We start from the raw sequence: 144,179 nt of genomic DNA, 5'->3' as shown, positions 1-144,179 counted from the left end.
AGATGTTTTAGCAATCTTATTTCAATATATTCTTAAGAAATGTTTGGAGCGGTTATTACTAAATTTACTTTATAGGAAAAAAGAGAAGTTCCAGGGTGGATTAATACATCTAAATCCATGCAGGAATTACGTCTCAGATCTGGGATTTGAATCCAGTTATGTTTGAAAGGAAGTTCTCTATTTTTAACCATTTTGTGCACGGTCTCCCAAAAGCAAGTACTCAGAAAGTGGGGAATTTAACTGAATGTTGACCATTTGATAAACGATAATTTGCTATTAAAGAATTTCATGAATTATGATGAATAAAATACTACTTCTGGTGCTAATGATGGTAGAAGAAATATTCAATTCCATCTAAATTTATTAAGATTTATTACATAGTCAACTTTTAAAACCAAAGCACTTTTTATGAACTAGATATAGTATATTATTATTACTTCTTGACTTTGGAATCACTTTAAGACAATATTCTAAATATTCACTTGGAAATGAGAAGACAAAAAGATAATAATGAAGAAATTGGGGAACAGTAAGTTAAATTGTTAGAAAATAGGTTATACAATCCATACAAAGACCTCATCAAAAGGCAGAGAAACCACTCAAGGATTACATTAAGTAATAGGGTTAAGAAGAATATGGTCTGAAAAAATTGAGTATCTTCTAATAACTGTAAGTACATGAGTTTCTAAAATGCCATACATAATATCCATGAAATTATGTTGCATAATGTAATAACACGTTATGCTACCATTAACGCATTATAACTATGTCATTTGGAAGGCTAATTTTTTTTGTGTAAAACCACTTAACTACATAAAATTGAAAATAATGATTATTGTAACTACTTTCACTTTTCATCTTTAGAAGTTCAGGATTAAATACTCCATACGCAGTTATTTTATGGTGATGTGTATTTTTATGGAGTGGTCATAGAGTATTCTAAGTAATAATTGTCTTAAAATTCCCAAATACATAAATCATAAGATCTTTTTACATATTATCATTATGAAGAGTCAAGGTAAGTCACTTAACACCTACTTAACAATGCATATAGAGTTGAACATAAAATTTGGATAAAATCTAAAAAGAAAACTACAAGTTTTAAGAAGAGGAAGGGAGGTAAAATTTTATGGGCTAAACACTGTATTTTATATACAGGATTTATTCCCAATCCATGTAAAATAGGATATTATTTTCTCCAGTTTTTAAATTTTCTCCATTTTTAGGAATAAGAAGAATGAGGCTCAGAAAGGTAAAAGTCTTTTCAATATCACAGAACTAATATGTAGCCAAGAGAAGTTTCCCAAATATCATGTAACATGTATTCATCCAGTTAACTTTACTTGAACATTTATTAGATATCAAACATGGCTCTAGATGTTGAAAATTATAAAGATGTTTAAGATATGGTTTCTACCCTTAAGGATCTCACCACATAGTGAAGAGGCACAGATAAATAAACATATGCTGTAATGATAAATAGTGTAAAGGATCTATTTGTAAGACACTATAAAAGTTGAATCTATGAAGTGTTCCTGTAATTGGATATCATGACGAGGAGAACAATAGATTATGGAGAATAAGAAAAGAAAGAACTGCGTTTTCATTTAAAGTTTGTCTGCCATTTTTCCTCATCTCCCTTCTAATTTATGGCTATTTAGGTTTGAATATACAATAAAAACTACCCTTTGTTAGCAAAGAACCTTGAGAGTGTGACTGGTAAATACTACATAATACATTTCACATTCAAAAGACTAACAAATTAGGATTTTTTTAAAATCCCAATTGTCTGCCTTAAAGAATAGGTAAAGACAATGTAAAGGCTGGCAGTAGAGTTTTCAGATGGAGGTTAAGTAGAAGAAAGCTTAAATATGATTTAGTTTGATAAATACTCTTACTCTGGTTATCATATTCATCTCCCCAAATCTCAAATTCCAAGATTTCCTATATCTTTTGTGTTAGGACTTTATTTTTCCTGAGTAAAATCATTGATTATCCATATGTTTATGATATGAATGCATTACAGATGGCATATTTAAGCTTATAATATTATATTACCAGCTACATTTTAAATGTTTAAAATTATTTGTTAATATATTCTTTTCGTTGATTTATGATTAGGATTCTTTATTCTTTCATTTTCCTCTATCATATTTGTCATTGCTTTCTTGTTTTCTTATAGTCTGAACATATATCAACCCAATCTATTTTTCCTTTTATTATTTCTCTTTCTTTCTTCTTTTTCTCTTTCTTTATTTTTTGCATCAGGGTTGGCAACATTTCCCAATTATTATCAGCTGCAAATTTAATTAACATGCTGTTTATTTCTTCTTCCAGATAATTAATAAAGTTGTTAGAGAAAACTTGGATGAACACCAAACACCCCACCAGACAGCTCCCCTAAGTCGGATGCTCTGCCATTTATAATTACCTTTTTCTTATGGTCCTTAAGCAAATTTTCAGTGCTCATTCCAGAGCCAATTTAAATTAATTTGGAGGGAACTACTTTAAGAAATACACCAACTGTTTCATAAGTCCTTTCTTAGAACTTTGATTCTGTAAAATATTTATACTTTATTACTCATGCCAAAACCATATTAATGAAATTGAACATTTAAGCACAAGGAGAGCAAAGTCTGAAAGTTCTCAATGAGAGAGCGTGGTCTCAATAAACATTTAAGACAAAGCTCTAATTGCATTATTTATGACTTAAATGAGAACATGAAAGAGGCACTTACTTTTCACCTTTTGTGCCACTGATTTCCCATTTCACTTAATGAAATTACTAGCTGATTTCAACTTTTATTAATCATTTTTGGCATTTAATATATCTATAGTAATACATTGAAAAGTCATTAACTTTTTGCCAAAATTGAAGAAGAGTATTTCAAGAAAGCTTTACATTAATATCATTTCAACAGCTCCCAAGTGTAAAATTTTAGCACTAAACCAGGGTTATTCTCATAATTTTAAACTTATGTAAGTCAACACATCCAAATTTAAATATCTTTCTTAGGTTTTTACATTATGTGTTAATACATAAGTATACTATTATTGTACATGTTACCATCTTTGATTCCTATAATCATGGAATTTTAAAGCTAAGAGGTATGCAAAATAATAATACAATTCTCTTGTTTCATAGGTGAAAAAAAGATACTGAACTTAGAAATGATAACTAGCCCGGGTTGAGCAATCTGGTACTGTGATCATAGAACCATTCTCTCTGAACCAAAACTTTAGAGACTCAGATCTCTTAGATATCTAAAAGTTTTCATTTTCTGAACATGTTGATTGTGGCAGCAATCGAGAAGAAAATTGTATATGTACCGTGTGGATTAAGTAATCAACTTACATATTTTCCAGAAGCCAAAGAGACATCACAATCAGAAGATAGCATTGTAAATAAGGGGCAGTAATATAATTAGATTGTTATAACACTACAAATCTATAGTACATGGAGGTATAGAATGCCTGCTCAATTACTGGAAATAGACAGATATGCCAATGGTCATTTGTCATTGTTAAGTTCAAGCTAAGTGTACTTATTAAAAGAGGAAAAGTTCCAGGAACTCAAGAAGCAGGGCCGATAAAGAATCTTAATAGCCGATAATTCCTTCTTGTGTCTAATCACAATAGGCAACCAAACATAATTTAGAAGTTTTAGTTAAGTCTTCTCTTGTCTTAACTCACTAAGCAGTTATAGTTACTTAAATATCCATAATAGACGAAAAGATTTCCAAAGGAAATAGCTTTGATTTTCTATTATTAAATTTAACACACTATGTTTAAAACACATCTATTCCTTCATTTTCCCACATGAGAGCCCAATGTCATACATTTAAATGAACTACATAAAACTTTGATATTAGACAGTTTTCCTTAAGTGTGAGAATCACTTGCCAAACTCTTCTCCTTCATCCCACCTTTCCCAAGAAGGTATTGATTTTGAGATCATAATATGTGTTATAGATAATTTTCACTTGCAGTTGTATCCTGGAATATGCATATAATATTATTAGCCACAAATCTGGTAATTCAAACTGTGTCCCTCACAATTACTTAATACCATACCAGAGATCTATTTTTTTAAGTGAGAAATCTTCCCAAAAGTCAGAATTTAAATTGTTTTTGACAAAGTTATTAAGATGCAAACCAACCATAGGATTCAAGACAGAGAGCTAAGCACACACTGTAATTTCTTTCATTAAGACTCATTGAAATGAATATAAAGTAGTACAGAGATGAAAAACTACTTTAAAATTCTGAGGTATAAGCTATAGAAAAAAGGAGGACAAGAAGATCAGAGGACTAATCATTTTGCATAATTTCTTAAAAGTGAAAGCATACTGGGGCGCCTGGGTGGCTCAGTCGGTTAAGGGTCTGACTTCAGCTCAGGTCACGATCTCGCGGTCCGTGAGTTCGAGCCCCGCGTCGGGCTCTGAGCCGATGGCTCAGAGCCTGGAGCCTGCTTCCGATTCTGTGTCTCCCTCTCTCTCTGCCCCTCCCCCATTCATGCTCTGTCTCTCTGTCTCAAAAGTAAATAAATGTTAAAAAATTTAAAAAAAAAGTGAAAGCATACAGAATCAAACCTATGATAAAGAAGGTCCAGCTAATTCATAAATATTATTCAAATCTATCTACTGTCTATCTATCTATCTATCTATCCATCCATCCATCCATCTATCTATCATCTCTCTGTATACATCCTAGAATAGAATATTGATTTTCCAGGGTAGAACTTTTTAGAATTGATAGGTAGAATGCAGTGTGGTGTGGCAAGTGGTTTGTCTGCTACACCAAAAAGAAGTCTTCCAGTTATTAACAAGCTATCCACTCACATAGGTTTTGTGGTCAGTACTCTTAAGTCAGGTGAAAGGCCAGTAGTAGTAAGAGAAGCCCACATCAACTATCTATATTAATCAAATTAGTTCTCCACTCATAAATGAAAAATAATAACTAAAGAATCATAAGACCTAGGAATTATCAATAGTTTAAAAGAAGAAGACTGAGATAAAGAAATAGAAATACTAGGATCAGTAGGAGCAGAGAAAATGGAAAGAAAAGGATGTTAAAAGAATTCCAAAGGTACCTCTCGAAGAGCATTGAGATAACATTGCATCATTATACAATAAACTGCTTCTATGGAAGAGGAACAGAGAAGAGGAAATAGTTCTGAAATTGAACTGATGGCTGAAATAATAATAATAATAATAATAATAATAATAATAATAAATTTACTAAATTTACTGAAAAATTCTCTGAACATAGAATAAAACATCAAAAAGATTGAACACTTAAACAAAAAAGATTGAATACTAGAACAAAAAATAAAAAGTCACATAAAATAAATCTAGAAGGGCAAATGTTCTTCAACAGAACTTAATTAATTTATTAGCCAACTATATACATAGAATGCTTACTATGTACTACATATTGTCCTCATGGATTTTGTCATGGTAATGAATGAGAATCTTTGCCTTCACGGAGTAACTAAGACTCAAGGCATTCTAAAAAGAAAATAAACTATATACAGGAGAACAGAAGAAATATGTAACCAATAGAAAAATGTTTTCCAGAGCTTCTCAATATATAGGGAAAGTAATTTTGAATTGAAAATTCTATACCCAACCTGGTGAGTGAAGTGGTATGCAGAAAAAAGCTTAACAAACAGTACTCAAAATAAATAAATAAATAAATGAATAAATAAATAAGCCCCAAACTTAACAACCAGTACTGTAAATACATACATACATACATACATACATACATACATAAGCCAAACACTCCTATCATGGGAAATTTCAAGCTACCAAAGTGAAGTCACAGGGTTGGGAAGAGATGCTAAACAGTCAGCATTTGTGAGCTGGTATGAGTCAATTCTGGCATACCACTGGGGGCGCAGTAAAATAAACAACACTTTTTTGGAAATGGAAGTTCCCAGAAATTTACTACTCATCCACTCTTTAAAAAAATATTCCTAGACAATGAAAATGAAATTTAAGAAAGAGGAAGATACGAGATCTAAAATATATTGGTCTTATCTAGGAGTGCTTTGAGTCCCTTAAAGAATGTCTTCAAATTTCACCACTCATCCGGTAGTGCAAAGAGTATATATTTCTATTTTTAAAAATTTTTTGAGTTTATTTATTTACTTTGAAATAGAGAGAAACAGAACACATGAGTGGGGGAGGGACAGAGAGAGAGGGAGAGAGAGAGAACCCCAAGCAGGCTCCGTGCTATCAATGCAGAGCCCGATGTGGGGCTCAAACTCACAAAACGTGAGATCGTGACCTGAGCTGAAGTCAAGAGTCTGATGCTTAACCAACTGAGACACCCAGGCACCCCTATATTTCTATTTTCAATGTTAATGGTAAAACCATAGGATTAAAAACTCTTGCTATCCAGGAAAGTCATAGCTCCAAAGTTTTGGGGTATAAGAAAATAAAACATGTTTGACTTTGACATTTAGCTTGCCCTCTCTAAAAAAAATAGATTTAGCTCAAAAAACTGTACCAGCTTCTTTTTTTTTAATTTTTTTTTTCCAACGTTTATTTATTTTTTTGGGACAGAGAGAGACAGAGCATGAACGGGGGAGGGGCAGAGAGAGAGGGAGACACAGAATCGGAAACAGGCTCCAGGCTCTGAGCCATCAGCCCAGAGCCCGACGCGGGGCTCAAACTCACGGAGCGCGAGATCGTGACCTGGCTGAAGTCGGACGCTTAACCGACTGCGCCACCCAGGCGCCCCTGTACCAGCTTCTTTATGGAACCAATATTTACTGTATTCTGTACTCTATAGTACTCCCTATTATTTTAATAATAACAATATTTCAAAAACTATTCATTACCAGATCTCAGAATTAAGTAGATATGAAGTATAGAAAACTAAATTACACTATGTAAATGTACATAAAATATATTTTTTGTTGTACTATACTATATATATATATATATATATATATATATATAAATCATGAAATAAATGTACAACTGGCGACATCATACTCATGACAGAGTTAACAAAAATTGGGCGGGGTTAGAGAAATGATGATGGAGAATGAGATGGAGTGTTAATGTCTTCTTATGCATAGGGGAGTTATATATAACACCAAAAAGCTGTGGATCAAGAAGTAAAAGTTTAAGTTTTTATGGTGTAATCTATATAACTAAAAAGAAAAATATTTCACAAACATTGGAGTTTAAGAAAAAGATAATTTAGCGAGCTAAATTCCTTACCTTTCTTAATGAGAAGATAGTAGAAGTCATTTTTTGTTGATAGATAACTAGAAAGTTTAGTATTTAGTTTTATGGAAGAAAGCAGCCGGAGTTAATAGGAAACTCACTTTTATGTGAGTTTAATTTCATGTCTTTCTGTACTTTCAAATATTTTTTTTGATGTGTAGATACATACATAGGAGACACATTTTCAGGGCAAATAAAAGCTACATGGACAAGATGGCAGCCAGTCTCGTGGAATTTTCTACTCATTAGCAGCAGTATCCTATGTTGATGGTTCACTGCATTGTTCCTTTGCAGAATATTACCAATTTCAGCATGTACATGTTGTTGTCTGCATCATGCTGCTTGACAGTTTCAAAAATATTCCATATGCTCAAAATAGCTGTGTATGGTATGTAGAAAGTACATAGTAAAAAACAGATCAAACAATTGATTTCCCCATTTATTAATACTGTATAAAATATTTCTAAAACACAAGCTTCCTACTTTATGTTTTCCTGGACACACACACACACACACACACACATTGAGTTTGTTTAAAATAATAGCCCATAACTTGTACCAGGAGTTATACCCAAGAAAACAAAGGAAATAAATTGTATTTTATTTTGATATATGCTGCTTCATTATTTAACCATTTGGAATTTAGGCTACATGATTTAAAAGGAAGAACAAAACATAAGTATTTGGAATCATAGACAAAAAAGAGTTGGAAAAACACAAGTTGAATATTCAACCTCTAGAGTGTGGTCAAAAATGAGCACTATGAAACAATTACACATCATATAAGTCTGACTTAGTTTTAGAGTTAAACGTTACACGTCATGCTGTTTTTGAAAAAAACAACTTTTAACTTTCTTAAAAAACACTTGATGCATTCAGATAAATTGTATTATCAGGAGTCCAGGAAACTAGGTAAAGAAGATGGCCTTGGGCTAACTACATACACTAAGATATCGAATTGGTCCTTTCACATAATTACTGTTATGCTTAACTTTCAGATATCTCCTCTACAAACCTCTAAGTTCCCAGGAAACAAGCAATGACATCTTACTCATTTTCTAAGAACCTCAATAACTAGCAGATATGTACACAAAATACAGTTAATAAATATTTATTAAATAATAATTGAGTTCCACACTATGTTGGGTCATATAGGAAATATAAAAGAAAATTAAACCAGTTCCAGAACTTGATACAAATTAGAAAAAAGAGAAATCACATTACATATATTATAAAATTAGAAAATATTTCTAAGAAAAGAATAGAATATGAGTAAGAATGGCCAGGTATATCTCAGGCTATATTTCAGTATAATAAGAAATTTATATTAGAGAAAAATAATCATCAAATGTGTTACTCTGTTAAGATTTTGTGGAAAAGGGGGACTAGCCTATATCTTACAGGTGAGCAGAATTAGTTGTGAACGTGTGGGACTGGGGGAAAACCTCATAGAAAAGCCCTCAAGGCAGGAAAAAGTGTATGTGATTGGCTGGGGAGGTGGTTCCATGTCAAGAAACAATGAGAAATCATTTTTAAGACAAAGTTTGTGGATTTTCTATTTTTTTCCTTATTAAATACAAGGACTCATTTTCTGCAGACTCAGCGTTGCATGGATTCTCATGAAACACAGGACGTAACTTCGTTATAAAACCAAATTGTTGTTGGTCTGTGGAACGATGTGTGCTTACCTGGGAGGTATTGCAGCAAAATCACATACTTTGTCTTCAATATTTATAACATCTAAACAACATGTTCGTAAGTATACATTTTCTTTGTTCACTTTGAATTATTAAAGTCACCTCAAATTTCAGAAGAATAATTTTGAAGATGTTTATTCCAGAAATGAAGTACATGTTAATGTTTAAAGCTTAGGCTGTTGATCAAAATTCCAGCCACTGACTATGTGACCTATGGCAAATAAATTATTTGTGCCTCAGTTTCTAATCTAGAAAATAAGAATAATAGTATTCAATTCAAGGGGTGTAGTGAGGTTTAAATGAGTTAATTAGGGTAAAGTACTTAGAACCCTACCTGCCATACAGTATAAGCAAATCATAAGAATAAGCTATTTTAATATTTATTTAAAAATAATTGTACACAGATAACAAACTATTAGATAGACATTGAAAAATAACTGTCCCATCTCTGAATTGCTTCTCCCAGAGGCAACATTGTTTGAAAATCCACAGGTATCTGTAGTCCTATCCAGGAACCAAGTAGCTCTTTCCACTTTTCCAGTTTTCTTTTTTATGTCCTTCAGAACATGTTACAATATTATACATATAGGTATTGCACAATTCTCTTTAGGTTTTATTCTTGGTATTATGTCTTGTTGTAAATATGAAAAAAGACAACTTAGTCATTATTTTCTAATCCAATATATCCTCAGTATGTGAGAAATCTATTGACTTCTATATACCAATTTTATGACCAGCCAAGGTACTGAATTCTCCTAATGCTTGTGACCATGTTCAATTATTCAATGTTATTTTTATGTTTGATATGATTGCTTCAACCTCAACTAAAATTCTATTCAGACACCTGTCTTCCTAATCATCCCCACCCCATCCCGTGGCTGTTCAGAATGGCGGTCTCCAAAGTGGACAAGTCATTCTATTAGGATATAGAAAAATATCAAGGCTTGTAATGAAATTTATTTTCATCTAATAAACCAAAGGAAATTATGCTTTTCTAAAGATCAACACTGGTCCAAAGAGAGGGGTTTATTCCTATGCATTCCATCCTGGGGAAAGAATGAGGTTCCACAATGTAGTTGAAAGAGATGGCCTCACACCGCTGTTTGCCTTCAGTGTATTATAACAAATCACAGCTTTCATACTGTAAGATTTTTTTAAAAAATGGACTTTATTCTCATATAAACAATCCATTTAAAAGGTAGAATCTTTATAGTAATTTTGAATGCCATGAAGAATTCCATGAAAATGTTCACTGGTTATCTTATGAAAAAGCTCCTAGAAAAAATGTACTATATGTCTTTATTTTATAAAAGAGGTAAGTATTCCAAATTCATTGATGATGACAAGTGGCTCCAATGGTGTGATAATTAGCTGGCTTTTTTTCCCCCAAAAGAATAAAAAACACTCATTTTATCTCTTTTTTTAAAAAAATGTGTATTTATTTATTTGAGCGAGAGTGCAATTGTGGGAGGGGCAGAGAGAAAGAGAAAGAGAATCCCAAGCAGGCTCTGAGCTGCCAGCGCAGAGCTGGATGTAGGGAGCCCCAATCATGAGATCATGGGATCATGACCTGAGAGTCATGAAATCAAGAGTTGGACACTTAACCAACTGAGCCAGCCAGGTGCCCATAATTATATCTTTTAAAATAAAGATGTTTTAATTTAAAAAATCTTCATGTTTATAAAAATATATAAAAAAATAAATTTTGAAAATAGGTATTTGGAGATAATATGTAATTTTGGGATTTTGTGGCCAAAGTGATATATCCTTTCTAAAGAGGCATCTTTTTCCACTTGAAAAGAAAATAATCTTAAGAAGAAAATTTGCTAACATGTTTTGAAATTTCCTAAAGCATTTCAGCAATATTGAAGCTATTCATTAAAAATATTTGGGGCGCCTGGGTGGCGCAGTCGGTTAAGCGTCCGACTTCAGCCAGGTCACGATCTCGCGGTCCGGGAGTTCGAGCCCCGCGTCGGGCTCTGGGCTGATGGCTCAGAGCCTGGAGCCTGTTTCCGATTCTGTGTCTCCCTCTCTCTCTGCCCCTCCCCCGTTCATGCTCTGTCTCTCTCTGTCCCACAAATAAATAAACGTTGAAAAAAAAATTTTTTTAAATATTAAAGTATGGGGCACCTGGGTGCCTCGGTCAGTTAAGTATCTGACTTAGGCTCAGGTCATGATCTCATGATCTCATGGTTTGTGAATTCAAGCCCACATCGGGCTCTGTGCTGACAGTGCGGAGCCTGCCTGGGATTCTCTCTCCCTCTCTCTGTCCTTCCCTGCCTTGCTCTCTCTCTCTCTCTCTCTCTCTCAAAATAAATAACTAAACTTAAAACAATATGTTAAAAGGCCACTCAATCCAACTAAATGCAAAAGGAATTGTCATCAAACAGATGGAAATTTATTATCAACATTTAAATTAAAATATTGGTGTATTTTGGGATGGAATTTGAAAATCAGTACAACGATTTCATAAAAGCATTTCTTTTATAATAACTTTGTGAGGTATTATTTCCAGCTATAGTAACAATTAAAACCAAGTATCAAAATAAACTGAATCTAGGGCCAGTTTTTGGACTTAGTTTAAACTAAGACTTTAAACAAGATTTCCGAAAATAAGGAATCATATCCAGTTATGTAAAATTCACTAAAATATTATAATCAATACCATTACTAGAAGCAAAGTATGTTTTTCCCTGTGAATAAATAAGACATTAATATATTTTCTTTATTTTCTCTCATCCTTAGTATCCTCTTTATGTGTATCTTAGAATATTTTCTGAGTAGAGTAGATACACACATAGATAGATAGATAGATAGATAGATAGATAGATAGATATAGATATAGATATATAAAATTTATCTATAAATGCAAATATATTAAGGATGCTTGGCCAAGTGGTTTTACTGATAGAAGTGGGAAAAATAAAAATTCAAACTGAGTGGAGGCACCAGTCAGTGATATATATATATATATATATATATATATATATATATATATATGTATTTAATGGGACCCTAGTGGCTCAAGAGTGAAAGTCTCTTTCCAAGGACCTAACTTACTGTCAGGAAATCCCCTTGCTTAGAGAAGAATACAGCTTATCTATCGATAGGCTAAGATAACATTGTGCTTTACTTGCTTTCCTCCAAAAGCTCAGATTCTGAAGAAAATAAAGAGAAAAGAAGGGAGGTCTTCTTACAGTTTTGGTTTGATAATTCATTTGTTAGACATTTACTTAGGTTCTGAAATATTTGGCCACTGAGTGGCACAGAATATTTTAAGTCAGATTGATCTAAAATAAGAGAAAATTTAAAGAAAATTAGATATTTAAAATTTGGATATATTTTGACAAATGACTGACAATAAAAAAAAAAAACAACTTGATGCTAAAACAAAATTTTACGTATGAAATGTAGAGTTCCAAAGGACAATGACAATATTATATCCGCCATGCCCCTGGGTATCTCAGCAAGAGATATAGATACAGAACACTCCATATATTTCAAGATCACTTCTTAGTAAGAAAATAATATATTAGTTAAGAATTTATTTTTCTATTAGGTGTGAATATACAAGGACAGAATTCCACAAACAGCATGATAAAAAGAGACATTTTATTCAATGTTCTATCACTACAGATAGTAAAATTCTCAAAAGATAACTTTTAACAGTAGCAGGTTATATTCATGATGAGCATGTCATTTATGTTGGTGAGCTTAACTATATTTTTCTCTTTCCTCTTAGATTCTAAGTTTCCTGAGAGTAAGAAGGTGATTTTTGCATGTTGGGTAGCTCTCTATGGAGTTGAGATTTACTCAAAAACCTTAATTGATTAACCCCTACTTTTGCTTTTACTCTTGTGGCAACTTGTTTATCAAATAAAGAAATTTAAAAAAAAATGTACTTTGGAGCACCAAGTTTGAGAAGACAAGGATTTCTTGGTGACAAAGTTCCAGATCAGGCCTGTTATAATACAACTGTTACCTCAAACATTTATTATATTATTATATTTCTGTTTTTCTTCACTCTTTTTTTAAGAAGTATTTACGTCCAGCCCCCTTTTATGAGAATTCAGAACTTTCCTAACAGGAAACTCCAACTCGCTCCCCGCGTTGTCAGAAACGGGTTCAGAATTCAAGCTCTCTTCTTGCACCATATCCAATAGCAAGAAGGGTTCAGGGGCTGATATGCAGGTAGATGCTCCCCTGATTTGCAATGTGCTAGTTGTGAAGTTAGGCTATCTCACGGGGGTATCCAGAGGATTAAAAAAATAGATTTCTATAAAGCTCTTTGGAGATGCTTGGATAAAAGGGGCCGCCGAGGCACACGACGTTCTTATCTCCCCAGTTGCCACGGAGCTTGCGATTTCCCATGGCATGTTGTATCAACCTGAGAAAAAGCAAGGGTGAGCTGTGGAAAATAGGAACATTGGCAACTGGAAGGGACAGATAGCACTAGCCCATCTGAACTGCATGGGCTGCCTCCTGGGATGCTAGAAGATAGTCAGGATTGTAATTAATGGACAGGGATGTTGATCCTCTTTCTGGGATAACTGTGGCATTGCAAATTGGTGAAATTACACAGTGTGTATTCTGTAATTTTGTTTGACTAAAAAAAAAATTAACTAGTAAAATAGCCTCTAGGAAAACTCAAAGGAAGCATAGCATCAAAACCTGTAATGTGAACAGCTTAGCATTGAACTTGAAAGGTATCCTGCAGTTAACTATTTCATTTATGGGCCAGGAATTTCTACAAACCAAGTTAAGTAAGCGTTCTTTATAAAGATCTTGCTGGGTTTTGCTATGGATAAAGATGTTGAACAGGCATTGCTAGAGAGAGAAAAGTCTTTAAGTTATGCTATATATTGTTTTAAGTGTCAAAATACATGCCATATTTTGAATCCCTTTAATTCAAATAAGCCATGTTTTGGCTTTTAAAAAGCTATTGATTTCAATTGCCTCATTTTATAAATATCACCTCTGAAAAGCACATATTTCTCTCTCCTACAGAAAAATTAATTAGGTATTCCATATTGCTATTATATGACATGATGACATTAATTTCTCATATATATGTGGGTGGGGGAGGAAGGCGATAGAAAGAATAATTCTTATTTTTTTCTCTGATGGTGCTAGAAATCACTGAAGGAAAGTAAAATGCAGGGGCTAAATAAAAATATGGGGGTAGAGAGGGAAAATCAATAAATATCTAAATTATTTAAAGAAAAGCTACTACCGGGTGTCTTACTGTCATGCATCATACCCTGGATCTGAAAGCAGACAGGTGAATTGTCTCCAGCCTGCATTGGTTTGGACACTCTCTCCAGCATGCTCATTAGCAGCTCCAAGTCTAGGCTCCCTGTTAGTAGAAAGGCAGGGATCACAGCAGGGAAGTTATATCTCAGGCTTCTCACATTCCTGCTCTATCTTAGCAAAGCTTTACAAAGCCTTTCCTGGCAGCTCATTAGTAGGTGCACTGATGCATAAGAGACAGTCATTAGAAGTGTTTTTCAACATTGGCTTTTGATCAGGTGACTAGTAGCATCGTGGAGACATTTACTTACATTGTTTTCCATAAGAGATTCTGTTGCTATATTGAGAATGACATACATAAAAATGTTGAAAACTAGCTTGACCTTTCTATGACAAAAGGGGAGAAGAAAAAGAAACTCCATTAGTTCCCTGAATCTTGCCTTTATACTGTCAACTATGACGTAATAGATGCGTGGACAGCTCCCTCAGTAACTGCTGTCTTGTAGCTTTAATAATCTAAGCCAAGTTCAAATCTACCATTTGATTTAGGGTTATGACAAGGGGACACTAGTGTGAGCAAATACAAATAAAATATCACAAGCTTTATAGAGTCTCTTCGAACGCTAGGCATTTGTTTTTTCACCACAAAAGCTGACTTTCCAAATAAGGGCAAAATCCACCATACGCAGCCTAATACAGCTTTGTAAAAAAAGTTAGCAGACAAAATTCAGATGGCTGATTAGTCTCTAAAGAGAGCTTCCATTGTAAAAATTTGTTAAGGCTCCAGGAACCATTTTTCATAAGTTAAAGGATAAGACACCACACGTGGAGAAAGTGTATATGGTCAAGTGAACCCCCCCCCCTTACAAAATAAGACTGAATTTGCCATTCCTTTAAGAGTGCTCTGTTTATAAAATAAAGCAGGCTATCATGGGTAATTGTACTTTTGCTCATACATTTTCCTTTCATTGATGATTGTCTTTTACCATCAATATTGTCTTCCCTTTTCCCCCAAACACCGATTTTGTCAGGCCTTTATTTGGTGACAATTTTTATTTCATCAGCTCACAGAGTACACTTTTGGCCTTTGGTTCCTTATGAACAGAATAGAAAATCATGGTAAGTACATACCCCGACATGTAACTCAAAAGGAGGAGAAGCTTTCTTTGTCAAACTTTACTGAAACAAAGTGCATCAGCTTAATCAGGTCTGTTCTTGGCAATGTAGGAACATGACATGCCAATTACATAAACTTTCAAGTAAGTGAAGACTCCTGCTGACTAATTCAGTGTTGATTGTTTTCCGCTACTTGGCTTTGACTGCTTGTTAAGACTTAAGGGAAAAAAAAGAGAGAGAGAGAGGGGATGGGAGAGAGGGTAAAAATCGTAGGAATTCTCTCCTTCCGTCAAACATTCTTATGATTGCCAGCAATTAGTTAAGCTTCTTGGCGGTAAAATGACAAGATGGAACTTGACCAAATACAATGTGTGGAACTCACAGGCATCTGCCCCAGCTGAAAGACATTACAATGTTTGTTAACCTTACGGGTCATTCCTGATTCACTTCTGCAGACAGAAAACAAGATTTATATAACACAGATCAATACTGCCCTAAGACTTTCACCATTGAGGATGCTGGATTGAGGCACTTCTCTTTATCAGTTTACCATGACACTAATGTATTTTGCCTGTTTTGCCTGGGCAGTGATGAATCTGTTGGCAAGAGAAAACAAATAAGTTTTGTTGTTGAGAGACATGTTGTCCATGATTTGTCTCAGCAGACATGCCAGCTTGCTGGCCAATTCATTTCCTATTTAATTTAAGTGGCGTATCTGTCTTCCCCTTTCAGGTATGTCTTTTGTCTACTGCACAACCACACTGACGGTGCGCTCAGAGAGTTTGTAGTAGATCTCTGCAAGTAGATTGACACAGCAGAGCCAGGAACCCAATCTATAATTTTCAGAAGAATCTCTCTGAAATATAGAGCCACCATCTAATCTAGCGTCTGGCGTGAAACCTACCATCTTACTCCGTGTCTGGCATGAAAGAATATTTTAGCACCATTTTACCAATAGTTCATGAATCTGATGGTTCTTCCAAATTGTAAATACACGGCAAGTATTCTTTTAAAAATCATAGTTTAAGGGGCACCTGGGTGGCTCAGTCCGTTAAGTGTCCCACTTTGGCTCAGGTCATCATCTCATGGTTTGTGAGTTCAAGCCCCTTGTTGGGCTCTGTGCTGACGGCTCGGAGCCGGGAGCCTGCTTCGGATTCTGTCTCTCTCTCTCTTTCTCTCTCTCTCTCTCTGTTACTCCCCCACTTGCTCTCTGTCTCTCTCTCCCTCTCCCTCAAAAAATAAATAAACATTTAAAACAATTTAAAAATCAGAGTTTATTTCCTAATGGAGAAGCATTTTATTTACTTTGAGAGACCACGTAACTTTAATTGTGAAATATATGTGGAAAAATATGAAAATACTCGGGTGTGTTACGTGAGGATATGGTTCCTAATTTCTTCATTACCTCAATTACTTTTACTCAGCGCTCTCACCTTTAAGACATAGGATACTATTTCAACAGCAGAGAAACAAAACACAAGGTCATTCATTTGAAAAGCAATGTTTCTATAGTTTAATTGTAAGTGAAGCTGCTTTGAAAAGGAAGATAACATACCCTATCACCAGACACCCATGACACCTAACTAAATATTAATAGGAAAGCCAAGGAAGAAATGACGTTAAATTTCAAACCATGAAAAAGCTGACGCTCTCGGAAAATGTGTCCGGTGGTGGAACCATAGCACAGGAACTCCTAACTCTGACAGTCCTTAAGCAATGGAACAGTTAACAGAGCCAGCACGGTCCACAAATGTGCCAGCTAAATCTCTGTGTCAGAACACATTAATTATAGCAGTCAGTTTACCTTTCTCCCTCATAACATTTTTGATTAAAATTTCACACATTACAATGATATGTGTCTTTTCTACAAGCTGTGAAATTTACTCAGCCATCAATAGGTTTGGATTTTGTTCCTAAGAAGCTTATAGTACATAAAAAGTTGACTTATGATCTCTGAATAGTGAAATCAAGGACAGTTTCTTTTGGATAGACTCAGAATTTTATACCAGCAGTGGTGTCGCAGAGCAAAACATTCATTAGTAATATTGTACCCCCAAAAGCAATAACTTCTCTCTTAATATGTTGGCTCAAAATTTATAACTGCAAGGCTTAATTAAGCTGTAGATTATGTTTTGAAAGGTATAGTCAACGTAATGAATCCCTGAAGATAAAATATAAACAATAAAAGATAATCAAAACATTTATCTATTTAATGGATTTATATAGTTGTGTTGTAAATGTTATTTAACAGATGTGCAAAGATTAGTAAAATAATGCAATGATAATTGTGAACACATTCAAATCATTACTATCTAAATTGACATGCAATACTTCTGTGTTAACTCTTAAAACTGCAGAATACAAGTTCATAAGTCTGTCAGTTTGAAATCCAATTATTTTTAAAGGTGGAGCACTGTAGTTTAGATTCTATACTTGTCCGATTAGTTATCTAACACAAGACTGTTCTCTACTTAAAAATTGAGGATTTAAGAAAGTAACCTTGAATGAAGATTTCTCCAGTGTTCCATCATTTATCAGATCTGAAGATTTCCTCTACATCAATCATGTCCTGGAATTACTCTTCTTATGAGATTCCTTTTTTTTTTTAATGTTTATTTATTTTTGAGAGGGAGAGAGAGAGAGAGAGAGAGAGAGAAGAGAGAGAGACAGAGTGCGAGTGGGTTAGGGGCAGAGAGAGCAGGAGACACAGAATCCAAAACAGGTTGCAGGCTCTGAGCTGTCAGCACAGAGACCGACACGGGGCTTGAACCCACGAGCTGTGAGATCATGACCTGAGATGAAGTCGTATGCTTAACCGACTGAGCCACCCAAGTGCCCCGCGAGATTCTTTTTTTAAAATAATCATTTATATAGGAAATATGAGCATGCAGTGTGCATTCATAAATACACGTAAACACATACCTAGCCCCCCTCCTGCATACACAGATAATATAATATGTCAGACTACCTGGAATTGCTAGAGAAATCGCACGTTAATTTTTTTTCACTTTAAAACACAATAAATGACAAATATTTTTCTTATTGAATGAAATTTCATATTGATGTATTAAACCCCTAACTCCTTTATTATATAAAAAACAGTTGAAATATAAGCACCATCTTTCAAATCTTCTCTTGAGTTTAAAAGTTCTATGGATTTGAATGCCAGTGAGGATCTGTAGATCCTCCTCTCAGACATGAATGTTCGAAACCTTTCCTTCATAAGAAGAGCACTTCTTTTGATAAAAGAGCTAATTGGACCCTAATCAATTTCCTTAGATCTCACTTACAGTTTTACAAAATTCAATAGTTTGCCTTTAAAAAAGGAAAATTTCTCAAAGAGAGAATATACCATATTTCAAATAATCTATATTTGGAAATGGGGTGAATTATATTGGTTAAATTCTTATAAAAAATGAAGATTTGGCTAACTGTAGGTCATTGATTCTAAGGCTTTGTAAATTATAGACTGTAAATACCTTTTTAGCATCCATGAATAACCGAAGTTGAACCACTTGTGAAGTAAAACTCGTCCCTTCTCATGACACCTCGCCATATTTCTAAGTGTGGGAATCCACAGCAATATTCCCACGCCTGGACCAGGGATGATAAGGCTCTGGCTTCCTTCTCTTCAACTCACTGCCCAATTTTCCACTGAAGAAGTCCAATTCCATTCATGATGAGGCACGTCTGTGTTAATCCTTATTCCAAGAAGGTTGTTCTAGTTAACCTATATCCTACCCACTGTCATTTAAACTTATCCTTTTCATTCTTGCCATTGAAGGGGATAAACTACTAACGACTATTTTTCATAAACTTGAGGGAAAGTGGTAGGCTGCCTTTCAGTCTTTCCTTCTCTAAATTATTTAATCTGAATTTCCTTATTTTTCCTCTATTAGCCTGCTTTGCAAACTTTATGGTTATTTCTACTTATTTCCTCCTTCACATCACCTTCAATTTCCCACATTTAGCTTAATGTGAGGATCCCAAATGCTAATGCAGCCCCAAGTTTAATGCCCCAGTGTACAAACATCAAATTGGCCATGGAATGACTGAGTTTAAACATGTTAACTGAGTTTAAATACGTTAACAAGCACACTAGTAAATACAAATAAACTTCCATTATATCCAATTTGCATGTACTTTCCAAATAAGAGATTGCTATTTATCTAAGAGTCAATATTTATTAAGAATGTTGGAAGACACCATTCACAGAGGTCACACCAGGACTTTCACCAAGCAATATAACCAATATCAGGACTAATATAAGTGATATTCTTTCCCAAGGAAATGATACATTTGAGTATCATTGAGATGGGCTGGGGAAAGAAGCTGTGCATCATCAAGACCTTTCTTTCTCCATCCAGACAGCACTGCAGAGGTCATTTGGGAGAGACCCACTTTTCCCATCACTAACTTAGCTTTGCCCTCCTTGGGAGATGTGTATAGGCTTCTGCTCTTCCTTACCCTCGCTGGGTTATGCAGAACCTGGTGGTTTCCAATGTGCTATTCCTAGAAATCCTGAGTTCTTCCTCCTATTGCTCTGGCACTCAGAAGCTTGGACAATGTAACTCAGATCCTCAATTTTAGATGCTCCAAAAACAGAAATAGGCAGGCTTTGGTACAACAGAAATTTAAAGGCTAGATTAATTCTAGAACTTTCACTTTAAATCAAAAGCATTCTTAGTTTATCCAAAGAGATCACGGTGGGCCAGAGGCTCCAAAACTTTAAATGTCAGAATCACCTGGAAGGTTTGTTAAAATACATATTACTGAGCCCTGAGTGCAGAGCTTCTGATTCAGTAGATGTGTGATGAGGCTTAAGCATTTTTCTTCTTCACAGCAAAGGAAACAATCAGCAAAATGAAAAGGCAACCTCCTGAATGGGAGAAAATACTTGCAAATTACATATGTGATAAGGGGTCAAATATCTAAAATATATAAAGAACTCATACAACTCAGTGGCAAAAAACACAATCTGAGTTTTAAAAATGGGCAGAGGATCTGAATAGACATCTTTCCAAAAAAGACAAATTAACCAACAGATAATGAAAAGGTGCTCACTGTCACTAATATCAGGGAAATGAAAATCAAAACTACAATAACATATCACCTCATCTTAGAACGCTGTTATAAAAAAGACAAGAAATAACAAGTGTTGACAAGATGTGGAGAAAAGGGAACACTGTTGGTGAGAATGTAAATTGGTGTAGCTACTGTGGAAAACAGTTCGGGGTTTCCTCAAAACATTTTAAAATGGAACTACCATATGTTCTATCAACCCTCTTGTGTATATCTATCCAAAGAAAGTTAAAACACTAATTTGAAATGATATATGCACCCCCATGTTCACTGCAGCATCTTTTAAGATATTCAAGACATGAAAAATACCCAAGACATCAAAATACCCATTGATGGCAATGGTTAAAGAAGATCTATCTATCTATCTATCTATCTATCTATCTATAATGGAATATTATTCAGCCATAAAAAAGAATGAAATCTTGCCAATTATGACAACATGGATGGACCTTGAGGGCACTATTCTGAGTGAAATAAGTCATACAGAAAAACATAAATATCATATGATCTCACTTATATGTGAAACCTAAAAACAAAACAAAACAAGCTCATGGATATAGAGAACAGACCATTGGTTGTGTAAAGCAGTGCATTGGGGGGTCCATGAAATGAGTGAAGGGATCAAAAGGTACAAATTTCCAACTTTAGAATGAGTAAGCCATGGGGATGCAATTCACATCTTGGTGACTATAGTTAACAATACTGTATTGCATATTTGAAAGTAGCTAGAAGGATGGATCTTTAAAGTTCTCATCACAAGAAAAAAAATGGGAACTCTGTATGGTGAGGGATATTAACTGGATTTCTTTGGTGATCATTTTGCAATATATATAAATATTGATTTTTTTTTAAAAAGTAATTTCCACTTCTAACAGCTCTCAGATAATGATAATACTTGTGGCTGAGGACCACAAGTTTGAGAGCCACTGGTGTAAGCTGTGCTTACACAGGCAAATTCTAGAAGAGATGAAATTTCTAGGACTTCATAAAACTCACACACACACACACACACACACACACACACACAGTGAAAATACTGGGAATGAACTGAGTCCTTCTTCTCCTTCATTATCTTACTTTTTTTAACCTAGGCTTGGAAAATAATTTGGTCACTAGGGACTCAGAATTTTATTTGTTTCCTTGTCTTCCTCAGAGCTATGTTTTTGTAGGCAAAGGTTAGTATAGGCAAGGACCTAGTTTTAGCTGATACTATCTGCGCCTTCCACTGCCTCTCCTCCCCTGGTTTCATGTCACACCCTTACTCTCATAGAAGCACAGAGGAAGCAAGAGCTCTGTAGCAGCATTGCCCATGTGTGCCTATGAGAACAGTAAACCTGGCTTTTAGTTCTGAAAATGTTTTACATATCCAAGTAAGCATCAGAGTTCTAGCGTTTTTCCACAGACGTTTATTAAATTCCTCCTCTAGTTTATAATACGGCAAATTATAATGGGTACAAAGACAAATTTGGGGGTCTTTGAATAACTTCCACTTGTATCACTTTACTATTAAAAACTATTTTTGCCTGTATTATCAGGTGTGATTCTGTGAGGTAAAGATGAAATTTAAGTAATTCCGGGGATTTGTACATCTTGATTTAGTTTCACCAAATACTCCAAGACAAGGATTTGAGATCAAATAACTTATTCGAAAAGTCATCCCAAAAGTACTGTTGAAGGAGTGGAAATGTGAGACAGAGACGGGAGGAAAAGCCAATAAATTAAATGCGCATAGATGAACAAGCTCACAATAAAATCCACAATCTATATATTAATTGGTCAAGGAAAGATGATAAGAATTTATCAGCCAGGAGACATTTGTGTGCTTTAGTGCATTTTTTTAACCACGACAAAGATTTTGAACATTTCTTAAATGCCTCAGTAAGACTACTTTTGAAAATGAATGATAGTTTCCCCTGCCAAGTTTTGCATCAAAGCTGACCATGCTGCTCCTACTTTGGAATTTTAAACAAAATCTAATTAAATCAACAAAGTTCGCGGGATGGGGTTAGGCTGTTTCCTGAGTGCACATGACTCTCCAGCTCTGCCTGGAAGAGCGTTCAGCCTTGTTTTCAGCTGACTTTGTCTTCTGGCTGGCCCTTGATCACTCTTAATGATCCCCAGCTGTACCAGTTCCCTGCCTGCTTTAACCTCAATTGGCCTGGCCTCACATCTCCGCAGCGTCTGGAGGACAAATGAAGCCAAGCTGACCAGCACCTCCTTAATGTAGTCCCAGATAATAGGTGCTAATAGACATTTAAATCATTCCTTTTGTTCTTCTATACGTGCTGTGAAAATTAATATGGGCATTGTTTTTTTTTTAAATCAGGGATAAATGATAATAAGGTGGTGTGCCTGTCAATCTGGTTTCCACCTCTCTCACCTACTTCGTTATTTTAAAGATGTTTACAAACCTGCCAGCATAGCACAGAGGCTATGACTGAAAGGCCATAGAAATGTGTTCAGAACTGGCCACAGATGGGCTACGGCCCTAGGGCCTGAGTGTACCATTGTCTATATCCTACCTCGTTCTAAAACTGACCCTTTCCCCAGGATGCCTTTTTATGAAAATCATAGATCATGTAATAATAGTAGTAGTAGTCGACTCTATTGGCTTATTTTAAATTAAAGATTAAGAAAGTATCACAAAATCAAGCGTTAGACATGAAGAGTGGCAGGGGGTAAGTTTGTCATATTTAGCTATTACCTCATTAACAGAAAGGAATCCGGACCCTCTGTTCTATACAGAGATATTAACAGATGTAACTTAGCTAAAGGCACGGAGGTTATATGCAGTCCAGAAACGATTAGTAATGAGTAAATAGTCAAAATGCACACAGGCACACCTTGAATGCTGTATGTTCCCGGCCATGTCAATCAATTGCCTAACTTTGTTCAAATTACTAGTTTATATGTACACACCCTCCCAGAACCCAGTGTAGGTCCTTATTAGGAATTGTTGTTTTATTTTATTTTTATCTTTTATTTTTGTTGTTATTTTAAGATCCAATTATTTTTCTGAAAACAGCAACAACACAAAAGAAATCAACATCCTCAGTCACTCTCCTCAGCTTGGGAGAGAATTTTGAATTGCCAACAGCTTCTTCGTGGCTACTATCGTCATCAGCCACAAAGTCAGCTTCTTCACGCTGCGCTTTAGACACAGCATTAGAATATATTGACAGAGAAAGGAGAAACCACGGACTTGAAAAGAACTATTATAAAATGTCATCCAGTAATTTTCCTAAGAACTTTTGTCACCATGGACAATGGTAATATAATGAACAAAGCTTTCTTGAAAAAATGTACCTGGCAGTTTTTCTTTAGACAACTGAGGATAGATTGCTTGCAAAGTTGAAGATACATTTGTGTTTGTTAAATTCAAGTTTCACCTACATTTATGCTTTTATTTTACAGGAAGCCATCCTGGTATATATATATGTATACACTTTACACATGGGTACATGTGGAGTATATGCATCTCTGTCATTGTGGTGTATTTTGAAAAATGAGTGTGTAGGTATATACATAAATGTATGTAGTATGCAACCACATTATTCTAGTTGAAACTGAGTTCCAAAGTGTTACCTGTTCATACTCTGAAAAAATTTTAGAGATAATCACCCTGTGAACAATTGTTCCAGATGGATTTACACTGATTTTATAATTTTTCTGTGAATTTATTTTTGGTCTTGTGAGTTGTGTGAAAGAAATATAGAACTGTTAAATAATGTTATTTAATGTGACTTTAATCATCCCACTCACTTTCGTATGGAACCAGGTTTTTATTTCATGTACTTATGCTCCAAACTCAATTCTGCACTTGGACATTCATGCCATGAAACTCCTCGGAGAATCAAACCAAAATCACCAAGAATGTAATTCAAGTTGAAGATTTTACATAGTTGGCTGGCAGAAAATTTGCCTATAATCATATGCTTGTGATATCACAGTTGGCTTCTTGGTGAATAATCTTCCTGTCAACACTGAATGGGTGGCATGTGTGTGTGTGTGTGTGCGCGCGTGTGTGTGTGTGTTTGTGGTGTGGTTAGTACCATGAGTTGCTTTGCCCCAGCCCCTGACATTGTTTACTTCTACCTACTTAAGTCAAGTGTACTATGTAATGCACTTTAAAGCTAAAATGCAAAACACTATGTAAATGCAAGATTCATTCACCTTCCATAAGCTGATGAAGGCAACGTCTGAACTTGCCTTACCGAAAGGATTTTTGCAGCAAATGTTTCAGAAAACCCTTCATTCAGGTCTGCTGGGAATAATGTGTCCAAAGTAAATACCCAAAAGGCCTTCCTTCTACTGAGTTCACCACCTGAATTATCCTTTCTCTGTGAAGGATTAATTTTCTAAATGCCTATGAATTTCAAACTAGAAACTGCATGGTACAAATTAATAAAGAGTTTAGCTGTAGGGCAATCAGTGGCACTTTTTCTAATCAAACACAATATACCCAATGTACTCTTTTAAGATTCTAATAGTTCACCAAATATATTCGAAGCGACATGGGCATGTCATCACACAAATAGCCTTATTAGAAAAACAATTTCCGAATTAATAAAATCCGAGACTATCATTGCCAGGATGTAAGGAGCATTTGACGAGTGAGAACCAGCAGTGTCTCTGTGGAAAGCGTCAGTTAAACTCTCCAAATGCACTGGCATCTGAGAACACTGACTTCACTCTTGCTTTGAGTTTAAGACTTACCTAAAAGTACATCCTTAGTGATTCAGGAAGACTAAGATTAGCATGTTTGCTTGAGCCTCTCCTCTTGTCTTTCATCTGCCTCTTCTTTCCCCCTCCTCCGTTTTCTTTTCTCGTATAACCTCAGATGCAAAGAACAAGTTAAATCCGTCAGCTCATGGCACCTGATCCTATCCCATTTCTTCAATGTGTGTCGCTGTTTTATTTTGGTTTTAGTGGTTCTCCATCATCCCTATTTTTCTTTCCCTTTTCCTCTTCCTACTATGTACACACTCCCATTAAAAGTAAATTTGTAGGATATGTAAGAATACTTAGAAAGATCTCTAGGTGTATATTGGAATTTTTACTTTTATGTAATACCTATTATACTATTGTCCTTGCTTTTTACTTTTCTGGGTTTTGCCTTTTCAAAAAAAAATTAATGTTTATTCATTAAACATTATAGAGAGACAGAGTGTGAGTGTGGGAGGGGCAGCGAGAGAGGGAGACACAGAATCTGAAGGAGGCTCCAGGCTTTGAGCCGTTATTAGCACAGAGACCACCTTGGGGCTCAAACTCGCAAACTGCTAAATCATGACCTGAGCCGAAGTCAGATGTTTAACTGACTAAGCCACCCAAGTGCCCCAGCATTTTGTCTTCTTGTTTTCCTTTTTTCACTCAGCAATAAGTTTTAAGATTTCCTCTTCCTCTATGTACTTCTAGTTTATTGCTTATGAGTATCCCCACTTTTCTTACCCATCTTCCTACTGATGGACCCTTAGATTGCTTCCAATTCACACACACATACTCACTCATACACACATATGCGCACGCGCACACACACACACACACACGGTGTTGAAGTAAGCATTCTTGTATTACATACCCTATTAGAAACCTAAGCAAGAGTTTCTCTGGATGGCATACATACTCAGGAATAGAACTGTAGACCCATATGGTAGAACTGTAGACCCATATCTGCACATTAAATTTCACTGAGTACCATAACCTATCACTGTAGGTACAGTGTTGCTATTTCAATTTGCTTTTCTCTCTTTACTAGTAGTACTACTAATATCTCCTTGCCCATTTTTCTAGTTTTCCTTTCTCTTTTTATTTTACAAAAGTTCTTTAACTGATGTAAACTACAGCCCTGTTTTGCATTTTTGGAATGTGTGTGTATAAGAAAACCTTATGCACTTTAATATCACAATATCATTAACATTTACATAGAGTTTGCAAGATCGACATACCTAGTTGATAGTGTCTTAATTCTCTTATTTGAAACCTTGGAAATTTTATTGTAAATATTCTCTGCCTTATTTATATATTATTATTGGGTCTGCAGCTATTATTAGTTTTTACATTTGGAGATTTCCATTCTAGTAGTGACTGCCTTTTAAAATTTTATTAACATCTGAAAAATGGATATACTTATAGGCAAACTTTTAGAAAATGAAATCCAGTGGAATAGATATTAGTTCTAAACTCTATAAAATATCTTCCTTCATGTTGTTGGTTTTCTGTTTACCTTTTCAAAAGTAAATATTTCTAAGTTCTAAATATATATATTCTAAATATATTTTTTCTCTGTGTGTATATATATATGTATCTCTATCTCTATCTATATCTATATCTATATCATCTATATCTATATCTATTTCTATATCCGGAGGTTACATCTTAGAGACTGGAAGGGAGTAGATGTTGAAAATAAGCACAGTTTTATTAAATGGCTTCATAAATACTGGAAAGGAAATTTTCTTTTTTGACTCTTATAATTTCCTTCATTTTGGATGAGAAATTCCTGGGCTTGAGTTTTTGACTCTTGATTTGAGATATTTTGTGTTCTTAATGATCTTAAGTAAAACTCAGAATCCATACAGAAAGGCTGGAAGAACAGGATTTAGGACAGTTAATTCTGACTGTCACATGCATTCCTTCATAACGATGGGTATAGCGGGATGGCAGAACATAATTAGGAAGCGGTTCTCTTCCCCAAAGGAAAAATCCCATTATTACCTTGTTGTGAGGGGTACAGGAGAGTGTGGAGAACATGTGAACATAAAGCATACAACAGCAGGAATCCTGGGGGAGGAAGATGGTGACTCAGCCTTGTGGAGACATGGCCTTTGAGTGATTTTCCCACCCGTGCATAAGGATTTGCTTTGATCCTTCCAAAATCCAGCAAATGGATCTCTCTTGTGACAAGTAACATACATGTGCAAGAAAGTTATTTGTGATGAAGGGTGTGATCCATAACCCTTGACTACAACAAAGCAAACAATTGCACCCAGTAGTGAACTCATGACCTTAGATTCATTAGCTGAGTGTTCTCACCAATTGCACAACCAGCCATGAATATATACAGGAAATGGGTCCTGCTGAACTTCAATGCCACTTCATAGTTAGAACTCAACTGTAGAAATTACCCAGACAATCTGTACACCAGAGAGCATGAAAGAGGGATTGCAGTACAAGAAAATTAGGGTCTAATCACTCTCAAAGATTTCAGTTCATGAATATGACACTGACTACTAGCAGATTCAACTCTTAGAATATAAAATAATTTGTGGTTTGTGAGTCCTTAATTTATTTGAATTGATATGTAATTTCAGATTCAGTGTTATTCATAAATCATAAATGAAAACTTATCAAGAGAAGAAATTTTATTAAGAACCAAGAAAACTCTTTATGGATAGTTTTGTTTACAACCCTAAACTGTTTCTTAAACTATAAAGAAATAATCAATGTAAAATATTATTTATTATGCTATTTTACATGTTATAAATATTATATAATGTAATTTGATTTTATTGAAAATAAAATATATTTATTGAAATGTAAAATACTATCACTGTCAATATCATCTCTTCTTGTAAATTAAATTGAACTAATAACAGTATAAAAGAAAATCACAATAAAATATGTATCTATAAAACCAGTTGTTGAACATCAGAATATCTTCTACAAGAGAATAACATGTCAATCATTAAAAATTCAATAAACTACATTTTTATAGTGATTTAAAGAACAGTGTTATATTTGGAAATAGAATATGCTTTTCAAATTTTCCAAGGAAAAATTGGCATCTTAACATTAAATAGTCATGAAAATTTGAGGGCTTTTGGGAGATCTTAAATTATATTATTACGCCTCCGTTAACTGCGATGTACAGGATGAGTAATTCTGATTCAGACCTAAATCTGGTTCAATCATATTAAATAAACATGTACATAAGACAAAAATAGTCAAATATTGGAGATTTCACATGGTTCAACATAGCAATTTTGTCTTTGATTTTTGTTGGTTGTTGGTCACTTTCCTGTTACATAAGCATAACTTCTCAATTAAGAAAACTTGTTTCCTGGGGCACCTGGGTGGCTCAGTCAGTTAACAGTCTGACTTTGGCTCAGGTCATGATCTCATGGTTCATGAGTTCGAGCCCTGCATCGGGTTCTGTGCTGACAGCTTGGAGCCTGGAGCCTGCTTCGGATTCTGTGTCTCCTTCTCTCTCTGCCCCTCCCCCACTTGTGCTCTGTCTCTCTATAAATAAACGTAAAATAAATAAACGTAAAAAATTCTTTATAAAAAAAAGATATTTTAAGAAAACTTGTTTCCTTTTCATATGTCTCTTTCTTTAAAAATCAAATATAAAAGAGAAGCTCCCAGTTAGTGAAGGTGTGTGAATCAATGGATTCCAACAACGTATTCAAATATAGATAGAAACTAAAGAAAGCCTTTTAGACATTTTCAAAACTGCATAACAAATATAGAGAGCTGGGTATTGGTATTTGATTTGAAATTTTTTACTCAATTATGTTAAAAGTTTGAATATTAGGAATTCTAGAATATTAAGAATTCTAATTTTGATATTAAATTTAAAAGTAGCTATACACATAACATAGTTGATAGCTGTATAAAAGTATTTCATTTTACTTGTGTGCACATAACTGATTAGGATACATAAGTTTATAGAGAGAGTATATATGATAAGGTTGTTGGTCAGGCAATGTAAACAGAGGAAGGTGGAAAAAAATAAGAACCACTGGTTTTCAAAATGGGATGGTTTGCATTATAGTTAATACTGTTCTCTTCCACATGCTTTTTTTTGTTGTTGTTTATTTGTTGCTTTTGAGCCTTGGAGGTTTGAGACAAGAAAGATCATGAAATAGAGGTGTGAAAATTCAGATAGCAGTTAATTAGTTTAGTTAGACTGTTAACACGAACATAATGGATTTTCAGTTTTTTCTCTTTTTTATCCTCTGACTTCAGGCAATTATACACCAGCGCTTCTTGAATAAGTTATTGTACACGATTTCAGAAAATAGACTGCTTGCACACTTAAGCCCCACTTAATTAATTCAATTTATTGAAATTGTTTATTCATCTTAAGTCCAGTTGAGTCTACAATGACCACCATTGAGCTCATTCATATAGTGTTATCTTTGATGGTGAAGTAAGTCACCTTTTTTCTTTCCATTGCTCCTGAGGAAATATTGTATATTGAGCAGTTTACAATTTAAAAACACTAACTTTACCAAAGAGAGATTACGTTTATTGATTCTTACATAAATGCGTCTGAGAAATGAGCCACATTTGGGTCTTGAATTTTACAGGAGTATTTTAAATTTTGTCTTGACATTTTATAATTTACCTTTTATTTTTCTAACACATTGGGAAAATCCAAAAATGGAAATTGAGTAAAACAATCTAAAGTTTTCAAAACTAAGACAATAAGGATGGGGACTTTGAGAAGTGGTTTTATTTTCTCATATTATGGGAATATGTACAGAAGTTTTCCTGATTCAACAAAAGGGACTCTCTTGTTTCCAAGAGTGATAACTCTCATTGTAACTTTTCCTTTGTGTTTCTGAATTACAAAACACTGCTCCACTCAAATTCTTCTGCATCATCCAAAAGGCTATTGTTATAACCCATTCCTAGGGTTGGGTATGAAAGACGGACCCCAGGAGCCTCAATTTAGGGGGAGTCTAAGATTTCTGCAACAATCAGGTTTGACATCACTCATTTATTCAACTTTTTAAGTAATTATCTAAACTTTTTAGAGTTTGGTTTTAGAAAATAGAAAGCATCTAAAATATCCTTCACACTATATAAATGAATTAAAAAAAATGAACAGTCTTACTGGGGGATATGGGCAACATTTAAGTAAAGACAATGATAATCTGACCATTCTACAATTGTCACATAACAAAAAAGCACACCATCCTCTACATTTTGTAGTGATTGTATGATAGGGAAAGATAGAATAAAGTAGGCAGCGAGGGAAAGGTTAGGACCTGAGGAGTCTGGGTGGGGTGCAGAAAAACACATATTTTGAAACAATGCTTGGAGCATTTGGCCACAATCAAAGCCCAAACCCCCTAGGTCATAACGGTCATAATGTTCCTGATCAACCCCCCTGGGTTGTAAGTTTCCTTTTAAGAATGTAACAGACACCGCCTACTCCCCCACAGCTCCCCCCAGGAATTTGACAATCAAAATGCTTAACTAAAAAAAGTAAACTGTAAAACTTATGTTAAACAAGGGACAGTATAACCATGGCCTGATTCCCCACACAATGGAGTGAATTAGGAACGGAAAACCCAGCCCCTAGAGTTATCAAGCCAATAAGGGTAGAACCTGAGAAGCAGCGATGGGGAAGCGAGGGGGCGGGGTGCCACCAAAACCCTATAAAGCAAAGCCCCTTGCCTATAGTCCGGAGGTATTTACTTTCGAATGGCCCCTCTCTGTAAAGAGAGCTTTTATACTATTCTTATTTTCTAATCTTATACTCTAATAAACGTTTGCCTGCTGCTCATTTTATTCTCTGTCCACCTCTTCATTCTTCAAAGTGGTGAGATAATGAAGCTGGGCATTGAAGTAAAGAATCTTGCAACAATTGCATCAGTAAACTAGAAACAACTAAAAATTTGTGGCCAACCAGAAGATGAAAAACATAAATATCTACAAATGAAGACATTCATTACTTTAGGAAGGGGTAACTTTCTTGCCTCAAATCATCAAGAAATCTTGGAATATTTTCAAAATAGACAACAAGCCTACCATGGATGGCCCCAATTTTTTAACATAATATAAATGGTGTAATAATCAAAGGAACTTTGATGAAAGGAAAAAAATATTCTCATGTATTCTCAGAGTTCCAAAGAAAGTATTTTATAACATGATTAGAGTCCCTGAATGAATCACATTTCTTACTTGGAAAAGAAATGAGGACCTGGGTTAGGAAGGAAGCAGGAAGATTGAAAAGGAGGAACATGTTTTTTTTTTTTTTGTTTTTAGTTTTTTTAAATGTTTTGTTTTATTTTTGAGAGAGTGAGACAGAATGTGAGCAGGAGAGGGGCAGAGAGAGACAGAGACACAGAATTCAAAGCAGGCTCCAAGCTCCACGCTGTTAGCACAGAGACTGATGTGGGCCTCAAACTCAGAAACCACGAGATAATGACCTGACCCAATGTCAGATGCTTAACCAACTGAGCCACCCAGGCAATGTTTTAAGAAACATTATAAAGAAACTACAGGAAGGGGCGCCTGGGTGGCGCAGTCGGTTAAGCGTCCAACTTCAGCCAGGTCACGATCTCGCGGTCCGTGAGTTCGAGCCCCGCGTCAGGCTCTGGGCTGACGGCTCAGAGCCTGGAGCCTGTTTCCGATTCTGTGTCTCCCTCTCTCTCTGCCCCTCCCCCGTTCATGCTCTGTCTCTCTCTGTCCCAAAAATAAATAAAAACGTTGAAAAAGAAAAAAAAATTAAAAAAAAATAAAAAAGAAAAAAGAAACTACAGGATCTGGTGATTCACCAAGTAACATGTAAGAGATGACAAAGAAGGACATATTACAGGTCACTCTAAATTTTCTCCTACTCAAGCATGTTTATAACCATTTTATCTCTTTTCCTTCCTCATTTCGTACCAAGCAGTGAAATGCAGATTACATGTAAATTTTGTCTGATAATGTGCAATGGCATTTCCACTGATTTCTTAAATTTTTTTTTAACGTTTATTTATTTTTGAGACAGAGAGAGACAGAGCATGAATGGGGGCGGGGCAGAGAGAGAGGGAGACACAGAAACGGAAGCAGGCTCCAGGCTCCGAGCCGTCAGCCCGGAGCCCGACGCGGGGCTCGAACTCACAGACCGTGAGATCGTGACCTGAGCTGAAGTTGGATGCCCAACCGACTGAGCCACCCAGGCGCCCCATCCACTGATTTCTTAAAGAAAGTCTCCAAAGTTTACTTACTGTTTGTTGAATTTGGGAAGATGTTGCTAATACCAAGTAAAGGTGTCTAGCAGGCAGGACTCATGCTCAGGAGACAGTATGTGTTCACTTATCAGGTAGACTTAATAAGAGAACAGATGTAACTAGATATGGTGCCTAAGTTTACTTTTAGAGCTATTAGTTACCGATTTCAAGGCTTCTCCTTGGATTAATTTCATGCCAGAGACTAACATATTACTAAAATATCGTTTTTTTTTTTAAGTTTTTTTTTTTTTTTTTAAGGAAAATAATGTATCATTAAATACTTGACTTCTGGAAACACCTTTGTCCATACTCCTATTCTCAAAAGCCAGGGAAGACACAATTTGGGAGAGCGTTGATAGTGACAAATTCAGTTATCTCGAAGACATATACAGGCTGCCCAGGTCTTGCAATCTATTCCCACATAGCATAATGCTGTCTACATTGACTGGGCCAGAAATACTTCATTTCACTGGATCACAATCTTATAAGACAGCCTTGTCATTTTAATTTGTCACTCTTTGTCTCCTATTTCTCATTGAAGTCTCATCTCTTCAGCCAAGTGCCATAGGCTACTTTTCCCAGGGAAAAAAAAAATGCTATCACACTGAATAGAAAAAGGAAAGTCACTAACAGAAAGTTTGTGTCTAAAGACACTACTATAGATTCCATTCCCACAGACATAGCAGGTGGTATAAATACAATCTAAACTGAGACAGAAAAATGAATTGTTGCTTCTATTCCCTGTCTCCAGTGTTTCTCGAAATGTTATATCTGCTTCTTCTACACAGCTATTGATTTGGTATCCCTTATCATCCACAGAGCAAAAAGGAAGGGGGGAAAGGAAATAGAGGATGGGAGGGTTAATGTCTGATGCATGGTCTGAGTCTGAAAAAATATAGCAATTTTGAATTATTAAGAACCATAAGCTTATCTCCTTCAGAAATCCTTCCTGCTGATTTAGAAAATAGGTCCCATTTTTATTAAAGCTCCACCCTGTATAAAGAAGTAGTGTACAGAGAGGAGACACTTTTATTATGTTTTGTCCTTTTTTTTTTTTTTTTTTTTTTTTTAAATTTTTTTTTCAACGTTTATTTATTTTTGGGACAGAGAGACACAGAGCATGAACGGGGGAGGGGCAGAGAGAGAGAGAGACACAGAATCGGAAACAGGCTCCAGGCTCCGAGCCATCAGCCCAGAGCCTGACGCGGGGCTCGAACTCACGGACCGCGAGATCGTGACCTGGCTGAAGTCGGACGCTTAACCGACTGCGCCACCCAGGCGCCCCTCTCTTTTTTAATTTGATGTAAAAATTTGCGACATCGATTACATGCAATATAAATGTCATATGTATACTAATGGTATATATATCACTCTTTTCACTTGTTTAAAAAAGTAATTAAAGAATTTTTCTGATGAATAAAAATGCCCTCCTTCTCCTTATTACACCTTGGAACAACAAACACGATGCTGACTGAGCTTCCCATAATTCTGTAAAAAGTATCCACTGGTTTTATAACTAAAGACTGAAAGATCTATATGTCTAACATATGTTCTTTACATAGCAACTCATCCCTTCTGTTGGGCTTTGTTTAAGGACACTTTGCCTTTGTAAGAAAAGGATTTAATTAATGGCAGCATTTTACATTTTTTCCTGCAGTGGAGAAGATAACTACAGAATTAGTACTTACTCTACCTGGGTTTGAAAACACAGGACTTCCAACCCCAGCGCAGACACCTGAGAATTTGGCAGCGTTGTTAATTCCGGTTGGCCTTCTAATTCAAAACTAAAAAAAAAAAAAAATCTTCAAAATCAAAGCAAAACAAACAAAAAATGGGAGCCTAACTTTTACACTCTCTATGTAAATTACTTTGCATCATGCCTTACTTTTCTTCATATTTCTTCAAAAAAAAATGCTGAGAAATTCTTATAAGGAGCTATATAAGAGTGAATAAAGACTAATGTGAAATGAAATGGCCCAAAATTGTGTGAATGCCCATTACCATCTTCATAAAATATTAATGATAAATAAGCATATTTTTTTTAATTTTTTTAACGTTTATTTATTTTTGAGACAGAGAGAGACAGAGCATGAATGGGGGAGGGTCACAGAGAGAGGGAGACACAGAATCTGAAACAGGCTCCAGGCTCTGAGCTGTCAGCACAGAGCCCGACGCGGGGCTCGAACCCACGGACTGTGAGATCATGACCTGAGCCGAAGTCGGACGGTTAACCGACCGAGCCACCCAGGCGCCCCACAAATAAGCATATTTTTAAGAACTAAGGTATAATATTAGACTCATAGGTACTTAGTTGTTCATATGCCTTTCATGTATGTGTTCCTTGTTTGAAATTATTTGCTTTAAGGTCAAAGACCACATAAATGTAAGCCAATTCTGCATGCTATTAGGTACAGGAAAGATACAAAAAAGAGTTTTTATGTGATAATCTGATATTAAAAGTAAAGTGTGTGCAATAAGTCAGAGAGAAAAAGGAATAAGTTAGAGCTGGATATGAAAGACTAGAATACAGGATTTAATTCTAGTCACACTTAAGACAAGGAATTTAACTTTGGTTTGGGGGCTTCCTCTCATGTATTCCCTTTCTGTGGCTCTGCACCTGATTGTATTCCAACATTGTGGACACTTCCTCTAATTTATGATGCTAGAATGTTGCATGAGAAAGTGCTGTTATATCACTTTTTTACCCTCCAAGGATGTAAAACACAAAATGAACAAATTTAGTATTTAATAGAAATGTGCACAGGTGGACATTAAACAAATGTTTCCTGATAAAGATAGCTATACATCTGTGTGTTCACCTGCTCAAAGAACTACCAAAGCATCAGGAAACACTAGAGTGTGAACTATGTTTCTAAAAATGATGGCGTCAATGGGTTGTCTAAGAATGTAGTTTGAAAAAAAAAACCACATAAAATTTGTTTTTTTAAATTAAGTTTTACTGAACATATGCACTTATCTAGTGACTCTTTTCACTTGAGAACAATAGCATAAGCAATTTGCATCACGAGGTATAGGAAATAAAACAAGATGAATGAGTAGTCATCAAAATCCTGGATCAACACATACTGTGGTGAGCATTGAGCAATGTATAGTATTGTCTTTGTTTTGCACTTGAAACCAATGTAACATTGTGTGTCAACTATATTTTAATAGCGGAAAGGAGAAAAGAAATAAAGAAAAAAAGAAGAAAGAAAGAAAGAAAAAAAGAAAGAGAAGGAAGGAAGGAAGGAAGGAGGGAAGTTATGTTATCATGTCAATTACTTTTCCTTTGTAACTTGGCTTTTATAGTTGCATAATAGTATATTTTATGGATTTACCATATTCTACTTAACCAATTATCTACAGATATGTGATCAGGTTATTTACAATATTTTAATATTGGAAATAATATAGTGATGAAAATCATGTACACTCCCTTTTGTATACATTTCAGTGTTTTTTAGGAAAATTTCGAAGAAATAAGCTAACAGATAAAATTTAAACACATTTTTTTGATGTTTATTTATTTTTGAGAGACAGAGAATGACCAGGAGAGGGGCAGAGAGAGAGGGAGACACAGAATCTGAAGCAGGCTCCAGGCTCTGAGATGTCAACACAGAGTCCAACGCGGGGCTTTGAACTCACGAACTATGAGATCATGACCTGAGCCAAAGTTAAATGCTTAACCCACTGAGCCACCCAGGCACCCTGGTTATCCACATTTTTTAGGCTTTTGTTACATATTGCCAAATTGCCTTCCAAACAAGATGTACTAATTTTCCTCCTAAAATCTATAGACAAAGGGTGCCTATTTTCCTAGATTATCATTTACATTGGATGTTAATTGGGAATTTTTGAAGAGTGATTCTCTTTTTCACATCTCTGTAGTTGGCATTGTTATAAAATAACAAATAATGTGAAAAGATTACTGACAATGCCTATTTAAAAATGCATAAATACTCAAAGAGAGAACATATAAAAGCCCTGGACATCTGCATGCTATAGTACATATGATATTAAGTGCTTAACCATTTATTTGTCCATTTATAAAACATGTTGTAGTAGGATTAAACTGCATCCCCAAAGAGACATTAACTTGTATTATACTGAAGTATTTATTATTGCAGCATATGTAACAGATAATATTTGTTTACATTTTTAATTACTTACATTTTCAGCCAAGAAAATCTCTGAGGATAATGCTTCATTTACAAGAGTGTCCTGGCAAAAGACAACATAATGTAATCACATATTACCAACAATTCCATGACAACGATGCAGTGGTTTTAAAATGACTTCCAAATAAAAGCTTAATTATAGCAAGCTATAAAAAAATTAAACAGAAGATACAATAACGGCACTAAAATTAAATTAAGAAAAAATCACACAGTACATAAAGATGTGAATAGAAATGAAAATAGTGAAACTAAATACCTGGCATATTGTCCATTATGTTCTGGAATCCCATTGTTCAAGTCTAATTGCTCCTTCCTCAGAACTCACAATGCTGGATACAAATGAGCCATAGGGCTATACTCAATAATCAGAACTGATGCAATGTTTGGAGGAAATAAGGTACTTTTTATTAAAAGTCATTTCTGCTTTTTCTATTCTAGTGAGATTGGTGGTGGGGGTGGTGGTTGGAAGCTGGGGGAGCAGGATTACATTATTATGAAGGACAGGGACTATATCATTACCCATTTTTTAATTTAAAAATGCACTGCATTCAAGGTTGGGGGGGATGGGTGAAATAGGTGAAGGAAATTAAGAGTACACTTGTCATAATGAGCACTGAGTAATGTGTAGAATTGTTGAATCACTATATTGTAGACCTGGAATTAATATAACACTGTATGTGAGATATGCAGGAATTAAAATAAAAAAAATGAACAAAATCAATGTTTAAAATGCATAGCATTCAGTAAGTAGGCTGAAAATATCCAAATTGTAATCTTTCATATTGGGTTAGGAACATATTTGTATTGAATATTTTCATATATTTGTATCTGGTGCTTCATAGCTCTAAAATTTTAAGGATAGTGAAAGAGCCATAGTGAAAATTTCAACTCCTAAGAATTTGGTAAAGTATAATCAGGAATATATAACAGAAGAAATAGAAAGCCTGTATCTTTCTGTTAGTGGCTATAGCTTTTTCCCCTTTAATATGCATGATGTATTTCTGATTTATGAATTGCAGAAACTTAGTAGAGTTTGTCTCTTCACAAAGATGTGAAAAAATGAAAGAATACAAACTTTGCTATTCACATTGGATTCAACCACCTTCTAATACATGAGATATGAACTGATTGATCTGGCTGTACTTTATTTATGAGATCACTCTCCATATGGCACACATCTTCCAGGTAATGTATTTATTGCAATAGTATCTCTGACGTGATAAAAGGAGGTCTGGGACAATGTGAGAGAAGTTCTGGAAAAGGAAATTGTGCTGTGATTCAAGAAAGGGTTATTGATCTGGCTAGATGCATTTGGAGGACATAACCAAAATCAAACACCAAAAGGAGAGCCATAATCATACTTTAGGAAATTATTTGGCTTCAATTGGGTGTGCTATCTCTTTACAAAATGCTCAATGGTATTTTGTACACATTTTTCTTCACTTGTTGATGACAAAGAACCAGCATGATTATCTGAGTAAAACAAAAGAGAATGAAGTACAAATAACTTTCTTGAGGTTTTTTTATTTTAATCAGATCGGAACTAAAAAATATATTAGATTTTATTTTAGTACATGATGTCATAGATTTGTGTTTCCTAGATTTCCCTAGGGTCTGTGAGGACCCACTTGGAACTCCAGAGTTTATAGAAAGATTATTTTAGGCTGAAGACATTTGAGGTTCAACAGATGCAGAGAGAAACCTTCTCAGAGCTTCCCTTATCTGACAAAAAGCAGAAACTTCTGAGAAATGAGGATTGCCATAATTTGCCTTTTTGAGGTACATTCTACTCCCTAGGGAGAGATCAGGAGTAAACCTACCATAAATCCCCTCACTGGGGGATTTTTATGGCTCAGAAGGCACAAAGACCACTCATAGCTGCATAGACAAACATTATCACAACTTTTCTTATCTCTCATCAGTTCTGCTAAGGGAAAAAGAAAATCCCTATATCTTTCCTAAAGAAACCAATTTGTTCTCCCCACTGGAGTCTTTCTTCTTCCTTTCCTTCCTCTACTAAGGTATATGAGTCCCAAATTCTAATCACCTCTTTGAGTTACTCATCACTGAGCATTCCTACCTGTATGTGTGTTGCATACATAAATAAACCATTTTTCTCCTGTTAATCTGTCTTTTATCAGTTTAATTAGCAACTTCCAGGTCATAAACATAAGAGTGTAGACGAAAAGGTTCTTTTCCTCAACTGGCACTTATTGAAATTCACTTTTAATTGAAATAGGTCTATTGAATCAGAATCTCTAAGAAAAGGTTCTTCGAATAAGCTTTTTAAACAAAAATCTAAGTGACTTTTATCAAGAAGTTATGGCAACTTTGCACTGTCAGCCTACTGCCATGGACCAATGGTTTCATCATAAAGGGGAGTAAGCTGAGAATCAAAATGTACAATTTCCAATTTGACACAGGAAAAAAAGAAGAAACAAGGTATAGGTTTTATTACTAATAAGATCTTCATCTTTAACTCAATCTACAAGTCAAATTTTACAAATTTTGTCTGTCCTTAGTCAGTTCTGCCTATGCAAACAGATCTAACAAGAAGAACATAATTTCTTCCCACTTTATCAGGAAGAACAATACTATCATCATTTATTGAATGCACATTATATGTAGGTTATCATTTCATTAAGCTCATTTAATAACTTAACAACCCTATAAGGTAGGAGAGTTATTAACCCCATAAGGAAACTGAGATACAAGTATATTAAGTAATTTTCCCAAGATCATAACAGTAATAAGTGCCCCCAAAGCAATTTGAACCAAAAGAGAAGGGTGCCAAAGACATGCTCTGCTTAAAATTATGATCTTCTGTGCACCCAAAGAGACAAAATTTTCTCGAGAGAAACAAATTCATTTCCATTTCTCACAATATGAAGCTATAAATGTGCAAAGAAATATTTCCCAGTAGAGAAAAAAAAGTTTGATAAAATAGTAAAAAATAAAAGGATAATTGAGGAGGAGGAAGAGGAAGAAGAAGGGGACAGGGAGAAAGAGGTGAAGATGGTATAATAGTGGGAAAATAAGAGATTTCCTAAGAAGCAAGAAACCATAAGAAGCCAGTCTACAGTAGTAAGGAAGCCTTGAAGCCTTTTGTCTTCAGGGCATTTGCTGACACCTCTGGCCAAAGGCACCATCTTGGGAAAGCAGGACAGCACAAAGCTAGGACCAAAGGTAGCTGGAGGTCAGATACTATCCTCAAAAAGCCAGGCCGTCAAAAGTATAAGGCCTTCTATGCATGACCTAAGTAACAATTTATCACTTTAAAGAACACTTATCTGTTTGGGCTTTGCTCCTCACTAAATTCAGAGAAAATCTGGGTAAGAGTTTCCCCGAAAATTTCTAATTATCCCTTTACATTTATATGGTTTGGGAACTGGAATTCAAATTCTTATTTGGTCACCCCAAATCCCAAGCCAAATGTTTAGTTCAAAATGTTACTCAGTGAATAATTCCCCCTACCTCCTAGGAGAAGCATATATACATTTTCTATGAAAGGTCTGTCTTTAACCCAGTCCTCAAAGAATTCTCACAGATAAAGTTTATAGACACAGTCTTATAACTAAAAAGGTCACTAAAACATGTAGAAAGAAGACATTAGAAATGAGTATAAGCATAAACAAACAACAAAAAAACCCCTTTCAGAATCAAATTCATAAAGACTGCAGATATTTGAACTAATAGATATAGAATATAAAATACAAATATTTAGCATTTTTAAAAACAAACCACAGAATTATTTAAGTGATGAGGAATTAACGACTGGGAAATTTGAAAAAGCATGAAGTAGAATTTCTGGAAAAGATAAAAATAATAAATGTTATTAGAAGTTCATAAAATAACTAAGAAGAACATTTAGACAAAGCTAAAGGAAAAATCATTAAATTGACTGATATTAAAAGAAGCCAGGGATAACAGAAGCTAGCTACCAAGACATAATAATGGCACAGATAAGTGGCTTCTCAACAAGAACAACAGAGGAAAAGAAAGAGGTCAAATAATTTCTCCAAACAGTAAAAAACTGTAAGTAACAAATTGCATGTTCAGAAAATAAAAAAAAAATTCAAGGAAGATAAAAATAAAGATTTTTTTTTACATTAAGAGAACTGAAAGACTCCAGAAACCAATGTTGCATTGTAAGTTAACTATATAAAATTTAAATGAAAAAAAAAAAAGAGAGAGAATCCTGAGAGAGTTTAAAATTAAAAGACTTTCATTAAAGGAAATCCTGCAGGATGTACTTGTTTCAAGAAAAAAGGAGTTGAAAAAATAAATAATATTGCAGAAAATGTTAAACTAGACAGATTTATTTTGTAAAGCTGTAATATAGTAGGTACCTCATGGGTTGGTATAAAATCAAGACAGACTAAAAATCTTGTACAATAGACTATTAAGCAGTGAGTGATCAGAGTTTCAACATGCTAAATGCTAGCATTATTCGGGAGAAGGGGGAAGATTTTTATTAACTTTAGATTTTGTTAAACTTTATATGTATGTTAAAATTCCTAAATTAATGAAAATATAACATATTACAATTTGGTAGAGACAATATTAAAGTTATTATTTGTAAATTATATGATTTTCTACAAAAAAAATCCATGACACATTATAGACAAATTATTGGGATTTAAGAAAGAATTTTCTTAGGTTAAAAAATATTAGGCAATTCAATACATGAAGGTATACAGACCACTGCTCTAACCCCTGAGCTATTGAACCAATCGCATGAAGGTATATGAAGTACAAATATATAAGAGAATGACTTAGAAAATGTCATTAATATAAAAATAAATTTATAAAAGCATTAAAAAATAATGTACTATCAATTAACCCAAAAACAATGTACAAGGACTTTATGTACAAAACTATAAAATATGATTGAAAGGTATTTAAGACCCAACTAACTGAAGAAGTGGACCATGTATATGGATAGAAAAAATAAATTCCATAAAAAATATGAATTCTTGCCAAATCGATCTATAGAGTCAATGCCAAAATCACAACAGGATTTTATTTTTAAATGAATGTTGGTGATATGATTCTATGATACAAGATTAAAGACAAAGAATACCCAAGAGGTATTCTAAGAGAACAAGTTGAATGGCTTCATTATTAAATACCAACATTGATTACAAGGTTAACATATTTAAAACAGTGTCATAGTGGTGCAGGAATAAATAGATAGACCAAGGTAATAGTTTGAGAGCACTCAAAAATCTCCTGAATATGTGGCGACTTAAAAAATGAGAGAGGTGGATATTCACATCGGTAGAGAAAGAACGGACTCTTTAGTAAACAGTGCAGTTATAATTGGTTATCCTCTCAGAAATAAAAATGAAAAATAAATGCTACTCTAAACCATACACAAAGTCAATGACAGGAGGACATACATTGCCAAAATGTTTTTTAGAGGAAACTATCATCTAGTTAGGCAACATGTTTTAAGTAAAACATACAAACACAAAACATAAAGAAAACAAGTTTTGACTTTGTTAAAATTGAAACTTTATATTCAACGAATGACACAACAAGGTAGAGAAAATACAAACTACAACTAGGGCTGGAGAAAAGATCATTGTAAAACGCACAAAAGACAAAGGATTAGCATTCATAATATATAAAAAAATTCCTACAAATCAATAATAAATAAAAAGATCAACATCTCAATAGAAAAAAATGGATAAATGACATAAACAAGCACTTCAAAAAAGATAAAAAACAAGTGGCATATAAATACATTAAAAAGTTATTCAACATCTGTAGTAATCCACGAAAGGCAAATTAAACATAATGATATCTCACCCATGGTATTGATAATAATTAAAACATTAGTGCATTCTAAATCTTGACCTTGATTTGGAGTAATGAATTCTCACATATGGATGGAATTTTTAAAAAACACAACTTTGCAAAAACAAGTTGCGTTATCTAATAAATTTGAATATATACATATCCTTCGATTTAGCAATTTCAGTTCTAGATATATAGCTTAGAGATATCCACAAAAATGTTCATAGCAATACAGTAATACGAAAAACAAACAAAATTTTAAAACCTGAAAACAATCCAGATGATATTTACCAAGAGTATAAAAAATTAGATAATGTATCTTGAAACAACATATCTTAAAAATCAGACTACTATTTGAAGCAAAAGTGAATGATATACAAACTGATAAATCTTTAAAAGTCATAAAGTTGAATGAAAAAGAGTAATTCATCAAAAGATACAGACATTATGATTTCATGTATATAAAGCTCAAAAACAATTATGGTGACTATACATATGATAAAACTGTAAGACAAGTGAATGGTTTCTACACATTGTATGTATTTTATGTGTGATTATGTTTCACACCAAAAATCAAAACCAATGCAAAAAAAAGGATGCCCTGCAAGTAAAATGTTTATTGCATAATGATCATTCTATCCTGCCTGCCATGCTCTTTAAGCTGTAGAATTTCTACATATGATTTCTTTCAGCTCAGCCTGCTACAAGAAAATTGTAATCGGTTATCATAACATTTCATTTTCTCTGATGAGTCTTACTAATGTCATGTGAGGACACAATACTTATGTACTTGAGATGTAAGAAGATGTGGCTTGAGGGTCCCCACTGCTTGTATTATATTATGTTATTTTAAATAGTAAACATAACTCCAAAATTTAAATAGCTGCTTAAAGAGAAAAATAACAACGGAGACTGTAATGCTATGCACATACTATTAGCCCTTCCTGCAATAATCAAACCAATGTTTTGTTTTCTGTCATTTTATTTTATTGTTTTTTGGAAGGTATAAAGATGACAATCCAAACCTTTTAAACTACTCGTGAGACAAAATTTGAAGAGAATATAAAGCCAGTTTCCAATTTTTGTTACTAAAATACATTACCATCTGCTTGGAACAATTAACAAGTGACAGTTTTCCTTTTAAAATATTTTTCGGCTTCTTTTAAAATTTCCTCATGAATAGAAAATCTAACAGAATCAGAAAGACAACCAAAATAGTAAACGAAACATCCTGTACCCCAGTAAATACTCAAATTACATTGGAGTCACAAAAAAACCCAATATCCAGATAAGGATTATATTTGACTAAGTAATGAAATTACTTTTATTTAATGAGTTAATACTGATGGTCTTCCTCTGCCTCTTATTTTCAGCATGATAATTTACTTCAGTTCCTATTGCATGCATACATGCATATAGAAATGCATGAATACATACACAAATACATATGAACTATCAAATAAAAGTTTAGGTAAGGCTATAACTAATCTAGTAGTTGAGATGAACATAAAGCAAAAATCATGTGCTTGTAAAGAATTCTAAGACCTTGACTTCACAGTGCAACTGAACTTTTAAAAAGCCCCAAGCCCTAATAAAGCAAGGATTCATTATCAAAAGTTTCTATGAAAAAGAAAAAAAAATAGTTTCTATGAAGAGGAAAAACAGAAATATATCAATGACATGAACGACTAAAAATAAAATGACCTCAATCTTTAAAAGGAGAACATAGAATTAAGAAAGGATCTGGTAAAGACCCATCTAATACCACATACCCTGAGAAATAACTGTTGCCTTCAGAAATTACCGGTCCTGGCCACTTACACTGCGATATATCCCTGGTCATAGAGGAATGTGAACATTCTCGCTCTTGTTAATAGTAATTGAAAACTGTTGTAGCAACTTGTGGTTAAAATTCTGAAGGAGGTCAAACTTTTAAATAGGTTTTTATTTTTAATAAAATGAACATAAGTTTTCAGTTACATCTGTATTAATTAGGACTCTGTAAATTGTAATTAATGAAAATGAATTCAAACTAGGTTAAAATATAAAGGAAAAAACAGAAAAATCCAAACTTTATAAATGATACACAGGCATATTACAATCCCAAAGGAGAAATTATGCAGCTCATCTCCGTGAATGGCAAATTTTGCTGGCAGTTTCTCTCTGGTAACTGGCTTTCTCTGCCTCTCAGTCACCACCCTACAGTGGATAGAAGAGAGTCGCCCACACGTCTAAGCTTCCAGTTGCTCCTAACTGAACAAGGATATATCAGTATCAATTATGAATTCCCTGGAAAGAAAATTCTTCTTTCTTGTCAGTTTGGAGAGGTTTTTTTTCCCCTTTTGGTTCAATTGAGTAAAATAGAAAGATTGATTAGGCCCTCAAGTTCAACTGACAAAAGGCAATTGAGGGAGCGGCTGTTTGCACAGTGGAAAATACTCTATGGAGTATTTATTATAATGCAAGCAGGTCCCATTCCTGAATCCAAATTCAGGAATTTGGATTGCCTCAGGAGCTCTATAATTAAACCTACTTTGCTGTAGTAATTGTACCGTTACGACACTGTCCAGATCAACACATCTATACTAATGTATATGCTTTGGGCTTAATAGGGCAGTTGAATTTTATTTTGAAGGGAATCAAGTAGTGAGTTTCCTACTGTAGTGACTGCCCTGTGGGAAAGATTCATGAGACAAGTGCACCTTTGGTACTCCCCTGCCTGACTATATGGCTGATCCAATTACCTGTGAAGGTCGTAGGGAAGTAACAACTAGAGTTTTATTGTTTATGCTGGATTTATCTTTGGTGTGTACTTCCTTTCACGGATAGTGAGCTATTTAGAGCACACAATTTTCAGAAGCATTATAGCATAGAAATACTGGTTTTAGAGACACATCATCACAGTCCAAGGCAAAAGATTTGTCATTTAGTCGTTGTGCGGCCTCCATCAGATTACTTAACCTAGCTGTTCAGCAGTTTCCTCATCTGTGAATCTGGGATTAAATATAGATTAAACAAATAGGGGCACCTGGATGGTTCAGTTGGTTAAGCATCCAACTTTGGCTCAGGTCATGATCTCGTGCTCCGTGAGTTTGAGCCCTACCTCGGGCTCTGTGTTGACAGCTCAGAGCCTGGAACCTGCTTCAGATTCTGTGTCTCCCTCTCTCTCTGACTCTCCCCTGCTCACATTCTGTCTCTTTCTCTCTCAAAATGAAATAAACATTAAAAAAAAAACAAGTCTCGGACTAAGGCTGATTGACTGTGAAGTTAATTAAAGTTAATTTTCTGAGTTCTTGACTTTCCAAGGCTCATCTACCTATCTTTGCATTTTTTTTTTCTTAAAGCATATTCCAAATGGTATAGATGTCAAACCCAATAGAACTTAATTCCACCCCTGATCAAGTAGAGTGGACCCAATCCACATAGTTATTCATAACTGTACTAGGAGGATTTCTTTAACTCAGACTTCTGGCAAGATGACAGAAAGAAGGGTTGACAATGATTGGGCACTAATTTGGTTAGAGGAATCTGTTCAGTTTATTTTACACAGTATTTTAAGAATAACTACTTTATTCTTATTCTCTACAAGAATAACTAATAGTAACTTTCAGAATGTAAGTGTCATTTAGTATGGTCATCGTGACCATAACAAAGTGTAGAAAATGTTAATTTAACTGCTGACTCTAAAATCCCCCGAAGAGAGTTATCTCTGAGAAAAGACAAGTTCTTGGGGTTGCAGTGGGACTCCCAGATGCTGGCTGGCTATCACTACTCCATGAAAGAAGAAAGAAATTAGAAGAGTTTTCTCTATGTAAAAGAAGGGAGAGGAAGTTGAGGCTCCACAATCTGCAAAAAAGATGTAGAGGACAAAAAAGAGAGAGAGACGAGCTGCATGCTGTGCACAGTGACTCCTCCCAGAGACCGTTGCAAATTCTCAGTAGAGTCATTTAAATTTGTAAAAGTCGTGGAAGTGACTATTTATTTTGAGAACTGAAGAAGCAGCTGAATTTCACCCATGGTTAGCTTATGAGAACACAGGGTCTCTAGAAATGTTATCACCCTGGGAGTACATAGAGATCTCAGAGAGCGTGCCATAGCATATATGCTCCCAGAAGCCAATGCTGAGACAAGGATTCTAGGGCAGGTAGTTTATCTCCGAGGAGAAGAAACCACCAGTCCAACAGGGAGGAAATGAGAAAAGGAAGGGAAGGTGGCCCCCATAATGTTCCTGATGAAGCTATTCTAACACTGTGAGTGACTGAGCATAATCCCGTTGGGGGAAGGGGAACCAGTGTGATACCTCAGAGGTATCCTGGGCTGAGGGGGTATTAATATATCATTCCTGCCAATTATTGGTAGAGAGCTATTATTCCCAGGGGGTACTCCTTGGCACCTCTGTCCCCAAGAAATAGAGGTGTATATATTGGTGCTGGAAGTTGAATGCTGAGTAAGGGCATGTTGGCAGGGCACAAACATCATCTACTCTAATGGTTTTCATTTCCATCGGCTCTGGAGTTGACAGGAGTGTTAGGAGAAGTTCACTAGATTTCTGAAGGTCAGAATACTCCCCGTGTCTTTGACTTCCATGGTGGTATTTTATTGTGTTTTAAATTTACACTCAAAAAGGATTGATTCTTTTTAAGAAAGTCTTTATAAAGATATGCCTAGGAAATGTGTTATGTGAGAGCTTGTCCTGTACTTTTCTTCTAAATCATTCAGCTGATAATGATTCTCTTAAAATGTCCACATTCTGTGTCCAAAGTTTTTCTATATTGGGATGGTTTCTCCTTTCTGTAATGTCATTAAAATTAGTGTAAAACCTCCACTCTCCAACATTTAAGACCTGGTCTTTAATAAAGGTATTTAAAGGCATCTATATTGCCAAAGAATTGGCCCAGTTTGTAGTGCTTTTAGTTCTGTTTCCATTTCTGTAGTTTCATAATCTGCAACATTAGGATTTTATTCTCCTTTCTTTTTGGAAAGAAGGAACAAAATTCCAGATGCATCCTGAACAGAAAAGGTTCCCAGAATTACAAAGAAACATAGAAACCATTCCGTTGTCAGTATAACATATTTATATGTTATACTAAACATATTTATATTAAACATATTTATATGTTATATTAAACATATTTATATGTTATATTAAACATATTTATATGTTATATTAAAAATAAGCACACTCCCTACTCCAATGCTACTTGCTCAAAGATTAACTGCATAGTCATGTTACACAGCACTGAGTAGTCTTTGCAGGCATCATGTTTGATATGTGTAAATATCCAATACGTACCTATAAACTGATGGGTAGGAAAGTGAAAAATTATCACTGGCTTCATTTATTTTGGAATGATACACAGGCTTAATAAAAACAGAAATGTGAATGAATTCAATAATTTGGGGGAATATACATTATCCTTTTTTCAGTAACCTTCTAAAAGTTATTGATTTTTAGCTTTCCATCTAGTGTTTCATTTATCTTTTTATTTCCTCATAGTTTCAATCCCAGCATTGAATTTTCTTTGGCCTGAAAACATTTTAGTTCCTTTCCAAGTGAACAATGACTTCCTTTCTTCTATCTTTTAACTTCCACAATAGAATCTCTAATACTGGGGGCCATCCCAGCCTCCATGATTATGAAGACAGTTCTGGTTCTCTTCCTTCATAGTTCCACAAGGGTTATCAACCTGCTTTTTCTCTACTTCAGGTAGAAGTTTTCTTCTGAACCAATTATCCTCCTATCTTTGTCCTCTGAAGAATTGGTTTTCCACTCCCAGCTATTTTCTCTCTTAGGGTAAGCTTTCTGTCTGGGTCATTTTGCTTATTTCTCTACTCTCTTAAAAACTAGATTCCTCTGCCTTAGAGGATTCTCAGCTTCACATGCTATTTGACATGTTTAAAATTTCTTCGATTCTAAGAGAATTTTGTTTTGCTGCTATTTGAGAAGTGCAAAGCAGGTCATCAGTTCAGGAACACAGAAACGTACGTTACCTTGAGAAAGAACCCACAGCTGTATTTTGCAGGTGCTATAAAAATCATCTTGTGGGGAACTATCTAACTAGTGTGTTTCATTTCCCCTTAACCCCTAGTAAGTACAAATTCCAGAAGTTTAATTAAACTTTGGAAACACTTCACCAATGACTGAAACGTTTTTCTTTATTATCTTTGACCCATTCTCGCAGTTTGTTGGTTATATCCTAATATTCATCTTCCTAACAATGCAAAAGATGATTGAGTACATACATGGAAAACTGATCTTCGTGAAAGTAACTTTTTTTCCCATTTTATGGAGAAATAATTGGCATATATTACTGCATAAGCGTAAGGCATACGGCAGGATGATTTGAATTACATATGTCATGACATGATTACAATAGTTTCAGGTAACATCTATCTTCTTATATAGATACAATAAAAAGAAATAGAAAAGAAAACAATGAAGAAAAATAATCTCCGTGTGGTGAAAACCCGTAAGATTTACTCTCTCAACAATATTTCTGTATATTATACAGCAGTTATCATGTTGATAACATAGTTATCATGTTGAACCCTATATCCCTAGCGTTTATTTATCTTATAACTGGAAGTTTATACTTTTTGACCACCTTCTTCCAGTTCCCCCTCCTCCCACCCTCTGCTACTGGTAACCACAAGTCTAATATCTTTTTTCATGAGATTTATTGTTTTTTTCCTTTAGATTCCACATATAAGTGAGATCATACATTTGTTTTTCTCTGTCTAACTTATTTCACTTAGCATAATGCCCTTAAGCTCCATCAATGTTGTCACAAATGGTAGGATTTCCTTATTGTATTATGACTGAATAATATTCCATTGTATGTCTAACCACAACATTTTTACCCATTCATCCACCATTAGACACTTAGGTCATTTCCATGGCTTGGCTATTATATATAATGCTGCTATGAAAAAGGGGGTACAGATATATTTTCAAGTTAGTGTTTTTCTTGCTCAATCATATGGTAGTTCTATTTTTAATTTGTTAACAATTGTCCATTCTGTTTGACATAGTAACTGCCCCAGTTTACATTCTGACCAACAATACACAAGGGTTCCCTTTTCTCCACATCCAAGCCAGCATTTATCTCTTGTCTTTTTGATGATGGTCATTCTAACAGAAATGAGGTGATATCTCACTGTGGATTTAATTTGCATTTTCCTAATGACTAGTGATGTTGAGCATCTTCTTATGTACATGTTGGCCTTTTGCATATCATTTTTGGAGAAATATCTATTCAGGCCTTTGCCCATCTGTTAATTGGGTTATTTGGATTTTTTTGCTATTGAATTGTAAGAGTTATTTATATTTTGGGATTCATTATCAGATATAGGTTTGCAAGCATTTTTTCCCATTCTATAGGCTATCTTTTCATGTTGTTAATGATTTCTTTTGCTGGGCTGAGCTTTTTAGTTTGATTTAGCTCCACTTGTCTATTTTTTAGTTTGTTACTTGTGCTTTCGGTGTCATATCCAAAAAATCAATACCAAGACCCATGTCAAGAAACTTTGTTCATAAGTTTTCTTCTAGGAGTTTCATGTTTTTATATGTTGCATTCAAGTCTGTGATCCATTTTGAGTTAATTTTTGTGGATGGTGTAAGATGTGGGTCTGATTTCATTCCTTTACTTGTGAATATCACATTATCCCAGCAACATTTATTGAAGAGACTATCTTTTCTTTATTGAGTATTTTTGGCTCCCTTGTCAAGTATTAGTTGACTGTATATGCTTGGGGTTATTACTGGACTCTTGATACTGTTTCATTGATTTGTCTATTTTTTGATGACTGTTTTGATGACTATACTGTTTTGATGACTATAGCTTTATAGTATAGCTTGAAATCAAGAAATCTGATAACCTCCTGCTTTGATTTTCTTTCTCAGGAATTCCTTAGCTATTTGGGATCTTTTATGAGTCTATATAAATTTTAAGAGGTTTTTCTTTTTTTTAACTTCTGTAAAAAATTTCCATTGCAATTTTGATAGAGATTGCCATTGATTCTATAGATGACTTTCAGTAGTATTGACATTTTAACAATATTAATTCTTCCAATCCATGAACATGAGATACCTTTCCATTTATTTGAGTCTTTTTCAATTTCTTTCATCAATGTCTTGTAGTTTTCTACGTCCATGCTGAAGATCTTTCACCTCCTTAGTTAAATTTATTCCTAAATATTTTATTGCTTTTGATGTTATTATAAATGGGATCAATCTCTTTATTTCCTTTTCAGAAATTCTATTGTTAATGTATAGACATGCTAAGACAATTCAACGGAAAGAGAATTCTTTTAACAAATAGATTCTAGAGGGGTCATTTGCATATTAAAATCATTTAGGATGAAGGCAGGACTTCAGTTGGAAATATAACAATTGGTGAGATATCAAAGTGTTCACTGACTAAATGGGAACAGCCAAGAGTTCTGCAGTTGATGTTGAACAGGAAAATAGAGGTGGTGTAAGAATGTGCCATGAGCCTCAACAGAGCCTCAGGAGAACCTAAGTTTCTCCTCAGGAGAGCTTTAGTTTCTACTCAACAGTGTAAAAGATAATAATCTGGAAATAGCACTGGGAAACCAAGTGAATATTGACCAAACTTCCTGCTTGACATATATGAAGATATATCATCTATATAAAGAGCTTGAGATAACAATCAATACTTGTTAGATGTACAGTGATGATAATAATAAAGCATTTTATACACAGTAAAAAAAAGTATAGAAATGTTACTGATTTCTGTATGTTGATTTCATATCCTGAAACTTTATTGAATTCACTCATTAGATATAATAATTTCCATATATTCATGAATTTTCCAGTTTTCCTTTTGTGATTGGTTTCTACTTTCATGCCATTGTGGGCAGAAAAGATGCTTGGCATGATTTCAATCTTCTTGAATTTGTTGAAACTTGTTTTGTGGCCTAACATGTGGTCTGCACTAGAAAACTTCATACAACAAAGAAAGTATTCAGTATGAGGTTATCAAACAAACAACTCATTTTCCAAACTGAGTTTTAAAAGGAATAAAAAATATATATATTTTTGAAAATATTAGCTAGCTCTAGAGTTCTTAAAAATATATGGATGAGAACTTCTGTGGTAGCCACAGAAAAATTTTAAAAAAAGGAAAAATAGTGTTGTAGAGAATTGGACGAGTTCTAGCAAGTGTCTTCCTGGGATAAATGTCCTCAGAAATTCTTTATAATTAAAAATGAAAAATTATGTGAAGGCACAAAAAGAAAAGTATAGAAAAAAAGATTTGTTGGATGTAATGATTCCACTGAAATAAATTTAAATATATATTATGAATATGTGAGTATGTGTATGAACATATATTTAACTCGAACAAAAAACTAATATCATTAGGAGAGAAATTTTAAATATATACATCTTTCAGTAATACAAAGTAGTACATAAGTACTAAATAAAATCAGATATTAATTTTATAAGATACAGTTTATATTTTTAGATGATTAAAAGTTAAAAATAATAGACTTAAGAACACAAAACTTAAAAGTTCACAGGCATAACAAACAATGGGATAGAGATTTAGAAATTCCACAACCAAATGTAGGAATCATAGAATCATGGAATACTAGAGCTGGAAAAAAAATTACAGATGAGGAAATGTCATAAATCTGAGGTTTCTTCTGAATGGCTTACATGTTGAATGGAAAGCTTGCCTCCCATGACATGTGGTATTTTACTGGAGAAGAAAGAAATAATATACAGTAGAGGGAAGAATCATTTGTGGTTGACTTAGAATGTTTTACAAGAAATAAGAAGGGCATGTTTAAATTACTTATAAGAGAAAGTGTCCTAAAGGCAAGAGCAATTTAACAATGGAATAGCCACCCAAAGAGGTCATTGAAGAAACATCAATAAGACATTCAGAAAGAGATTAAATATAATTCTAAAGGGAATAATATAAGTGTCTGGCAATAACATGTACTAGGTACAGAGGTCTGAATACAATGACCTGTCATTTTCCCCATAGTCCCTATGTCTATGATTCACGTAAAATAATCATGAGAGCAAATAGAGGTAAGGTGAACATCAAAGGGGGAAAACTCATGAGACAAAATAAAATAGGGCTACCAGAACTTACATGGTAGCACAGAAGAAAGCAAATCTTTTTTAGCTGAAAAATATTACTAAATAGCATTCTGCTGGTACATTTTGCTGCCTCTGTCTAGGGAAGAAATGGCAAGACACGTGCCATTCTGTCAAAAGCATTAAGATTTTTTTAGAATTTTTTTTTTCTAATCTGTAACAGCACAGTCCGCCTTTGAGTTTTTATGGTCTCATCATGGGATGGATGTCCAAAAAAAGGAGCTTTTGCAAAAACGTGTATAGAGTCAGAACAAATATCCAATGCATTTAGTAACTTGTGAAGATTTATGCTGGCAGGAATAATGTCACAAAGCAGAGTCATAAAATCAGAATGTTTCAATTGGAAGAAACTTTAGAGATCCTTAAGCATAAAGCTTCATGTGGTTGAAAAACAGTAGCATGGGCTTCTTCATGCTCAATGCTAAGGCAAATATGAAAACACGAACACCCAAACCCTTATCCATGTAGTAATGAGCTAAAACACACTCCAAGAAAATACAGGTGAACAATAACAGTATCTTACTATTCAAAAAAGCTAAGCAGGAAATCAAACCCAGAAATGATAATAGGAAATAATGTTGCTTTTTATTACATTAAAATTTTTACTTTCTATTTGTTAGGAATCAATATGAATAATATTGAAAATCCAGGGTCGGAGGCTTAACTGACAGAGCCACCCAGGTGCCCCATTAATTTTCTAAAGAAAGCAATTATGATTGAAAAAAAATGAAGATACAAGAATATTTATTCCAGTACCATTTATGTAAAAGCAAAGTGAGGTAACTTTGATGAATTTTTCCCAGCGACTTCTTGATGGCTCTGAGTACTTCTCTATTTCTACATAAATCATCCAGTAACACTTCTAGACTTACAATCTTGAGTATGAAACTCTCTCTCTTAATTTTATAAGATTAATTTTATGTTGTCAGACTCTCATGTTATCTTTAAAAATAATGAAAGAGAAAGTTTATGTACAATGTAGTAAACGCTGTATAATTGGCCATTATGAAATAATTCTTAAAAGGGCTTTGTTTCTCCAAGACATTTCAAGAAAATATTTATGTTCAGATGCATATGATATAGTCACTGAATGAATATCTTTTGAGGCACATTCATAATGTTTCATCGTGATTATGTTATTTTAAATAAATTCAAGTTTTAACTTATTCAAAAAAGTAAAGGGTGCATCAATATTTCCTGAATATGCATTTTAAAACTGTAACCGAAAGTAGTATACAAAAGACCCTTTGATGGTAATTCATGGAAATTGGCTTAGCTCTTTGGTAGATTCTACTGTTAAATATAAAGTAGGAAAAAATCCTGTCCATTTACCTTATATTCATGTTGTCACTTAATTCTGAGTACTTAGCAGGAGCACTGAAACTAAATATTGAAAGGGAAACAATCGATACAATTTTTTTGATGAATTTAGAATTTTTTAATTTTTAACTTAAAAAAAAGGTGATTCTTTGATAGTAGAATTTCTTCTTTAATTTTCTTATCAAATGGAAACTTGAAACTGTGGTGTACCTTTTTTATATACATAGTATGAATAATTCTGAGAATGGATTTTCATCATTAAGTATTATAGAATTGGGATATATACTGGCTTCTCTGATAAAAGAGAAGCTAAGAGGCAGGGGACCCTGTGGTCTTTTCTATATCAGTTACTAAGCAATTAATGAAACGAATTTTACTGAGGGTCTACGCTGATCCTATCACCAATTTAGACATGGAGAGCATTGTTTCTGTCAGAATGAGTTTTAGAGTACAATGAGATAGTGATGAAAGTTAAAAAAAAAAAAAACCAAACCATTTTAATCTGAATAATTACCTTTATAATGAACATATATGTAAGTTGTATAGGAGGCTAGGATGATCACTTTTGTTTGGTGGGGGGGGGGACTTACAGGGTGACCCACAGAAACAATTGCCTTTGATCTGAACCCCAGGTAGACAAGCTGGATTTAGGAAATAGGCGGTACTGGTGTTAGCATTTCAAATGGTAAGCTCAGTTTGAGCAAAGACATAGCTGTTTGGAAGAAGATGGTGTATTCTGGAAATGCCAGCATCTCAATATAGCTGTGCCAAATGAAGAGTGGCAGAAGACAGAACTGCACCAGTTAGTCAATGGATGTTCTTGAAATGGAAAAGATTCCTGTACTGACAAACATGGCAGAGTAGTTGGGGAGGAGAACAGACAAGTAGCTTGGACAAGGGGGTGGGTGTGGGGGAGTATACACACTACCTCAAGAACTCAGATATTCCATATCTATGAACCTCAGTGTGTTTGTAATTCATCCAAGGTATTTCCAAGGCACCTTGGTTCGAAGTCATTGAGCAATGGATTATAGAAGTTATGTGTGTGTCTATATAAATGTATAAATATATATATACACATTCATCATTAGTTTGGTTGTACCTCCTTGGTTGTACCTCTTGGGTGGAAGCAAAAGAAATTTGTGAATTGTGATTCACCTCAGCTATCCTTCACCTCCATTCTTGTGACTTCATAGGCACTGCCGTAACTATAAACCTTGGAATCAGTACAGGAGTTTGAATATTTGGAAGCAACTTCATGACTTGGAATCCACGTAGCTTCTTGAGTAAGACAGTTGTGTGTTTCAAACCTGGGTACTATGATTACTCTCTGAGATCTTTTTTTTTTTTCCTCTGCAAGTGTGGCTAAAATAACCACTACTTTACAGAATAGTTGAGAGTTATAAGAAATAGAGAAATGTATTTGACATTTAATAGTTAAGTGCTATTCTGGTTACCTTGCTTCTCATTACTGGATAGTTATGATGAATTCAACCTAGTCTCTTTGTTTCCCTGGACCTAACTTGGAGATCTTGGAGTTCTAAAAACTGCCTTAAAAGGTGAGGCGTAACCTGAGAGTCCAGTAAAGCCGAGTAGCACCTTGAGACTTTATTTTAAACAGAGTTAAAATGAAATACATATTAGATTCTCTACTTCCCTAAGGGACAACCATTCGATTTTATATTCCTACACACTAGCCTATGGATAAACACAAGAAGACAATGGTGCAATTTTTCTGTTTTTATATTATTATAGAAACATCTTGAAAATGCTTTGAGTGTGAATAGTTTTCTAAATATAGCTCTGCATTACTGTGTCTCTTTCATTTAATATGGAACTTATAAGCAAAGCTATAGAGGCATAGAGTATTTTCATCAATCTGTATGACCAAATATATGTGAGCATAGTGGCCCATTTGGGTTGATTCCCCCAATCTGCACATTCCTTCCTCCCGCTCTCAGGAAATATCTATTTTATGACCAGAAATGTGAAAATTTAATTTCAGTCAAAATGTAATGGTAAGTAAAAACACCCAACTGTGCCTCAGGCACAATAAAGGGAAATCCTGTTTCCAGAATCCTAACTGTTAAGATAGCACAGGTACAAAATGTCAAATTGAGGTTTACTTGCAAAAACAAGAAAATTCTAGTCTTTAATTAATCACATCAAAATAATTTCAAACAAGTTAGAGGACTTGAAAAGCTCCCAGAGTAAGCAACTCATAGTTATGTTTCTTCCCTGTACGAAATACTTATTTGGTATCTAAGTTCATCTCATAAGATAGCTGCATTTGTTCTCATTTTCCCAATGTATGATCAAAGCATCCATGGACAAATACAAAATAAGACATGCCACTAAAAACTATTTTCCCCTCAATCATTTGGCTCCTTTGACATAAATGACTGGAGAAATTATCTGGAAGGATTTTTTTAATTATTATAAAAAGAAGAGAAAAAAATTATGTGAAGGGTAGAAAGATCTAAGGAGAATTTTAATTTCAAAAACTTTTTAAACTGTAAGATCTCATAAGTTATATAATTCTTAGTTTTTCTTTTATTAAACAGAGGCTTTATAATTCTTTTTCACATTTTGCCAGTGATAAAAGATAGATAGCAATGGGGAACAAATAATTATACAATGTATTTATCAATTTATCATTTTATCCCATTTTATCGTGCCTCTCCCATTATGGGAACTATAGATTTTGTATCTAGCTCTGCTTAAGACCAAGCTTTGTAAGTAATATATTTTCTCATTTTAATTAAAGTGAGCAGTTGTATTAGTTGTGTGGGCTGAGGCTTCAAGAGGGTAGAATGGAATGCATTCATAAGAAATGTTCTTACAACATAAAACCTTAAAAATCATTTGTAACCATCCTTGTTAACAATGCTTGTATAGTTTATAAAGACTCATGTCTTGATATGACTGGAAAATAAGACCACAATTAGATACAAGTAGGCAGAAATATTGTAAATTAATATGTTATATACATTATAGTAATATATATGTAAATTATTCCAAGAAAATAAGCATTACTGGCTTTCGTCTCAGAAAATTCACAAATATTTTCATTTTATCTTTATAAGTCATGTTAATGTTTAATTATATTTTAATCAACAACTTTAAAATGTGGTTTGTAAACATTTTGGAGCAATTCAAAGTAATACTAAGTGAGATAGCATTTCAGTTTTATTCTTCACTGAAGGTTCATGTACTGGCACACAAATAGCTCATGCCCTTCGTGGTTAGGGTGAAAGAGTACACTATAGTCATCACTAATGATATGTTTTCTCTTCTGTGTTTCCTCCACAAGCATTGGGAAAAAATCAGAAGACTTCAATATAAAGATGCCAATTTGAGTATTTATCTTCCTCTTTTCTCCGTAACCTATTGAAAAGTCCAAGAAAATATGAAAATAAGAAAGATAGAGTTAGGATGGGAAACCAGATTAGGTATCATCAAATAAGCAGATTAAGTAAAATCCCAACGGATATACAATATTAAACGTCAACCCTGGCATGTTATGGGTTGAGTTGTGTCCCCCTAAAATTCATATGTTGAAGTTCAACCCTTAATCCTGCCAATGTCGCTGTATTTAGAGACAGTGTCTTTAAAGATGTAATTCAAGTTAAATGAGATAATTTGCATGGGACCTAATAGAATATGATGACTTGTGTCCTTATAAGAAGAGAAAATGAGGACACACACATACACTCACACACACACACACACACACACACACACAGAAAAGACCATGTGAAGACACAGGGAGACGATGCTCATTTACAAGCCAAGAAAAGACTCTTCATCTCCAGAAATGGGATGAAATGAATTTCCTTGTTAAAGTCATTCAGCATGTGGTAGCTTGTTATGGCGGCCCTAATAGATTAATCTGACAAAGAAAGGAACTACTTCAAAAGTAATTGGAAGTATATTCCCCAAAAAGGTCTGGAAAACTCTCAAGCACAAAATAGTGGCTGGAAAAATGCCTATAATCCCAGTTTGGGAGAGTGGAAGCAGAGAGAGATGATGGAGAAGTCAAATTTAGTTGAACCCCAAGCAACCGAATGCAGCCTTTGTCCTACATTTAATTTAAAGTAAACATTGATGGCTCCTGACTGAGAGATAAAGACATGCGAGAATGAGGCTAGCATCTTAATGGATAAATGTGACTCGCAACAAAAAATGACTTTAAACAGACAAAAAAAAAAAAAAAAAAGATGCAGAAGTCCAGTTAATTTCCACAGCAGTCCATAGCATTCTAACTGCGAATTTCAACTCTGACCTGGCACAGGCACTTGTAAAATCCAACCGGCAGATGCAGAAGAAACTTTGGGGAGCTGCCCCAACAAAGAACACGTTGAAAAGCTTTGGGAATTTCATAAGAACGCTGTGCTTAAAGTTGCTTCTCTCGAAGTCTACTTGGCACAGAGAACTGACATAGTCAAGGGGAGACTTCAAGCCTGTTGAGTGTGGTAGATTCACATATTGGATTCAGTGCACTTCTCACATCTACAAGTCCAAGTGTAGACCAAGCACCAAAAGGAAAAGAAAAACCACACGATCAATAGCCCCTGAGAGGGAGACCAAGAGAAATCATCAGAAATGCTTCCCCAATTAATGCATAACAGAAGCAGTGATGAGTAGTAGTAAATGCAAGGAAAAAAATACATTTAAGGATCATATATCATATTGTTTTCTAGATTTTAATTTCTAAGTTCTTAGATTCTAATTATTAGCTTCTAAATTCTTATTCATAAAGTTTACTTTGAACTTCACAGTTGATTATAATCTTTTAAAATTATTTGACTAGAAAAGATGTAAGAAACAATGATATACTAGAATTGGCCTATAACAGCTTGCTAGAGTAAATTTGGCATTCTTTTCCTAATTACACACCTGGTGGCATTGATGTCCATAGCTTAAACATGGCCATGGCAGAAATATTTGCACAATGAAAAACGACAAATTCTAAAAGTCAAGGATTTTGTTATTTTTCCAGAGAGTGAGCTATTAAACATTTATCAGTACATATAATTATAATTATACGTATTATATATAATATATTTATTATATATATAATTTTATGATGTTTGAAAGAACGAGAATAAGTGACGCAATTCAGCATAATTAATAAAATATATCTACGATCGGATATAATAAACAGTGTATGGACATATAGAAAAAAGCCATAAAAAGTTACTGAAGGACATAAGGGAAGACATACCAAATATTTGGTGGGAAATCTACATTTTATAAAAGATGTCTCCCCCAAAATCATTTTGTATGTGGCAATTCCAATAAAATAGCTACAATTTGAGAGGTTGCTTAAAGTTTATTTTGTTCATGTAAAAACAATAAATGCTAAAGTATAAACAAAAAAAATGTTTAGACCAAAACGATAATAAATTTTTCTGACCAGATATTGAAATATTTTATAAACTCATTTTATTAAAAGAATATGATGCTGCAGAGGAATGATCATATTTTTGGAACATTGTGGAATACAAGAACAAGTAGATACATATTTAAATTTAACATACAAACAAATGGTGGTGTTTCAAATCCATGAAAGAAAGGGTGCATTGTTTTATAAATGATATTGGAAGAATTGGCTACTTTTGTGGAAAAAAAATTAGATCCTTACCACATGCCACTATAGCTATTAGGTTGAAGAAGCAGGGCTTGTAGGCTATAATTATAAACATTGTCTCGTCTCTTTTTTTCCTTTAAATATAATCTGAGTTCTGCTGATATCTGCTCACCCCCATTGGTGACCCTTTGGGACAGGACCTAAGCTGACCCCACGTTCTATGCTTCTGTGTTGAGGGGCACGGGGTAAGGAGCTTCTGATCATAGGTAACACTCAGAAACCTCTGTACTGAGAAATTCTGGGAATGCAGATCAGCCACTCAGTAGCAATCTGCCCTTCATTCTAACATCAAAGAAGCTAGGAAGCTAGTCACTTGCCCCTTCAGTTCTCCATCCTGTACCAGACACCTACCCACTGTGCCCTGAAACTTCAGAGGACAGTTGAAGTACTAGTTAAGTGGTCTCCGTAAAATGAAGGGAGCCCCACCATGCCACTCCTCCCCCTGAAGATGATAGCGAGATTCACGGGACACTGAGAGCTTTATCTCAACAACATCCACCCCTTTAATCAATGGCTGCTGACCTTCCTCTATCCTTGATAGAGTTGAGAGGTTTAAGAGTCCTGCAACCCTCGTGATATAAAACCGTAATGGCTGCATCTTGTTCTAGATACTTTAGACTAAGGTATCGTTTCTTGGTGTCTCAACACAAACTTCAGTTGTGGTATCACGGTATGCGTGTTTATTTGAACAATTCAAAATGGATTCAATATACTATGAAGGATTAGAAGTAAAGTTTATATTAAGATATATTAATAATCTTGAATAAGAAAGGTGCTTACAATAAAGAGTAGAAATTAAGAAAAGAACAACTGATTTGACTATATAAAAGACTACATTGAAGGTTATGTAAACTGTATTAAAAAGCACATTGCAAACTCGGAAAATGCATATGTGACAACATATGTGACAAATAAATGGTTAATATCGTTACTGCATAAAGATTAGCACAATAGAAAATGGCAAAAGAGGCATAAACAGGCAAGTCACTAAAGAAGAAAGATGCATGGCCTTTAAATGTATGAAAAGATATTAATCTCACTAATAAATGAATGCAAATTAAAACAACAATGAGGATTTTTGTCTATCAGGCTGGCAAATATTATAAAGAGTGATAGTTGTTAGTATTAAGAATTTAGGGCATCCAGCATTCTCACATACTGCTAGTAAAATTATTAGTACATTTTAACAAACTTTTGGAATGTAATCTGGCACAATTTGTCAATTTATAAATATATCAATGTATATCATGTGCGTTGCCTTTGACACAGTGCCGTGATGCACCACCCGGACCCCCTTTCAGAAATGCAGGACTAGTTCCCCCAGCTGCTGGGAGTGCTGCCGGCAGACAGCCCTGAGCTGTCAACAGGCTTCAGGAATCACTCTGGCTGAAGAGAACCACCTTGCTCAAGGGCAAGCCGGCCTCCTTCCTGGGGCAGCCTACATCCAGTGACTAATCAATTTTGGGACCGTCCACCTCAGTCCAGCTCCAGGCAACTCTAAGAGGCCACCCCAGCTTAAAATCTCCCTGGAGGATCTGCTGAGGGTTTCCCTGAGACTGCATGACAGTCAACTTCTCACGGTCCTGCTTCCTTCCCTTCCATTCCATAGGTATTGACCCCACAGACACATCATAAGATGCCTAAATGCAATCTTCATCTCACGGGCTGCTATTGGGAGACCTCAACCACTACCCATCTATTCTACATCTAAGATTTTATCATAAGAAAATGGCAACATAGGCATATGAAGGTGTAAGGGGCAGAATACCCATGGCAAATGACTCTATAAACAGAACAAAGCAATAAAAAAAGCAAACAAACAGTAAGCTAATTATCCTTAATAAGAGTATGGTTAAATACAGTTTAAAAACCATACCATGAAGTTAAAAAGCCAGTTGTGGAATGACACACATATGGTTCAATTTTTAAATCTACCTATATGATATGTTTAGATCATATATTTATATATTACATAAAAACATTTGGAAGGATACCTCAAACCCTCGACCATATTTATCTAGGTGTTTATGTACCATCTTTCTCTGTTTGATTTTGATTGATATGTCAAATAAAATCATAAACAAAACCCAAGTAACCAACAAAACCAGGATCACTAAACAAAGATGGGCTAAAGGTTTAGGCTTGAGTCTCTGTATGGATAAAGGACCCCAGTGGCCAAACTTTACAGGTGAGGAAAGTTAGAAAAGACCCTACATATTGCAATGTCACAAAATATTTTGATTTCCTTGATTGAAAAGTATTTTATTAGGACAATGGTTAACATTTCCATAGAAACACAATTATTTTTTGTTTTATATGCCCTTTACTCACATATGTGTGGGTACCACAGCAGAAGATGAAAAAAGGACAATAAGCTATGACTTTACATGTTTAGATTCAAGCCTTGGTTCTATCTCCAATTCAGTTTATAACCTTAAGCACTTCTTTTTCCTCATCAAAGGTGAGAGGAGAAATGGGACAGTGCATACCTTTGTCATAGTTCTGAGAACCAGACGCAATGGCATCTAGAAAGATTTTTTTCATTCAAAACAGAGAAAAGTGATATACTAAGATAAAGGTAAGATATCGACAAGGGAGAAGATGGCAGCATAGGAGGATGCTGGGCTCACCTCATCCTGCTGACCACCTAGTTTCCACCCACATCTGCCTAAATAACCCAGAAAACCACCAGAAGACTAGCAGAATGGACTCTCCAGAGCCAAGTGTAGACAAGGAAGAGGCCCATGGAAGAGGGTAGGGGGCGGAGAGGCGGTGCGCACTACACAGACTGGCGGGAGGGAGCCAGGGTGGTGGAGGGGCAGCCCGCCCAGCAAGGCAGAGCCCCTGAGTCTGGCTTGCAAAAGTGGAGGGGCCGGACGGAGTGTGTTCTGACAGCCAGCGGGACTTAACATCTGGAATGTTATAAGTCAACAGCTCTGCTTGGAGACCAGAGAGCGGGAGGGCTAAAGGACAACAGGAGGGAGAGTTATTGAGCCCCGGAGGACAGAGCTCAGCTTGGTGGGGAACAAAGGCACTGGGAAGCGCCATCTCCCTCACCCATCCCCCAGCCAAAATCCAAAAGGGAACCAGTTCTCGTCATGGAACTTGCTTGCACCAGTCAAACACCCAATGCTGTGCTTCTGTGGACCCATCCCTCTGACGGGTCTCTGTCCTGGTGCCAGTGCCACAAGACCCCTCCAGAAGTGGACCACTGAAGGCAAAGCAAGCTGAGCCTGCCCCTCCTGCCCCTGTGCACCTTGCAGATCTACTCTGGCTAATACACCAGATCCCATAGAAGCAGCACCAGAAGCCTGGCAGTGTGCAAGTAGTCCAGACAAGGGCCACACAACTCTACAGTGAGTCCTGCCCCTGGGAGAGGGGAAGATAAGGTACACACCAGCCTGACTGTGGCCCTAGCGGTGGGCTAGGGCAGACATCAGGTCTGACTGCGGCCCTGCCCACCAACGCAGGTTACTACAGACAGCACAGAGGAAGAGTTCCGCGCCACTCCAGGGACTATCCAAAATGACGAAATGGAAGAATTCTGCTCAAAAGTAACTCCAAGAAGTAGCGACAGCTAATGAACTGATCAAAAACGATTTAAGCAATATAACAAAATTAATTTAAAGTAATAGTCACAAAATTAATTGCTGGGCTTGAAAAAAGTATAGAGGACAGCAGAGAATCTATTGCTACAGAGATCAAGGGACTAAGAAATACTCATGAGGATCTAAAAAATGCTATAAATCAGGTGCAAAATAAAATGGAGGCAACCACAGCTCGGATTGAAGAGGCAGAGGAGAGAATTGGTGAATTAGAAGATAAAATTATGGAAAAAGAGGAAGCTGAGAAAAAGAGATAAAAATATCCAGGATTATGAGAGGAGAATTAGAGAACTAAGTGCTACAATCAAAACACAACAATATCCGTATAATAGGAATTCCAGAAGAGGAAGAGAGAGAGAAAGGGACTGAAGGTGTACTTGAACAAATCAGAGCTGAGAATTTCCCTGATCTGGGGAAGGAAAAAGGCATTGAAATCCAAGAGGCACAGAGAACTCCCTTCAGATATAACTTGAATCAATCTTCTGTACGACATATCATAGTGAAACTGGCAAAATACAAGGATAAAGAGAAAATTCTGAGGGCAGCTAGGGATAAACACGCTCTAACATATAAAGGGAGACCGATAAGACTAGTGACAGACCTATCTACTGAAACTTGGCAGGCCAGAAAGGAATGGCAGGAAATCTTCAATGTGATGAACAGAAAAAATATGCAGCCGAGAATCCTTTATCCAGCAAGTCTGTCATTTAGAATAGAAGGAGAGATAAAGGTCTTCCCAAACAAAAACTGAAGGAATACATCACCACTAAATCAGCCCTACAAGAGATCCTAAGGGGGATTCTGTGAGTGAAATGTTGCAAGGACCACAAAGTACCAGAGACATCACTACAAGCATGAAACCTACAGACATCACAATGACTCTAAACCCGTATCTTTCTATAATAACAATGAATGTAAATGGACTAAATGCTCCAACCAAAAGACATAGGGTATTAGAATGGATAAAAAAAAAAAAACAAGACTCATCTATTTACTGTCTACAAGAGACTCATTTTAGACCTGAGGACCCCTTCAGATTGAAAGTGAGGTGTTGAAGAACTATGTATCATGCTACTGGAAGTCAAAAGAAAGCTGGAGTAGCCATACTTACATCAGACAAACTGGACTTTAAACTAAAGGATGTAACAAGAGATGAAGACGGGCATTATATAATAATTACAGGGTCTATCCATCAGGAAGAGCTAATGATTATAAATATCTATGCACTGAATACGGGAGCCCCCAAATATATAAAACAATCACTCACAAACATAAGGAACCTTATTAATAAGAATGTGGTAATTGCAGGGGATTTTAACACCCCACTTACAGAAATGGATAGATCATCTAGACACACGGTCAATAAAGAAACAAGGGCCCTGAATGAGACATTGGATCAGATGGACTTGACAGATATATTTAGAACTCTGCATCCCAAAGCAACAGAATATACTTTCTTCTCGAGTGCACATGGAACATTCTCCAAGATAGATCACATACTGGGTCACAAAACAGCCCTTCATAAGTTTACAAGAATTGAAATCATACCATGCATACTTTCAGACCACAATGCTATGAAGCTTGAAATCAACCACAGGAAAAAGTCTGGATAACCTCCAAAAGCATGGAAGTTAAAGAACACTCTACTAAAGAATGAATGGGTCAACCAGGCAATTAGAGAAAAAATTAAAAAATATATGGAAACAAACGAAAATGAAAATACAACAATCCAAATGCTTTGGGATGCAGCAAAGGCAGTCCTGAGAGGAAAATACATTGCAATCCAGGCCTATCTCAAGAAACAAGAAAAATCCCAAATACAAAATCTAACAGCACACCTAAAGGAAATAGAAGCAGAACAGCAAAGGCAGCCTAAACCCAGCAGAAGAAGAGAAATAATAAAGATCAGAGCAGAAATAAACAATATAGAATCTAAAAAAACTGTAGAGCAGATCAATGAAACCAAGAGTTGGTTTTTTGAAAAAATAAACAAAATTGACAAACCTCTAGCCAGGCTTCTCAAAAAGAAAAGGGAGATGACCCAAATAGATAAAATCATGAATGAAAATGGAATTATTACAACTAATCCCTCAGAAATACAAGCAATTATCAGTGAATACTATGAAAAACTATACGCCGACAAACTAGACAATCTGGAAGAAATGGACAAATTCCTAAACACCCACACATTTTCAAAACTCAAACAGGAATAGAAAACTTGAACAGACCCATAACCAGCAAAGAAATCAAATCAGTCATCAAAAATCTCCCAACAAATAAGAGTCCAGGACCAGATGGCTTCCCAGGGGAATTCTACCAGACATTTAAAGCAGAGATAATACCTATCCTTCTCAAAAAATAGAAAGGGAAAGAAAACTTCCAGACTCATTCTATGAAGCCAGCATTATGTTGATTCCTAAACCAGACAGAGACCCAGTAAAAAAAGAGAACTTCAGGCCAATATCCCTGATGAATATGGATGCAAAAATTCTCAATAAGATACTAGCAAATCGAATTCAAGAGTAGATAAAAAGAATTATTCACCATGATCAAGTGGGATTCATTCCTGGGATGCAGGGCTGGTTCAACATTCACAAATCAATCAATGTGATACACCACATTAATAAAAGAAAAGATAAGAACCATATGATCCTGTCAATCGATGCAGAAAAAACATTTGACAAAATTCAGCATCCTTTCTTAATAAAAACCCTCGAGAAAGTCGGGAGAGAAGGAACATACTTAAAGATCATAAAAGCCATTTATGAAAAGCCCACAGCTAACATCATCCTCAATGGGGAAAAACTGAGAGCTTTTTCCCTGAGATCAGGAACACGACAGGGATGTCCACTCTCACCGCTGTTGTTTAACATAGTGTTGGAAGTTCTAGCATCAGCAATCAGACAACAAAACGGAATCAAAGGCATCAAAATTGGCAAAGATGAAGTCAAGCTTTCACTTTTAGCAGATGACATGATATTATACATGGAAAACCTGATAGACTCTACCAAAAGTCTGCTAGAACTGATACATGAATTTAGCAAAGTTGCAGGATACAAAATCAATGTACAGAAATCAGTTGCATTTTTATACACTAATAATGAAGCAACAGAAAGACAATAAAGAAACTGATCCCACTCACAATTGCACCAAGAAGCATAAAATACCTAGGAATAAACCTAACCAAAGATGTAAAAGATCTGTATGCAGAAAACTAGAGAGAGCTTATGAAGGAAACTGAAGAAGACATAAAGAAATGGAAAAACATTCCTTGCTCATGGATTGGAAGAATAAATATTGTTAAAATGTCAATACTACCCAAAGCTATCTACACATTCAATGCAATCCCAATCAAAATTGCACCAGCATTCTTCTAGTCATATATTAGCTCTATAAAGAGCTCACCAAACTCCACACCTGAAAAACAGATAATCTAGTGAAGAAATGAGCAGAAAACAAGAATAGACACTTCTCTAAAGAAGACATCCGGATGGCCAACAGGCACATGAAAAGATGTTCAACATCGCTCCTCATCAGGGAAATGCAAATCAAAACTACACTCATATACCACCTCACGCCAGTCAGAGTGACTAAAATGAACAAATCAGGAGACTATAGATGCTGGAGAGGATGTGGAGAAATGGGAAGCCTCTTGCACTTTGGTGGGGATGCAAACTGGTTCAGCCGCTCTGGAAAACAGTGTGGAGGTTCCTCAAAAAATTAAAAATAGACCTACTCTATGACCTAGCAACAGCACTGCTAGGAATCTACCCAAGGGATACAGGAGTACTGATGCATAGGGGCACTTGTACCCCAATGTTCATAGCAGCACTCTCAACAATAGCCAAATTGTGGAAAGAGCCTAAATGCCCATCAACTGATGAATGGATAAAGAAATTGTGATTTATATACACAATGGAGTACTACGTGGCAATGAGAAAGAATGAAATATGGCCCTTTGTAGCAACGTGGATGGAACTGGAGAGTGTGATGCTAAGTGAAATAAGTCATACAGAGAAAGACAGATACCATATGTTTTCACTCTTATGTGGATCCTGAGAAACTTAACAGAAGACGATGGGGGAGGGGAAGGAAAAAAAAAAAGAGGTTAGAGTGGGAGAGAGCCAAAGCATAAGAGACTGTTAAAAACTGAGAACAAACTTAGGGTTGATGGGGGGTGGGAGGGAGGGGAGGGTGGGTGATGGGTACTGAGGAGGGCACCTGTTGGGAGGAGCACTGGGTGTTGTATGGAAACCAGTCTGACAATAAATTTCATATTTAAAAAAAAGATAAAAAGTAGCTATATGATTCAATGGTTTTTTTTGTTTTGTTTTGTTTTGTTTTTGCCATTTACAGATTTGTGTGGTCTCACCTAAGTCTTCCAGACCTATCTGTATGGGGCATTCTCATACAGGTCTAGTTCCCACATAACACGTATGAGCTGGTTTGGTCAAGCCAAATGGAGAAGCTACTAGTGGGGTCACGTATCACAGAAGCAATGTCATTTCTAGGCAGTACAATGTGTAACTGGGAAAATAGTATCCAGTCCAGGTTCTGCAGCAATTCCTGATATGGCCTTTACTAGTCACTTTCCTTTCTAAGCCAGGTATCTGGTTAAAAATAATAGACAAATGGGGCTCCTGGGTGGCTCAGTGGGTTGAGCGTCCGACTTCGGCTCAGGTCATGATCTCGCAGCTCATAAGTTCGAGCCCCGCATCAGGCTCTGTACTGACAGCTCAGAGCCTGGAGCCTGCTTCAGATTCTGTGTCTCCCTCTCTCTCTGCCCCAACCCACTTCAACTCTCTCTCTCTCTCAAAAATAACTAAACAATAAAAAATTTAAAAAAACCAATAGGCAAACACATACATACACAGATGCAGACATACATACATTCATACGTAAGTATGAACATATATAAATAATTGAGAAAATAATAAAGGTATCAAAAAATATAATCTCCAAGTTTTCTTCCAGCTGAAAAACACTTTCACCCGTGTTCTTGGACATATTGTTTATCTTTTAGCATTTGGTTTCTCTGAGCTTCAGCAACTTAATGAGTAAAATATGGGAAGATAGTGAAAGAAAATGATCTCTGGGATCACACTTGACTGAATGTGTGTGTGTGTGTGTGTGTGTGTGTGAGTGTATCACTTTGGCAGTCAGCCTCAAAGTAATGGACCTGAAGTGCGGAGACTTTCATTCATTCTTTCATTCATATATTTAATAATCCAAGTATTTATTTCATGTAAGACAGTGTGGTGAATATAAAAGTAAATAAGACAAAAGCCCTGCTTTCCTGGACTAATATTTAAATAGGAAAGACACAAATTATATGGAAATAAGGACAACATAAAGTAAAAACTAATGAGCAATGAAAGAGAAGAATAGAAAAATAAAAAAACATTTTGGAAATTCAGGGTACAAAGAAAATACTCCCATCTGGAGGAGTCCTGGAAATTTCATTAAGAGTATGGCCTTTGAACCAAGTCTTAAGGATAGGGATCCAATCATTCCAAGATTATTTGTATACATATGAGATCACAGAAAGAAAATCAAGAGTGGAATCAATTATACATCCAGAATTTCCTCCTCTTACTGGCTAGTCACACACTAAGTAACTTGGTGTTTATTATAGGTTTTAAAACTTTCTTGCCTTTTATTGACAGTAAATTAAGTAAGAATGTAATTTCCTGGATTTTTTTCTTTGGGTTTACTTTTGAAAGAACGCTATTTTACAGCCTAATTGATTTCTATAGAAAATCTAAATATCAATACTACTCTAAAGGTGACTCTGGGGTCTCTGAATAGGTGCTCTTATGCTGTTTATTGATAAGACTCTTGATAATAAAACTATTTGGATGTGAAACACATCAAACATGTTAGCTTCTTTCTTAGTTTATTGCCCTAATAGACAAAAAAAAAAAAAAATGTAGCCAATAAAGTGAATCTGCTTTTGTTTTTATTGCTTTGTCTTTGAAATTGTGGCCCTTAATCTTAAAACCAGTGAGAGAGTAGTTACAGATGAGGAAAAGAGGTGGTCACATTGGAGTGCAATGTTTACTTGTGAGAGGTAAACAAGCCAATTTTAGTAAAATAAAACTGACCTAACTCTGTGCTAAGATCTCAGACTTAATAGCCACTCCAATTCTCTCTGACATTTAAAAATTATAAGGCACTGCAAAAAGAAATTCTTAAATGTCAGAATCCTCATAATTTCTTCAACTTTAGCTACTGAATTCTTAAATCCTCCCCACACATTACCCCCCCATTCCACCTCTCCCCACCCCCCCACCCCCAAGCCTGTGAGGGTGGGGAGGCTGGAGAGAGAAGCTGGAGGCATGTAGCTCTGCTAGGGCAGGGCCAATGCAGACTGAGACACATTTCCTATCTTTATGCTCAAGCCAGCTGCTCTCGGAGCCTCCTTAGGAATCATTCCATTGCATCACTGGACACATTTTAAGGTGGAGTTAATGGAAGGAATTAGTCTGGGGAGCTGAGGCCCCACAGGTCTCTTCCCTATGTTTCCTTCTCATTAATCTATCAAGGTAACTCGATTTTTGGTTACTGCAGTTGTGGCACATTGGCCTTTAACCGAGTGAAGTCTGATTCATTGGAGGGCTGAAATACGGTAATCATAAATGAGATATCAGGAGCAGAGAGCTTAATAATAATAAGAGGATGGAGGAGGAAAATGAAAGGTAGAAGGAAGACAAGAGGAGCAGAAAGAGAAGGAGACAAAAAGACACATAAGACTTATTGCATACTTACTAAAGTGAAGACACTCTGGGGTCTTGTAGAAATCATGATCACGGCGCAGTGAGGACGCACCGTATGTTTTGCATACAGTAACCAATGCTTGGGGCTCAGAGGTGTATATAATTTGCCTATGGTCACATAAGTGGCAGAACCGGGATTCAACACCCCACCCTGTGTCTCTCAGGACCTCCCCAGGAAGGTGGTGGCTGTAATGAGGTAGTGTTTATGTTTGGGAAAACTTACAGAAATATTCCACGATCTAAAAATACTAACTCTTTCCACGTGATTTATTGAATGCCTATCAGCATAATGACATCTTTTAATCAATACTTGCTAATTTCATAATCAAAAAGCACTGAAAGAAAGACAGAGACATTCTCCTTTGCTTTTCTTAGTATTTTATATGAACTCATTTCTTATACATTCCAAGTTTAAAAACCTGAAATAAAGGAAGACCCCGTTTATTTTTTTGTCCTATCAAATTTTCATATGCATTCTTGGAAGTGGTTCTTGTATGTATGCGTATGTGTTTGCATGTGTGTGTGTGAAATATATGTATGTATATATTACATGTATACATTATGTATATACAACATTATAATTCATAAATTATTGTTGGGCAACATATCAATCAATTTCATTTTCTCAGTTTTACATTCAGAAGAGCCCTGCTGATTCTGTTTTCAGGACTGGCTTTTGTTTTTTGTTTTTTTTAACATTTACTGACTGCCAACAAAGGAGATTTTATTTTCTACCAGTTTCCTCAACTTAGAAATATAGTAATTATCAAATTATCATATGCTAAAAAAAGGAGATTTAAAAAAGGAAACCTTATTTTCTTGTCACAAAACCACTACATTATAATAGGAATGTTTTCTCTTAATTTTTAAAATATTGCCTAATCAAACAATCTAGAGACCCCTGTTTAAGAGAGTGACCCTTATACCAATGGAGGGAGTTTATATTGCCTTGTCAGAGGAGATGAATTGTATTTTCTGTAAATTCTACTGCAATTGTGTCCATTTTCTGATTTTACTTTAGTTTGGTTGTTAGCTATAAAATTACTGATAAGTAATAAAACACAGGTCACAGTATTAAGCCCTTGTTGCAAATACCACCAAATCACAACAAGGAAATATCAACTGAAAGCCACAATTCCTAGCATTTACCTATAAAATATAGTTTAAATAACAGGACCCTTTTTTTCCTTCTTGCCGTGGTTTGTTAAGATTTTATATTGCTTCCATATCTTGCCATCCAAATTAAAACAAACTAACAAACAAATGAATAGCTGTTTCTAGGAACTTTTTTGGTCTTTCCACTTGAGAATAAGTTATCTTTAGTCATTAAATATTCATGGAGGGTTTTGGTCATTTCATTTTTTGTCTGGCAAGGAATTTTGTGCCATCTAATCACTTGTCTCCATAATGCAGAAAGGTGAATGCTTGTAATTGTTTCTCTGACTAATTCTTCCCAATCCATTGCCCTTCTTTTAAAAAGTACATTATAGTTGTAGTCTTATTTATGATGGTTTAAGGCTTCATGTAACTCTTACGAATGTTCTCTGACTTGTAGTTCTGTATAAGGCTATGACGCTCACATATAGACCAAAACAAACGGGCCAAATAGTGAGACCCGGGGGAGGGCTCGGGCAAAACCAGGGAGAGCAAAGGCGGAAAACAATGATCCTGCAGTTATGATGTTGCCTTTTCTTCTTATTACATGACATCCCCTCTTACTAAAAGCTTATTTGACCAAATATTTGTTCCGTCCTCCTCCTATGATTTGACATCTCAGTAAATTTACGGCCAGCATTTCTCAACATGCATTTCTAAAGAACAGTTGGCTCGAAGAAATGCTAGCAGATGTTACTTGAAAAAGGGTTCTAAGATCAAAGAAGTTTGGGGAATACTAAACTATGGAAAGTTAAACAGGTTTCTTTTCTCAAGGGCTTCTTAGAGCTTTTAGTATGTTACTATTCACTGTGAATTACAATGAGAAGCATATAGATTTGCAACGTTTCTTGAATGTGTTTGTCCTTTGAAACTTTTTTCATATAGTATGCTTACGAGAATAATGTTCCACAGAACCCATGTTGGGAAACACTGAAGTAAGCAACTGCAAAGTCATTGCTGGGTGCATCTTTAAATAGGGGAGGCCAGGAGAGGGGTTGGTAAGTGGAAAGCTTACCTATTCTACTTCTGACACAATTGGCTAGGATGAGAAAGGAACTTGAAACTGTCACAGGACCAACAATTAATAGAAAAGTGGGCATTTTTCCTGGAAATGCTAACTCTAAGGTGATACAATATGCCAATCTCTTCATAGAGATGCCTTAGCCTCATTCTAACCTCAGGACGTCAAACTACTCACAATAATTATGGTTATTGCATAAACTGTCTTAAAAGGTGATGAAATTCCTGTCACTTAAAAAAAAATTTTTTTTAATGTTTACTTTTGAGAAAGAGACAGAATGCGAACGGGGGAGGGCCAGAGACAGGGGGAGACACAGAATCTGAAGCAGGCTCCAGGCTCTGAGCTGTCAACACAGAGCCTGACGTGGGGCTCGAACCCACAAACTGCAAGATCGTGACCTGAGCCGAAGTTGTACGCTTAACCGACTAAGCCACCCAGGCGCTCCATGTCACTCTAGATATTTAAACATAAACTAAATGACTACCTTATAGCAAGGTAAGGGTACAATTGGTTGGGTAAATAACTTTAAAGAACTCTTCCAAATTTGACAGTCTTTGGTTTTAAGATTATAGGTTATAACAATCTGTTCTTGCTCAGAATCGCCATGCCACACTAGTCGTACATTTTTCTCTTAGAGATTGTTAAGAAAGTATCAAATTGGATTATTTTGTATCTTCTTCAAAAGTGGTTTAGTGGCTTTCACAAGGTGAACACTAGGAATGCAGAAGGCATTCACAGAGCACATCTACCCATGCAGATTAACAAGGATAGATTCTTATCTATGTTTCTTGTATTCTTTAGAAAATCTCAATAATGCTTCACCCTAAAAGTCTGAAAGAGCTTCATTTGTCTCCACAAATAAGAATTGAAAATAGTGTCCTCAATTCTACTGCAAATAAAGTCATGGACCTTTGTAAGATATCATATAACTATAAATACACATATATTTTTGAAGATGAAAATACCACCATCACCCCAATGACCTTATGAACCTTGCAATTTATTTTTTAGATATTTATAAATGATCAATGTGAACTTGTTACATTTTTACGCTTTTTGACTATCTGGTAAAACAACTTCGTATGACAGCATCTCTATTCCCTCAACCATTCCGTTTTTCTTTTTCTTTTTTAATGTTTTTATTTATTTTTGAGACAGAGAGAGACAGAGCATGAGCAGGGGAGGGGCAGAGAGGGAGGGGGAGACACAGAATCTGAAGCAGGCTCCAGGCTCTGAGCTGTCAGCCCAGAGCCCGACGCAGGGCTCGAACTCACGGAGTGTGAGATCATGACCTGAGCTGAAGTCAGACACTTAACCGACTGAGCCACCCAGGAGCCCGAACCATTCTGCTTTTCTATGCCCAGGTCCTAATGTTAGGATTATTAAAGGATTCACTAATCCATCTGCTCTGGTCAAGGGCTGACCGGGAAAACAAGCTCAGTACTCGGTGCAGGCTGTCACTGCAGAACGTATTTCTTGCCGTCCCTTAGTCTGCAGTGTGAGGGGGAGGGATTGTTAGCCTATCTCCTCCAAATCAATGATGCCTTTACTCTTTCATGTTTTGTGTTTAATCCCTGTAAATATCCTAACTACATCTTTGATAGTTCCTCATTCTCCCACGATGTCCCTCACTCCAGAATCATGTCTTCAGACTCAGTCCCAGAGCATTTATTCCTCAAGTTCTGGATAACATTTTTCATCCTGTCATGTTACCTCGTTTAGTGACACAACAAGGCTTAAAAACAGTGTATGTGCCTATGTATGTATGTTGTTATGCACAATCACTTAACCTATTCTATTATTCATGTGAGTACTAATAAGGGTGGATTCCTAGCAGTTTTTTCCTCTGATGGGGTATGTGATATAAGAAAAAAATCTGGAATTGGAATTAAGAGTTAGAAGCCCTGAGTGGGACCAATAATTTAACCTCTCTCTCAGTATGTAAGTCACTAGAGGAAAAATCTTCACACGGTATATGCAATATGTGCTTTTAACTCATATGTCACCAATAGCATAATTCTTTTCAAGGCATGCTCCTGAAGTTTAACAAATTCTCAAATCATGAACTTCAAATTTAACAGTTTTACAGCCAAACCCAGTTTCTATACTGTTGGTCTAAAATAGTATCAGTTAGGGGTACCTGGGTGGCTCAGTTGGTTAAGTGTCCAACTTCAGCTCAGGTCATGATCTTGTGGTTTGTGAGTTTGAGTCCCACGTGGGGCTCTGTGCTGACAGCTCAGAGCCTGGACTCTGCTTTGGATTCTGTGTCTCCCTCTCTCTCTGCCCCTCCCCTGTTCGCGCTCTGTCTCTCTCTTTCAAAAATAAATAAACCTTAAAAATATTTACAAAGTATCAGTTAAATTTTAAAAAGAGTCTGGTGTCAATTTAATTTTTTGGTAAAATAAGTAGTGATTTTTCCATTTAGATTTGAATTTTCTGTTGAATATATTTCTATTCTATCCTGCTTGCGTGCCAGGCTAGATGCTCCATGTTATCTACGTCTTCCTAGAATGTACTACATAGAAAGATGGACAGTGAACAAAGAATACCAGCCACGATAAGGTTAAGCATGAGAAGCTCGGATGATTTCCTCCAAGATGGCATCAGAAACATAACACCCCCAAACTCCCAGATTTCCTCACTCTCTGGAACACCTGGTTCACAAAGGATGCCTCATCTACATTTTGTGTAGATCTCATAAGGTTGTGAGAGAGTGTGCCAGTCAGAGTCTAGTCAGAGAAATGGAGGCAAAGAGAATTTCAAGTAGAGACTTGGTTAAATACACATTGAGGGACTCGAGAGGCAACGAGAATACATAGGGTTAGCACAGAGATAGTAACTGCAGGGCGAAGCTACCTCCCTAGGGATGGGACAGCAGGGGGAAGAGGTTGCGGGTATCAGACCCTAGAAGTTCAGATCAGGAATCCTACAGTTTGACTCCTTCTGAGGAAGGAACACTCTACAGCCAGAGTTGAGACCTCTGAGTGGGTCTAGGAGCATGGTTCTCAGAGCCTGGAGAAAAGGACAGAAACTGGAATCAATTACCAATACTCAGGAAAGGCTGAAGTACCATTAATAGAAACATTATACAAAACAGAGAGGAAAAAGTCTACTCTTCCTCCTCCAGCAATACGGTCCCCCTATAGAGTCCCCTATTAGCAGAACTTAATGGAGAAAGTAAGCAAAAGAGAGGTGAAGTCTGTAGGGTCCTAGCCCCAGTATTACAAAGCATAATGTAGAAGAGTGGGTTTGTAGCTAAAAGAGAAGAGCTTCAAAATTAGCACTGGGAAACCAAGGAGCAAGGACCTGAGGGTTAGAAAAGTAACAGCTCACTTTGAGGGTTTTTTGCCTCCAACCTCTTTCCCCTTCCCGTCCCACCCCTAAGGAAGTAGCTGCTTCCCGCACTTATTCTCTCTGTGTTTCCTCTATGTCATCCTGTCATCTGATCAGTTCTCCAATACCAGTACAACCAGTTCTCTATTTGAAATTTTCATTGGTTTCCCTTTCCCACAGGGACAGGCTTTGCTAGACCTCCTCTGCCTGTCTAAATTCCATAGACTCTAACACTGGATGGGGCAAGCCCTGTTTGGTCACTGTGACTTAAGCTACCCTGCTTGCCTTAAAAAGTCCTCTCTACCTCAGTCTGGATCCTGACCAGTTCTCCTAACCTATGCCTGATGTTGACTTGCTTGTCTCTATTACTAGTTAATCCTACTTTAGATCCTCTGTTTCTATCAAAAGCCATATTACCTTGAGCTTGATGGATTTCATTTCTGATCTAGGTATGGAAACATCTTATGGGACTTCCAAAGACATTTATCAGAAAATTGCTTTGTAGCCCTTTCTCGCCCCTCACGTTTGGAAGGTTTATGTGGGAGAATATGTCCTTGAATGGTGGGGGAGAAATTAAGGGGAAACAACAAAAATATATTAACTGGTTGGTAACTTACTCATTAGTCTGCACACACTAATTCATTTAATTTTCCAAATAACCCCATGCATTAGATATATTATTCCCATTTAACAGAAGAAGTTCAGCAAACTGAAGGAATTTACTCTAATCAGAGCTCAGATTCAAACCTAGTTCTACCTGATTTCAAAATCTATGCATTTACAGATTTAGTATTTTGGGTGGAGCACCGGGTCACAGACACCAGCCTGACTGGAAGTCTCCCAGCAGTGATTCAACTCAGGTAAAGATGAAACATTATCTCCATACCGTATACTGACTTCACTTTTTATATGTAATTATTGGCAATCCAATATTAACCCAATTCAACAAAGATTTATGGAACCTCATATGTGTGGCAGGCATGGGATAATGAGAGTTAACACAGTTATCAAGGACTTACCGGGTACTGGGTGCCGTTTCACATGCATACTATATGCTTCATTAATTCTCAGAATGACTCTATCAGGTGGGTGCTATTATTAACGACCTCATTTTACCACAATGTAACTGAGGCCCAGGGTGGTTAAGTGGCATGGCCAAGATCTCACAGGTGGGAGCCGGCAGAGCCAAGGAGAGAACCTATGTAGGCTCTACAGCCCATGGTCTTAACCATTTTCTCATGTAGAGGAAGCTGGAGAAACAAAAAGAAATAAGACAGGCAGGGAGATCAGAGTCTAGGTGGTGGAAAATGGAGAACCAGAAGAAATGCGATAAACACACTTGTAAAGAAATATCTACTGTAAAGAAAGTAGCGATTCACGTTGCCTAGGAAAATCAGAGAAGATCTAAAAAGATGAAGGTACAGATTTTAGTTTTGGAAGCAGAATCAACAGGTCCTAGTGATGCGATGTGGAAGACAGAGATAGGAGCACAGAATGGCTCTGTGGAGGGGCAGATCTAAGCAGGTAGGTTGGGAAATTCATGTCAGATCATTTCATTCTGAGTGGGTGATGAGAAGTAGGCAGCCGACTAAAAAAAATTAAAGGCTTAGACTTGGGATAAGAGTCACAATGGTTTCATAGATTTTGAAATTTCCAACACAGAAATTACACAGGAGTGGGTGCGTTATCCCAGGAAGAATATGTAGAGACAAAGAAATGGAATTTTCTTGCTCTTCTGGGCAGAAAAAGACCAACTGGGTAGTTGAGATGAAAAGGCATAGAACTGAGAAAGGACAAAGCAGCCTTGACATCCAGGAGTTGGTAGCCTGTTTAACAGCTGGGCCTTGGTGTTGCTAGGAGCTGGCCTGGTACCATCAGCCAGGCTTTGGTTTCCTCTGTTGAAAATACAGGATTTCACAGGACATCAACATCAGCCAAGGCAACTCTGTGATCATGACAGACAAGACAAAAACAGGACTGCTCTGTAATCACACCCAAACACAGACAAAAGATGAACATTTTCAAATCGCAAAAATGCTCAAACATTCCTCTTCCTGGCTATTATGAGTGATTGCTGTTTCTTTACCATTACAGCTTTAGCTTCACTGTAGTCTCTCCCCTGATAAACCAGGAATTAGAATACCCAAACATAGAACTGTCCCCTCTTACTGACAGCACCCAATCCATAGAAAACTACCCCTTACTTGGAACCACCCAGAAATCACACAGCCAAAGCCTGAAACTTATACATAATAAGACCTTTCTAACACTTCTTACTGAGATACTTCACTCCAGGCCTGAGTTCCTCCTTGGCTAATGGGGGACTTGGGCCTTGCCAATCTGTGTGTCCCTGCCCTGCCCAAAAAGGTCCCAGCCTACTCCCAGAAAGAGTTGATCACGGAAAGCCGCGGAGTCACCCGCAAGCGCATTGAAGCCGAGTTTGGAAGGATGGGGTCTCGGGGCAGCCCTGCAGGAAGATGGAGCTCCGGAAACGTCTCATGGGCTAGGCACAGATGCCATGCCTTTGTGTCTGCGAAGCCCAGGTCTGATGCTTGGAACAAATGTCCAAGGTGCCCCCTCCTCTCTGGTACTTCTCTGCCAACTTCCCTTTCAGGACCCTCACCCTGGAGAGTTCCATGCCCCATGTCCCGTCCAAGACTTCCCTAAGTGCTGCTTTCTGATTAATCACCTGAGCACCCTTTGAGCCACTTACTGACTGTGTGACCCCGGGCAACAGGCCTGACCTCTCAGGTTCAACTTCAGAGGGTTGTTTAGAGTTTAAAATAAGACTTCAGAAAATGGTAAAGAAGTCAGCTGGCACATGTAAGCCCTTAGGCCGTAGTGTTGACCCCTCCCTACCATGGCCTGGAGGGAAGAGCTGAGCAGAAACAGCCTATATACGAGGCTCAGCACCCCCACCCTAGCCTTTCCACATACATACACGCAAAGGTTTTCTCCTGTCAAAACAAGTAACAACCAGAACTTGTAAAGCACAGTTGCGTTCCTGGAGGTCTTTGGCTGGCGGTCACTGAGAGAAGAGAGAATTCCTAGAGGTTTGTTTTCCCCATCTTTTATCTGTTTTGTTTTGTCTCAAGAAGTTGAAATCAGTGAACATTTTACATCACTACTGTTGTTTGACTTGATTTAAAATAGTATGCACTAATTAGCCAAACATCCTTTTCACTGATGGAATATCTATTTGGATGATTACTATAAAAGCAAAATGAGAATAGTGGAAAGAGTAGAAAATCTTATTGTGAATATGACGTAACTTCTCAAAAATGTTTGTTCAAATTAATAACAAAAATATTGATCCTTAGTCACTACTGATTGCAAACACCCAAACTCTAACCATAATTTTTAAAAAGCAACAAATCACGAATAGATTTAGACACGCATAGAACTATAATATTTTGTCATACAAGTGAAATAAATTAGTTACAATGAGCGTGTCTTACTTAAATTGTCAGTCATTATTAGTTTCTTTCATTTTTTCCCACACTAATATATTTTTGTTTTTATCATTTATGTGAATGGAAATATTTATGTAAGAAATCCGGTGGACCATGAATCCTGCTTCTTTCAGTAAAAAGTAGAAACATACGTTATTTTTCATTGTTTCTTGACATGATATAATGTAATCAAATGTGACTGATGCAATCTGACAAATCCAGTCACAATATGAAATGTCACAGGAAAAGAAGGGAAAGCTACTATCTTTATCCAGACTGAAGAGGAAAAAAAAATACTTACCATGAAATATAAAAACAAAGCTTTCGGAACATAAGCCAATAATACACCAGCATGGAGCTTGCTCAAATATCTTGTATACAGCCCTTTGGAGATCTATCTTATCATGGATATTAGGCTGGTGTCAGAGACTTCAGAATTTCTTTTTTCCTACTGGAAAGTATTAGAAACATCACAATGTGGGGCCCTTTTCCATTTTTAAGCCTGTTTAAATACAGCTGGGAACGGATGCTTTTAAGGACCTCTCTTCCGTGGTGTTCATGGCCCCAAGTTTGTGCCTTCTCATAGGCTCCAAGGCACCTCTAAATGGACTACGCTTCAGTTCAGCTGTTTTTCTGAGACTGTACCCTGCCTCTGAACTGTGCTAAAATAACCTTGCATTATCCTAATTAGGATTATTCACAATACACACATATTGCAAAGGGCCATTTTCATTTTCAATTAGTTGAAAAGGATTAGTTGCAGTGATACTCATATGGTCCTGAATGCTATTATTATTAAACCCAATATTTTTTATTGCTGTTAAAATTACGCTCCTTACAGATATAACTTAGCTAATGGAGTAAAAAGATGGTCTCTTCCTGACCAATCATTCTCTTCTGAAGAAGATTGTGAAGGTAACAATAGATAAATGGAAGGAAATCTATGTGTGGTAAAGAGGATGTTTAATCACAAGTAATGGCAAACCTAAAATTAGTTCCAATTAAAAAAGAAATGCATGAAAACCAGTGTGAATGTAGCAGATAAAGGGTGGCATGAAGGAGAGATTATTAAGCAGTAGCATGTAACAGGACCCCAGGTGCCGTACGTCCTCATTATACCTATTCTTGAGCAGGGACATACTAAGTATTGAGCTTGAGCAAACCAAAAACAAATTTTCATATATATGTATATATATACTCTCTCTTCCTCTCTCTCTCTCTCTCCGAAATAATTTCACATGGTGGCTCCACTTCAGCAAGTCCATGTTTTTTGGAGGAAAGACCATAACAACTCGGTTTTCACTTCCAAAATACAGTGGCATGTTAATTGCTTGATCAGCCAAATGAAACTAAATGTAATTAAGACTAGTGTGGGGTTAATTTGATCCATAATTATGTTATATAAAGTAAATGAAAATTGTTTCTTTCCTAAATTGCAATTCATTAAAATTACAGATATTAAAATAAGATACTATAAAATTACATGAAGCATGTACACATTAATAGCCATTAGTAATAGCTTGATATTTCTATCTAAGCAACAGTTTATTAGAATGCCAAAAGGTGATATTTGACCACTCACATGACTGATTTTTTTTACTCTGTTTTTCTGTTTTTCTAAGAAATTCGTCTTTTTAACGAAGCAAAGTGCTTTAATCTTAGTGTGTTTTTTGCCATTTTCTAGATATTTATCAACTGCTAAAACACTTTTGGGTCAATCCTCATTGAACATTTCGTAAAATACAAACAGGTATTTAAAAATTCAAAGTGGCAAGTAGGTATGTACATTTCATACATTGTCAAATGCATACAGTAAAGGTAAAGCATTTGGAACATTTTTTTTTTTCCAAAGAGCAAATTCTGCATCTCTGATTAAAATCATACTCATATATCAATTTATGTAATGTTTTGTCTTAACCTCATTAAAAAAGAATTGAACATTAAAAAAATATGAATTGAAGGAGAAAGAACCAAACATTTATTGAGTGTCCTGTTTTCGAGCACTATGCTATGCCCTTTCAATACCTTTTGTTACTTCTTTATGAAGTCAATGTCATTTCTTCTTCTTTTACAGGTGACAGAACTGAGGCTCGGAGCGATTAGGAGTTTGCCTGAAGTCTTGGAGCTACTTTGGACCATTTGCTCTGAGGTGGGGAAGAGTACCTTTCTGTGAGACATGACGGTAAAACACAGGGAAAACAATTAATTTGCTGGGATACAACATAGTATTTTAGTTCTCAGTCTGTTTATTTCTGTGAAAATAGAAACCAGAATGTCGTAACATATCATCTCTGTGCCCCTTCACGTGACATTAAACACCAGTTCGCAAATAACCCTATCATTCTGAGTCCCCAGAATTATCTAACGGGGTCTCCTTAGTAGCAGAGAAGCAAATACTGAAGGCTAGTGGATCTATCCTATTGAGCAGTAACAGATGCCTCACAGACAATTCCATTGGGCACACATGGAAAAGGCTCATATTCAGGGCAAGACAGAAAGCATCAGATGATTATGATACTGTCCTGTGGGAGGGAAGAGAAAAGGGGTTGGAGGAAACGATTGTATAAAACAGTAGAAAGTCTGCTCCAGATTCTGCTGGCCTTCTTATGGGTCATAATGCTCTTTACATCTAGCCACTTTGGGATTGAGGGGGAAAGTGGTGACTTAAAGATCTGATATAATTTTAAAAGAAAAGCATTTACAGTAGGATTTGCTCACAACACATATCAATAGCAGTTTACCTGCTAGAGATGAGAAATATTAAAAACAAGTCGAGCTGAAACTTGAATATGCCACAATCCATTTACTTATTGCTGTGAAGCAAGGTATCCGCATACCCAGGAGAGCCCGATATACTATCTTTGTTTGCACAGAAAAGTGTCACCGGGTTGCTATTAATAGTACTATGTAAACATTAACAAATGCTTCTCAATAATTGGTTGTACTGCACTAATAAGGACAACCATCCTTAAATTTCTCGGAAATCATCTGCATTTCCCTTTAAGTTAAAGCCACATTTCATCCATGAAAAAACGAAACTAAAGGATAATCGTACTTAACAAGTTGCCAGAACACATTATTTACAGTAAGCGTGTATGCTTAACAAACCAAATATTTAATATTTCATGCATGAAAAATAGGCCGACATAATAGCCATTAGTATTCCAGGTGAGGCAGAACATGCAAATTTACTCAGCTATTAAAGAATGAGTCATATGCTATTTAATATATCAAAATAGTTTATGTATATTAGAGTAAACAGTGAAATCACAATAGGAAAAAAAAATGGATTTGGTTCAGATGTTGAGCTGCTGTGTAAACCAATTATCTATCCGGAGGGAAACAGCTCTGTCTACAACTACTTAGGCTCTAGGGCCTATTACAAACCCTGGAGTGGGTTGTTGTTTCTGTTCTCGAGGGAATTTACCACGTCACACTAGAAATAGCTGACAATAATTAGAAAGCCTGCTTCTGCCAGTATTGCACACATTTTTAATACCTTCCTAAGTATTATGGGAGATAATACACAAGGTCTTTAGAATTCTAGTCATGCCACAACAAGCCATGGAAAGGACAACCAGACAATAGCCCCAAACTGGACTGTGACAGGCTAATTATTGTGGCTTCATTAGAAAACCTCTTTTTACATAGGTCACCTGGGAAGTGTAATTAAAAATGCATTATTGGTGTATTTTTTATTGAAGCAATTAAATTAAAAAGCCAAAAAAATAATTATATGAGGAGCAAATAATAATGTTGGTCAACAGCGTTTATCTAAGAAAGAGAGAACACGTTAGTGGTTCATTAGCAGTAAATGTGTTAACGGGAATCTGTTTGAAAAATGAGCCATAGAATGGCTTTTAAATACGCAGATTAAAGGATTTATAATGTCAAGTTTAACACAGAAATTACAGATAGTATTACATAACCATGAGTAATAGCACCTTTAATCTGACTTAGTAAAATGATTTACATCATACTTTATGCCGTTTCAATTGTATGAGTATTATATGTGCTGCATCTCAGAAGATAATTTGCCTTATATTTTTACACACTTATGGATCTGTTCTTCTTGCTTCCTAATTATGTGGTACATCTAAATAATTAGATGTTAAAATATGTATCTTCTGGAGACAGAATGTTTATCTTGGATATCTGTTCTATGTAGGAATACCAGAACGTGACACCATTTATTTAGGAAAATTTTTATAAAGCCCTAAATATATCCTATCAAATCACCCCTCTCTCATCTCACAGCTTTCCTGGTACTTCTCATCATCATCATCATTACCACCACTATAATTATCGTAATTGCTAATAGTTCATAAGTACTTTTTACTTGCCAGGAACTAAACATCGCCTATATTACTTAGAAGTTTAATTCTTCAAATAATCTCAAGAGATTAATATTTTGTCTCCATTTCAAAAATGAGGATAATTGATAAAATTTAATCATTCTCTCTGCATATAGCTGTAAGAATTGCACTCCCTTCAGTAGACTGTCCTAAACACATCATATTTTTTTCCCTCTATCCTACTGGAAATCTCCCATATCTTAAAACTTGTTATTTTTACTGAGTATTCTTTGAATGTATAAAAGAGATAGATAAGCATCTACTAAATAAGAATCTCACGTGCAATCCTTTTCATCCCTTTGGAGAGGAAAATCAAATTCAGAGAAGTGGAAGAGAGAGTAACATCAGTTATGGAGGGCTGCAAATGCCAGGGTGCGCAAGTGAATGAGTGGATAAATGATACAACCTTGTTGTTAAACATGGGACTCTTGATGCAAGAAAATACTTTTATGTTGACAGAAAGAAAAAGGGTTCCATTTATTTTCTATGGTGAGATTGAGTGTTGGTCTAGGAGTAGTTATTACCTACTGACGCTAAACTATTTAATCTTGACATATTATGATTAGTTTAATTAACAGTTTTAGTATTGTTATGTTGCATTAGGTTCTTTATTAATGTTATTATTGTTAATATCAGTAGCGCCCAATTGTGAATACCTGCTGTAAGCCAGGCTTTGTGCCAGACGCTTTACATGCATTATCTCCAAGCTTCTACACATCACTGAATCAAATTATTCTTATTTGAGAGATGAAAAACTTGCAGTTCAGGAGGTCAAGTGACTTTTCCAAGGTCACGTGGCTGACAAATTAGGGAGCTCAGATCTAAGACCCTGGCCTATCTGACTCCAAAATTGCAGGCATTCTCTAGTATTTCACTTTGATTATGAAAGAATTTATAAAAGGCATAAACAAAATTTAAGATTTTCACATAGACATCTTCCTTAAGCCACATTTTCAATTCGAATTAATTCAAAATTCATAGAGCTCAAATAACCAAAATAGTTTTCTGAGTACTGTCGATAGTTGAATTTATCAGAACTGTAACAATTACAGGATTTGAGTTTCTGAAAAAACAGATAGACGAACTAGCATCACTGTGAATTCACTGTTAAGCATATAGCTGTGCAGTAGATTTGCTTAATTAGAAATCCAAAATCCACTGAGTGATATACATAACTGTTACTTTGGCTATTAATCAATACCCCTGCCCTTAATGTTAAATCCATGGAAAGATACTGATTTATCATTTGCAAAATAGGAATGCTAAACCCTAAATGTTACTATGAGAACTTACTTTAAACAGCATGTTAATTTTTTAATGTACCATGTTTTAATAGCACATTTGTTGTTTATAGTAACAGTAGTAACAATTGCTCTAAATTTTATAAAACCAGTGGCATATATTGATTATCAGAGTACCGTATAAAATTGAATCAAAAGAAGTCCTCCAGTCACAAGGTAGGACCTCTTTAGGGTTTTTCTATGGAAACCTCAAACTGATCTCTATGTTTTGGCATAAGATGAGCTATTCATGACAGCAGAGTCCAGGATAATAGAGTTAATACAATAATGCTAGATCTTGGAGCATATGGCAATACATTGTAGGATTATAATGATTATAATTAAAAAGCTTGTTTCCCGTAAGGTAAATAACTGGTATTTTAAGAAATAAGGTAACCAGATAATCACTGGGTAGATGCATTCTCTATATGGTTATCTAGCCCTTCATTACAATGTTGTTCTACCCTTCTCTAATCCAAGTGGAGAAAGATATCATTGCTGCAGATAGTCACAGATTGCACGGATGTTTAAGTATTTTTTAACATTTATTTTTAAGAGTCAGAAAGTGAGCAAGGGAGGGGCAGAGAGAGAGCGGCAGACACAGACTCTGAAGCAGCCTCCAGGCTCTGAGCCGTCAGCACAGACGGAGCCACCCAGGAGCCCCCAGATGTTTAAATAGAGGACTCAATGCACTAAGAACTTCAGTAAGTTCAGAATTAATTGTTAAAGCTTTATGCCAAAATTCGGAATAAACATACTAGAAATATACCAACAGTCAAGTTGATTCCTCTCTATCATCTGTTACCTCTCTCACCTGTCATCTGTGCCTGATCTTATGCTAGTATTTTATAAACAAGTCCCAGGATCAGCCCAGTACACAAAATTGTACATAAAAGGAGCTGAAGTTAACAGAATTGTTTCTGAGCCAGCCATTAACACACTTACTTTTTAATTTATTTATTTGGAGGAAGAGGGGTCATTTTTGATTACCCCTTAGGCCTTCTATGTCATATTTACAACTCTTCTCTTTGACCTTCAAATTTTAAGTTGCTAAAAATAGTTTTCTCGACATACCAGCTCTGACTCCCAGGCTTAATATAAATATTAATAAAGCTACCTAGAATTTACTACTTGCCAGACACTACGTGCAAAGTGCTTTGTATATCTCATTTGTACTTCACAGTAAACTATGAGGTAGATATGCCTATTATCTCTATTTTACCAATGAAAAAAATTGAAGCTCAGAGAGGTTAAGTCGGGCTACACAGCTCACGAGTGGTAGAGTTAGAAAGCAAAACTGGATCTGTTGACTTTAAACCCTTTCTCTTTTTCATTATGCACTACTGCCTCGACTAGACTACAAAAAAAAAAAAGAAAAGAAAAAGAAAAAAAAAGAAACAAAGAAAAGAAAAGAAAAGAAAAGAGAAAAGAAAAGAAAAGAAAAGAGAAGATAAAAAGGAAAGAAAAATCTTTCTAATACCATTAGGCTGACATCCCAGGAATAGACCCTATTCCTTAGGATCAGTTTTATAGGCAATGCTGATGAGAAGTTCACACACGAATCCCACACTCTAGTTTCTGTCATGAAAGCAAGCAATGTATTCAATTTGTAAATTACACTGGGTCCCACAGAAACATCTGGGATACCCTAGTTGAATCTGGGAGTCTATATAATTTTTGGAAATTTGGTAGGTATAAACCAAAAAAAGTTTTTAAAATTCATTTTAAAGCTTCAAAAAGTTCTTATCTGACAAGAGATAAAGGTTCCAGGGCAGATTCATTCTGAGAAATCCACCCAAATGGTTCTTTTAGAGATACAAACAAAAACCAAACACCATCTGCTGACATGGAAACAAGAACTCCTTCAGGTATGAGAATATAAATATTGTCTATTTGAGACCAAAGGAACTTTAGAGGAAATATGTCTTATCTAGGAGGCACGAAAGTGTTGAGGAGATGTCATGACATTATTGAACGGGATTTAAGAAGGGTGAGGGCCAGAAGTTGATGGATCTGTCATCATAAGAGATTTTGTGAGACTTTAGACAGAAGTAGAACTTCTTCAAAGTACAGCCTCTGAAGTGAAGCACAGAATTAAGGAAAGAAATGTTTAGTCTTTCCTCCTCTGCTCCAGCACCTTGGTGGTGATAGGCCATTTTACATGGCATCTCTCTTTTTCTTTCCTTTCTTTCTTTTTTAAATATTATATGTCCTATAGAAAAGAAGTGAATTGGAGATTTTTCTTTCTCTTTTTTCCTTTTTTTTCCTTTTAGTTATTTATAGTTATTTATTTTAGGTTTTCTTGGTATAAATTCTTTAATCCACAAATGATAAAGATTTTTTAACCACTTATGTATTTTTCATGTGTTATCATAGTTGCTGTTATAGTGATTCTTTTAAAATTGTGTGAAGCCATTAGAACAGTGAGTTTTTCAGCAGTTTGGGGAAGGATGGACTTGAGAAAAAGAGGCTAGAAGGAAACTGAGTAGCTAAAATGTTATTCTGATAGGATGATGGTCAGGACAAGGGCAGGAGCTAAGGCATTCAAAAAAAAAAAGGAGCTTATTTGAATAAAAATTGCTTGGCCTTAGTGATGTTGGAAAAATTTAATATTCTCCAAAATCTCAAATCTTCATGATAACTCTAATTTACTATAACCAGAAACTTGATCGTATTAAAAAAATTAACATTTATTCATTTTTGAGAGACAGAGCATGAGCAGGGGAGGGGCACAGAGAGAAAGGGAGACACAGGATGCCAAACAGCTCCAGGCTCTGAGCTGTCAGCACAGAGCCCAACGCTGGGCTTGAAGTCACAAACCGCGAGATCATGACCTGAGCCGAAGCCAGACGCTTACTGACTGACGGAGTCACCCAGGTGCCCCGATCATATTTTTAAAATAGATACTAATATATTTATCCAATCAAGGTAAAAGAAATTAATTAAAATGATCAGTTTACAAAATATCGAAAGATTAATGAGTATACTAAGGAAAATTAAGATGTTTAAATGTACGTCTATGCACTGATATTTAACTTAGTGGTGTCAAAATAATTCTTAATATTTACTATGCTTACAATACTTCCCCAGTTTTCAAAGTGACTTTACGTATATTACCTAATTGATTCTCACAATTGATTCCGTGAGATAAATTATTGCAGTGATATCCAGCATATTTCTAGCACTTTGCAGATTGCATAACACAATCACTTACATTACTGGTGCCCATATTTCCATCAGTCATCGTATTGCTCAGTTATGGGGTTTCTCTGCTAAATGAAATATATTTCCAATACCAGTGCATCAGATTTATTTTACTGAACGTGGTTTATCATCTACAGTGCACAGATATTCAATGTCAATCCATTAAGTTAGATTATTTTTAGCTACAGCATTTTTGACAAGAGTGTTCTCATGATGATGATTGCAGTCAATTTCTAAAAACTAATACAGATAGCTTTATAAGAAACCGCCAAACTCTTTTCCAGAATGGCTGCATGATTTTACATTCCCACGAACGATGTATGAGTGATGCAACTTCCCCTCATCCTCACCAGCTTTTGATGTTGTTACTATTTTTTCTTTCTTTCTTTCTTTCTTTCTTTCTTTCTTTCTTTCTTTCAGCCATTCTGACAGGTGTATAGTCATCTCTCTTTAAGGTTTTAATTGGCATTTCCCTAATGGTTAATGATGTTAAACATCGTTTCATGTGCTTATTTGCATCATCTGTATATTCTTTTAGGTGAAATGTCTATTCATGTCTTTTGCCCATATTCTAATTGGATTGTTTGATTTTTAATGTTCAGTTTTGAGAGCTCCTCTTGTATTTTGCACACAAGTCTTTTATTCGGTATGTGGTTACAAATATTTTTCTCCTACTCTGTAGCTTGTCATTTCATCTTCTTCACATGGGATTTTGCAAAGCAAAAGTTTTTCATTGAGATGAGATCCAATTTATCAATTTTTCCTTTTGCACACTTAAGCATTTCTGTGAGAGCGATGAAAACATATGCTTACACAAAACTTGTATGCATATTTTCATAAAAGATTTATTGTATTTGTATTTTTCTGGTCTTAAGGAAAATCAGAAATTAGAATAGATTTAATGTGTTCCCCCCCACCCACCCCTAGAACCTGAGTCCAAAAACAATCTCACCCAGTTCTTATATGGCTTTTTCATCATTTTTATCAATCATCTGAATCCTCCCAAGGGGGAAAAACAGTTGTCACATGAAATTCAGTGAGGTCAAAATATATTTCATAAAAGATTTGGTTTGAGTAATGTGTGATTTATGGTCACATGGAGAATAATTTTGATCAAACGGCATTTACTTCAAAAATAATGACTATATTTGATATCAATTCAACAATGTTGATTAAGCATCTACTAAGTGCAATACCAAAGATACCAAAGAACAGTCTAATATATGATATCTTTTAGCTACTTAGTCCATATCAGAGTAGAGATGGAAACAAAGCACTGCAGTGAGGTAGAATAAGGCTGGAGGTTCTGAAGGGAGAAATTAGCAATGCCTGGAGGGGTGACCAGGGAATGCACTACTGATCTTGAGATACAGCATGGCAATGCATCTGGTTGAGAAGTTAGCATTTCAGTCCCAGGAAAAAGTATATTGTGCAGCAGCCAACTCTTGATTTCGGCTCAGTTCACGATCTCATGGTTTGTGACATCGAGCCCCACTTTGGGCTCTGAGCTGACAGTGTACGAAACCTGTTTGAGATTCTTTCTCTCTCTCTCTCTCTCTCTCTCTCTGCCCCAAACCCACTTGCTCTCTCAAAATAACCATATATATATATATATATATATATATATATCTCTCTCAAAGTGTAGAGGCACCAAATATTATGAAATATTTAGGAAACTGCAAGTCTTTGGTATGAGTCCTTACAGCAAAAGGAGTAAGTTGGCAATTGTGGAACATGAAATTGATTAAAAGGTTCTACATGAACCAGAGTTTTCTGTTGAATGTCAGACTCTTGATTTCAGCTCCAGTCATGATCCCACATTTGTGGGGTGAAGCACCCTTTCAGGCACTGAACTGAGCATGGAGCCTGATTAAGATTCTCTCTCCCTCTCCCCGCCTCTGCCCCGTTCCCCCACTCATTCTCTCTCTCTCTCTCTCCCTCCCTCCCTATATATATACATATATATACATATACATATATACACCTATATATATATGTGTATATACATACATATACACGTACATACATACATACATATATACACATATACATATATATGTGTATATATGTATATGTGTATATATGTGTATATATATACACAAAAAAGAGAGAGAGAGAGACCTTGAATGATCAATGAGATGGGACTGGAGAAAGGTGAAGTTAGAAGCAATGAGACTAGTTAAAAGATGATGCTCAAATCCATGTGAGAAATATGGGGCCGATGGAAGTCACAGTTGGTAGGGGGTATACTGAAGATATATTGAAGAGATATTTAGAAAATAGGATAAGATTGGGGACACATTGTGTATGGGTGATGAAAAGAGACAGCGACCAAGATAGATTCCCTGGGTTTCTGACTTGAGTTCTCTCATAAGTATATGGTTTCCTCACTTGAGCGGTGAATGCAGAGAAAAGACAGTCCTACCTAAGGAGGAGAGTGTGAGGTTTGCCATATCTCTTGCATATCGAGGTACCCTAGACCAGCACCTCATAAACTGCAACGTGCTAATGTGAATCATTTGTGGATCTTGTTACAAGGTAGATTCTGCTTTTGAAGCCCTGGGGTAGGGCCCCAGACTTTGCATTTCTAATAAGCTCCCTATGCCTACCCCTCCCCTATTTAGAAAATATTATCAAATGATTTTTTTAATATATTAGAACCTGCCAGAGTTTAGTATCAAAGAGCCAATGTGAACTAGAGAGACACGAAGACTGTTCTTCAATACCCAAAGCTTTTATTTTATTTCATCAGTGCAATGAATGCTACAACAGGATGTAATTTGTATATTTGCGAGAAAGTGGTCACTACGTCCTGAGAAGTCCTGTTAAAATCAAGAGTAGAATCTTTAAAAATTTCCAGGAAAAAAGTAAGTGAATTCAAGAGAGCCAAATCTATCTCTTAAGCTAGAGGACTTTAGTTTTTAACTTTGTTTTGTTTTGTTTGCAACATTCAGCTGAATTCTCACGGGCTTCGTAGTTTTTAGTGTGGTCCTGCCAGAAAGGTGGTAACCTGCCTGACCTCTCCACGTCTTTTCCAACCCTCAAATTTTATGGCTGTACACTCTTCTATTTCTCCTTTTATCTGTCAAGGCTTAACTTGTCTTTTCCTATTGCATTCAACTCAACAAATACCAAGCATACTGCATTTTTGTTAAGTTTAGTAATTGTTACTCATTTTCGTTCAATTATTTTTTTTTTCGTCAAATTGTCTCAAAGTGTTTTGGAGCATGCCTGAAGGATGAACTAACCAAATGCCCACAAATGTATCCCATTTCAAGAAGCACGTACCAGTCTATATATTCCCTGTCTAATCATCTAAATGCAATCCTAGACAAGAAAATTACTAGGTTAATAGTAGAACATGATCATTTATCAGGAGAGAATCAATGGCATATTGTTTGTAGCATTATTTACCTGAGTAGTTTTGTTCTATCAAATATTTGTTCTGGGGCCGAAGTATGCCACAAGTTTAATTTTTACTGGAAAATAGAAGGTAACTACAAAGGAAGGACTCCATTCTAAAAAGTAATTATGATTACTGAGACATTCTTGCAAAGCCATAAAAAACTATTTCCACTTTTCACTCAGATATCCCTAAGTGTTTTAATATTCACAATAATTAACTCATTAATCCTTACATCCTCTCTGTGGTATAAATAATCTGATTAACTTTGTTTTGCTGATTTTTTAAAAGATCATTGTAAAATGACTTGGCATTCTTGTTGTGTTTGGGGGTGAGGAGACTAGCAATTTTTGGTTCTTCAGTCCTTACCAAGACCATTTTACTACTCAGTGAACGAATTTCTGAGGAAGTGAAATTGACCGACGTTTTTTGTTTTTAGCTGTTTGTTGGTGTTTTAGCAGACTATATCTTGCTTCCCTTCTTACTCTGTCAGCAATATTTCTTTCATAACTTGTTTATTGGGCTTCTTTCTGGGTCACCCCATTGCCAAAATTTTCTCCTTGGACATTCTTCCCCGCTGAACCCTTTCTGTTAGTATTATTACAAATTGAATGCTTCCTTCAAGGCTGTGTATCTTATTAGGTAATATCAAATTTTATTCCATATCGGCTAATTTTACTTTAAAATTAAATTATTATCTCTGCTCAGAGGTCACGAAATTTAATACTGCCACTTCTGTTCCCTTTCTGCTTTTTTTTTTCTTGTGAAAACTCATTCAGGTTACATTTAAGGAGAAATCATCTCCCCCAAACCATTTGCCTAAGATGTGCCTTTAGAGCATAACCCGCTAGTCCACTAGCATGCCAATTTGATTTTTTTTTCCAGCTGAAATACTCTGATTACTCCTTCATATGTCAAACTCATTCTCTATTTTTCTTCTCAATTTCTTCTCTAAAGCGGTCCCTAGAGAAGAATTACAAATGAATTTAACTTTTAGCCAAATAAGACTTTCTTTTGTTTTTTCCCCCTTTTTTGAATAATCAGAGCAAGCCATTCCAAAGCTTTCGCTATCAATACATTGTTAATTGCACTCAATCATATAATTGTAAAGATAAAGAAACTTGGAGAGAACTAAAAAAAAAAAAAGGTTCTTTCCAGGAGCCTCAGATTCTTCTTTCAGGATGTATCACCCCAGGTTAGCACATTCCAGGTTCCCAGACTCAACATAGCAGGGTCGGAGAAAGCCGGGCACAGAGGGGGGATGCCATTCAGCCTGGGCTCTGAATGCACAGAACTCACAACACCCCTGCTTCCCCACCTCCTCCTCAGGCTCCTATGAGCACATCCTCCAGCCACATATCCCTACCTATTCCACAATGGGGACAGCAAAATTTTCTCCCCATCGTCCCCTTCCTGGCCTTATCCCACCCCTCCCTTAAAAGAGACACTGGACCACCTCTGTTCTTGGAGCTGGAAACATGAGAAGGAAGCTCAGGGCTCTTCCATAGCCCCTGTTGAAGATAACTGCTTTTGTTAACTGAATTATCATGGTTTTTTCATGGACCAAAAAGTTTTTTTGTACTGTCCCCTTATCCATGTCACCCAGTTTTAATAAAAGGGTCTTCTGGGAAAAAAAATTATTTCCTTCGCTTTCATCTCTATATAAGAGAGGGTTTTTGAGGGTATGTAATAGAGATGGAATTCAATAAAGAAAGGAAAAATAATCAGACACAATGGAAAAAAAGCACTATTAACATGGCTTGTAGGTCACTGGAGAGACCAATGCTATCTTCTTTCCCCTTTCCCCTCTCCAAGATACAGGGTCTAGAGAAAGCTATCAGAAGGGAGAATGTAGCTGTTTCCTTTCTTGTGAGGTGTGTATTAAGTTCCTGTTATTGCACATTCTGTAAAATGCAAGAATGAGTGGTTATTTTGGGCTTCAGGTGATACTGCTAACGACTAACCTAGTTATCAGAAGTTACATCTAGTGAACTAGAATGGTGGAAGGTTAAAGAAATCAGACTGTCCCATCAGTCATATGTCTTCTCTACAGCTCTTTTTAGTAAGTACTCTTTGTTTGTATATGTGTAGATCTGTACAAATATTGTTGTCCATCAATGCCAAAGTAGCAATTCACTTCTTACATATAATGTTGTGTGCTGTGATAGTTAATTTTATATGTTAACTATGGTGCCAAGTTTGTTTGGTCAAATGTCTAAATGTTGCTGTGGAGCTATTAATTCGATATGATTAGTACTTGAAAGCCCTTTGCAATTAGACCTGCTCTATACCTTTGTTATCTGTGCAATCCTATATTCTAGTCAGGCCAATTTTGTTTCATTTTTCCCAAAGATACCAAGCTCACTTATGCCTATCTCTCTCTGTCTCTGTCTCTCTCTCTTTTTTTTTCTTTCTTTCTTTCTCACTATAATGAGATTACTCTTCTCTTTGCCATACCTAAATCCTACCCATGATTCAAAACCTAGCCTATGTTTTATATTTGCCTAAGATTTCCTAGACTATTTCAGTCCACAGTAAAAAATCCCTATTTAAATGCCATATATGTATATATATGTATGTGTATATATATATATATATATATATATATATATATGAGATGTCATAGACTATCATAGATTCATAAGGTCATAAATTTCAAAAGGACATCAGGGATCATCCATTCCAACCATTATCAAAGGCATGAAATACCTTTACAACATTCTCAACAAGTGGTCTTTCGTTCCCTGCCTCCATACCTGCAGTGATGAAGAATTCACTAGCTCATGCCCATTCTATTTTATGAACAGCTCCAAGACTGCAACATAAACTTTTATGTCTTACAACTCACCGTCAACTCTAGAACAGTCTTCCTCTAACTCACATTTCCACATTAAGAGTAACATCCAAGAAACAGAATATTTTCTCAGACAGAATTTATAATATAACTTGCTGATAAAAACAAAGCCACCAAAATATACAAAAATCATTACCCCTGTATAGATACCAAAGTAAATTTTGTTCAAAAAAAAGTCCTTTGGGGTAGTTTTTGCAGTCAGAAATTTGTCTATTTTTGCTAGTTTTTTTTTAATATTACATAATGTGACTTTTTTTTAATGTTTATGTATTTTTGAGAGAGAGAGAGAGAGAGAGTGAGGAGTGGCAGAGAAAGAGGTAGACACAGAGTCTGCAACAGGCTCTAGACTGACAGCACAGAGCGTGACACGGGGCTCGAACCTACGAACCGTGAGATCATGACCTGAGCCAAAGTCTGACATTCAACCGCCAGAGCCACCCAGGTGCCACTACATAATGTGACTTGTAACTGTACTGCAGTTTGGCTACAATGATATTTTCATACAGCCAGGTTGTTTTTTCTAGTAATCATTTGCTGCTTTCTATCTGTCCCTGTCTTTTTTATTTACCAACAAGGTAACAATCTCCTTTGGTTCAGATGCTCTCTTAGAGCATCACCAACCACCGTCCCCCTCGCCTTTTTCTTTCTTTGCACTTAGATCATGGCAAGAAACATCAACTTCTCTCAGATAATTGCTGAACTAAATTTAAAACCTGATTGAAGCGAGGAAAATGTACACAGCAGAAAACATTCCTCAAATCTCTTACAGAATCCAATTTCAAGATCAAGCCATAGGGAAATTTTTCCTTCACTAGGTTTTTTGTTTTGCATTTTTCCCCTTGAAAAAAACTATACCTACCAACACATGGCACAGTTCTTTACTCAAGAAAAACGTGCTGATCTTTTCTTGTTAACTGAAAATGTGTTTTGGAATGAAGTGGATAGATACAGATAGCAGTAAAAAAAATATTGTACCAAAATCTTGGAATAAAGTTGCAGAAACAAAGCCCACTTATTTATATATATTTTCAAATTAAGGGCCAGCTAGAACTGCATCCTCAGTCCCATCTGTGAGCTTTAAATAAAGGTGGTTCCTGCTTGGTAATCTCTTGATGCTCTCCTTTGCTTCACTCAACTTTCCTATAAATAAATTGAACTAGTGCCTCTAGTCTTGCAGAACGTGGTATAACATGAATAGTAGAGTTGTGTTTGTTATTTGTTTGCTTTTACTCTGTCTTGTGTATCCTTCTTGCTCAGAGAGATCCTGATGGAGACACTCTTTGTACATCTTCTTCACCCTTTGATAGTCTTGCAAGGAACTGGTTGAAAAAGGAAAGATACAGAATATGCAGCAAACTGGTAAAAGGAATGGTCTAGTGGAGAAATTATGCTAAAAGAATAAAGACCTTACTGTAACTGTGCTGGACAAGGAGGAGAATATTTAAAGGAATAATTGGAGGGGCGATTGACAAGATGACCCGCTAGCTTACAGTTCCCATCTCTAATTTTAGTTTATCAAGGGGGTTTTTCATAGTGCAATTAAAAGAAAAATCTTCCACGTGTCAAGCATTTCTTTTTTGTGTGTGTAGCTGATATGTAAATGTTTCTCCAAATGTCCACCAACAATCTTTCTGCCAATATAGCCAATCGAGTTTCATTCCTTAATAGTCTCCTAGGAAACCAGCACAGCTTCAGAAATGGACAGCAAAGAGTGGAAGAAAACAAAAGGGCAACCGATCCCCCACGTGCATGTTCAAAAATGCATTTTTGTCATCATTTACATGCTAAAAACTAGATATGCATGCTCTTATGATATGGGGACCACCTCAACATCCTCCTATAGGGGAAAATGCTCATTTAACTTTGTAAGTTTCCATTTTCACAGAAAAGAAAAAGACTTGTGGAAAAGTCTCAGTCTGGGTGCCCACATATGGACCATGGTGGCCCTTTGTGCTTTACACGTGTATTGTGGTGCTTTCGGTCGCGCACACCTCTCCTCAGCAACGTTATCCTGCTTAATGCCTCCATTCACTAACCTGAGCACTCTTGTTGTGTAGAAAATCCACCTTTTGGGGGGTCCCTGGGTGGCTCAGTCAGTTAAGCACCCAACTCTTGATTTTGGCTTAGGTGTCATGATCTTAAGGTGGTGGGATCGAGCCCCCACGTGCGGGGTTTCCATCCTGGGCGTGGAGCTTGTTTGGGATTCTTTCTCTCTCCTTCTGCCTCTCCCCTGCCTGTGCATGCACCTTCTCAAAATTAATTAACACTTTTTTTTAAATTAGAGAAATGAAAAAAGAAAGAAAATCCATTCTTTTTAATTGTCTTCCAAACAGACCATTTGGATCTACCAGTACAGCCAGACCTTATGTTTTAATTCTCTTGTTGGACTCCAAATCCATAATCCCCACTTACTAGTGTCCTGAATTCTCAGTGGAGAGGAAAACAGTTGTTCAGAATTCCCAAAGGAAACAGGGGGCGCCTCCCTACTAGATTCCCAAATACACAGGCAAAAAATGAGAGAGCAGATTCTCCTAACCTTCCTGTCAGGACACTCAGGCAGACTTTGTATTCTCTTTTATTTATGTATTCTTTATTCCCTCTCCTCACATGGCGGTGACATGAGCTACAGCCAGCCATTGCACTGCCTGCAGGTTTTTTTTGTTGTTGTTTGTTTGGTAGGCCTTGTGTACCTTTATTGTTTAGTATCTAGTTGCTTCTACAGAATAACACACACACACACACACACACACACACACACCTGGTAGTAATAAACACTGTGAAGCAGAGAATAAGCAGATAGAGGACAACTACAGAGAGGCTTTAGGTAGGACAAGGACAGTCATGCACCCCTCCACATTCTCACTGGCACGTGGTTGTGGTCGCAGCCGCAGCAATGGCAACCCCTTTCGACCGCCTCCCCCCGCCCTGCACTTGGTGAGAACTAACGACAAAGCAGCACCCTCCCTCCTCCCACCAGGGCAGCAGAATAGCACTCTGGAGTGTGTCTTACTCTAGGTAAATGCCAACCACAAAGAAGTGATGTCCCCAACTCCCACCTGTGGCAGCATCACCTGAAGGGTAAAGTTCTTTTGAGTCTCTCTGTCCACCTCCAGGTAAAAGCCAAGAACACAAGTGAACTCCTGTAGTAGCAACAGGAGCAGCAGGGGCAACACTGAAGACCCTCAGACTCTTCAGTCCTGCCGTTTTGCCACAAAGCAGGCCGACTGGCGGGTCACGCACAATAGCACGGGGACCCTACCACCCAACTTTCTAATCAGGACACCAGGAAGGGGAAACTCTAGGCAACAGTGTAAGGGTGGGATCACTAAGAGGAGGGAGCTAGAGAAAGGGACCTTTTGAATCTGTTCATTAAGTTCTCAGGTGACTCCCAAGATAAGCTGTATGTGAATGAAACCAATTAGAATCAATGCAGCAAAGACTTAAAAACCAAACCACAGGGTAAATCACAGCACAGGCCCCAGACTGGTCCTGGTTGACGTGTAATTGGGGAAGACCAGAACAGCACTACAAAGGTTTTGAAAACTGAGCTGACATGGAGACCATGGCCCACAGAGGAAAGGTCAGGAATTGCGGTTTGTATCTAACAAGATAGACTTCTTAAAAAAAAACAGTGATCAGTCTTATCCAGATTTTAACAGAATCTAGAATCTCATAACATAATAGAAATCACTACTTGAAATATCCAAACTTGTGAGGTGCCTGGATGGCTCAGTCTGTTAAGCAGCCAGCTTCTGCTCAGGTCATGATCTTGTGGTTTATGACTTTGAACCCCACATCAGGCTCTGCATTGACAGTACAGAGCTTGCTTGGGATTCTCTTTCTCCCTCTCTCTCTACCTCTGTCCTGCTTGCACACTTTCTCTCGCGCACGCTCTCTCTGTCAAAATAAATAAATAAACTTAAAAAAAAAAGAAATATCCAAATTTCATGATACAATCAAAAATTACTCAATATACAAAGAACTGAGAAAACCTAACTAACTCCCAAGGAAAAAGGCAATCAACCAATGCCAAACGTAGGATGACCTATACATTGGAATCATCAGATATAGACTGTAAAGCATCTTTTATAACAATGATTTAAGAGGTAAGAAGAAGTACTCTTGAAACAGATGGGTAAAAATGTTCTTAGCAAAGAAATAGAAACCATACAAAGAACCAAATGCAAATTTTATAACTGAAAAATGCAATAATGAAAATTAAAAATTCATTGAGGAGCTCAATACCAGAATTACTACACCTGAAGATAGAATAATAAAAATTATCAAATATTGAAATGTATAGAGAAAAAAGAATTTAAAAAAAAGTGAGCAGAGTCTTGGGGACCTGTGAGACAATAGCAAAAGGTTTATGTCTTATGACATAACTGTGTCATAAGAGTCCCAGAGGGAAAGGAAAGGAGAAATAGATTGGAATAAAAATATGTTTGAAAGAATAATGGCTGAGAATTTTCCAAATTTGGTGAAAGCATCCAATCGCAGATCCAAAAGCTCGGTAAACCCTAAACTCCAAACAAGATAAACTTAAACCAAACCAAACCAAACCAAAACAAAACAAAACAAAGCAAAACAACGACCTTAAAAGCAGCCAGAGCAGAACACAAAGAAGGGAATGATGGTTTAAATAATGGTGGGTTTCTCATCAGAAAGCATGGAAGCCATCAGGCCATGGCACATCGAGAAAGTAGTGAGAGTCAAAAATCTGTCAACCCAGAATTCTATGCCCTTTAAAAATATCCTTCCGAAATGAAAACAAAATAAAAGCATTTTCAGATGAAGGAAAACTAAGAGAATTTGTCACCAAAGACCTTCCTTAAGAGAAATGCTAAGGAAAGTTCTTCAAGTGGGAAGGAGATAAAAAGAGAGGGAAAACTTAAACATCAAGATTGAAGCAAGAAAGACAAAAAAGGTGACTATCTTTGTAAATAAGATATATGTCAGGACTTTGACTGTCAGGGCAGTCAAAGAATATTTCTTTAAGCTAGTGATATTCGAGCAGAAGCTGTAATGAAGCAAAGGTGCCATGTAAACATCCAGGTGAAATGCATTTTAGGCAGAGGGAATAATAAGAACGATGGACCTAGTTGGAATGTTTTTGAAGAACTGTAAGGAAATCAGTGGGAAAAAGTGGAAAAAGCAGTAAGAAATAAGTTAGAAGAGGTAGCCAGGAGTTTTTCTCATGAATTTAGAATATCTTCTCAGTAGACAGATCCTTTTAAGCCATCATAAAAACTTTGGATTTTATTTTAAATGTAAGAGGAATCTTTTGAAAAAGTTTTATGTAGGGGAGGGGCATGATTTAATTTACATTTTAAGTATATCTCTCAGGCTGCTAGATGAAAAACAGACTGCACTGGGGCAAAAGGATACCAGGTGGGAGTATTGTAGGGGTGGAGGTCAGGCCTCCACTTGGTGGATGGGACCAGGCTTGTAGCATTGGAGGGTTTGGTTTGGGACATAGTTGAAGACTGAGTCTGACAGCATTTACGTGTAGATTAGATTGGGGTATGAGAAAAAAGTCTAAGAATTGGTCCAACATGTTTGCATAACTAGGCCCAACAAAACAAAACAAAACAAACCTTGGAGAAGATTTCTGGGAAGTATCAATAATTCAGATTTATACAGACAGGTTCGGAATGCTCATTAGACATGCAAGTAGAGAAGTAAAGATATCACAAAGGCAAGTGGATATATGAGTGTGGAGTTTCAGGAATACATCAAACCAGGGATACAAATTTTGTAATTATCAGCATATAAAAGGAATTTAGAGCAAAGGGTAAGATCTCCAATCCAGTGACTAATAAATAGAGAGTACTAAGGCTTAGCCCCCTTAATTTAGAGATTTAGTTTACAGGGAAAAAATACAACTTTTTACTTGGTTACTGAATGTTTTTAATATGTAAGGGAAATGGCCAATTAGAAATCACAAAAACAACAACAATAATAGCAAATATGCATAGGAATATCCCAGAAGAGAGGTATAAATAATAATGTAATAGAATAGAGAAATTATCTACATACACTGAACTCTTGATTGTGTTATAATAACCTCAGATACTGGTTTAAATTTTGTCTACAAGTTTTATCCACAAATCCACAGAAGACAAATGTTCATAAGTCTCTCACCAATCACAATTACTATGTAAAAAGGATTTAGTTCAATGCTCTTAAATGCATTATTTAATCATCTCCATAGCTCTATCAGTAAAGTTATTTCTATTTATCCAGATAACAAAACCAGATTCACTGAGGTTAAGTGACTTGTCCAATGCCACATAGAAGTGGTATAATTAATGGCAGAGGTGAGTAGAAGAAGGGATTATAAATAAGGAAATAAAAGGGCAACTGAAGCAGAAAAGCACAGAGGAAAAAGGGGAAAAAAGCGAAATAAAATGAAGCTGACATGCTCTGGAGTTCAGAATTATGGATTTCCATACGGTCTGACTTTAGCTAGACAACTCCCCTCCCAGACAAGATGCATGAGGTTGGTGTGGGGGCGATATGAGGACAAGTGGAGAAGAAGGATGGTGGGAGCGTCCAAACCCCCCGGTTCCCGAGAGCCGGATGTGGAAATCTACGAGTGACTGGAGCAAAGTTGGGCCTAGATGTTAGCAATCATATTAAGCATCGATTCTGAAGTGGAGAGTCCAAAACAGTATTTTTCAAAACTAAAAAGGGACTAAATAAAAATGATCTTTTATGGAAATTATTTAAAAGTAATTAGTCATTGGGGCACCTGGGTGGCTCAGTCGGTTAAGCCTCCGACTTCGGCTCAAGTCATGATCTCACGGTCCGTGGGTTCCAGCCCCGCGTCGCATCGGGCTCTGTGCTGACAGCTCAGAGCCTGAAGTCGGCTTCACATTCTGTGCCTCCCTCTCTTTCTGCCCTGCCCCCCCCCCCACTCTCTCTGTCTCTGTCTCTCTTTCTCAAAAATAAACATTAAAACAAAAAAAGTAATTAGTCATAAAATGGCTGTCCAAACATAGAACCTCAATGGATCCCCTGAGGCCTGAGGAGTAACCTGTCCACATAAACTCGCTGGTCTTCCTTGTAGACAAGGAAAAGCTGATTCAGGCAGAGTGCAGCAATGACCAGTGTTTGCAAGAGCATCTAATAAAAGTAGGTGCTCAACCAATCCTTGTTGAAAACTACATAAATACATAAATGAGTGAGTGAATGAGTAAAGGCTGTGATTCCCAAGGTCTAAACTTTAAACCTCTTTTAATCTCCTAATATGTGGGTTATCTTCAGATAATCACTGAACCTCATTTTTTAAAAAGTCAAACAAATAAATTACCAATCAATAAAGTACCTGCCAACTACGAAAGAGAGCCTTTAGGAGAAGCAAATAAAACTTTGACTACAGAATACTTACTAAGTCTGAATCAGTACACAAATGAAAGACACTGTAGTTATTACTTGAAATCCATTTTAAAAAAATGCAAAGTGCTGGGTCAAGGAAAGATGAAGATTTGGGAGAAAAATCATGGTTTTAATAATAATCCCTTTCAGGAAGAAAAAAGTACTGGGAATTAATTACAGTTGTGAATATGAGAATATTTGATAACGTAAGAAGAAAAAATAGCAGTAAGAGAAAAACACACTTTGTACATTTTTGTTTCTAAATTTTTTTCTTTGCTTTTTCTCCTGTGAAGTAAGTGAAGCATAAAATAATACTGTGGTAAATTGCCTTATCTCAAAAAGTATACTATGAAATATAATAAAGCACTATATACCAAGTGATCTCTCATGGTTACATTATACTTCTCATATTTAATTTATATTTCCCCCACAACTTACCCTTTTTCAGCCTTTACCATTTATAATTTATCATATTTCTAATGAATTGAATCTCCTCAGTTATACATGGTTTCCAGAAATGCTTGGTAACTATCCTCTTGTTTGCTGCGGAAGTGGTTTTTGAAAAACAGTCAGAGATTCCTAAACATGCTTCTAATAAGTGCCTTGCACCCTCAGAGATGTCTCCTGAGCTGTTGTCCAAGTTGACACTGAGGAAGAGGATTTAATGATCTGTCCCTTGAGATTTTTCTGTTGGTTCCCAGGAATGAAGAAAGTCCACAATAATCCCTTTATTAAATGCTTGTGGCATGCTTTGTCACTACTGATGTGTTAAAGAAAGACTATTTTCCACAATTTATATTTGCTTCTATCTGTAATATTTCTCATAAGAAAAAAAGAAGGGTTTCACCGTGCATCTTACCAAATTGGAAATAGACAGTTGTTATTTATACAGTTACATAAACATATACAATCCAAACATGTTCCGTCCACTGTTTCAATGCACTAGATTTTACTTTTTTTCTTAGGGAGGATAATCCTTGTACTACACTGTGTAACATTAGAGCCCTACACATATTACAAATATTTCAATTTGTCATAATATTCCATTTCCCAAAACTGTTTAATCTCCACTACCTACTCTGTTTTTACTTCTGTACCTAAACCAATGCTCTCAGTATTAGATTATAAGGATGGGAAAGATGAGAATTTCTGTCAACAAAGCCATATATAAAATCCAGCAGATCATGAACCTGGAAGTGATCAGTCAGTGCTTCAGTAGAGTGCTGTAGCTGTCAGGAGGCTTGGGACTGAGTCCCAGTCTCTTGCACAAACATGCTATGCGACATTGGCTAAGTTCCCTATCCAACCAAGCTTCCAGATCATGAAATGAAAGTTTGTGAAATGTCCGTAAATATCACTATGAATCTGAGTTGCTCGCTGAGAAAGATGTGAGTCGTGTCAATTAGACTTATTTGGCTGCAAAGAAAAGAAGCTGACTGGCCACCTTGCAGGGAAATGGAGTTTATCCGAAGGATGTTGTGCAGCCCATAGAGCACTATGAGACAGTTGAACAACCAGGCTAAATAATAATAATGAAATAAAAAAAATTAAAAAGTCAAGAAAAGGAGCAGCGTCCAGGTTCCAACTAGGAAATAAAGAGCAATCTCTTCAGGGAGCCAATGTGTGTTTGTTTGTTTGTTTGTTTCTCTTTGTCACATTTACTTCCAAATCCATTTTGCCAGAAGAAAGAGTTCCATGTGTCTACTTTAGCTCATCATTGGCTAAAGGATGTCAAGTCCCTTAATTTAAAGTTTTCCTCAACTGACTCCTAATGATGAATAGTACTTCCGCCAAAGAAAAGGGATCCATTATTTATCAGATTAGATTAGGTTACCTAGAAATTCAATGACCTTCTGAAATTGAATTCAGAAGAGGGGAGTTGATTCTAAAAAGCAAAGGAAACAGAGGCATGGAACATTTAGTTGGTCATCTAGTATATCATGGCATTTGACTTTTTTATGTGGGCACATTTTATAGGATTTAGGATTAATATTACAAATGCAGTTCTTTTCCAAGGAGTAGAAAATAACTGAGCACTGATTAAGAGAAATGGTATTCCACAAAAACTAGGTTTAAGTACGCACTTGGGTTAAGAGATTTGCCCTCAAGTCCTTGTCCTTCTCCGAATCACCTCTAAGTTCTAACCCTGGAGAAGCACTTCTTGGGGATGAATTCTGCCTCTCTTTGTATTTCTGTGTTCATTTAGTCATTTGTTCATTCGTTTGTTTGTGGCACACAAATACTCCTGATTGATATAACCTTCCATATATCAGGAAAACATCAATGATACGTGCTAGTTAAATGTCCTTCTTACTCCCAGAAGGCAGCATGGACATCTGGGATGTGGCAAAGTCAGAAACCAGATGAGAAGCACAGAGAAGGAAAACACTGGAAACAGGGCTGCTGCCTGAGGCCCGTTCTACTGGAAACAGTAGCTCTCTGGCTTTCTCCACCAACAGTCACTCTTAAAATCCCTAGTGTTTGATTAAACACTGAAAAGCTATTTCTAAATGGATTTGACAGAAAAGTGGTAGCTGTTGATTTTTATACAAAATCCTCCCCCAAATTATCTAAATCTCTAGTTTGCTACAGCTTGAAATATAGACCGAATACTTCAAAGAGCTGGTTAACCAAGGTCTGTTCTACAGATTGGACACTTAAATTGTGAGCTTCCCATCTCTCAATGATGGCAATGCCTCCTTAACTTCAAATTATTGATTTCATTTAAAAAAATAGTAAATTCAATCAGAATACTCTCCTTTTAAATATAGTGTAATACCATCTATAGCTTTAATAAAGCATCTCAGTAATGACTTCTAACATTTTTCACCTATATTTATCACATACCTCAAGTTTCACTGCTTTGCAGTATATTATAAAACACAACTTAACATTATGGAATAGCCTGAATTTCTTATGGCGAAATTTTCTTTGGGTCACTGAATTTAATTGAAAGATTATAATAAGCTTACACAAACACACAGAGCATGCTACGACTGTCTTGATAATGTTTAAACACCTTCTTAACAGTGAACAAAATGGGCAACCCTTTATTTGCATGATTTTTTTTTTAATTTTTTTTTTTTAACGTTTATTTATTTTTGGGACAGAGAGAGACAGAGCATGAACGGGGGAGGGGCAGAGAGAGAGGGAGACACAGAATCGGAAACAGGCTCCAGGCTCTGAGCCATCAGCCCAGAGCCTGACGCGGGGCTCGAACTCACGCACCGCAAGATCGTGACCTGGCTGAAGTCGGACGCTTAACCGACTGCGCCACCCAGGCGCCCCTGCATGATTTTTAAAAGTCTGGTTCAACTGATTACTTAGCTCTATTCTGTCAGAGTCATGATAAATATTTTGCCTTTTTAAGTATACATAATCCACAACCAAAGTGAAAATATTGTAACAGAAAAATATGAGAAGAACCTCTAAATAATGTTCCCCAAGGGTAGAATAAAAATAGCGGGGGCATGGGTAGTTTTAAAGTTTAGTCTGGCGGTCATAGCATACATTGTTCAGATCATTCTAGTAAAGCAGGCAATGGCACCCAAGTGCAATTTCAGTTTTAAAACCAAAGTGAAGAAAAAAGAAAAGAAATATGAAGCAACAGTTGTAAAATTACAAATAATGTAAATGTAACTTTTAACTTGGAATGGGAGCCTATTGACTGATGGAACATTCCAAATTGAATTGCCCCAGGGCTGAGTGGCAGTGCTGTTACCTATCCTGGTTTTCTTCCATCTGTCTCTCACTGTCTAGATTTTGATTTCAGACTTGTCAAATTTTCCCTTCCTGAGCAGTACACGTTTCTGACAGTAGAGGGCACTTTGAATTTAGACAAAGCGGAAGAAATCCCTGAATCTTCATTCAGAGAGCTTTTGTTTGACTATAAAGAAATAAAATGCAATTTCAGTGTACATTTTAAATGACACTTTTTTTTTATAATACGTGGTGCAAAAGTTTGTTTTTATTATGTGAAATCTGTTCCTCATTTTATATTATTTTATAAAAATACTGAAATAGAAATATCATGCAATATCACTGTGTCTAGAAAAGATCAGTGATACGATAATATAACAAACAAATCAGGATCAATCTATGAATGAAGAAATCATTGATTTTTCTCTACTTAAAAGAGCCAATGGAGAACAAACCCCCAAGTACAGATTAAGTAGCACATCAAAAAATACATCAAAATCCGAAAACCACACTATAAAAATATAAAATGTTCAAATGAAATCAGAGTCATAAAAATTCTATTTAACTCAGCTCCCCACAGAAATAGTAACGCTTCATCTTTCTTTCTCTCTTTAAAGCTACTTAAGGAATATTCTTAATGGAATGCTAGTTTTCATGTAATCTCACATATCATTTTGAAAAACGTTCCCTCAATTCCACATAGAGAAATAGTATTCTGATAGCCATTTCTCTTAGTTGTCCTTAAGAAAATTCTTTTCAGGTATTTTTAAAATGCTATGTCATGTTCTTGAAATTTATGTAAAATAAGTTATCTAAATGTAGTATAATTGTTTTTGTAATACAAATGGATATTTTGATCACATTCATTTATGTGACAAATGTGAGCTTACTTGTAATTATTCCACTCCATTTCAAATAACAACAAAAAAATGTAATGCATTTTAAAATTTCAAAATAGGTAATTATATACTTTTATATACTTTTGTCTCCACATCAAATAATTATATCTTCTAATTTAAGGCACTAAGTTCTTTCACTCAAAAAAAAAAAAAAGTCCTTTCTCCATTTAGTTGAAACCACTTACCATAAGTATACAAGTTGAAATTTGAAGTTTGGCTTATTTGTTCTTTGCAAAAGAAAATGCACCTAACCTCAGGCTAATTGTGAGTCTGGTACTTTCCAGACTATGGAGAAATCCCCAGTTTTGCCCATAAGGAGCTTCTATTTAAAAACACAAAATGAATTTCTTTAATTCTCCATCACATGAATAGTGTGCCTGAAGTCTTCAATGGGTAACTTCCCAAGTGTATAAAGAAACACGTTATTACGTGGCAGAGTTAAAGTTCATATATGTGAAATACTTTAAACTTTTAGGCAGCATATAATGATCCTATGGGTACGCTTCATGAAGACAAACAGATTGGCTAAAAATGCCCCAAAAATGTACAATTAGTTTTGCCTGAGTGTTTAATAGAAGGCAGAAATCCATCCTCAAAAAGGTTTATTGATTCTTTGGTTTAGTTTATCTAAATAAGGAAAATGAACTGGCATGCTTCCACTCACCCAGACTTCCAAAAATGAGAAAAAATAATATAAAGATGTGTCTCACATATAACCTTGCCCTGTGTCATTTTCATAAATGCAAAGCAAATAAACAGCAATTGTCACTACTCTAAACGCACCGCGACGCTCCGTGGTATTTATCTCCACTCCTTCCCTCGTTTATTACCGCCGGTAAACTATGTATCTGCCACCAACACTGTCTGAATAGATTTGAAACAAACAGTAAGTGTAACAGGCTCAAATGGACAGTGCCTATTATCTCTTCCTTTTTCTCTCCTGCCCTTTTATGGCCTATAACTTCATTCAATCTGTAGCTACATTTATGTTCCTTTTACAACAAAAAGGGTCAGAATGCTGTCTCTGATAATACTGAAATTGCCTAATTTGTTCCTCTTCGTTCAACGCCTTGGAGCTGGGCACCCTCGCAAGTTGTGCTGGGGGTCTCCCCATCAACTTTGAAAATTAAGATCCTGTTTCGTCCCTGGCAGCCTCACCAATGCAATGCCCCAGGGGGTGCGGAGCCTTCGGGGAGCCGGCTGCGGGAGAGGCCCGGGTCCCACCGGCTCAGCGAAGTCCCTTGTGAGACCGCAGGGACACCCACCAGAAGAAACCGGGTGTCAGTCTCGGGCATCGCGGAGAAGCAAAACCGGCCTCGCCAGTGCCCAGAGCAAGGGAGGGAGCAGCCGGTCAGCTGACGCAGTGAAGGAATGAGAGGAATGTGCTTGCTCAGAAGATGGGAGCGATAGGGACCCCCCACCCCGAGCCCCGGTGCGGGCGGCGCGGGCGCGAAGCCGGGCCTCCCCACAGCTGTTGCCACTCGGGCTGTCGCCGCGCCGCCGGGACGGCGATGGCCGGTGCGGGGCCGGCCGCGGCAGCTGCCGCTGCCTTGACTGTTGCCCCTGACCCTTCTGCCGTTTCCTCCTTGATTTCAGCATCAGCGTCCCCACCTCCCCCCCCCACACCATTTTTTTTTTTTTTCTGTTTTTCTCCTGGCAATACCTCTTGTAAAAAGCAGAAAATAGCCTCCACATTTGCCAGAGAGCAAGGGCGCAGGGAAAGGAGGCTGGGGTGGGGTGGTTAATGCTTCTAACAAAGCTTGGTTCCTGGGGCCCCTCCTGTCTTTTCTCCCCGCTCTGGTTAGCATTTTCCTTCCTGCTGCAGCAATGCTTTGTCAGCCCTGGGCTGGGAACGAACTCCCTGCATAGTCTCCTCCTCCTCTCTGACTTTCAAGGATGCTTCACCCCTCACCCCTCCAACAAGGAGAAAAATACCAAAGGTATAAAAGGGAAGTAAATTCTCCAAGAGAACTTCGTCTTTTGCAATCCCAGTTTTCCTGGGATTCATTCAAGAGAACACGGATCCTTTCAAGTCTTGGGACAATAAAATAAAATTCAAATGGATGAATATGGCAGGTTGGGGAGCAATTAACTGCTAATTTGGAAGAGCACTTCTTGAGGATTTTCCTGACCTGCCCATTCATGTTACTTCCCTTTCTAAGATCCTCTTCCCCTTTCAAGGCTAAAAGCTGGGTATGATTCAGCTCATAAAAATATGTCACAGCAATTGGAATTTACCCTTTGACCTCCTACTCCCTCACCACCACCTCGCCCACACACACACACACACACACACACACACACACACACACAGAAGCTGCAATTCACTAGCTAGCTGTTTTCACTAAACAGATGGCTGTGTCGCTGGTGAAAACTGCCTTTTTGGACAAGATAAAACTTCTGAGAGCCTATGATAGGACCTATTTGCAAAAGGAGCTCAAAGCCACATTTCCTGCGCTGCATATGTGAATTCCGAGGTAGTTTGGGAATAGAGAGGTAGATAGATATAAATAGATTGTATATGCATAGGCACAAAAGGAAAACCGTAGGTAAACAGCAGTCTTTCTTTTAACATCATTCTTTACGAAATTTGCTTTATTAAGGCCGTGGTGGATGATCATATCCAGCACTTAACATTAGGAAGCATAATTCTTTCAGGGATTCTAGTGACTAGATTTAAAACATGCAGGCAAGGGACAGAAAGCCGAGTCTAAAGCATATGAGGAGAGTTTTTCAGTTTTTCTAAAAACCTGTTCACCTTTCCAAATAATTTTTCCTTGCCTTTGTGCAGTGAAAGCCCCATTACCAGCCATGAAAAAATAGTGCTAAGTGTTTTGTACAATTTCTTTTTGTGTGTGTGAAGCTCGAAAAGCCAAGAAAATGGGCAAAATACTGAATCAGGCCACCAGGGCCAGTTCAAATGCACAGAGAGACATTTTTACTGCATTATTTGAACTATTACTAAATCAAATGCTTCTTTCCTTGGAGCCTGGCTAAGTACTAATTTTCCAAAACATGAATACGACTTCTGGTGAAAAGTTAGAAATAATTTAAATGCATGACTACACCAGTGTACCCTCTCAAATTGACAATGTTCCCTCAGCCCTATGCTGCACACTGAGAATGGCGCAGACTCTCAAATCACATTTGGAGAGCTGAAGGTATCCAGGAAGCTTTGAATCCAGAGATTTGAGGACAATACTGGACACGTCCAAATACTGTTTTCTCCACGAACACAGGGGCTAGAAATGATAAATGGAAACCATCTCTGGCAATTCATCACCAGATGCCTAAGTAATGACTAACTGACAAGTTAAAAAAGAAATTGCCAGGCAGGAATTAAGTAGTTTTTAACATTGATATGATTGTACTCTTCTTTTTGAGACAGTTACTACTCTGCTGTATGTTTGTACAACATGCTGCAAACACTGTCATGGGTGATGGGTGAGCTTAAAACACAGAACTTAAAGTAAGAATAACCACCATTAAAAATTACAGGGGCGCCTGGGTGGCTCAGTCGGTTAAGCGGCCGACTTCGGCTCAGGTCATGATCTCATGGTCCGTGAGTTCGAGCCCCGCGCGGGCTCTGTGCTGACAGCTCAGAGCCTGGAGCCTGCTTCGGATTCTGTGTCTCCCTCTCTCTGACCCTCCCCCGTTCATGCTCTGTCTCTCTCTGTCTCAAAAATAAATAAACGTTAAAAAAAATTACAAAAGGTCTTCTCTAAGTAACATTTCCCCCAAATCTGGAGAAAAACTTCAAATTTATCTCCGTTTGCTAATGATATCTCTGCTTGGCACAGCATAGAAGATGATAATTTAACAGCATTCCGTCTTTAGGTAACAACAATTTTTTCTCTATTGTTTCTACAAGACGATCAAAGTTTGGGGGCTTTCCCCGCAGTTTTAAATACTCTTAAAAACCCCAAAGATAAATGTGCACATATACCTGGATACTCTTTATCATCGTTGCTAACTTAGTGGCGGTCTGCCATTTTTATTGAACCTTGGTCACCAGCTGCTGGTTAGTATCTTTCATGGAATTCGTGGTACTTTCAACAAACTATTCCTTCAAAATCTGCCATATGCCTGTCATTCATCCTTAAAACACAGAGTGTCATGCACCTTTGTGGGAGCTTTGACCCTGAAAGTTGTCTCATATATGCAATTTCTAGCAATATTTGAACTCAACGCAGATTTATTAATGACCTTCAGCAAATTCAAGCAGAAATGGGTATTTTGAAGGTGTGTTCTACAATTCGTCTTATGCAACAACTAAAGTTCATTTTGAAAAATTGAGCCGGTATTCATTTTCTGCTCTTTTTACCCGGTATTAAAAGGTCTCTATGGGGTTTCACATAATGAACATCACACAGGGGGGAAAATTGTTGTTTCTTTTGGCATTTCTCATCTTAAGGTGGTAGAAAAATACGCATCTGCTTTTCCCGTGGAGAGGGAGATAATATGATAACCTTCTGATTATATACATAAGCAGAAACTGATCAGCTTCTCTTGTGGTTCGTTTTTAAGGGCAAGTTCCAGTTGGATTGTGCTAATGCACATATTCATGAATCTCTCCAAACAGGATTCACTGCTCTCCAGGGAACCCTTGAAGTATGCATCATTGTTTCAATGAAGTATCTTCATTATAAAACATAGGGACTATAAAAGGTGAATACCATTTGCTTCAGCCTAATATAATCTCTGGTCTGACTTTCTTCCACTGTGATTTCTTTTTCTTTCTTTCTTTCTTTCTTTCTTTCTTTCTTTCTTTCTTTCTTTCCTTCTTTCTTTCTCAAATAGAAAAAAAAATGACAAAGAATCAAATTAGATATTACACAAAATGGGAGAAAAATGCTGTTGCTTTCAAAGTCAAACTTGATCTCTTTTGCAATATTATATGGGTAGGAGTAGGAAACTTCACCCCGAAATCCAAAAGTCTTTATATTTGTACAAACGTTTTATTTGATAAAATGCAGCTTGTGGAAATTCTTGGTCTCTGGGTATGCATAAGTTTCTTGCATTGAAAAAGCAAGGCCAAAGGTGAAAGGTATAAAAAATTTGTAGGTAAACACCAGTATTTCAGGCAAAGAAGAGAGGCACTATCATCAGAATAATGTGATGAAAACAGGCACACAACTTCTTCATCTCGTTGGCATTACTACAAAGGGAAAAGTATCCTGAATGGACCAGTCTTTTATTTATATTTACACCAAGTACATCTCCTAACATTCCCTTTTCTTCTCTTTAGAGTTCTTCCAGAGAACCTGAGATTTTAGGGAGTTCTACTAATGTGCATGTTACAAAGAGGCCTTTATTAGAGAGGGCATGAATGGAGTTCTGAGTGTGGCTACAAAAGACTTACACTGCTCTCGGGTATAATGGGGTGCTTCATAGGGAAGGAACGCTGTCTTTGGGGTATGAAGGACATTTTAATACAACATCTATTGCCAGGGAACAAAGGAGTTATGTAGCGCACAAATTAGAGTATTCACATCCAGATATATTAGTGGTGGAGTTTAGGGAACTTGGAATTCAGTGTAAAACGATCTTGTTATCCAACACAGCAGACTGTGGAATGTGGCATTCCTTGGATGTAAGTTGTATAGTCTTCAGAATAGATTGTACAAGTCGCAAATAACCGACACTCTGTGACTCTATAGCAATTAGCTCCCAAAGATAGTAATTCTTAGTGGCACTAAAAATAAGATGAGACATTTATAATTAAGCGGGAAATGACAAATGCAATTCAAGATGCTATATAATCCAGTTGTCTTAAGTCTTTCAGTGAAAATTAATTGAGGATAATATTTTTTAAGAGGCGTAAGGGGCATAGCACACACAACATGGAACCCATGATTTATTGTTACAGTCTAAGTCACTCTTTCAGATGGGTAGTGAAATCTCAAATTTCCACTGTGTGATATGCCATGATGTAGGGGAGGGGAACAGGAACTGAGCAGACTCAAGAACTCAGCACCATGCTATGGAAGCTTTTTGTCTAGTGAACAGGCCAACAGACAAACTATAGTAATATGGTCCGTCCTCACCACTGAAATTAGTTGCTATGTTGCTAATTCCACCAGACAGCTGCCAACATTTGAGACTGTTAACCATACACTCTTCTTCTCTGGGCTTCTTCACATTTAACCTTCATCAATTTGCCCCAACCCTTCTAGCCACTCTTTTTCATCCTATTTCTTGGACTGCTTTGCTTCAGCCCACTCCTTTAATGGAGGTGTTCATCTTAGTTCTGTTCTCAACTCTTTGTTCTTTTCATTCTAAACCTCCTTCTTGGATAATCTCAACTATGTTCATAACTTTAATCATCTATATAATGATGAGCCTGACTCTCCACAAGCCTTGATGTTTCCTCTGGGCCTATCCTCTTGGAATCCACTCTCTCCTGAAAACCACCTGGATCCCCTCAAGAACCCTAAATAAAGTGTGTCCAAAGATAAATTCATATTATCCTCCCATAACTTCCACATTCAACCTATTCTCTGTCTCCTGTGATTCTTTATCTTAGAATAGTATCACCATCTCTTGCTTATATCAGAAAGGTAAGAATCATTCTTCTCTTCTGTGCTTTGATTCCAATCAGTGACTTATTCCTATCCTAACTCTACAGATGTATTTCTGTCTCCATCCCCACTCTCTTGATCAAGCCACCATAGTCTATCATTAGGATAGACTAAGGATAATTGCAACAGACTTCTATCTGGTCTCCTTGCCTCCAGTCATATTATCATCTAATGCTTCCTCCCCAGTATTCTTTCTAAGATACACATCTGACTATGACAAAGGTGTAGTTGGTTTATGTAGGGTGAAAGAGAAGATACATAATATTTTTCATAGCATGATATTGTGAATATTCATCCAATCCATTAGCAAATCGTATTGGTTCTATCATTAAAATATGATTGAAATCAGATTCTCTGCATGAAATACTGCATTATTCCTTAATTATTCTCCTTGTATCAATCCTTAGTGTCCTCAAGTCTATTTTTAAGAGAATAGTCACAGTCTTACTGTTCATCTCTGCCAGATTGCATTGTGTTTGTACACAAAAGTCTCTATTGCCTTCCCATGTTATTCAAAGGAAAGTAAAATTCTGAATGGCCTCCAAGGACTTACCTAACTAAATGCCCTAAAGCAACCTATCTGATTTCACCCCCAGCCCCCCCCCACCCACACACAATCTTCATCAGAGACTCAATACTTAGCCACACAGACCAAGAGAATCAAATGGACTAATACCAAGGGAATCTTGGGACCATATCCCAGCTCTATAATTATCAGTATGGAGACTATCAGGATATTATTTGAGCATCAGTTTCCTCATCTGTAAGACTAGGATAAAATGCCCACTTCAAAGGGCTTTTGTCAAGAAACTAGATATGTAACAAGAAATATGTCTGCCATGTAAAAAATGCTGTACAATTTTATTCTTTTCCCCAACTAATCACTCTCAAAACCAATTCAAGGAGGGTCTCTTTTGAAGTAATACACAATTATTTTTTCCTCATATTTATTAATTTATAAACTTCATGGTTCATATAATGTCCTATATAAAGATGAGATTTCAAAAGGAATCTTTGTTGCTTGTGTTAATTTATCATCAGAAAATTCACTGAATTGCCTTAATTTATCATTATAATTTGAAAATATATAGAATCCTATTATCACCTATAGTCCTATTATAGTTATTTTTAATTTTCCTAAAATATTTTAATATGAGAAAAAAATGCTGACATAGCACATTGAATTAATTTGAATTATATTGGACTTTCGTTAATAGATTGCTAAAATATATTCATTATGCTCGTGAAAAACTCGGTGATTTAGGTTATAGACTTCATGACAATGTCATGAGTTTCATTTGACACATTTGAAGAGAAAGCAGATAAGTCTGTGTTTAAATCTTGACACAAGTCTTTAATAGCTCTTTGACCTCAAGAACATTATCTAACTGCTGTGATTCCCAACTTCTTATCCCATAAAATGGAATAAATAATGAATAAATAGAACCCACTTCATAGCAGAGTTTTGAGAATTAAAGAAGATATAGAAGCAAGACAGCTCTATAATGGTAACAGTAGGAAAGGTAAGGGTGATTAATAATCATAGTGGTTGTTGTAAAATTAGTCTCTTTAAAATAAGATGAAGATGCTTGAAAAGAATGTTGAATGATCTTGAAAACTCTTTATTAGGATTACTCACTCACTCCATTCTCTTAAGAGAAAAACAAGATTTCCTTACCCTCTGATTTCTATAATTTTTTTGAACAGGAAAAAGTGGTAAGAATATGCTGCCACAGATTTTACAAAAATAGGGAAAGATTTAGAACGTTCTTACCATAGAGTGTAAAGCTGTGAAATGTTGTATTTATTTGGTAAATACTAAAGAAAAATGATAGATAAATCAAAGTATAAAAACCTGTGCTGTAAGCAGCAGTAGTTTCTCCCAGGAGACAAAAAGAGTATAAAACAGGGAAAATAAATATTAAATTAAGCCTCAGCTGAGGTAAGTATGGAAAAAGCCTAATCAAAGAAGTTACACTTTCTCTGCTTGATTTTTTTGTGTGCATAGGCACTTCTCCATATTCTAACTTTTTAGTTCAGAAGTTCTATAATTATAACATAGATAAATATTTTCCTAGCATAAGTGACCATCAGAAAATAAACACAATCTTGAGAAAAGTGGCAAGGTGGTCAGAATAATGCATAGAGTAGGAGGTTGGCACACATTTTTCATTCAATCTTCAAAGCTAAGGACATTGCTAGGCAAAAAGACATTTCGTATCTCTTAAAGAGGATATGTCATCCTTAACGTGGTAAACAACTGGGCTATACTGCAATAATGTACTCTGTATTTACTTAAATTTCACCAAGTGTATTACAATATTTCCACAATATCACACAGTTCTTGCATGTGAATCAAGCATGAAATATATTTTTGATAGTCAGGAAATCAGCATGAATGAGATAGTCATTTTTAAAAATTAAAGGACAACACTCAGGCCTCTTCAACCAGATTCTTCTGAAGCTGAGATATATTGTCATATGAAGGAAGCAGCCATAAGAGACTAAATTTAAAAGACATAGGGTCCATTCTCAGCTCTGACACTCACTAGTTGTGTGCACCACACACACACACACACACACACACACACACACACACACATAACCTCAGTCACTGAATACTTTATATGCCCTGGTGTCCAATGGGGCAGAGGACAGAGGAAAGGATAAATGTTATATTGTCCCTGACCTCCATACAATGGGAGACATACACAAAGGTAAATATGTCCCTTATTTATTTTACACAAATTTATTAAAAGCCTCTTCTATGACAGGCACTATTCAAAGCAATGAAGAGAAAACACTGAATGAAATAGTCCAATAAGTAAATAAAAGAATAAAATAAAAACCTGACCTCATTGAGTTTATCTCTTAGTGGAAAGAAAGACAAAAACCAACACGTATATGTGTGGTATATTGCACGTTATATATTTATAAGTTCTAAGGAGAATATAATGCAGGGAAGGAGAATGGAGACTCAACTTCCAAATATGTTAATCTCACTGAGAAGATGACACTCCAGCAAAGACCTGAAGAAGGTGAGAAGAAAGTCAGGCAGATATTTGGCCAAAGAGAATTCCAGGAAAGGGCAGTTAACAACAAAGGCTTTGGGCAGAAGCACGGGTGATGTGAGTGTGAGGCAGCAGAAGGGTCTTGTAACCAGAAAAGAGTGGGCAAGGGGGTAAGACTGCAGACATAGAAGAGGGGCTAGATTGCTTGGGGCCTTGGGGACAAGTTTGTAAGCAGCGCTCCCTTAGTATCACAGGGACATGCTGTGTTGAGGATAGAGTGTAGGGGGGAGAAGGGCAAAAGAGGGAGACCCGTAAGGCATTTTTGCAATGACCCATGAGGGATGATAACAGCTCGAAGCAATGGGAAGTTATGTGATTCTGGGTAGACTTTGAAGCTAATGTAGCAGCTGCCTACAAGTCAAGAGAAGAGGCCTCAGATTGAAATCCACTTTGCTGGTAACTTAATCTTGGATTTCCCAGCCTCCAGAACTGTGAGTCACGTATTTCTGTTGTTTAAGTCACCCAGTCTATGGTATGTTACGACAGCCTGAGCAGATTTACATATATGGTATATCTTTCTTGACCCCTTTACTTTTTTAATGACTTTTTAATTTTACGTTTCAAATTAAATTATATTTAACATACAGTGTTATATTAGTTTCAGATGGACATTATAATGGTTCAACAATTTTACACATTACTCAGGGCTCATCACCGAAAGCGTAGTCACCATCTGCCTTCAAACATTATTATGACAGTATTGACCATATTCCCTATGCTGTGCTTTTCATGTTCCATGACTAGAATAGTCAGGGAATTCTAATGATGGGGCTTGAGTAACCTGTGGAGAGATTCAGTGGAGGTAGAGGAATATAAAACACTAATCACAAAGGAAGATGTTTCGCATTGGGCTAGAAATGGTAATGAATTTACAGGGTTATGGTGGAATATGAGGATGGATAAATAAAGAGCACAATTAACTTTTCATAATATATAGAACTTAGATTTTTTTCCAAGAAGGAATAAAGCCTATTAACCGTTTCTAATACAGCGTTAGAAGGTGGAAGACAGAGGAGTATCCCTCAAACTGAGAAGGCACTGTAAGACTGGAAGATGAAGCAGGCCAGTCCATGTAGCTTACACAGAGTTTGTTTCTGGTGACATACTGACAGGGAGCTTCCAGTGGAGGACAATCCACAGCAGCTACATAGTTATTCTCCACAAAATCCAGACCTTAGTCCACAGATTTTATAGAACGATGGGACACACAGAATGGCATTGTGGTGAGATCAAGGGGTTTGTACACACCTCAAAGGGCTTGCATGCACCTAATTGACAGCAAATATTCAATTAGATCCTGTGGCACCACCTGTATGTCAGGAAGGGGAAGACTATGTTATCTCTAACAGATTCATGGGAGGCCAAGATAAGCTGCTCCCCCCATCCTAGCCCTGGTGGGCATTTCTAAGGTATGTGTAATAATCTACAAGGGTCTGGAACACATAGCCCCAAGAGAGATCACTGAGCGAATATGAACAAGATGGAGGGCCAAAGATGGGGTCAGTATTGTCAACACTCCTACATATGGGCACAATAAAAGATTGATGTTTCAAAGAATAGGAGTGTGATATCAATCAGTAGGATGGTTTAGAATTATTTAGTGTGAAAATGGGGAAAAAAATTTAGGAGACTACTTTGATGATCCAGAAATGAAGTGATGGAAGTCTGGAATCTTAAAGTTTGGATGCAAGAAATAGAATGAGGAAAATAAAGCTGAATTATTATAATAATTTAATAATTTAATCAAATGCATTATTTTTGTTGAAGTATAACATACAGTGTTACATTAGTTTCAGGTGCACAATATACTGATTCAACAATTCTAAACATTACTCAATGCTCATCACAATGAATGTATACTTAATCCCCTCTATGTCACTCATTCCCCCACCCACCTCACCTTTGGCAGCCATCAGTTTGTTCTTAATATTCAAGAGTCTGGGTTTTTGTGGGAGTTTTTTTTTGTCTATCATTTTTTTTCTTTTTTCTTTTTTGTTTCTTAAATTACATAGCTGAGTGAAATCATATGGTATTCATCTTTCTTTGTCTGACTTATTTCACTTAGCATTATACCCTCTAAACCCATCCATGCTGTTGCAAATGTCAAGATCTCATTCTTTTTATAACTGAGTAATATTCCATTGAATATATATACCACATCCTCTTTAACCATTCACCAATCAATAGACACTTGGGTTCTTTCCATGTCTTGCTATTGTAAATAAAGCTGCAATAAACATAAGGATGCATACAGCCCCACGTTGGGCTCTGTGCTGACAGAGACTGCTTGGGATTCTCTATTTATCCCAGTCTCTTCCCCTCCCCCCCAAAAATAAATAAATAAACATTAAAAAATAAAGTGATTATTGATATTGTTGGATTAATGTCTACCACGTTTGTCACTGTTTTCTAATCATTGCCCTTGCTCTTCATTTTTTTGTTTTCTGTCTTCTCTCTCTCTCTCTTTTTGCCTTTTTTGGTTTTAATTGACCATCTTATATGATTGAATTTTCTTTCCTTTCTTAGCATATTGCTTATACACTTACGTTTTCTTTTTTTAGTGATTGCCCTAGACTTTGCAATATACCTCACAACTAACCCAATTTCACTTTCAAACAACACTATACCACTTCACAAATAGTGTATTTTACAATAACAAAACAATCTAATTCCTATACTGTCTCTTGTATTATCACTGCCATTCATTTTACCTATCCACAAGCATACATAAGTGTGTGCATGCATGTGTTTACTAAACTGATATATTATTGCATTATCATTTTGAAAAAAAATTATCTTAGGTCAATTGAGAACCAGAAAAATAAGTTTTTATTTTACTTTCACTTTTTCTCTTTGATGCTCTTCCTTTCTTTACATAGATCCAAGTTTCTGACCTAGATCATTTTCCTTCTCTCTGAAGAACTTCTTTTTAACATTTCTTGTAAAGCAGGTCTCCTACAAAAAATTCCCCCAATTTTTCTTTGTCCAGGGAAGACTTTATTTTTATTCTTTTATGTTTGAGGAATAATTTCAAAAGGTACAGAATTCCAAGTTGTGGTTTTTTTTTTTCTCCCTTAACATCTTAACCATTTTACTTCATTCTCTTCTTGCTTGCATGGCTTCTGAGGAAAAGTCAGATATATAATTCTCATCTCTGTCTTCTTTCGTTTCTTTCTCTTTCTTTCTTTCTTTCTTTCCTTCTTTTCTTTCTTTCTTTTTAGAGAAAGAGAGCACAAGTGAGAGAGAGGGACAGAAGAGAGAGAGAGACAATCTCATGCAGGCTCCACACCCAGCATGGAGCTTGATGTGGGGCTTGATCTCACAACCCTGACATCATGACCTGAGCCAAAATCAAGAGTCAGATGCTTATCTAACTGAGCCACCCTGGCGCCCTTCTGGCTTCTTTTAAGATTTTGTCTGTGATTTTTCTGAAGGTTGAACATTATACGCCTATATGTAGGATTGTCTTTTTTTTTTCTTTTTGTTTCTTTTTCATCTATCCTGCTTGGTGTTCTCTGAGATTCCTGGATCTGTGGTTTTGTGTCTCACATTGATTGGCAGAAATTATTACTCATTATTGCTTCATATGTTGCTTCTGTTCCTTTCTCCCTTTCTTCTGCTTCTGGTATTCCTTTTACATGTATGTTTCATCTTTGGTAATTATCTCACAGACCTTGATATTGATATTCTGTTCTGTTTTTCCAGTTTTTCTTCCCTTTGGTTTTTCATTTTGGAAGTTTGCATTGATGCGTCCTCCAGCTCAGAGATTCTTTCCTCATGTGTCCAGTCTACTAATGAGTCTATCAAAGGCATTCTTCATTTCTATTACAGTGTTTTTAATCTCTGGCATTTCCTTTTGATTCTTTCCTAGAATATTCATCTATCTGCTCACATTGCCCATCTGTTCTTGCATGTCTCTGCTTTATCCAATAGAGCCCGTAGCATATTAATCATAGTTGTCTTAAATTCCCAGTTCGACAATTCCAACATCCCTGCTATATCTGAGTCTGATTCTGATTCTTGTTCTGTCTCTTCAAACTGTGTCTTTTGCCCTTTATTATGTCTTGCAGTTTTTACTAATGGCTGCACATGATGTATTGAGTGAAAGATACTGAGGTGATTGGGCCTTTAGAAATGTGGTGAGGTGTTTAATGCAGGGGAAACATTCTGCAATTTTATAATTAAGTCTCCGTTGTGTGTGTGTGTGTGTGTGTGTGTGTGTGATCCTGTACCTCTTGAATGTAAACTTTGTAAGTGTTTCCCAGGTTTTTTTTTAATGTTTTATTTATTTTTAACACAGAGAGAGACAGAGCATGAGTGGGGATGGGGCAGAGAGAGAGGGAGACACAGAATTGGAAGCAGGCTCCAGGCTCTGAGCTGTCAGCACAGAGCCCAACGTGGGGCACGAACTCACAAACTGTAAGATCATGACCTGGGCCGAAGTCAGACGCTCAACCGACTGAGCCACCCAGGCGCCACAGTGCTTCCCAGTTTTTTATCACCTTAGGTGGGATAGGATGGCTAGAGTGGGCTGAGTTGGGTATTTTTTTTCCTCCCATGTGGAAGGCTAGAGAGAGTTGGAATTGAATATTTACTTCTTTCACATAGATGGCTAGAGACACTTGAGGTTGGGTATCTCTCTCCCCCTAAGTCGGTTAGGCTTTGATAAAATCACAAGAGTTTAGGCTCTGGTGAAAAGTTTCAAGAGAAATTTGAAGGCAGGCTTTGCTAAGAACAGAATATATTTCAGTATGGTCCCTTTTCCTCTCCTCCTGCTGGAAGACTAGAGAATTTCTCTTCAAAATTCAGTGTGAGAAACTGGTCAAGTTTATGCTGGTAAAACTTGCAAAAATATTGGGACCCCTTCTAGAACTGGGCCCCCTTGGGTTTTTAACTCTCAAACTTACTAAGTCTCTGGCTCTTCCCCAAAGGCAGTACAGCTTTGCTTACCCAGCACTGTTTCCCATAGCAGTTTCTTCTAGTGGGTAGGTTGTGACTCTTTGTACTCATTTGTTTCTCCAAATTTTAGGGGAAGTTGTTTTCTGATGGATCTAAAAAGAGTTGTTGGTTTTAAGAGTTTTTTGGTTTTCCACTGTCATTAAGACAGAGTGAGTACTTCCAAACTCCTTATAGCCAGAACCAAAACAGAAGTCAAAAGTGTCTTTAAAAAATGTTTATTGATTTATTTTGAAGGACAGAGAGAGAGAAAGAGAGAGAGCAGGGGTGGGGCATAGATAGAAGGAGAGAGAGAATCCCAAGTAGGCTCCGTGCTGCCAACAGAGAGCCCAACTCTGTGAGAACATGACCTGAGCTGAAATCAAGAATTTGGACGCTTAACTGACTGAGCCACTGAGGTGCCCTAAAAGTGTTTTTTTTTTGTAATTTCTAGACACTGTTGTTCAATTACTCTTCATAAAGATGGATGTAGATAAAAATATGCCATTGAGCTTTATTTTATTTTTTTAATATTTATTTATTTTTTTGAGAGACAGAGCACCAGCAGAGGAGAGGCAGAGAGAGAGAGAGAGAGAGAGAGAGAGAATCTCAAGCAAGATCCATGCTGTCCATGAGGAGCCCAATGCAAGGCTCAATCTCATGAACTGTGATATCATGACCTGAGCTGAAATCAAGAGCCAGATGTTCAACTGACTCAGCCACCCAGGTGCCCCAAGCTTTCTTTTATTTTAATTTCACTTAGTTGAAGTCTTAATACTTATTGGGAAATTATTATAGACAATCTAGATTGATGTCTACAGTTTTTAAATGCCCATCTCAAACGTAAAGTAAACATAGCATCACGGCATCATATTTCTTTACTATTGGTTAGGTTTTTTAGTTGCAAACAACAGAATCTTTCCCTGGTTAACTTAAATGGAAAAGAAATTTAGTGGAAGGGTACCAGTTAGCATAAATAACAATCTAGAACACAAGGCCTGGCAAGAATGCAAAGGAAGAAAGACACAGCAAAAATCCCCTCTCGCTCTATTTAAGACGTCACTTAAGGACACCTAAGAACCCCAGGGTGATCATACTGCTAAATCCTCAACTACAACAGTTTTTCTATAAAAATAATCTCAAAAGGACTTAATACCTTTGTCTCATGCCCTCCAGACTCAAGCTCTAAGGTAGAAGCACCTGACTAGAAGACACACACAGGTCACCTGACTTCCTCTCTAGGGGTGTGTAGGAGTGAATTATTTGCCAATACTATGAATGCCATTTGCATTTGCCATTGGAAGGCACTGTGTGACTTTTATAGCAAATCTACCCCCTGGTTATGCTTAAACTAGTAATAAACATAAAATGAAACTAATAATAAAAGTAAAATAAAACTAGTAATTCTTTGAGCCCATACCATCTACTAGTTGGGAAAGGTAGCTCAAAAGCCCTCTGGGTGTCATTAACCATCTACATAAAGATAATCAAATGCTGGTTAACCAAAGATTAAGGAGCATTTGCTAGAATACTCTGCTGTAGTTTGGAAAGAGGTCTAAAATCAGAGATTTGGGCACAACTTTAAAGTTGCTTGTCATAAGCTTTTAAAAATTATCTGAACCTGTTCGGTCAGAAAATTGGCCTGTAAATCCCATGAGAATAAATATTTCTTATAAGATATCAGGAATAAATAGGTTTAAATTGGGTTGGAAATTCCGCAAGAACAGCACTTTTGTAGTAGTGCGGTGTTTCTGACTGACGCTTGTCCTAATCCCAGGCCATACATGCACAGCTTCATGAAATGTAGAGCATCAAATACATTCTCAAAAGTTTGGAACTATGAAAAAAGACAAAAACCAGAAAACTTGACCTGAAAAAAGTTAAAAATTTAAAGACTCCTTTAGTCAAGCCAAATTGTTCAACTCTTATTACAGTGTAACCACTTAGTTCAAAAATCTGAAATAAGTAACTGATCCATATAACCTCGTCACTTCAATTTTCACACGTTCTTTTTGTCTTTTGGCCTGTACACCATATCACACTTACATCTCTGTCTCTTTCTGCTGTGGGCTACAAACCGTATTACAGCAGAGTTTCAAAACTGCCAAGCATCATGGGAAAGGTAATATTCACATAAAAGAAAAAGCGTGGGAGCTGATATCTGTTCCCCTGATGTTTACTTTCAAAGATTCTTTGTGTTGCCCTGCTTGGATACCCAGCCACAATGATAGGGCAGCTCCCTGATGTTTGGCTACAGAGTCATTTGGAGAACAAATATCTGAAAGCGAATTTAGGCTGTAAATTAATATGCCGCTGCATTAGCAAGGTCTTTCTTGCATTCAATATTTTTAACTGGGATTAAAATGAAAAACAATTTCCAAGAGAGTAAGAATTAGAAACTCCCATTGTTAATTAAGTGTATTTAATTATAGGATGGTGATTGTTTCCAGTAGAAGAAAAATTTTTAAAAAATGTTTGAACATTGGAGGAGTATGAATTGGGAATATTCTAACAAAAGGAGAAAGTAGGGATTAATGAATCCAAGAAAAGCTACATTGCAAAAAGGAGAGAAGTTGCACATTATTCCTTTTATGTAAACTGGTTACTTAGCTGTTATAGTGCATGTAAATAAAGTAAATAAGAAGCATTCAGTAATTTGCATTGAACATCTATTTTGTGCCAGGAGCATGTACTATGAGATGATGTCATTCAGATTTTAAAAAATACAGAAACAAAAACAAAACATAGTCCAACCTACCTTCAAGAGTTCACATTTTAGTGTAGCAGGACAGAAACGCAAACAAATGAATCAAACTACACTCAAAGGGATATTACCATCTTTTATATGAGGTATGAGATATTTATTTAAAAGTGGGCTTATTTAGTATCCTATATTTTAACATTTCCATAATTTCAGCCCAGTGAGTATCATTTTATTTGCGTTTACTTCAGAGCAAAACAAATAATCTCAAACTCTACAAACCTGGGCTCCATGCCATGTGCCTAGCGTTTCTTGTTTTGTTTTGTTTTTTAACCTAGACACCAAAAGAGAAATTATACTTCTTCTCACATTTCATAAATCTTTTGAGTAATGACTAGATTGTATTTCCATATCTTTAAAGAACAACAGCAGTTCTGCTGGCAATACACAGTTGACTTAGATAAAACCCAGTCCTTGCCTGGGAGACCCCATCAATAAAGAGAAAATGAAAGACACTAGGAAAAGGTGTATGGCTCACATTTTGGGAAAGTAGCTGTTGTTAGTTTCAATTTTCTTCAATTAGGATGGATGTTAGTAAGGATGTTAACCCCGTCATTCTGGCTTCAGTCCAACTTGGGTAATTACATTCTGCCTACTTAAATTCTCTTTGGGTCCAAAGAGACCCTTCATTCTCACCTCACACTGTTTTGTGATGTTTCTGCACACAGCTAACTACAGGCCACATTTAACTCTGGAGATGGCAGCATCTCTGGTGAGAACATGATCCTCCTGCATAGTATCAGTATAAATTCATTTTTGCGGTAAAGGTTTTAGAACACGTAATGTAATAAGGAAAAAGAAACCATATGGCATTCTTAACTAAAGATACCAAAAAAAATCCAATAGAACGAATTGTCTCTGACAGGGTCTCTGCAGTAATGGGAGATTTTTTTTTTTTAGCTTGCCCTGGCTGTAAATGTAAGATCATTATCATTAGATCTTTAAAATACCAACAAGCAAAATATGAAGAGATTTAAAGTCACCTTTAAAATCGCCCCAAAAGTTCAGTGTCAATTATCTACAATCAATGTCATTCTCCTTGGCTAGAAATTGGTACCAGAGAATAAATTCTAAGAAGAGGAAAATTTAAAAGTACAATTGATGCTGACAGATTATCAATGGAAGTGCATTTCTAAGTCATGCTCATCTATGCACCAAACCCTTGTTTATTTCTCTGTTCTACCTGCTTTGCACTTTTGCCACATTTTTGTAGGGACATTGGACATTGTTCAAGAGTAACCTTTACTACGTATACTTAAAACCCTTTCAGTGAGATTGCACTTGGACATATGCATTAAGCTCCTGTGAACTGGAAAAAAAAATTATAAACATTTAAATTTTCCATGGAAACCCCCTTCTCTCTGTAACACTTATGAATAAAAGCCACTGAAAGTTTACATCTTTAAAGACTCAGTTTTTAGTGATAATATACATACATTATACCTATGACATCATACGTATAGTATACTTACGTATTATAGCTGTGATACAGTTACCCAAACGAAATGAATATCAGTTTAAGGTATACAAAGCCAAAAATTGACAGATTGACAAGAAGAAAAAGACATAAAACACTAAAAGGTAACTGGACGAAGGACAAGTACAGGGAATTTGTAAAGGTGAAGGGAATACAGGCAACTTTTAAAAGTCAAAAAGGAGCCATTTTCAATGTGACAGAAATTGAAGTTAAATACCTAGCATACAGAATTTTTGGCAATTAAGTTGTCAACACAATATTAATGAGGATGTAATGAAGTAAATACTAGTATATTGTTTGTGAGAAAATAAACTGGCACAATACATTTGGCAAGCAATTTGCTAATATTTATCAAGAGTCTTCAAAGCATCCTGTTCCTAGTAATCTTAAATCTGGCAATCTATTTTAGGAAAATAATCCTTTAAACAGGTAAAGCTGTTTATGGTAGCTAAATGCAAGTTTGCAGTCAATAGGTGAAGGAATAGTAATGTCCAACATAGTCCCCAGAGACTTATATTTATTTGAGCGAGATAAACAATAAATAATAAGCATGGTATATAAGTCACCTACATAGTTTGTTAAATGGTGATAAGTGCTAAAAAGAAAAAAAAGAATGGGAATGGGAATATTGGGAAAGGGAAGGCTGCAGTATTAAGCAAAGTAGTCAGGGGAGGCAGCATTTAAAAAGAGATACTGAGTAAAGCTTGAAGCATGTAAGAAAGCCTCACAAACACTCACAGAAAGAATTCCAGGCTAGAGATAGACATATACAGCAAAGGCCCTAAGTAAGGACTTGTCTGTCATGGTCAAGGAAAGCATAAAGGCCAGTATGATCCAAGCAGAAGGACAAAAGGGAAAGCAACAGTCCGTGTGGGTAAAGAGGCAAAAGACAGCCAGAGCTTGAAGTCCTATGAGGCACTGCAATGACTTAGACTTTCACTTGGAATGCACGGGGAACCAAACATGAGTTGTGAGTGGAGGAAAGACATGGTCTGACATATTTTATCAGTATTGATCAGCTGCTTTGTTGAGAATAAACTGTTGGTGGCAAGAATAGAAGCAGAGGGGTTTGTTAAACAAGCTCTTATAAAGCAACCCAATGTCCATCCATATATATAATGTGTGTATATATATATATATATAATATACACAATGGAATATTACTCAGCCAAAAAAAAAAGAATGAGGTCTTGCCATGTGCAACAACATGGATAAACTTAGAGGATATAATGCTAAGTAAAATAGGTCAACGAAAAATAAATACCGTATGATTTCACTCATAGGTGGAATTGAGAAACAAAATAAATGAACAACAACAGAAAAAGACCAGCAAGAAAACAGACTCTTTTTTAACGTTCTTATTTATTTATATTTGAAAGAGAGCACATACGTGCAAGTGGGAGAGGGGCAAAGAGCGAGGTAGACAAGGGGCAAGAGAGAGAAGTCGGCTCCAAGCTATCAGTGCAGAGCCCAATGCAGGGCTTAACCTCGCATAGGGTGAGATCGTGACCTGAGCCAAAATCAAGAGTAGGACACTTAACCAGCTGAGCCATCCAGGCGCCCTGACTCTTAACTATAGAGAGAAAACTAATGGTTACCAGAGTGGAGGTGGATAGAGGGATCATGAAATAGGTGAAGGGGATTAAGAGAACACTGGTCATGGTGAGCACTGAGTCGTGTATAGAATTGTTGAGACACTATATTGTACACCTGAAACTAATATAACACTGTGTATTAATTACACTGGAATTTGAAAAAATAAATGAAAAAAAGGGGCGCCTGGGTGGCTCGGTTGGGCGTCCGACTTCAGCTCAGGTCATGATGTCGCGGTCTGTGAGTTCAAGCCCTGCATCCGGCTCTGCGCAGACAGCTCAGAGCCTGGAGCCTGTTTCAGATTCTGTGTCTCCCTCTGTCTCTGACCTTCTCCCATTCATGCTCTGTCTCTCTCTGTCTCTAAAATGAATAAACGTTAAAAAAAATTAAATGAAAAAAAAGAAGCTATCGTGTTTGTACAGACCTAAAATAATACTGTCTTTAACCAGGTTTGGCAGAGGAAGTGATGAGAAGTGATCTGATTATGAAAATATTTTGAATAAAAGATTAGTAGAATTTCTTAACAAATTGGATGTATGGAGTAAAGGAAAGAGTCATGGAAGACTGTAAGGCTTTTGGTCTGAGAAACTGGAAGAGTAGAGCTGAGGTCAATCAAGCTTGAAAAGGCAGAAGGAACAGGTGTGAGGATGAAAGAGAACAGAAATTCCATTTCAGCATGTTGATCTGAGATGTCTATTAGACATGAAAGACATTGAATAGGTAGCTGGATTTAAGAGTCCTGAGTCCAGGGAAAAAGTCTGGATTAGAGAGACAAATTTGAGAGTCATAAAAAAAAAAAATTAATTAATTAATTAATTAAAAAATGGCTTTGTCAACATATAGGAACAAAGCCATCTCTATCAAAGACCATCACTTCAAGAATAAAAAAAAAAGTTTTTCTATTGCCTGTGATCTCCTCTGGTGGTTATTACCTTCCATTTTATTTATTCCCACTTAAGCTATATTGTGAAAACATTTACCTAAATTACATAATGGCTCTAAATACAACTTCATTCACCTCCAGGATAGAGGAATATAAGACAATCTGTCTAGGGGCACCTGGGTGGCTCAGTTGGTTAAGCCTCTGACTCTTGATTTCAGCCCAGGTCATGATCTCATAGTTCATGGGTTCGAGCCCCACATCAGGCTTCATGCTGACAGTGCAGAGCCTGCTTGGGGTTTTCTCTCTCCCTTTCTTTCTGCCCCTCCTCTAGCCTCCTCTCTCTCTTAAAATAAATAAATAAACTTAAAAAAACCCATCTGTCTAAATTCCATGCCTACATTGTTACTATTCAGATTTACTACAATGTCACTCATAAGATCTTAGTCAATATTGTTATTAGAAGAAAAACAAATGTACAATTGGCCCTGCCCATTCATAAAGCTTTAAGAAATGAACTATTCTAATTAAGATGTGCTAAAATCCTATTTCAACCTTGAGGCCTACCTATGATATTAGTTTCAGTATTAAGACTTACTTCTTAGATTTAATGTTCATGGAGGACACTGTAGCTGTAGCTGGAGAAGATTAACCCTTCAGAGGTTGCTCTGAATACTCATGGATCATCAGGCCTTCATGGATGGCATGTGGGATGGGGGTGGGGGCTGGCAGCTCTTTTCCTGTTCTCAAACGTTAGCTCCCTTAGGGATGGTGCTCTCAACCTCAAACCTATCCCACCTAATAGCCCACTCAATAGCTTTAATAGCTTCTAACACTCTGGCAAGGAGATTCTACTCTTATATTGTTGGGGGTGGGCAGGGCAAAGTAACAAGAAAAAAATGAAAGGAGAAATTAAAGAGAACAAATTAAGGATACTAAGATTTTTTTTTTTAATATTCACTTACCTTGCAAAATTGCATGTGATCTGTCCCCTCAAAACCAGCTTACTTGCCATCATTGGAATTTCTACTCTCCTAATACTCCCAGCTTGTCTCCTTCAGCCACTCTGAAAAAGCCCACAGCCACAATATGATCCTTATTTATGTTCAACTTTGTCCTAAAAGGTATTTAAGGTTCTCTGAAGAAACACTAAAAGGTCAATGTGAAAAACAAAGCAAGACACAAAACAAACAAAAACACACAAAAATAAAATTATCAAGGGAAAAGGGAACCATTCAAATCATAATTTTCCTAATGGCAAGTGTTTCATAAGCCACCAACGGTGTCAGACATTATAAATTCTCCTATTTAATCTCCTATTTAATCCTCACATTCCTATGAGGAATGTATTTTTTAGTTTCTTATTTTCAGATGAAGAAATGAAAAGTTAGAGATTTTCAACTACTTGGCTAGGTTTATGGGGCTAGTAAATCCCAAGAGCTGGGATTCCAATCCCTGACTGGTTGACTCCAAAACTAATGCCCATCTAGAGGGCATGCTGCATAAAATATACATGATAAAATTTTGTACAACTAAAAGGAGTGAGCTTATGTTTGGACTAATAATCCCAGTGACCAAAGAAAACAGAAAAACAACAATTATAAGATGCATGTGTAGATAAAGAAAATACAACTTTCCCTTAGGAAAAACAAAATCTCCACTCCTCTTTACCCTACCCACCACCTACACATATTCATGTATTCATGTAAAGGATATTGAAGATGTAGTGGATATATGAAGATCCTATAAAAATGTAATATTGGGGGACAAGCCAAGATGGCACAACAGCATGGAAGATTTTTGTGTGTCTCCTGTCCATGAAATACAGTCAGACCAACACTAAACCATCCTGGACACCTAGAAAACTGATATGAGGATTAACACAACAATCTGCACAACCTGAACCACAGAATTCAGCAGGTACACAGAGTAGAGAGGTGAACCTGGGGAGAGAGAAGCCATGGAGGGCAGGGAGCCCCTTTTGCATTCAGAGAGAGGACAGAAATGGGGGGAGGGGATCATACCACCTCCAAAAGCAGCTGGAGTGAAAGTGGAAAAGTGGAAACAGCTGGAGGCACTGAACTAAAAAGGGATAAAGGAGAAAGGAGAGGGTTTAAATTCCATTAAGACTGTAAACAGGGGGAGCACAGAGTCTGAAACTCCACAGCTCGATAACTGGCGGTGTCTGGTGGTAAGGGCGAATCCCTAGGAGCAGAGTGGGGTCCAGAAGTTTGTCGGGCCACGCAGGGGAGAAGCAGTTCCACTGCTGGAAGGACATTTGGTAGAGGCTGTGAAGCCATCTGGGCCCAGCAGACCCCAGAGAACAGCCATATTCGCTGGTGCTAGAACAAGGTCTTTGGGAGTGAAGCCTAATTGTCAGATGTGTGTTGCGATTTTCCATAATCCCTGAGGTGCTGCTGCTACACTGTCTCGTGAACTTTTTCTGGGGCAGGCTGGCACCTGGCCACAGTCTCTGGGCATTTACAGCAGTATGGTCCTGCCAGTGTTCCTGGGTGAGGCCAGAACACGGCCATTGTTCGGTGAGACCCTCCACAGAGGAGCGGAGCGGGTCAAAGCCACAATCCCTCAGAAGTGGGTGGCTGGGGAAGGCAGCTGCACCTGAGACAAAACTCAGGAGGGAAGTGCTGCCTGGGGCTTGGTCATGGACAGTATGGAAGTGGGGATTGGATGGAGGCTGAAGACAAAGGATGGGTGCATGATTGCTGATCAGGGAGAAGAGAGTTCTGATATTAGAGACTGGGTAGCTGGGTGACACCATTTTCACCACTCCCGCGCATGCACGTAAACACCTACAAGCACCACAACAATCCACCCCAGTAGGCTAGCAATGCCATTTAGTGGAGAATGGAGCCGTTACACTAAGCCCCGCCCAACTGGGCCAACCTTGCTCTTCAAGAACACAAATCTCACCGTCTGCTTAGTTAATGGACTATAAACCACTTCATATTTTGACTTCTAGGGGAAAACAAAGTAATTTCAGTCGTATTTCAGTCAGTTAGCTGGTCCATCTATTCAATTTTCTTTCTTCCTTTTTTTTCTCTTTTTCATTTCTTTTCTTTTTCTTGAATACAGAAAGAGAAAAAATTCATTTTTATTTTCAATTTTTATTAAAAATATTTTTCTTTAATTTTTCCTACCATATTTTTTACTTTTGTGTAAATATTTTCAAATTCTATTTTATTTCCATCAATTCATTTCAGTCTACTTCAGTGTATTCATTTTTTCAAATTTTCAAACGATTCCCTTTTGTTTTTTCACCCCTTTTTTTTAACATTTATTTATTTTTGAGACAGAGAGAGACAGAACATGAATGGGGGAGGGGCAGAGAGAGAGGGAGACACAGAATCGGAAGCAGGCTCCAGGCTCTGAGCCATCAGCCCAGAGCCTGATGCGGGGCTCGAACTCACGGACCGCGAGATCGTGACCTGAGACGAAGTCGGACGCTCAACCGACTGAGCCACCCAGGCGCCCCTCACTCCCTTTCTCTAATCTATCAAGCCACATCCAATACCCAGACCAAAACACACCTATGATCTAGCATCACTTATTCGATTTTGTGTGTTTGTGTTTGTTTTTAATTTTTTAATTTTAATATTTTTTAATTTTAATTTTATTAATTTTAATTTTTTATACCTCATTAACTCTTTTTCTCCCTTAAAAATGACAAAATGAAGGAATTCACCCCAAAAGAAAGAGCAGGAAGAAACGACTGCCAGGGATTAACCAACAGATACAAGCAAGATGTCTGAACCAGAATTTAGAATCACAATAATAAGAATACTAGCTGGAGATGAAATAGATTAGAATCCCTTTATGCGGAGATGAAAGAAGTAAAAGCTAGTCAGGATGAAATAAAAAATGCTATAAATGAGCTGCAATCTCGAATGGATGCTGCAGCAGCAAGGATGGATGAGGCAGAACAGAGAATCAGTGACATAGAGGACAAACCTATGGAGAATAATGAAGCAGGAAAAACAGAGGGAGATTAAAGCAAAAGAGCACGATTTAAGAATTAGAGAAATCAGTGACTCATAAAAAGGAACAACATCAGAATCATAGGTGTCCCAGAAGAGGAAGAGAGAGAAATAGAGGTAGAAGGATTATGTAAGCAAATCATAGCAGAAAACTTTCCTAACCTGGGGAAAGACACAGACATCAAAATCCAGGAAGCACAGAGGATTCCCATTAGATTCAACAAAAACCAATCATCAACAAAGCATATCATACTCAAATTCACAAAATACTCAGGCAAGGAGAGAATCATGAAAACATCAAGGGAAAAGAAGTCCTTAACCGACAAGGGAAGACAGATCAGGTTTGCAGCAGACCTATCCACAGAAACTTGGCAGGCCACAAAGGAGTGGCAGGATATATTCAAAGTGCTGAATCAGAAAAATATGCAGCCAAGAATTCTTTATCCAACAAGGCTGTCATTCAAAATAGGAGAGATAAAAAATTTCCCAGACAAACAAAAATTAAAGGAGTTTGTGACCACTAAACCATCCCTGCAAGAAATTTTAAGAGGGACTCTCTGAGGGGAGAAAAGATGAAAAATAAATAAATAAATAAATAAATAAATAAATAAATAAATGCACAAACAAATAAATAAATACCAAAAGCAACAAAGATTAGAAAGGACCAGAGAATACCACCAGAAACTCCAACTCTACAAGCAACATAATGGCAATAAATTCATATCTTTCAGTACTCACTCTATATGTCAATGGACTCAATGCTCCAAACAAAAGACATAGGGTAACAGAATGGATAAGAAAAGATCCATCTATATGCTGTTTACAAGAGACCCACTTTTGACCTAAAGACACCTTCAGGTTGCAAGTAAGGGGATGGAGAACCATCTATCATGCTAATGCTCAACAAAAGAAAGCCAAAGTAGCCATACTTATATCAGACAATATAGACTTTAAAATAAAGATTGTATCAAGAGATGAAGAAGGGCATTATATCATAATCAAGGGGTCTATCCACCAAGAAGACCTAACAATTGTAAACATTTATGTACCAAATGTAAGAGTACCCAAATATATAAATCAATTAATCACAAATATAAAGAAACTCATTGATAGTAATACTATAATAGCAGGAGACTTCAACACCCCACTCACAGAAATGGACAGATTATCTAATAAAAAAATCAATAAGGAAACAATGGCTTTGAATGACACACTGGACCACATGGACTTAATGGATATATTCAGAACATTTTATCCTAAAGCAGCGCAATATACATTCTTCTCCAGTGCACATGGAACATTCTCCAGAATAGACCACATACTGGGACGTTAATCAGCCCTCAGCAAGTACAAAAAAATTAAGATCATACCATGCATATTTTCAGACCACAAAGCTATGAAACTTGAAATCAACCACAAGAAAAAATTTGGAAAGGTAACAAATACTTGGAGACTGAAGAACATCATACTAAAGAATGAATGGGCTAACCAAGCAGTAAAAGAGGAAATTAAAAAGTATATGGAAGTCAATGAAAATGATAACACCACAACTCAAAACCTCTGGGATGCAGCAAAGGTGGTCATAAGAGGAAAGTATATAGCAATCCAGGCCTTCCTAAAGAAGGAAGAAAGATCTCAGATACACAACCTAACCTTACGCCTTAAAGAGCTGGAAAAAAAACAGCAAATAAAACTCAAAACCAGCAGAAGACAGGAAATAATCAAGATTAGAGCAGAAGTTAATGCTATTGAAACCAAAAGAAACAAACAAACAAAAAAACAACAGTAGAACAGATCAATGAAACCAGAAGCTGGTTCTTTGAAAAAAATAACAAAATAGATAAACCACTAGCCAGTTTGATCAAAAAGAAAAAGGAAAGGACCCAAATAAATAAAATCAAGAATGAAAGAGGAGAGATCACAACCAACACAGCAGAAATAAAAACAATAATAAGAGAATATTATGAGCAATTATATGCCAATAAAATGGGCAATCTGGAAAAAATGGACAAATTCCTAGAAACATATACAACACCAAAACTGAAACAGGAAGAAAGAGAAAATTTGAACAGACCCATAACCAGTAAAGAAATTGAATTAGTAATCAAAAATCTGCCAAAAAACAAGAGTTCAGGGCCAGATGGTTTTCCAGGGGAATTCTACCTAACATTTAAGGAAGAGTTAACACCTATTCTCTTGAAGCTGTTCAAGATATGTTCAAAAATAGAAATGGAAGGAAAACTTCCAAACTCCTTCTATGAGGCCAGCATTACCTTGATTCCAAAACCAGACAGAGACCCTACTAAAAAGCAGAACTATAAACCAATTTCCCTGATGAAAAAGGATTCAAAAATCCTCAACAAGATATTAGCCAATGGCTCCAAAAATACATTAAAAAATTATTCACCACAACCAAGTGGGATTTATACCTGGGATTCAGGGATGATTCACTATCTGCAAAATAATTAACATGATTCATCACATCAATGAAAGAAAGGACAAGAACCACCTGATCCTCTCAATAGATGCAGAGAAAGCATTTGACATGATACAGCATCCTTTCTTGATAAAAACCCTCAAGAAAGTAGGGATAGAAGGATCATACCTCGAGATCATAAAAGTCATATATGAATGAGCCAATGCTAATATCCTCAATGGGGAAAAACTGAGAGCTTTCCCCCTAAGGTCAGGAACAAGACAGGGATGTCCACTCTGGCCACTGTTATTCAACATTGTGTTGGAAGTCTTAGCCTCTGCAATCAGAGAATACAAAGAAATAAAAGGCATCCAAATTGGCCAGGAGGAGGTCAAACTTTCACTCTTTGCATATGACATGACACTCTATATGGAAAACCCAAAAGATTCCACCAAAACACTGCTAGAACTGATTCATGAATTCAGAAAATTTGCAGGATATAAAATCAATGCACAGAAATCAGTTGCATTCCTATTCACCAACAGTGAAGTAACAGAAAGAGAAATCAAAGAATTGATCCCATTTACAATTGCACCAAAACACATAAAATACCTAGGAATAAATCTAACCAAAGAGCTGAAAAATCTGTACACTGAAAACTATAGAAAGCTTATGAAAGAAATTGAAGAAGACACACTCAAAAAAATGGAAAAAAGATTCCATGCTCCTGGATAGGAAGAAAAAATATTGTTAAAATGTCAATACTACCCAAAGCAATCTACATATTCAATGCAATCTTATCAAAATAATACCAGCATTCTTCACAGAGCTAGAATAAATTATCCTAAAATTTGTATGGAACCAGAAAAGACCCCGAATAGCCAAAGCACTCTTTAATAAAGGAAACCAAAGCAGGAAGCATCACAATCCCGGACTTCAAGCTATACTACAAAGCTGTAATCATCAAGATAGTGTGATACTGGCACAAGAACAGACACTCAGATCAATGGAACAGAATAGAGAACCCAGAAATGGACCCACAAATGTATGGCCAACTGATCTTTGACAAAGCAGGAAAGAATATCCAATGGAATAAAGACAGTCTCTTCAGCAAGTGATGCTGGGAAATCTGGACAGCGACATGCAGAAGAATGAACCTGGACCACTTTCTTACACCATATACAAAAATAAATTCAAAATGGATGAAAGACCTCAATGTAAGACAGGAAGCCATCAAAATTCTCGAGGAGAAAGCAGGCAAAACCCTCTTTGATCTTGGCCGCAGCAACTTCTTAACACATCTCCAGAGGCAAGGGAAACAAAAGCAAAAATGAACTACTGGGACCTCATCAAAATAAAAACCTTCTGCACAGCGAAGGAAACAATCAACAAAACTAAAGCGCAACTGACAGAATGGGAGAAGATATTTGCAAACGACATATCAGATAAAGGGTTAGTATCCAATATCTATAAAGAACTTATCAAACTCAACACCTAAAAACCAAATAATCCAGTGAGGAAATGGGCAAAAGACATGAATAGACACTTCTCCAAAGAAGACATCCAGATTGCTAGCCGACACATGAAAAAATGTTACACATCACTCACCATCAGGGAAATACAAATCAAAACCACAATGAGATACCACCTGACACCTGTCAGAATGGCTAACCTTAACAACTCAGGCAACAACAGGTGTTGGCGAGGATGTGGAGAAAGAGGATCTCTTTTGCATTATTGGTGGGAATGCAAGCTGGTGCAGCCACTCTGGAAAACAGTATGGAGGTTCCTCAAAAAATTAAAAATAGAACTACCCTACAACCCAGCAATTGCACTACTAGGTATTTATCAAAGAGATAAAGGTGTGCTGTTTCGAAGGACATATGCATCCCAATGTTTATAGCAGCACTATCAACAATAGCCGAAGTATGGAAAGAGCCCAAATGTCCATCGACAGATGAATGGATAAAGAAGATATTGGTATACATACACAATGCAGTATTATTCAGCAATCAAAAAGAATGAAATCTTGCCATTTTCAACTACATGGATGGAACTGGAGGGTATTATGACTGAAATTAGTCAGAGAAAGACAAATATCATGACTTCACTCATATAAGGACTTTAAGAGACAAAACAGATGAACATAAGGGAAGGGAAACAAGAATAATATAAAAACAGGGAGGGAGACAAAACATAAGAAACTCAAATATGGAGAACAAACTGAGGGTTACTGGAGGGGTCGTGGGAGGGGGGATGGGCTAAATGGGTAAGGGGCACTAAGTAGTAAGGACTACTCCTGAAATCATTGTTGCACTATATGCTAACTGATTTGGATATAACTTAAACAAAATAAAATAAGAAAATAAATATGTAGTATCAAGTTTGTATAGTTTTCAATTATCAAGTCCCTCAATGTAAGTCAGTGCAAAAATTCAAAATAGAAAATTCCTTAGTTCCATTTCAGGTTAAGGAAGAAGTAAGAAAGGAATGCAAGCTAGTTGTGCAGCTCCATGATAGTCTGGCTAGATCCAAAGGTAACATTTAAAGTATTTGGGGGGGCGCCTGGGTGGCTCAGTCAGTTAAGCCTCCGACTTCAGCTCAGGTCATGGTCCGTGAGTTCGAGCCCCGCGTTGGGCTCTGTGCTGACAACTTAGAGCCTGGAACCTGTTTTAGATTCTGTGTCTCCCTGTCTGTCTGACCCTCCCCTGTTCATGCTCTGTCTCCCTCTGTCTCAAAAATAAATAAACGTTAAAAAAATTTTTTTAAGTATTTGGGACATCTGGAGGAATGGTTCTCAACTGGTGACATAGTTAGTCACCACATCTCAGGAGGGTGAGCATGAATTGTAAAGCACACATGAACTTGTAATATTATCTAATATTCATAAAATTGAAATAAAAACCCTCATTTGTTATAATACACTATCTATAGAAGGAAAACAGCTTCTAGATTGGTAGGAATTTGCAGAAAATAGACAAGCTTGTGAGATTCTCTAGAAAAGTAAGAGATTTTTGTGTTTATTAAATGGAACATAGTCTTTAAAAAGGTTGTGCAACTCTGATTTTGATGAAAAGACAGACCATATGTTCCTTGTGTAGTACTCACTGCAGCAAATTTGAGACTATATTCTGGTAAGAAGTCAGAGTGCTGAGATATTCTGTTATTGATTAAGGGAAGATATGTGTTAAATGAGCCAAAGATAAAGTTTTCCTTCTCTCATGACAATAAGTCTAAGCAGACTTTAATCTTAACAGATGGTCACCCACAACCACCTAGAATTGGGCCACAGGAATGCTTATAAACAACACAAAAATTAATTTTTCTAAACAGTTATGGATCCATTCTTTAGACAAATAATCATTTTCATTTTTGTATATCTCTTTTTTCAAAATTAACATTCTGAGAACAGACCTATTTAAAGAGTAGTTCTGTTGATCAGCATGTGGGAACATGATTATTTAAAGAATACGCAGATTTTGTAAGTATTTAGTAGGCAGATAAGGTCTCATTGTCACTTATAAATACACTTTCTACCATAACTCTCCCTGAAATAGAAATTATTCCAAACTTCACGGTCTTCACTCTTTTTTTTTTTTCTTTTGCAGACAACGTGGTTTCCCATTCTGCGCAATACATGGAAAGAAATCTGGCCAACTTGAACACTGGATAATTTTCAAGAAAATTCTTTATGTCCTCTCACAGACATGACCACTTGAAGAGAAAGTTTAATAATAACCCTAGCTCAGTTGGAATAACATTAGTCTGCTAATATCTAGGCCAGCAGATTTTTTTTACTTGGTCTGACAGTGTTAAATAGACAGTAGCCATGAACCCACAAATACTTGGAAAGAATCAAATCAGAGAATGCTTGGAAGTTAAGTAATTTCAAGTCGAAGTCTCTCTTCACAAGCCATAGTATCTAGCCCAGAATCGGAAGACCGATTTTTCTCCCTCCACACTCCATTCTTGCTGTCAGTCTTCACCCATGGTTCCTGAGCTAGAATCTCAGTCTGGTTTCCTGATGAAACATTATTGTTTTTCTCCCTTCAGTGAAAATTATTTAAGAAACCCCCTGGGGTCAATGGTTAGGTGGATATCACTGAACAACAAGGTCTCCTCGATCCAATGTGATCTCAGTGGTTCCCTCAGCCATTAGCAGCTCCGCCTGTTACACACACATATCAACAGCTGCCCGTGTTTTCAGCTTCTCCAAACAATGGCAGCTTATACAGATTTCTGAAGAGCTCCAGGAATCCCTCACTACATCAAATAGATTCAGCCTCTCCCATACTTTAACATTGAGGGATAATTTTTGGATTTTATTTAATGAACAAACTTTAATAAGTCTTCGGGCTTTACCAAGAACTCCAGGGGCAACATCAATGATCATACAGTGTTTTGAAGAAAAAAAGTCATAGCACATTTGATTTATAAAAGGGACACAAGTTTCTATCAACTACAGTGTCACATTTCTAGCTTTTCTTCTGGACCTGCTGTTGTTTGAGGCAGACAAAACTGGCATTCCCATATCTCCCTCCTGGCAATGATCAAATACAAGTGTCTAAACCATACTTTTTCATTTGTCATACAGTTATAAATTAAGACTGTGAAATACCCCTGACCCAATTATAGCTCACCAACCTAGATTAAAGTTGAATTTATAGTTACTCTGCATACACACACACACACACACACAATTCCCTCACTAAATACGATTGCTCCTCTTTGTATCACATAAGTTTGTAATTCTTTTTTTTTAATGTCTGGTTGTTTTATTTTTATTTTTTATTTTTTTCAATATATGAAGTTTATTGTCAAATTGGTTTCCATACAACACCCAGTGCTCATCCCAAAAGGTGCCCTCCTCAATACCCATCACCCACCCTCCCCTCCCTCCCACCCCCATCAACCCTCAGTTTGTTCTCAGTTTTTAAGAGTCTCTTATGCTTTGGCTCTCTTCCACTCTAACCTCTTTTTTTTCCTTCCCCTCCCCATGGGTTTCTGTTAAGTTTCTCAGGATCCACATAAGAGTGAAACTAATATCAATATCAGGATTTGTTCTTCCTGTATTTTTATTCTAGTGCGGTATTCTCATGGTGTGATATTTTGCCTTATCTCATGATCTAGGTACATGCTCCCCAAATGTATATCAACATTTGCACGCTTCCCAGACTTAGAAGAATCTAAACCACGTTAGGGTGCATAATAGCATGGTTTGATGCCACTGAGATCACAGGCAGTCTGCAGAAGCAACTGAGAAATTAATTTTCTGAGGAAGATTTTCATACCGGTTGTATTGACTAATCACAATCCTTTCTCTTCATTTTGGACTCCAATCACTTGACTTTTTCAGTGGGAAAAAGAAAAGACCCATTATGTAGAGCAAGGCACTGACCAACCTCTGTAACCATCACCAGTGTATATGACTTTTCAATACCTTTTCATCTGTGGCCGTCCACCTCTGTCTTCAATGTGCCAAATTCATGAAAAGAAAGAACCCTAATAAATTTGTAAAATTTAGAGGAAGAAGAACAGAAATGCCAAATGATATGCTAATGAAACCACTGAAGCGATCCACTAATATAAGAATATACAGAATTAAAATTAGTAAGATAGTTGACATTTTTATCCCATCACATGGAAGTTTCCATGACGTGGCAGAGTCAGTTCCTCCCTTCACACCTTGCTGTCTGTCTTCCAGGAATGCTCTAACTCATCATTCAAGGTCCTGCTCAAATTGTTTCTCTTCTTTGCAGCTTTTTTTTGATGACCAATTCTCCCCCAGTCACCCCCCAAATTTATTGTATCCTTTTCTATATTCAGCCCGTACATTACACAAACCTCTATTTAGAGCACTTTTTATGTTATATTATATCCCGCTAACCATACATATCAATAGCTTCCCATGTTCAAGAAGCTTCACACTATTGTAGTGTGTCTGCACATAAGTACAGCTTTTGTTTTTTCCTAGCAGGCCGTGAGGGCAGGACTTTGTATTGTTATCTTGATATCTTCAATGCCAAGCACCAGACTTAGTATAGGGCAGAAGCTCAGTGAAATGTTTGGTTCGATTTTTCTCTCTTGCTAATGCTGCTTGCAAGGAAAATGGCTACCTTATTCGAACAGTATTGTTTATTCAACATCTTCCTAGACTACGATACTATCTAAACTAAGGAGCAAAGGGACAAATATGTAGGAATAATGGAGAAAGAGAAAAAAAAAGTTATTATTTAAAATGTTAATAGCTTATTTAAAAGATCCATGTAAACAATATGGGTGCTTTACTCTTTGCCCGACATTTTGCAAACCCTTTAAATTTTTATTCATTCATCTTATAAGCAATAAAAGCAAATACTCACTGATTTATAAAGTGATTGACTGAGATCTGAGTTGCAATTCCAAAAGAAAAAAAAATTAAACTGAATAGGTTTGTATGCTTACATTCTGTTTTTAAATCACTTTTAATTTTTGATGCTAACCTCAGTGTTCCTGACATATTACACAGTAACGGTTACATGTAAGTGGCGTATATATTCTTCAGAGATGTATAAAATATGGATGAACTAGTAGGTATAGAACGTATACCAAAGGACAATATTGGAATTGCTCTAACATTAAAGCCAAAGGAAAAGACATACATGATATCCACCTAGGATATTTTTGTGAGAGTTGTTCTGTATAGAAACATTTCCACTAGATTCACTCCCAAATGTTCTTTTAGTCACTAAAAAGGGGAGTACAAGATCAAAGTTCTTTTGGAGTACCAAGAATTATCTGTGGCATATATGCCCTGCATTAGATCCTGCAAGGTGACTAGATTAGTTACTAATATAGTTCAAAGTGGTGAACCAAGTAGGAGAGGAAGTGCTTCTGCCAATGGAGCATGAACTGAAGCTTTGAAGTGTATATTCTTTCTGAAATTCTTCAGTCTAAAAGTATAAAGTGGTCCTCAAGATAAAACTCTACCTATGTGTAGACATATGAGAGTAGAATTCAGAACTGACTTTACTTCTCTACAGACTTCAGATATTGTGGTTTTACTGCACTTTATGTTCTGGTGATGCACGTATTTCATGGTAATTAATGGTAATAAACACATATATGTGTGTGTATAGAAATGCATATAAATATATATATGTCCATAACAATAGCATATTTAATATTCCAACCTTTTTTGTCCAAATTGCCAGCCCACAGCACTTGTATGAATTGCCAAACCCTGCTACGTGATCAATCTTTTTGGAATATTTGTAATTATAGAAATGATCTAGCATTAGTAAAAGTTTTAAACAGTATATGGATGTTTACTCTTAATCCTACAATCGCAGCAAGATGATTACTGTCATGCCAGACCTCAGGTCTATATCCTTATGTATGTCAGCCTAGTTAAGATTGTACAGGCCTGCAATCTTACCTATTTTCCCCTACTTAAATATTTCCCCATCTTGCAATACAGTTTGTCACAGTATTTTTTCTGTTACAGTTTTGTTTCACTTTCCCTTTTTACCACAAAAGCATACACTAGTTATAAAATAATCAATAGAGAATGATATAGAAAATAAAGTAAAAATTCCACAATCTGGGCACAACCAACCAGAAACATAATCCTGTTGAATATCTATATCAATGTGTAGTTCAATAGGAAAACATCCTTATCAATATACAGCAAGCAAGTAATTTAAATAAATAGTTCCCTTCTATATGCGCTATTTTGTTATCCACTTTTCCCCTCAACAATAGTTTGCAAAGATATTTTGCATGTCAATGTGAATACACACACACACACACACACACATGCACACACCCTACATTTAAAGAATTGCATTTTATTTCCTTGTGTAGACGTCTCATAATTTAATGAACTAATGACTATGGATAGCTCTTTAAGCAGCCCCCCCATACACCAAACCCTATATTCATATAACTTTTACACAGATATCTTATTTTGTCTGTTGTATTTTCTCCAGATAAATTCTTACTTGGGAATACAATTTAAAGAATACAATTGCCTATTAGGATGCACATATGACACTGACTTTCTCATGTAGGTTTATATTTTTAAATCCAGCCCTTAATGATTTCTAATTTCTTCCTCAGAAGCATGTTGTAGGTCCATTTGTACATGGAATCTGCCAGGGACGCCACCCTCCCCGCCGCCAAAGAAAACAGGGGAAGCAATGCTTTCTGCAGACAGTTGCTGGGACTCAAATTATATCCACTGAGTAAAAGCAGACTTGCTACCCAGCACCACATAACTGGAGGAGAGATCAACGCACACACCAAAAAGATGCATTGAGCAGCTGGGCCTGAGGAAAGAGAACAAAGTTTGTTGAGCCTGAGGAAGAAAACAATATGATGAGAAAGAGAGTAGCTAAGGAAAGCCACTTTCTATGGATTGGTCAGAGAAGACCTTTCTGAGGAGGTCTTTGGGCTGAAGCCACAGTCAGCCACAGGAAGAGCCAAGTTATGTCTATACTAGGACAAGTATAGAGCAAACGAGTGCAAAATTCCGGAGCTGAGAAAAAGCTAGAGCTCAGTGAGTGTGGGTGAGTTGCATAAGATAAAGATAGAGAGGGTTCACAAAGAGAAATTATATTTCATTCTAAAAGCTGTGAATAACCATTGAACGAATTTAAGTAGATTGTGTGAGAGGTGTGTGTGTGTGTGTGTGTGTGTGTGTGTGTGACAAAATCAGGTTTACAGCTTTAAAATTTCACTCTGGCTGCTTTATGGAAAAAAATGTTTTGTGGTAAACTAAAATGGAAGCAGAGACCATTTCTAGTTGTCAAGAGATACAATTTAGACTAGGGTGGTAATAGTGGACGTATAGGGACGAGCCTGATTTCTGCAAGATTTTTAAGTGATTATGGATTTTTATCCCTCTGAAGCTTTTGAAATTCACGAACAACAGTATAGTACCATTCAAAAAGCTGAGCAGCTAAGGTTTCTTATAAAAGGTATCGGAAGTTTGGAACGTCAAGGAAAGCCCAGACACTATCGTACATGGTAGAATTCTGGACTAACTCATGAAAAATAACTGGAGGTGCCATGCCAGAAAATTATGGCCTTTAAAGGCCATGATATAAAGTAAGTAAAACGTTTCAGCTCTCAAGAAATATTGAGTGTGCATGCTTGTGATATTATCCACTGCAGTATCCCCTCAATACCGTTTTTTTCAGCCAAAATCATTAATATGTTCTCAATGTGTCCTCCAAAATAGGACACTGTTTACTACTGTGCATAGTACTTAGTTCTTAAACATTTTCACTTGCTACCAAGGAAAACTGGAATCCTAATCACAGTGAATCTGACCATTTAAGGCAATGGGCTAAGAATGTCACTCAAAATTGTGATCTCATTACTGGAGATTTTGCTCCCAAGTTCAAGGAAACTCGGGGCTGTGTAGACTAATTTTAGTTTAACAAGCAGGGCAACAAGACATTATCCTTGAGGTTTTAGATTGGTAGTGGGAAGGAAAGAGATGAAAGTTAATATTATTTAACTCTATGTCACAAGGTATATCAAACTCAGTTACTTAGTGCTAATTATACACTCAAATAACCAGTTCTTGGTTCCTCTTCCTTCTAATTCTAAGATGAAAGCATCTCACTTGTCTTTACCCTCCTGGTCTGGAACTCACACCGACATACGATTGCTCTTTTGGTTGAAGTTAACAGAGCCCATTCCAGCCACTTCATGATAAGAAATTTAAGGACATTCAATGAAATAACAAGAAGGTCCACCATATTGCCAGGTTTAGGGAGACAAGTGTCCTGAGGCTCCAAATGTAGTTTTAGTTGGATGGCAGCTCTGGTAATTCCAAAAATGTACAAGTGTTTCTCAGATGTAGACTCTTGATCCTTACGTTAACAGTCTCTGAAAGTCTGACTTGTGCATCCCTCCACTATGTTTATATGTTTACCTACCATTAATTGATTATTTCCCTATATTTCGGCTAATATTGCTGAAAAAAAGAAAATAATTGGTCCTCCTGATTGCCATTTTACATGTCTGGGCAAGGCTTACTACCTATGATTTAGTCAAGGATAAATCATCGCTACCAGCCAGCTCACAGCTTGACTACCTGTGGTTGGGAAATTACTCTAGCCCAGTTGACTACTGTGGTCAAGTCTATAGGATCGAGTACAAAGGGAAGCACCAGGACTGTTCCTCAGCCATGAACGGTGGACAAATGATGGCTACTAAACTGGAGGGTACATAAAAAAGTCACCTAACGAGCCTAACTTTGATCTAAATTCCTGTGATTAACCACTAGACATTGCCCTTCAGTAGTTTTGCCTTGGGAACCAAGAGTCTGCTTTCCTGATACAAGTAGTTCTTATAATTCAGATGAGATAACTTACAATAAACTATTTGAAATGGCTGTGTTGGTGGATAAAGATGGTTAAATGGCCGCAATTGCATATGATTCAATGTGACTGGAAGGTACCATCCTCTGTAAAGTTCTTCTGCAGCTGCTCAGCTACCAGTCTTCGATCTGAATTCTTCTCCATTTGTGTTGAAGTCACTATTACTTCTGCATATTTTCTCCTTCTTTCTAACACTGCAAAATCATACATACACACAGTCTTCCTGCCCTTTATTTTGCTGAAAACATAGGCCCTC

This window comes from Lynx rufus, unplaced genomic scaffold, assembly GCF_022079265.1.
Source record: "Lynx rufus isolate CCGP_SWC_20201006 ecotype Redwood Valley unplaced genomic scaffold, mLynRuf1.p SCAF_2, whole genome shotgun sequence".
Lineage (NCBI taxonomy): Eukaryota > Metazoa > Chordata > Mammalia > Carnivora > Felidae > Lynx > Lynx rufus.
The sequence above is the reverse complement of the archived record's forward strand: the minus strand, read 5'-3'. Positions refer to the sequence as shown.